This window comes from Plecotus auritus (genome assembly GCF_963455305.1).
Source record: "Plecotus auritus genome assembly, chromosome: 3".
NCBI classification, from domain to species: domain Eukaryota; kingdom Metazoa; phylum Chordata; class Mammalia; order Chiroptera; family Vespertilionidae; genus Plecotus; species Plecotus auritus.
The window spans coordinates 50,982,150-51,126,328 of NC_137772.1; the positions used below are offsets into that span (position 1 = coordinate 50,982,150).

Sequence of the window (144,179 nt, forward strand, 5' to 3'; positions counted from 1 at the left end):
CCCCTGCAGGCCTGGTCACTCCCAGCTGTCCTCCCCTGCTGGCCTGATCACCCACAACTGCCTGCCCTCCCCTACTGGCCATCTTGTCCCGGCCATCTTGTGTCCACATGGGGGCAGCCATCTTTGACCACCTGGTGGCAGCCATCTTGTGTGTTGGAGTGATGGTCAATTTGCATAACACCTTTTTGTTATATAGGATTAGACTCCACATGTTAGACAAATCAGGCCAATTGAAAAATGTAAGCGGCAATGAAGGAACTACCAATTCTATCAGAGTTAGAGTAAATCAAAGAGAGGAGTTTATCTTATTCAAATTCAATGCTGCTCAGGTCTTTCAAATTGTTCACATTCTAGTTACTTGGTAGAAATAAGTTATTTTCCAACTTGTTAGAATTGATTTTTATAAGCACAAGTTCTCTAATTAGAGGTAAGAAATTAACCATTTGGTAATCTTAAAGATTATATTATGTTTTTAAAGAGCTTTATTAATATGATATTACATGTCATAATATATTATATATTAATGTGTATATAACTATTTCCACAAAGTAAAATGAATGAAATCAAATTAATAAATTTGATTAATAAATTTGATTTCAGAATTTTATATTGAATAAGTCTACTTAAAAGATTAATAAAACAAAGGACACTTATATAAAAATGAACACCAGTGGATCAGAAAAATAAAAATCTATAAAACAATGATGAAGAGGAAAGGATATATGATTAAAAATATTCCTGGAACAAATATATAACTATATATTGCTTATAAATATAGCCTATTACATTTTTAATAACCAAATAAACAGATTCACCATAACTTGTTTATGGAACTTATAACTATGAATCAAAAAAAATTACCTCTGATCATTACTAATGAAAGGCTAAGTAGTCATCATGCCCTTATGCGTGATGCCTTCATGCCATCACAAGATGGCTGTGCACACAGCGGGCATGCACAGGTGGGCAGGGCTGGGCTTGATGCTGCGTGCACGGCATGGAACCTGTCTGGGAATCCCGCCTTCTCCCAGCTCCGCAAGAGGCCAGGCCTGGGAGTCCAGCGGCTCTGCACGGCCCGGAGGAGGCGCATCTGGTCCCTGCGTAATGCGGAGGCCTGGGGGTCCATGGCTCTAGCCTACCTCTTTGGGGCAATCAATTGAGAAGCCCCAGATGGGTGGGTGGGGCCTACCGCTTTGGGGCAATTGATCGTGGGGCTCTGCACTGTGACAGGGCACAGGCCAGGCTGCCCTCCTCCCCAGTGCACAAATTTCATACACTGGGCCACTAGTTTTATATAAAATGGCCTCAATTTATACCCTTGGAAGCATTAATATATTTTGACTTTTCACTACCATCATCCCAACCCTGTATTTTTCCTCTTCAATGAGCTATTAAGTCCTGCAAAAATAAATTAGAAATACTAACATCAGGCTATCAAACTTCTTTTTGTTTTAAAAATTTTTACAATAGCTTTTTTTATTCTTTCTATTCCAAGAATCGGAAATTAATATCAATAGTAAATATTAATACACATAATTGTCTTCTCAGCATATATTTAGTTGTAACTATAAATATTACAAAGATTCCTTGTTAATTAATTTAATTTTCCCTATGTCTTCTCCTGCTTTGAGATTTTGTTTGGAGATAGACTGGGACCAACGTGGGTCTGGTGGACTGGTCTGAAATGGGTTCCTTCCAGGTATCAAGGAAAAGCATTTCAAGGATCCACACATAGTGGCAGAATTTAATGGAAGAGTGTGCTGGGCACAGATGCCCCTGAAGAGGCTGCCACACTGCTTCATCCACCACCAGGTGGCTCAGCTCCATCTTGATGCCGAAGAAGTAGTTCTGTGTCTGCAGGTCCGCACTTGTCCTCAGCATGGCATCCGAATCTTCAGTAGTCTGGCTTAGTCTCTGTCCCCTTCCTGCCCACCTTTGACAGGCGTTGGCTGTGTGGCTGCCTTACCCAAGCCCATGCAGGTGCTATGGACAGAGAGCACAAATACCTCAGACTGTCGTTAAGCTTTGATTTTATTTCCTTAGGCGTTGAGAGCAGGCTTTCTCCCACACTAGCCGATCTTCTGCCAAATGCTTTGTGGGTTTGTGCTGGGCCCTCACCTGTCTTAAGCCTTTCCTAGATCTTTTAGGGTCTGGTGCCCTTATTTTATCTGATTCTTTTTCCAGATTTCCCCAGGTTATAGTCTGCCCTTTATGTAGCCATTTGGCTCCTACTATGCATAATTCATAGTTTTGCTTAGTCATCTGACTTCTACTGTGCATGTGCCCGGCAGAGGAATTTCCCCCTTGCTGGTTACCCCTCCCTCTTCCCTGTACCCCCTTCCTGGAGTTCCCCAGGGAGATTGGAAAGCTGGTCTTTCTTGCCCTTTTGGGGATTGGCAACCCTTTGGCAGAGGATTTGGCTGTCCCTGGGGTTTGTGTGATGTAGCTTCCTAGTTAATTCAGCTTAATTAGATGTCTGACTTCTCTTTTGTTAACATCTAACTAACTGCCTACTATAACACTACCATCTGAGTCGTTAAACTCTGAACTTGTCTTTTTTGTTCTTCTCCAAATAGGGTATATGATTCTTAACTCACAATTAATTTTATCTCAACTATCTGTAAGTGGTGTTCAAATGTCTTTTAGTTTCTGGTGTTGAAAATGAAAGGCCAATAATTATCAATCTGTTTTTCCTAGACAAGTAAGCTATTTTATATAGAGGAAAGTATTAGATTTTCTATATGTGACATAACTCGCCCTTTTCTACATAAAATGCCAGGCATTTGGAGAACTATTTCAATTATAACACTCAAATATTTATCTAGCTAAAATATATTTTCTTCTATTAACAAGATCTATTAGTCTAACATCTGTTTGTTTTCTCACTTTAAATTCCTACTTGCACAGTAGATCTCTAAGATCTTTCCTTCAAATGTGTTTCGTTTTATTTCGGTTTTATTTTGGATTCTATTAGAATATATTCTTGATTTGTTGTGGGATATTTCATCTTTTTTTATATCCATAGCCTTAATTCATTTTTAAGAAATGATTATTTTTTTCATTGCTTATATTTAAAGTTTTAAACATGATGTTATATCATTTTTAGTTTCACAGAGTCATTTTAGCTTGAAAGAGTCTTCTCTCATATTTTAACATAATTTCCTGGTTGCCTCCTTAACTATATTAAAGGATTCGGATTGCCAATGTCACAGTCTCAAAGAGGAATTATTCTGACCACCTTATCTACTAAAGCACTCTCTATATAAGTCACCCATTCTCACTTCTGAAATCGAATACTTCATTCCTCTCTTTATCCTTTATCCAAAAATGTTTTGTATACCCAGTAAATTATTTCTATACTAGAGGCCCAGTGAATGAATTCGTGCATGGGTGGGGTCCGGTCGACCTGGCCTGGCCCCAATCAGGGTGGATTGGGGCCAGGACTGTCAGGAGGAGGAGATGGTGGGAGGTTGGCCTGCGGGCCTCACCCCCCCAATCGGGCAGGTTCGCTGGCCACAGTGGGCCTCAGATTGACAGGTCATTATGGTCGTTATGGTGTTCTGGTCACTGGCTATATATATATATATATATATATATATATATATATATATAATTTTATTAGTAGCACATATATATTTCATACTTACTATATCAAATAGTTATTGGTTTGTTTTTCCTCCCTCAACTAACAAAACATAAGCTACCTATAACAGGGAGTTTTTCAATTATGTTGCAAACAGTATCATTGGTCAGTCAGGAAATAAATAACTTAAAACTTCTAATTATTTTTGAAATTATAATTATTTTGCTTCTTATTTACTTCCCCAAAACAAGTGTATGGAAAGTAAATATTGCCAATATACAAAGGGTAAGTTCACTCAAAAGTAAAATCTCCTTCTGATGTAAGGGTTTTGTAAGTTAGCCCTCAAATGTTCCCCTAAAGCCAATAGGCAAGTACTATCCTCACCAACACATCAACAAAGGGATTCAGTACACCTACGAAAATTATCTTGCCACCAGATAAATCTGTTTTTTCCACAGTCATTTCTCAGGTCATGAAAAACCCTCCTGTACTCATCTCTAGATAACTTGTTCACAAGCTTCAATTCCATTTCACCTAAAATAGAATTCTTTTTTTTTTTTTAAATATATTTTATTGATATTTTACAGAGAGGAAGGGAGAGGGATAGAGAGCTAGAAACATCGATGAGAGAGAAACATCGATCAGCTGCCTCCTGCACACCTCCCACTGGGGATGTGCCCGCAACCAAGGTACATGCCCTTGACCGGAATCGAACCCGGGACCCTTCAGTCCACAGGCAGACGCTCTATCCACTGAGCCAAACCAGTTTCGGCTAAAATAGAATTCTTAATTTATTTGTGGATTTTTTAAAAGAAATTATAAGAGAGAAGGCTACTATATTTAATCTCTCTTCTTGTTGCATTCTACATCATTATATTTTATTAGCAAAGTTTTTAAAAATCACTTAAAAGTATGTTGTCTACTCATGTTATTGTTTTTACTTGGAAGAACTATCACCAAAAGTTAATTGTTTAAATTTTGTTTTAATAAAATTTGGAATATTACTCCAGATAAGTTTTAAGACATCCAGTTTGAAGGGATCAAATTTCTGCCACCCTGAAGCTGCTTTTTGGGCTTTGATTTTAAGCTGTTTACTAAGAAGAAGACTCAGAAAGAACTTTTGATCCTCCCCATTCCTACCCAAGAGATTCAGACCAAGAAACCTGCTCAGGAAGGATCTTTGGATGTTCACTTTAGCCTGATTTGAATTAAGTATGGTAAACAAGAGCTTCAGGCAGGTGCCTGTTAGCTAGATACACCTGTGTTTCATTGTATCTGAGTCACCAGCAAGGATTATCCACTCTTCTTCAACTCCATGTATAAAGCACCCATTCTCACTTCTGAAATCTAATACCCCATTTCCCCCTCTCCCCTTTGTCCAAAAATGTCTTGAATACCCAGTATTGCTTCATTGTCTTGGGACTTTCCATGAATTTATTATGTCTATGTGAATTCCCCAAGCATATGTATTAAACTTCGATTTTCCTCTGTTAATCTGTCTCTGTTAATTTGGTTATTGGCCCAGCCAGAATAATTTAGAAGGTGGAAAGAAAAGTATTAATATTTTTTAACTCCCACATAATGCAATATCCTTACTGATGAAGAAACTAGATTGTGAGAGGTTAAGATAGTATTGCTAGTTTATGGCAGATATGAAATCACTGAACAGAACACCTTTTACCCAGCCTTATACTCTGTTCAACACATTAAGTTGAATCACAATAAAATAAATTACTGTAGATATACTGACAACATGTAGAGCTATTTCTTGCCTTAGAATTTTAGATTAATACTTAAAACTGTAATTAAAATATGTGTAATTGCATAAATAATAAAAAACTTACTTTTGATAATTTTAGGGCAATTATTCCAGAAAATACTGTGTGTGTATGTGTGTGTGTATGTGTGTGTGTACATAGCACAAAATAGCACTATAATCTCTGTCATTTATAACTTCCAGATATTTCAAAACAGAAAACTTGACTCATTCTACTTTGTCACAATTGAATTAGGGTATACATACTTCATCCTTTTAATCTCTCATTGTAAGTCTCACTTCATAGCTCTTTAATCATACTTCTTAAGTTTTCTTCAAAGCCTTTTCCATTTGTCAGCATCTTTATGACACTGAAGGGTCTCAAACTGAAAACAGTATTACAGGTGTGTGACCTTACCAGGTTTTTGTTTATTGCTTATTTTTCATCTGTCACAAAAACATAATTGAAACCTGCTATGACAGGACATTTTCAGTGTATGAGATGGCATTGCTATATTTAAATAGAGGGCCTCTATTTCCCCAGGGAATACATATTATAATACATCTTTTAAAATTATCATCACCAATTCCATGAAACAAATCTGTGACATTTTATATAAATTGCATGTTTTGAGTTAACATAGGCTGGGTACTACCAGTTATTTAATGTCCAACTCTACAAAGTTCAGTTCTGCAAGATTTCTCAAAAAGGTTTTCAAATGTAAAAGCACAGAAATATATCCTTTTCTGTTCGAAAATAATTGACTCTTGAAAAGAAATCTGAGAGTTAGCCAGAAGATAGCTTGGGTGATTTTGCACCCCTTCCTCAGAGAGAGGGAAAGAAAGAGACTGAGAGAGAGAGAGAGAGAGAGAGAGAGAGAGAGAGAGAGAGTTCGGGAAGGTAGTTTTGCTTTCTCTTCTCCAAAGCGAAGGAAGCGGAGTACAGCAGTTTATCAGCTTACTTTTTCAGAAGGTTATGAAAACAGCAGACTGGCTTACTGGGGTAAGAAGAGAGTGCCTGGAAACTTCCGTAGTGCACATAAGAATAGGTAAACAATGGCATATGCAAGAGGGTGGGTTGACAAGGAATCTCAGAAAGCACCTGCCTGGGGTGGGAGGGGTGCAGGGAAACAGAGAAGGCGTGTCTATGACTGGCAGGTAGTGGAAAACAACGTTATTTTTTTAAATTACATCAGCCCTAAGGTTTTCTTCACTGTTGATGGAATGAGTCATTGTTCCCTTCTCTCTGAAAATTTATATGTATTATATAATATTTTATTTAAAATTTTAAATATTTTTATAAAATTTAAAATAAACACCACACATTTATTTTTTAAATGTATATTTTATTGATTTTTTTACAGAGAGGGATAGAGAGTTAGAAACATCGATGAGAGAGAAACATCGATCAGCTGCCTCCTGCACGCCCCCTACTGGGAATGTGCCAGCGACCAAGGTACATGCCCTTGACCAGAATCAAATCTGGGACCCTTCAGTCTGCAGGCTGACGCTCTATCCACTGAGCCAAACCGGTTAGGGCAAAACACCACACATTTAAATGTAATTTAGATTTTGGTCTTAGTTAAAATACATACCATTAGCACTAAGGGAAAGGATGAGGACTAATTGCTTAGCACAGAGCCTGTCAGAGGTAGTAAATGGGTCTCTAGCCATTACACTGACAGCTTAATTAGTTTGGGATATTCATTGATTTTCTTCAACCACCTTCTAAAGGCTCACGGGGATGGAATTAAAATAAGTATGTCTGGACTTTGGATTCAGAATGCTGCATGAAGACAGAAGTTGACAGTATTGGAAAATTTCAAAGAGACTATGTTCTTCTTAGTCCCTTTAAATTCATTAGTAGACCACCTGCCTCTAATTTTCACTTTGGTCATTAGACTCACTCTCAGGTTTATTAAAAGGCTTGAATTCTAAGGTATATTTCTGCCCTGGCCTGTGTGGCTCAGTTGGTTGAGCACCATCCCACGCACCTAAAGGTTGCTGGTTCCATTCCCAGTCAGGGCACATGCCTAGGTTACAGGCTCAATGCCTTGTAGGCATACAGGAAGCAGTCGATTAATGTTCTGCTCTCACATAGATGTTTCTCTCTCCCTCTCCATACCTCTTTCTTAAAAAAACATTAAAATTAAAAAAACAACTACAAAGGTATGCTTCTCCTCATCATTTGCCTCTCTACCATAAGATATGTGTTCTAAGAGTAGTGGTAGTGAAAGGGCAGGGAGACTCCATGTTCCTTTTGTTCCATGTCTTCTACCTCGTGGAGTCAGGTTCCCGCCCTAGAACCTCTCCAAGAGCCCAATCCACACTTTTGAATTAGCCAATAGAAATGCAAGGGGAAGGTAAGCCGCACCCTGCCCCCATGTGCAACCTGATCCCGACCAATCAGCGGAGGCGACACTACCTCACCCCTCCTACCTCTCCCAGGCCCCCTATAAATCAGCGCGTTTGGGGGCTGACTCTCTCTCTCTCTCTCCACCTCGCCGCTGTGCTGGTGTGTGTGTGGGGGGGACTGGGCTCGAGCTAGCTCGATTAAAGGCTCTTTGCTTTTGCATCGGACTCGGCTCCCTGGTGGTCTTTGGGGATCATGAAATCTGGGCATAACAGTAGATTCTTAGAGCCTAGCTGAGGTACACATGCAGATGGTAGGTAGCCACCTACAACATTCCTACTGACCTTGCTCATTGACCGCTGTTTCTCCATTAAATTCACCCTTTGGTCCAACCCCTACCTTCCTAAACTAGAGTATTTGCATTGAGTTTTAGCCAATCATATGCCAATGTCATCAATTTCTCAGTTTATGGACTCTAATCACATACCTGGGAACAGGTATAGGACAAAGTAGATTATTTTTAAAGTTGACTTCAAAATTAGGGCACTAGCTGACTGTGAGAAGTATGAATATAGATTCAAAGGTAGCATATTCATCAATTTAGGTTGCCATGACAGAATGATATGGTTTAAACAATAAATATTTATTTCTCACAGATCTTCTAGAATTTGGTTTCTCAATATTAATTTCCACTAAAAGAAATCAAGAATCTTTAGAAAAAAATGTTTCATTCCAGGCTTGGGGCAGGGAAAGTACAGAATAAGCCTAAATATTTAAATTTTAAAAGTTTAATTTTTGCCAGAAAGTAAGGCAGAAGTTAAAGAGTGACTAGGGATATGTGAAAAACAGAGAAGCTAGCTTGATGGATTATAACAAATTTAATAAAATAAGATAACATAAATAATATATTGATGGAAAAAAAATGAACATATTGAAATATTGATATAGGCCCAGTTGGTTGGAGCATTGTCCAGTGTAACAGAAGGTGGCAGGTCCAATTCCCAGTCAAGGGCACATGCCCAGGTTTCAGTTGGTTTGATCCCAGGCTGGGGCACCTGCAGGAAACAGCCGATTAAACAGGATGTTTACATAGTTTCAAAGTATTTCAACATCATATCTCTAATTAGTTCCAAAGGAAAAGAGAATAACATTGTGTCAAAGAAGCCTAGTACCGTGTTTCCCCGAAAATAAAACATCCTCCGAAAATAAGACCTACTTACAGGTTTCCTTCTGAGTGAAATATAAGGCATCCCCAGAAAATAAGGCCCCAGGCTCTGTCTCAGAATGAAAATTAATTTACTGTAAACTGGTCGCTAGGGCCGCCCCGACTGGCGTCTAGCAACCAGTGACGTTACACAGAATCCTGATGTCACTGCTGGGTGGAGGCGGAGTGGAGGTCGGAGTGAGCGGTGAGCACGGGGTGGGAGAGAGGAGGAGACTTGCACAGATGTGTGTAAAAGAACAGGAGGATTAGAGCGGACGGGACGCGGCGAAGGTGGTGAGTGCTGGTCTGTCTCTGGTGACACTACCTGATGCTCGCGGCCGCCTTCATGATGACTGAAGGTTCTCAGTCAGTGGCAGACCCTGCTCCAGCCCAGATCCAGGCCCCAGCAAGCCCAGTGACAGTCCCCAGGCAGGCCCCAGGGGGTAAATGTCTGATAAAGGGGTAGGGGGGATGTCTGGTGAAGGTGTTCAGTGGCACAGGGGTGGGGGGAGGGGGATCACTTAAAATGACACAGGAGGATCAGAGGGGGTAATCAAAATGACACAGGAGGATCAAAAGGGGTTACTAAAATGGTAATTCCCCCTCTGATTCTCCTGTGCCATTTTGATTCCCCCCTCTGATCCCCCCTGTGTCATTTTGAGTGATCCCCCTCCCCCCACCTTGATACCCCAATTCCTTTTTTTTTAACCCCTAGAAATGAGCCCAAAAAGAAAAAGCTACTCCATGGAGTACAAGAAAGGAATCGTGGAAGACTCTTGGGGCCAAAATCTTACTGCTTTCTTCAAAGAGAAGATGTTGAGTATCCAATTGGTCCGAAAATGGCGAGCAGAGTATGGTAACCTCATTGAACAAGTGGAGAAGGGAAATGCTAAAAAGCGCAAGTGTGGATCAGGTCGGCAACCATTATTTTCCAAGCTGGAAGACCTGATCTGTGAATGGGTTGTTGACAGGAGAGCAAAGGCTTTGGTTGTGAATAGGGCTCAGATTCAAGAATTTGCCCTTGCAATGGCACCACAGTTTGACATAGCCCCCGAAGACTTCAAAGCATCACAACACTGGCTGGATAATTTCCTTCAGCGAAGTGAACTGTCTTTAAGAAGACCTACAACATTGTTTAGGTTGGAAGATACTCAAGTTATTAAGTGAGCACTTGCATTCAAGTCCTTTATTGATGATGCTGACTTCTCTAAATACAATCTTTCCAACATGATTGCTATGGATGAAACTGCAGTGTTTATGGGCCAATCATCTCAAACAACAATTGACAGCGGGGTGCCTCCTTAGCGTACATTCCCTCCACTGCTTACGAAAGTGCACGTGTTTCCTGTATTTTGGCAATTCGTCTGGATGGCACTAAAATCCCACCTTTAATCATTTCTAAGGGCAAGAAGGAAAAGATTGAACGTGTTTTGGGTGTGTTTATTCTTTTTTTTTTTTTAATATATTTTATTGATTTTTTTACAGAGAGGAAGGGAGAGGGATAGAGAGTAAGAAACATCGATCAGCTGCCTCCTGCATACCCCCCACTGGGGATGTGCCCGCAACCAAGGTACATGCCCTTGACCAGAATCGAACCTGGGACCCTCCAGTCCGCAGGCTGACGCTCTATCCACTGAGCTAAACCGGTTAGGGCTGTTTTTATTCTTGAAACTGAAAAAGCCTGGGCCACACAAGCAGTTATAAGGAAATGGGTCGATTTAATGCTGCCGCTTGTTATGCGAGGGAGCCAAAGATGTCTGCTAGTCTGGGATGCAGCCAGCACTCACCGCGCTAAAGACATGAAGACATTTCTTCACGAAAGAAAAATAGGTCAGATAATGATTCCCTCAGGAATGACGGCCTATCTCCAGACTCTTGATATTGCAATAAACAAGCCATTCAAAGACAATTTGGGCATGGAAATTCATGACTACATTGAAAATAGAATGGAGAGAAATCAGCGTGGAAACTTTGTGAAACCTAAACTGCAAGAAGTTGTGACTTGGGTGAAGAATTCATGGGAGAAAATCACTGACAGTTGCATTGCAAATGCACTGCGAGCAGGCTACCTTGACAAGAAGTACTCATTTAAAGACAGTGCTATTGCTAAACATGAGAGATTTGGTCCACTGATTCTGAAAGAAATGGACTCACAAGAAATTCACCAGGAAATTCAGGAATTGGATTGTTATGATGATGTTCCAGAAGATGATGACATGATTGTCATTGAATAAATGAGTAAATTCTTGATACTGTAGGATTTACAGTTTGTCTGGTTTGTGTTGACAACTACCGTACTATCGTACCGTATACAGGTAATAAATTTCCTTTATTTTCATTTAACAATAAATGTGTACTGTATTCTTCTTCATGGAAAAATAAGACATCCCCTGAAAATAAGACCTAGCGTGTCTTTGGGGGCAACAATTAATATAGGACACTGTCTTATTTTCGGGGAAACACGGTAGGTACTACCTAAATAAAGTGATCAGTTACTTTATCAATAAGAGGGCAAACAAAATTTGGTGTCACCTGCTAAGAGGCAATGAGAACACACCAGCACTTCAGTAATACAATTGCCAAATATGCATAGATGTACAATCATGAGGAAACATCATACAAACCCAACTTAATGGGCATTATACAATGTAATGGTCCCGGAGTTTTCAAAATTGGTTAAGTTCATAAAAAATAAAAGAAAGCCTGGCAAACTTTTAGATTGAAGAACACTGACTAAAGAGACATGACAACTAAACACAATAGGATATTCTAAATTGGAAACTTATGCTATACAAGTTATTATTCCATCAAGAACAATTTTTAAATCTTGAAAATGTTCTGAGATGTACATGACAATAATTTGTCAATTTCCTGACTGATGGTTGAATTGTGTTTTTATAAGAAAATGTCTCTCAAATAAGGAAATACACACAGTCTTTATGAGTATGATCATGTAAATCAGTTCCTTGAAAAGTTCCCTTTGGGTATCGATTTCAGAACTGGCTTACATAATTGTGAGGACTGGAAAGCCCAAAATCAGCAGGCTGGAAACTGTGGGGCAGGAGTTGATGTTGCAATATTAAGGTAGAATTTCTTCTTCCTCAGGGAAAACTTGGTTTTGTTTAACATCTTCCACTGATGGGCTGAGGCCCACCAAGGTGAAAGAGGATAATCTCCTTCACATAAAGGTGACTGATTATAGATATTGACTACCTCTACCTATATCCTTCAAAGCAATACCTAGATTAGTGTTTCATTACAGAACTGGGTACTAAAGCCTTGTCAAGTCGATACACAAAACTAATCATCACTGTCCATGTTTGACAATTTGGCACCCATACACATTTTCTTAAGTCATACTTAATCCTCAAAGAAAGACAATTACAAGTTACACTTAATCTAACATGATACAACAACTCTGATGCAACTGATAACATGCTAATATTTTTTTTCAAGGGAATATTTAAAGTCCTGAGTTTTGTGCACTCTTTCCTTGAAATCCTATAACTTTAAATACTGTGATTTTAACTATTATTAAAACATATTTTGTTGAATTATAAAGGAATAAGATAAGGGAGAAAAATATGTATGCTATATACACAAATATATTTACAATGCATATATTTGTATTTACAAGAAAGAAATACTCTTACAATTATACTCCTCATTCTGCCAATGGTTAAATGGCTGTAACTTGCATTTATAAGTATCTTCTTTCACTACCCTTTAAATATTCTATTGGTACTTCAACTGGTCATTGTTCTTTGAGTAATGGGGTAACCAAAACTTTTATTCCTCAAATATATGGGTTACTTAGTTAGTCCTGCTTCATTGGTTTGCTGTATTTAATGACATACTTTAGTGTCAGTTTTAGTAATTGAAATGGTATCATTTGCCTCACCCTGGTAACATTTTGTCAGGATAAGTTAAAAATATCACTAAGATTAGTTGTTCTAATTTTATGAAATACACCATCGTTATTTTGATAGGAATTGTGTTGAATCTATAGATTGCTTTGAGTAGTATGGACATTTAATGATGTTAATTATTCCTATCCATGAACACAGTATATTCTTCCACTTACTTGTATCTTCTTCAGTATGTTATGATTTTCCAAGGACAGGTCTTTCACCTCCTTGGTTAAATTTATTCCTAAGTACTTTATTTTATTTAGCCTTTTATTCAATTATAAATGGGATTGATTCTTATTTTCTATTTTTGACAGTTCATTATCTATAATAATAAAAGCGTAATATGCTAATTAGACCAGAGGTCCTTCTGGACGACCTTCCGGACGAAGCCAGCTGCGAGGAAAACCCGGGTCCCGGATGCCTACCAGTGGCCGGAGGGTAGCCCGGGCATCAGGTGCTGGAGGGTAGCTGGTGTTGGCAGCCAGGGGAAGGAATGCCCTACTCTTGCATGAATTTTATGCATCGGGCCTCTAGTTGGTATATAAAAATGAAACCAATTTCTGAATATTAATTTTTATCCTGCTACTTTACTAAATTCATTTATCAATTCTAGTAATTTTTTTGGTGGGATATTTAGGGTTCTCTCTATACAGTATCATGTCATCCTAATATATAAAAAGCCAGGGGACGTCACAACTGAAACAACCTGATGGACAACCAAACGGCAGGATGTGTGGGGCGACAAGGCTGGCAGAGGAGTTAGTGAAGGACGACCAAATGACTGAAAAGCAGGCTGCATGGAGTGACAAGGCCAGCAGGGGGGTTAGTGAGGGGCGACCAAGTGATTGAACAGCAGGCTACATGGGGCGACCAGGCCAGCAGGGGGGGGGGGGGCATTTGAGGGCAAACAGGCTGGCATGGTGGCAGTTGGGGGTGACCAGGCTGGCAGGGGGGCAGTTGGGGGTGACAAGGCTGGCAGGATGGGCAGTTGGGGGCGACCAGACCTGGGAGGGCAGTGAGGGGCTACCAGGCTGGCTGGGGGGGGAGTTAGGGGCAAGCAGGCCAGTGGGGGGTCAGTAAGGGGCTCCCTGGCAGTGGGACATCCCACAAGGGGTCCTGAATTGGAGAGGGTGCAGGCTGGGCTGAGGGGACCCCCCATTTTGTGCACCGGCCTCTACTTTGTAAATAATGACAGTTTACTTCTTCCTTTCCAATTTGGATGCCTTTTATTTATTTTTCTTGTCTGATTTCTATGGCTAGAACTTCCAATACTATGTTGAATGACTGGTGAAAGGGATATCCCTGTCTTATTCCTGATCTTAAGAGAAGCACTTTTAGTTTTTTTTCTTTTAAGTAAGATGTTGACTGTGAGTTTGTCATATATAGCCTTTATTATGTTGAGGTATGTTTCCTCTATTCCCACTTTGCTGAGAGATTTTATCATAAATGGGTGCCGGATTTTGTCAAATGTTTTTCTGTATCTATTGATATAATCATATGACTTTTAGCCTTCATTTTGCTTATGTGTTGTATCACATTAATGGATTTGAGATATGTCAATGTTGCATTTACAGAGTGAATTTAACCTGATCATGGTATGATCTTTGTAATGTATTGCTGGATTTGATTTGGTAATATTTTGTTGAGAATTTTAGCAACTATATTCATGAGGGATATTAGCTTATACTTTCTTTCTTTGTAGTATCTTTATCTAGTCTTCAAATTAGGATAATGCTTGCCTCATAAAATGAGTTTGGGAGTCTTCCCTCTTCTTAAATTTTTGGAATAGTTTGAGAAGGATATATGTTATTTCTTTGAATGTTGGGTAAAATTTGCCCATGAATTGGTAAAGTTTACCTGTGAATCCATCCAGTCCAGGAATTTTGTTTATGGGGAGTCTTTTGATTACTGCTTTGATTTCAATAGTTGTTATTGGTCAATTCAGATTTTCTGTTTCTTCTTTATTCAGTTTTAGAAGATTATATGTTTCTAGGACTTTATTTCTTCCAGATTGTCCAATTTGTTGGCATATAGTTGTTCATAATATTTTCTTACAGTCCTTCATATTTATGTGGTGTCAGTTTTTACTTCTTTTTCATTTCTGATTTTATTTGGGTCCTCTCTCTTTTTTTCTTGATGAGTCTGGTTAAAGGTTTATGGATTTTGTTTCTCTTTTCAAAGAACCAGCTCTTGGTTTCATTGATCTGTTGTATTATGTTTTTAAACTCTCTTTCATTTATTTTCTCTATTTTCATTTATTTTCTCTCTTTATTATTTTTCTTTTCTACTCACTTTTGGCTTTGTTTGTTGTTCTTTTTCTAGTTCCTTTAGGAGTAAGTTTATATTGCTTATTTAAGATGTTTCTTATTTCTTGAGGAAGGCCAGTAATGCTTTGATTTTCCCTCATAGTACTAATTTTTCTGTGTCCCAGAGATAAACAGATTGATAAATGTAGTAGTTACAAAATAATCATAGAGATGTAGATTATAGCATAGGGAATACAGTCAATAATATCCTGATAACTTGAAGCAGTGGGAGAACAACACTGTAAAGTACATGATTTTCTAACCACCTTTCTGTACATCTGAAACTAACACAGACTATTATTGAATGTAAACTATAATTGATAAAGAAATACATGTTAAAAAGAATAAAAATTAAAATATCAACAGGAAATTATATGGTGTGCAATACCTGTATGCAAAATTTATTTTTAAAACTATGTAATGATTAATGCATGCTTATAAATATATGTTTTTTGTCTGGCCAGTGTGGCTCATTTGAGCATTAACCTATGAACCAGGACATCACAATTCAATTGCCGGTCAGGGCAAATGCTCAGTTTGCGGGCTCAATACCCATTAGGGGTTGTGCAGGAGATGGCCAATCAATGATTCTCTCTCATCACTGATGTTTCTATCACCCCCTCTCCCTTCTTCTCTGAAATAATATATATATACATACACACACACTAGAGGCCTGGTGCACGAAATTCGTACACAGAGGGGTGTCCCTCAGCCCAGGCTGCACCCTCTCCAATCTGGGACCCCGCGAGGGCAGTCAGACATCCCTCTCACAATCCAGGACTGCTGGTTCCCAACTGCTCGCCTGCCTGCCTTCCTGATTGCCCCTAACCGTTTCTGCCTGCCAACCTGATCACCCCCTAACCACTCTCCTGCCAGTCAGATTGATGCCTAACTGCTCCCCTGCCAGCCTGTTTGCCCCTAACCGCCCTCCCCTGTAGGCCTGGTCACCCTTAACTGCCCTCCCCTGCAGGCCTGGTCCCCCACAACTGCCCTTCCCTGCAGGCCCGGTAGCCCCCAAGTTCCCTCTTCTGCCAGCTTGGTCCCTCCCAACTGCCCTCCCCTACAGGCCTGGTCCCTCCCAATTGCCCTCCTCTGCTGGGCATCTTGGAGTGGCCATCTTGTGTCCACATGGGGGCAGCCATCTTGTGTGTTGGAGTGATTTTGCATATTACTCTTTTATTATATAGGATTATTAGATAGGATAGAGGCCTGGTGCATGGGTGGGGGCCAGCTTGTTTGCCCTGAAGTGTGTCCCAGATCAGGGTGGGGGTTCCCTTGGGTTGTGGGGCAGCCTAGGTGAGGGGTCTGTGGTGGTTTGCACGCTGGCCATGCCCCCCTGGCGACCCAAGTGGAGGCCCTGGTATCTGGGATTTATTTATCTTCTATAATTGAAACTTTGTAGCCTTGAGCAGAGCCAAGCCTCCTGCTCACTCCGTGGCCACAGCCATTTTTGTTGGGATTTATTTATCTTCTATAATTGAAACTTTGTAGCCTTGAGTGGAGGCCTGGGCCTGCCAGGGTGTGTGGAAAGCTTGGCTTCCTCCATTGCCAGGGAAACCCAAGCCACCTGGTTGCTCCAGGGCCTCAGCCATCGTGGTTGGGTTAATTTGCATACTCACTGCTGATTGGCTGGTGGGCATGGCTTGTGGTTGTAGCAGGGTGATGGTTAATTTGCATATTACTCTTTTATTAGATAGGATAATAAAAAATAAACATATGTCTTGATTGTAGCAATGGATATGGTACTAAAACATAGAAACACAACAATATAGTTAAAAGCAAACTTGAATGTGAATCAGAAGAAAAAAATACAAAATGTATTTTTTTAAATATATTTTTTATTTATTTCAGAGAGGAAGGGTGAGGGATAGAGACAGAAACATCAATGATGAGAGAGAATCATTAATTGGCTGCCTCCTGCATGCCCCCTACTGGGGATCATGCCCGCAACCCAGGCATGTGCCCTTGGCCAGAATCAAACCTGGGACCCTTCATTCCACCGGCCAACTCTCTATCAACTGAGCCAAACAGGCTAGGGCTATTTTTTTTTAACAATGAAAAGAAACCTTGAATATCTTTAAATTGTGCAACATATCTACCATTGTTATCATCCACCCTCACTTTTTTTCAGCCTCTCATGTATACTTCATATGAACATATACATAGGTTTCTACTATACTGAAAACTTTATAATTTTTTTTCTCTACTCCATCATAATTTTGGTATCTGTAATCCACTCCCATACTAAACTATTTTTATTATACCCATTCTCATGTTCTTAGTGAATGCCTACTTAGTTTTAAAATTGTGTCACATCCTTCTCCATTGTGAAATCTCCCATGAGTTAAATTGACAGTTATGTACTTTTCCGCCTATGAAATATCCTTGTGTTATAGAATATTTCATATTTTAGGACAACTGGCATTTATTTTCAATATATTTTGTGCCCTTTTATGTACTGATGTATATTTTGAAGTGTATACCTCCGGCACAGCAATAGACACATAGGAACTACCCTAAATAATGCCAAGTAAAGGCTTGTTTATATACATGTTCAAATAGTATGTGAATGGACCACCATGTCCATATTTAAATTTTAATAAATGCATTTTAAATTTTATTAAAGGGTGTTAGAATATCAGTAGAACATACTGGATAAACTAACAATCATATTTTTATGAAACTGAATTGCATAACCATTTTGGATTAGTAAAGTTTGTCAGGATTATGTAATTAAATTATAAATGATATAATACAGATTGAACAATGTATAAAATACTAGTCTGAAGATATAAATCAGCAGTAAGTGGGTTCCTGCAAGTTATACATAAAAACTTATATGAATAACGTGAATATTATCATTTTATAGTGTCTCTATGGCATAAAATGTTTTGAAATGCCATTCATCCAGTCATTTTATGTATTATATAGATTACATATTAAGACTTTTATAATTTATCAATATTGTGGTTGCGGGATAAATAATTTGTTTGTAATATTGCTTTGTTGCTTTACAGATTTTTATGGATTTAGAATTAAATCAACATAATCTTAAAATCACTGCCAACATCACTCTTGTAACTGTGTTTTATTATATGCTTATTAGAGGCCAGATGCACAAAATCTGTGCAAGCGTAGGCCTTCACAGCTGTGGCGGCTGCCTCAATCCCTTGCAGCCCTGGCTTTGTCTGGAAGGTCCTCCAGATGGCTGTTCAGTCAATTTGGATATTATGCTTTTATTATTATAGATTATTATAGACTAGTGGCCCGGTGCACGAAATTTGTGCACATTAAAAGGGGATTAATTAGAGGAAATAATTTAATATTGCTATTTGCCCTTTATCTATAATAGAAGTGTCAGAGATGAAAGAAAATTAGTAAAATGTATATCAAAACCTTCCTCCTGTCAGAGTCTGGGGCGCACCACAGGACCCAGAGTCAATTCCCTACCCACCCACATGTGCCTCAAATTGGCCACCCACTCCATTGGGCTAGATCCAGACCCAGCCAGTCCCACCCTTGTCAAACCCCGCCAGGCAGGGGGCATAGCCTTAGGTCCCCTGGCACAGTGCCAGGATGGGGAGCATGGCCTGAGGTCCCCCAGCTCATACCAGGTTGGGGGGGCATGCCTTGAGGTCCCCTGTCAAGCCCCACTGAGTGGGGGTATGGCCTGAGGTCCTCCATCAAGCCCTGCCAGGTGGGGGGGGGGGGGCGTAGCTTCAGTTCCCCTGGCCCAGCACCAGGAGGGGGGAAAAACCGCAGGTCCCCCATCAAGCCCCACTGGCAGGGGGGCACAGCCTCAGGTCCCCCCATCAAGCCCCGCTGGGCAGGGGTCGCAGCCTGAGTTCCCCTGACCCAGCACTGGGGGTGTACCTTGAGGTCCCTATCAAGCCCTGCTGGGTGGGGGGCATGGCCTGAAGTCCCCTGTCAAGCCCCGCTGGGTGGGGGGCATGGCCTGAGATTCCCTGTCAAGCCCCGCTGGGTGGGAGGCACAGCCTGAAGTCCCCTGACAAGCTCAGCCAGGGAGGGGGTCACAGCCTCAGGTCCTCTGGCCCAGTGCTGGACAGGGGGTGCAGTCTGAGGTCCCCTGGCCTGGTGCCAGGGTGGGGGACATGGCCTGAAGTCCCCTGTGAAGCCCCACCTGGTGGGGAGTGCGGCCTGAGGTCCCCTGGCCTGGTGCTGGGGCAGGGGGAGCAGCCTGAGGTCCTGTAGCCCAGCACCAGGATGGGAAGCACACCTTGAGGTCCCCTGTCAAGCCCTGCCAGGCAGGGGGCATGGCCTCAGGTCCCCTGGACTGGCGCTGGGGTGAGGGGTGTGGCCTGAGGTCCCCTGTCAAGCCCTGCCAGGTGGGGGGCACGGCCTGAGGTCCCCTGTCAAGCTCTGCTGGGTGAGAGGCATGGCCTGTGGTCCCCTGTCAAGCCCCATGGGGGCAAGGGAGGGTGTAGCGGTTACACTGTAGCCTCAGGTCCCTGCTGATTGCTCGTTAAGTCTCCTTATGGGAACTTGGCCTCAGCTGTGGGTGCAGCCACCTTTATGATGGAGTGATGGTCAATTAGCATATTCCCTCTTTATTAGATAGGACTAGATGCCCGGTGCACAAAATTCGTGCACTGAAAGGGTGTCCCTCAGCCCAGCCTGTACACTCTCCAACCCACTCCCACACTAAACTACTTTTAGGGACATCCTTCTCACAATCCGGGACTGCTGGCTCCTACCCACTTGCCTGCCTGCCTGCCTGATTGCCCCTAACTGCTCCCCTGCTAGCCTGATTGACACCTAACTGCTCACCAGCCAGCCTGATCATCCCCAACTGCCCTCCCCTGCTAGCCTGATTGCCCACAACTGCCCTTTCCTGTCAGCCATTTTGTGGCAGCCATATTGTGATGACGTGAAGACAACCTAGGCTTTTATTAGTATATATTATTATGCTTCAGGAATATATTAGGTCTTTTAGATTAATTGTACCAAATTGTATAATACACTTTCCCAACAGTTTTGGTTTTTTTTAGATGAACCAATAGATTGTCACAGAAGTTAATTTGTTTTCTTAACTTCAAACAACTGCTACTGCTGCTGTGAGGAAAGGAATGCATGGTTGTAAAATTAGAGACAGGTCTATTTCCTGATAACCATGTTGTGTTTGTATTTTTGTTTACACATCAAATGCAATTTATACATTGGAAATGTATATTCATAATTTTATATGTACATATTTATATATACTATAGTTAATATAAAATAAATTTCTAGACTAAAATATTTTTTGCATTATTTGCAAATTTTTATGGGGCAAACAAATTATTTTGTAACATACTTAAAGCTAATTATGCTAACTCTCATAATTAGCTTTAAGTATGTTACAAAATAATATTTTTTAATCTGGAAAGGGGGATTGTGCTGGTTATTTACCTATTTCCTCTCAGCTAAAAATTCTCCCTTTTATGCTCTGCTCTGTGATGTTGGGATTGGGATCTGAGTACCTATTAAAAGACAACTTTGTTGCAATACAAATCATTTGTGGGCAAGTGGTAGGCAAGAAGAGGAAATATGAAACCTTATTTTTTTCTGATTCTTTGTTAGCACTTCTCCAGACTCCAGGTTTTCTGGTGTTCATTTAAGCATGTTGCCCCTGCAGCATCGGCTCTTAAGCTCCCCCAGAGAGACCCAGCATGAGCCAGCTGCACCTCCTCAGTAGTCTGAGTCAAAGACAGACCATGGGACCCTTCCTCCATGCTCCTAATTGTTGGTAACCTCACTTCTTCCCCTTGGGTGTTAACACTGTGGATGGTAGTTGCTTGTCACTTCAATGTTCTATCTTACTTTGAACTTTCCAACAAAAGGGAAACCACACCCCTGTATTCTAGTAATCAAAAAGGAAACTATACCAGTACAGTATTTTGAAATAGCAACATTTTTGTCATCAATACTTTTTTTTGTAAATGACAGATATTTATATACTAGAGGCCCGATGCACAAAATTCATGCAGGGGAGAGGGGCCCAGCCTGCACCCTCTCGCAATCCAGGACCCCTCACTCCTAACCACCTGCTTGCTCGCTCCTTACCGCTTGGCTCGCCTCTGCTTAGCGCTGTCGCTGAGGTGCGAGAGGCCCCCACCACCGCCACCGCAGCTACATTCTCTTGGTGGCTCTTCTCCAACTCAAAGCAAACTAGCCTGAGGCCTGAACATGAGGCTTCACCTTGGAAATTATGGTTTTCAGAATTACAAAGACATTTTGTTACCCCTCCTGCAAAATGTGCATTTCCTTTAAATATATCCTAGAATTGATCATAATTTCTAAAAATATAGTGTACATATGAGAGAAACAAGGAACCATTTATTAATATATTTTATTTTATTTTTTAATTTCTTTATTGATTAAGGTATTACATATGTGTCCTTATCCCCCAATTACCCCCCCAACTCCCTACTCATATATATTTTAATCTTTTAAATCACTTAATAAGCTATTTTATTTGTTAATGATTGAACGATACAAATATAATAACTATAAAATCTCACTTTAAAGAAATATTATAGAAACCAATATGGCTGATATTTTATATTGCCAACAATAGCTGCATCTGAAATGCAATACCATCTTCTATTAAACATTAGAATAAACATAAATCAACTAATTATAATCAATATGTAAGTTAATAATAATTTAAGGGTTTTTAGCTAAATTCTTAATTCAATATATTCATCTTCCTATAAATACATTAAGAAGTTCAAAGTTAGTCACAAAATACATTGCTAAATAAAAATAGATAAACAGGAAATAGTTTGGGAAAGAAATATAGCACATTCGTTTCTGAATTTTTAACTGACTTTTATTTTTATACAGCTTCATATCGCTTTATAAAAGAGAATTGGGATTTTTAATCTTTCTAGGATACTGCTTCTTAGAGTCCAAGTTGACTTAAGACACATCACCTTCAACCTTTGTAGAAAAAATTACATAAATAAATAAATAACCAGTAAGTTTAGTCTCCTTTTTTGGCCCAAGTTCAAACCCAGATGTTCTTTCCTTCAGATAATGCTTGTCAATCATTCTAACCTAGCATGGGTCTTTCATGTTATGCAGGTCATGTGTTTAGCATGTTTTCACACTTTTTACTATCTTCAATTGTTGTAGTATAGTTTTAATTTTCAGAATTAATAATGAAACTTGGGGGATGAAAACTTAAATATGCACTATTTGTGATTGATTTTCAAAATATTTATTGTTATTGATTATTTTACAAAAATAATATCTTCTTATTGTTAATGTAACCTCTATGAGATAATACACAAAACCATAGACAGGAAAAAAAGATGTTTTTCAGTCTTCTTAAATAATTAATTTTTGTTCCTAAGATTTTGCTATACCAAAATTTTGCTTGTGTTTACATACTTCCAGATTTGAACCATATATTATTCATGTAGGCCTTAAGGGAAAACTGCTCTATTAACATAAAAGTGAAATCCATAAAATCTAATTAGAAAATAATTACCAAGAATGAAAAGAAATAAGAAATATTTCAGGTTTTGAAAAATGCTTCTTTTAGCTAAGTCTTCTATTTGGTTATGACTATTTATTGGGTGATTCAATATTTAATGTAGACTTATTACATCTAATAAAGTTGTGAAGTTAATTTCTTTTTTTTTTTTTTTTAGATGTCACCAACTCCAATTGTGTTCACTAGGGAATATGCCCACATTCATATTTCACTGGAGAAAAAGGGAAGTCCATCAGAGAGAATCTCTTTTAATTGTTCTTTGTAAAATCCCATCCATTTTGATAATAAACTGGACAAGCATTTAATGTTAACAAGTTAAATTTACCTCAATTGCAAAGAACAATTTAACTTTATTAATGAATATAATATTATGGAAAACAAATTATACAAAACAAGAATACATATAAAAATAAACATTGTTTTTTAACTTATGAAACACATAAAGTAGCTATATTTGTTTAGGTATATCAGCAAATTCAGAAACTTGGCAATATAAAAATTTTTCAATATTTTCTAATGATTATCTTATATTTTGCCTTAAGCCAAAAAGTGAAAAACAATTTTGACAGTTCAAATTTGTTTCAATGTGAAAAGAATGTATGAGTTTTTAATAATTTATTCAGAGTTTGTGATTGCTTTACATATGGCAATGATGATAAAATAATAAAAGGGTAATATGCTAATTAGACCGGATGTCTTCCGGACGTCATTCTGTATGTCCTTCCTGATGAAGCCAGAGCTGGGGGGAAGCCAGCCGGGGTCCTGGGTGCCTGCCGGCAGCTGGAGGAGGAAAGCCCAGGTCCGGGTTGCGGAAGGGAAGCCGGTGCCGGCAGCTGGGGGAAGGAAGACCTACTCTTGCATGAATTTTTGTGCATTGGGCCTCTAGTGATAAAATAAACATATAAACACTGTTTTTAGAGGACAATCTGGCTTCACATGATCTTTTTTGGTGGCTATGCACAGTGCGGGGGTGAGAGAAAGAGCTTTCTAGCTTCTTCTTCACATAAGGCCACTAACCTCAATAAGAGAGCCCTAACTTTATGACCAAATTTTACCCAATTGCCTCCCAAAGATTTAATCTTGAAATACTGTCAGACTGGAAATTAGGGATTCAATATAAGAATAGGGAATTACACAAACATTCAATCCATAACAAGACTTCAAAAGTTTGGGGTGGGGGGAAGATGTGTGGCAAGTATTCCCATAGTCTATATTAACATACTAAGTGTCCTTCAGGGAATTAAGAAAGAAATGGTCAAACTTTTTGTTTATTTATACTTAAGTATTATTTCCACCATTACCCTACCTCCCTCTGAGGGCATAAAGACATTAACATTAATGAAGAAAGAAGAAAACATTTGGAGGGAAAAATGAAAGATTCCCTGTCACTTTACTTCCCATCTCTATGGAGGAGGGTGGGGGTCAATAGAGCATCTTTCCTTATGCTCACAGATGCCCCTGGGTGTTGAAAAATGTTCAACTCATGTATGAGTAGCCTGAAGTTTTCTTATCTTCTGAGATGACAAAATGGGAAGAGAGGCCCTAACCGGTTTGGCTCAGTGGATAGAGCGTCGGCCTGCGGACTCAAGGGTCCCAGGTTCGATTCTGGTCAAGGGCATGTACCTTGGTTGTGGGCACATACCCAGTAGAGAGTGTGCAGGAGGCAGCTGATCAATGTTTCTCTCTCATCGATGTTTCTAACTGTCTGTCTCTCTCCCTTCCTCTCTGTAAAAAAATCAATAAAATATATTTTAAAAAAACAAAACAAAACAAAAAAATGGGAAGAGAGAAAAGACCTCATTGGCAGCTAGTTACATTGTGTAATTTTGGATTGTTCCTCTTGTACTAGGTATGGGCCATGCAAAGAAGGAGCCAAGGTGATGCCAAATATGCTGCTTTGAAGAGCTGCGTGGAGGAGTCACAAGGCAGGACCTCTGGGTGTCCAGATACCAGGAAACCAGGAATATCATTGGCAGTCAGCCTGAAAAAAATGCATTGCCTCTGTCAAGAAAACGGAATTCAATATTCTCTAAGCAGTCACGTTTTAGCTTAAGAAACTTAAAATGTAACCTACTAAAGAGTTAACTTCAGCTGGACTCCAAGGCCCAAGATAGCAAAAATCAAATCATTATACAACCGGGGAAGTAAAAATGTTTCCAGCCTTTGAACTTTCTTCTTAACTTCTTCTCTCACTGTTTCCCCAGGGAACTCATATTCCATGCTTAAAAGCAGGGGAGAAAAGTAAAAGAGTGAGGTAGGGAAAGAGATAAAGTCTCCCAATTCTCCCTCCCCCACTCTGATGTCCAGCCTGAAGTAGCCCCATGTCAATGAAATGGAGAATCTTTAAGTGAAATTTAGTTCCACCATTACACAGGCTAATTTAATTACTGATTAAATAAATCTTTTGTGAGACTGGAAGTAACTGAGGAATTGTTGTTGCTGCATTGAGTAACCACAAAAGTAATGAAACATTCCTTTAATTTTATCTAACAGTAGGGAAAGATTTAGCCCCTTAAAATGGGTTTGTTTAAGAAGAATGACCAAAAATCAGAACATGTTTTCCTCTTGCATTCTATGGAGTTCCACTCTGTCTAAATCTTGGCTCAGAATAAAGTGAAGAATGTTGCATAGCATTTCTGATACAATAAGACCTCAATACTGTAAATTATAATACATCTAAGGAATAAATGGCGGCTCTAGAAATTATAAATAATTTGGGTAAATAAAAGCTAAATTTTAGTGCTGTTCTCTTTTTCCTGGGAGCCTGGAGCTAATTACTGAACTTGACTGTAGGCTTTCTACAAGCCTAGCAATGTTTTAAAATGTTCATATATATTAACTGGTTTAATATTTATAGCAATGGTTATATTTGAGGAAACAGATAAGAGAATTAAAATGGATGAGAAGCCCTGGCCGGTTTGGCACAGTGGATAGAGCGCCGGCCTGTGGACTGAAGGGCATGTACCTTGGTTGTGGCACAAACCCAGTAGGGAGTGTGCAGGAGGCAACTGATAGATGTTGCTCTCTCATCGATGTTTCTAACTCTCTATCCCTCTCCCTCCTCTCTGTAAAAAAACCAATAAAATATATTTTAATAAATAAATAAATAAATAAATAAATAAATAAATAAATAAATAAAATGGATGAGGAACTTTGAAGTGATAAATACCAGAGCCAAGATTTGAGCTATAGACATGTTGATTCACAACTGTGTCTTAAATACTGTGGACATGTAGATTCACAACTGTGTATTAAATACTTTGCTTTACTATTTAATTTGTGGTAGGAGATAATCTGGATTAGTTGAACAGCAAATTCCCAAGGACCAAATTTTTAATGTCCTTCTATGGAAATTCAGTCTTTCAACCTCTTTCCTTAAACTCATCATGCAATTTGAATTCAATTGAACCCTCCTCCTCAGATTCCACACGTGTTTAGGGCTGCTTCATTACACAGCTTCAATGCACAGCTTTCACATCTTAGTCTGTGTGAAGGCAACATCTAGAGCGGGAGAGCACAAAGTGTGTGTCGGTGCACAGTGACCTGAGTTTGCTCCCATCCTTAAGGCTTTGGGCAGAAGAATACACTGGTGATGCATGCAAATGCAAGCCAGACTGAATAATTTGGAAACCCCTGTTCTTCTATTTAGTACTGGTTTGAGGTGCAACAGTACATTTAATCTCTACAGCTTAGTTTATTCATTTGCAAAATGGGAATAAAATTAGTGTAATATTACACAGTATTCTTGTATAATACATTGCAAAATAAATGACTAGGTTTTTTGGAGTGATATCAATTTTAAAACATACTTAATCATACTACCTATTAGATGCTTATAATCAAGAGAAATGTGATCTTAGAGAATTCAAACAAATGATTGATGTACAAGCCAAAGAAAAGTACATTGATTCAAAAACACTATTTTCTCTACTTAGATTTTAAAGATTATGCTTGCTTTTTGGCACAGAGAACATAAACAGATTTAAAAATATGTATTTCTATTGATTTCAGAGAGCAAGGGAGAGGGAGAGAGAAATAGAAATATCAGTGATGAGAGGGAATCATTGATCGGCTGCCTCCTGCATGCCCCCTACTGGGGATCCAGTCTGCAACCCAGGCATGTGACACAGAATTGAACCCGGGACCCTTCAGTCTGAAGTCCAATACTCTATCCACTGAGCCCAACCGGCTAGGGCCATAAACAGGTTTTTAAAAGGTCTTCACTCCATCAAGTCTAAACAATCTAAAATTGTCTACAGTGCTGCAGAGAAAACCCATGTCTGAAGGAAAAATATGTATTCCTACAGCATTCACAGTTCACTCCAGGGAAAGTTCAGTTCTTTTTAATGCAAGGAAAGTAGAATTGGAAAAAAAATTAATTGTCAGAGTCACTAAGATTACCTGAAGCTATAATAGAAGAGAGGTTAGCAAGCAGAGAAGGGAAAAAAATAGAAATTAAGAAAACACTAAGGAGAACACGTTATTTATGATATATTGAAAATGATCTACTATAAAGAGAATATAAATATACCTAAGTAAGGGTGATATATTTTCCCTGAGGATATTGAATTTTACATATCAAAATTTCTTTTGAGCAATTATTGTTATAATCCAACTAATTAGAGGTAAAGTTACAAAAAATAAGGTTGGACATTTTAATTCTGAATGAATTTCACTGGTAATGCTATACACGTTTTATTTTGAACTAAATTAGATTTTTTTTTAATCTCAGCTTTATCCACCTTAGTATCTCAACATATTCCTTCTGTATTATTTCATAGGCAAGCATCCTGGCAATTGGAAATAAATATTGGTAAATGCAGAAAGTATTTATTCATTTTCTTCATTAATTTAACATATAATTATTGAACACTCATTGTACTAGATACGAGGAATATAGTGATGAAGAAAGCATGTTTTTTCATGAAGCTTACTTTCTACCAAAGGAGGTTGAAAGTAATTAAAATAAATTTGTGAAATGTACAACATATATGGTCATAACAATCAAGAGAGTAGGAGACATTGGGGATGTGTTGCAATAGCTGGAAATTTGGGACCTGAGCTACTAGATCAGGTTTACCAATTAGAAAAATGTGGAAGAATCTGGAAAGAGCAGCTGAGGGGGCATATCAGGATATCATCTCTGGGTGCATTATATTTTCGATGCTTGTTTGACATTGTTTAGGATTCATGAGTCTATTGTTCAAAAGAGAGATCTAGGCTAGAAATAAAAATTAGTGACTAAGTTTAAGTATATACAGAGTGGCCAGATTATTATAATCTCTGAACGCATAATAATCGGGCCACTCAGTATATATATATTAGAGGCCTGGTGCATCAATTCATGCATTGGTGGGGTCCGGCCAGCCTGGCCAGGGGGAGGGGACATGGGCATTTGGCCGGCTTGCCTGCTGGTTGAACTCTTGGTCGAGGGGACAATTTGGGTATTAGCCTTTTATTATATAAGATATACACTGAGTGGCCAGATTATTATGCATTCAGAGATCATAATAATCTGGTCACTCAGTGTATATGTCATTTAAAAGCAGGGAAAGATGAAATTGTATGACATCACCAAAGGAGTAAATATAGATAGAAAGAGTCTCAGTTCAAGGACTGAACAGACTCAAATATTAAGATATTGGAATATTTAGATGAGGGGAATCCAGCAGAACTTATTAAGAAATATTGTGTAGAGACAGATAGGAGGAAAACAAACTGGAAACCAAATGAAGGAATGATTTCCAATGAGAATATAAGTTGATAAAAAGGTAAACGTAATTATATGTATACATACATATAGATCATGTGAAATATGATTATATGTATGTATACTTCTGAAAGGTTAACTCATGGACGTGCTCAGCAAAACATTAACAAAAATTTAATTTAAAAATATTGTGACAAAAACATCAGCCTGTTCTGGTGATATTTAGGGGCTGGTTGTAATTGCTCACCACTGTAGAGTAACTGGGATATCTTGGTGGTGGGTTAAGGTACATATATGAAGACCTATGTACAGGAAATTCAAAATCAAAGATATCTGCTTGCAAGTAATGTAGGTCAAATTATGGTCTTATACTCAGTATCATTAAGACCTGTGATAAAAAAAAATGATGGAAAAAAGATAAGCTTTCAGTTTCCTGAAGATTCCTCTTTATTTTTTAATATTTTGTAGTGGTAATAAAAAATTTGGTTTCCTCAGAATACCATTCCAATTTATAATTCATACTATCATACAAATTTGTTAAAAACATCAAAATAAGATAAAAACTAAATAGAAATGTCAAAAATTATCCTTATTAATTACAAAGTAACAATATACTAGCAAAGCAACCCCACTTTGAATTCCACTGCTACATAGTATTAAATACAAAAGCTAATTGCTAATGTAGATTGGGTTCCATTTAACTTTATAATGAAGAAGACTGTTGAGTTATGAAATAAGATTTCCGTTTTTGATATTACTTTAACCTGTTGGTAAATCTACTGGCATGCTCTATGTTTCTTAACTTTTTATTTTTAATCCTCACCTGAAGATATGTGTGTGTTTTTAATTGATTTTTAGAGAGAGAGGAAGGGCAAGAGAGAGAGAGAGACATCCATGTGAGAGAGAAACATTGATCTTGCTTCCTATATGCACCTGATGGAACCTGCAACCCAAGTATGTGCCCTAACCAGGAATCAAACCTGTAACCTTTTGGTTTACGGGATGACACCCCAACCGACTGAGCCACCCATTCATGGCGAATGCTTCTTAACTTTGGAGCAAGTTTGTGGGCACAAGGAATGCAAAAAATATATATATTTTAAGGTACTTTCTCTTTTATCTTTTTCTTCCTAATCATAAACTTTTTGAGGAGAAGCAGGCCTGCAATGATAGGGAAGATAACGATGGAAGCAAGGACTGTGGGAGATGGAAAGAGAGGGAGGCTGGGTGGAGAATAAAGATGAAGAAGAAGAGGTAGAAGAAGGGAAGAAGAGGAAGGAGGTAAAGTCTATAAGACAGTTGGAATATTTTCCCAGACCAAAAGGAAATTTCCAATAAATACTCCAGAACCTTATAGGACTGTTCCCTGGTTGCCAGCTGTTCTCTGATTATCTGGCAGGATCTCAAAGTGTCTTTGTGGTACTGGGAGGGTCTTAGCATTCTGAGCTCTGTCAAACAGTTTGATAAACCAAATGTGCAACAGCAACAGATCTGAAGGGAACATGGGCTGGAATAAGGGGGATATTATCAGTAACTATTAAACTCACAACTGGAAGGGACCCTCACACACTTCGGCCCCAAGATATCAAATTCTGCCCTCATAGCTAAAAAAGACAAAAGTTAATGGGGCAGATTAAATCTCCCATTCCTTTCTTGGAATAAATGCTTAAACTCAAGATCAATTTGACTTATCAAAATTATCAGAAAGAAATATTTCTTGCTTTTAGGGTTTATACATTAAAATTCATAGCAGTTTCATTAACTGCTTTTTTTTTTTCTAGGCATTGAGTCATAGAAGTGGAAAAAAGTAGAATTGGAGATACACTGGCATAAAATGACTTCAATTTGAACACATATTGAGCTGCAGTGAAGAATGGAATTAAAGACTGCTGACTGAACCATGTCTGTAGGTCATGACTAAATGGTTTCAGTAAAGATGTAGGAAGTGTTGTAAAATAATAGTAAGGAGATACGGGTGTATTTTATCTTGTCCTTTATCATTCTTTTAATTAATTTATTTATTTCTATTTGAACTCATTTAGACAGATATTTTCATTTTCAATTCCCCTAGATGCAAATATTTGAATGCAAGTAGTTTATTTGAGTGGTGATCCAGGAAACATTGGAAAGGAATATGAAAGTGAGGCAGAGAAGGGAAGAGAGCCAGCATCAGGTGCATTATCAAGTAAGCTATTGATGTGGGTGCCTAATTCTGCTGATGAATTCTAAGAGCAAGTATACAACAAGCACCTCAGAATTATACCTCCCACAAGATAAGGGAGCTGGAATATTGGTAGGTAAATGCTCACCATTCCTTAGTTGAGGGATTTTCCATGGGTAACTTAATCTTTGCACATCTGGTTGACTACTGCATGCTAAACCCACCTAGATAAAATCCTCAGGGGAAAAAAAAAGAATCAAATGCTAGCATTTGGGAGGCCAGCTAAAAATAGAGTGAAGTGAGGGTGGAGAATTAAGTGAGGGTGGAGAATATGGACAATATTTTTATCACAGAACCCACCCATCCCTATTTTCTGATGTCTGACAGCTTGATTTACTTATTTAGTTACTGCATGGCCTTTAGAGGCCTTTGGATTCACAACTTCTGACATTACCAACTCCTTCAGTGCTGTGATTTCAAATTTCTTACTGTCGTAAACAATGCTAGAAATTGTAAGAGTTTTAAAGGGGAAATCACATCCAAATGAACCTATGCTCAATTAGCATTCTGTAAGAATTGGCATGCAATCTAAAATTCACATGTGAGGCAGAAATGTCACAGAAATGTTCTCTGAACTTGGGGGTCAACAGAGGTGGGGCACAGACTCTCACCCCACCCCCAACTTTGCAGGGGCCTGAACCCTCACCCCTTCTGAGGGAGGTCTCCTGCCCCCATGGCTGCTTCGCTTCCCATGCTCAGCTCAAATCGGGACCCAGGTAACAGACAGAGACTTGGCTGACAGCAGCTGCCCTCTCACTGCAACAAGACTTGTTTGAGTTGTCTTGTACCCATGGTGTGGGGAAGTGGGTTTTTGATATCTAAATCCAGCCTAGCACCAGGAATGCTCAGGGCCTACTCAAGAAGGCAAATAATCCTTTCCACTAATATTTACCGGGTAAAATAAGATTGTTGTTAGAGTTTTAATTTGACAGTAAAATAGTAGTCAAGTTCTCAGACTAATTTAAATTGGCTAAGTGAAATAAGTGAATATTCTAGAAAAATTAATGGTACTGGACAAAAAGCTGTTCCTAAAGTGTTAACTAAAATTTTTATTGGTAGTTCATCTCATGGTAAAGTTGCATAACATGTAATGAACCTAAAGCAGTCATATTTTAGTGAAAAAAATTAAAATTTAAAAGCTATCAAGACTACATCATAAAATTTCCAAAAGCCTCCTAATATTTAAATCAAAAAAGGGGGGATAGTAGAAGAATAACATGTAAGGAAAAATATCCTGTAAGTAAATTACATCTAGAAAATTTTTACTTTAGAAAATTAACTTTCATTTGTAATGCTAACAGCAAGACACCCATGAAAAACACACATGGTGTCAAAACAAGCCAGAGGAAAATCGTTTGAGCAAAAAATGAAAAAGGATCCCAAGTCAAATTTATAGAAAAGATTCCTTTATTACCTTTTGGTCGAGAATATGTTTGTATATTTTCAGAAAACACCTCCAAGACCATGTGGATTCCTGCAACAGAGAGGAATTGACAGGACTGCTCCAGCCATGAAGACAGAAGAGAAACAGTCCAGAGATAAAAGACGCTGATGACACCTTGCCATACTAGCAGTCAGCAGCTGTGCGTCCCTGCAGGTTGCCCAGGACCAAACCAGAGAGGGTCGGACCTGCATTACCACCATTTGTCCACCATCCAGAACTGAAATATCATTGCTGACATGTACACATAAGGAACTGTTTGACATTGAAATTGGGACTCAAAAGAACTGTTGGCCCAGAAAGAAACTCACTACAGACTGATTCATTTGCCTCTCAGAGTAACCATTATTGCTTGTCTCATTTTTGGTTCCTATAAGTGTATTTCTAATATCATATGATCTCACTCATCTAGGGGAAATAATGAACAACATAAACTGATGAACAGGGACAGACCCGGAGACAGGGAAGCATTGATCAGACTGTCGAGCCTCGGAGGGAGGGTAGGGGAGGGTGGGGGTAAGGGGGAGAGATCAACCAAAGGACTTGTATGCATGCATATAAACCTAACCAGTGGTCACGGACAACAGGGGGGTGGGGGCATGCATGGGGAGGGATTTGGGATGGGAATGGGGGGATGAGGACAAATATGTGATACCTTAATCAATAAATTAAAAAAAAAATGTTCTCTGAAAGATGAATAAATAATTGATAGCATAGAAAGAACCCTAAAAACATTTTTGTGCTCTGACATAATGACGTTATTTGCTTAATTAATAGAAAGCCTTTATCTTGTACTAGAAGCCCGATGCACAAAATTCACAGCCTTGGCAGGCTGCCTCTCAGTGCCGCCCCCCAACTCGCACCCACTTTGGCCTGGTGCTGCTCTTGTCTGCAGCCACACACCCCAGTTCCCTGGTTCTGCTGAGCCCCCAAATCGATCGCCCCACAGAGGGTGGCCTGGGCCTCCCTCTTTGGGGCTATTGCAGAGCCCCCCACATCAATCACCTCCGGCCCAGCCTGGGCCCTCCTCTGCGGGGTGATTGTGGGGCGATGGCAGGTCCCCCGACCAATCGCATTGCACCCACCTTGGCTGGCCTGGCGCCAATGCGTGTCATAGCATGGTCTTCCAGAAGGTCGTCAGGATGGCCGTTCTGCTGTTCAGGTGTTCAGTTGATTTGCATATTACGCTTTTATTATTATAGATTTTCTATATTCAAGATATTTGCTGCTTATATAGTTAAATCAAAATTATAGGTATTCAGAAGGTTAATAAGAGATGAATATGTAATTCAGGTGTACTAGTCCTTGTTTTGGTAGGGAATTGATTTGGAACACTATAGAGCTGTGGAAAAATATATAGTCCTGAAGTCCTATGATTCTTTTAGTTCCACCTGATGGAATTAATATTTATATAGCAAAAGAAACTTGAGTCAAATCTTTTGATTTTTAAAATCTTGAGAAACCAACAAAAATAAATCAAAGCATTAAGATGCATTATGAGTCAATGTAAATATATTGACTGTTATCCATCCATTTATTTATTCAAAACCCATACATGCTTACAAAATTAGAGATCTTAATAATATTTTACACACATTTGTTATATCAATAGTGACAGAGCCCATTCTTTTTTTTTTTTTTTTTGGCTAGGCCATCTGAGTGTAAATACAGGCATTTATACTAAAAAAAAATCTCGCCCCAACCGGTTTGGCTCAGTGGATAGAGCGTCAGCCTGCGGACTGAAGGGTCCCAGGTTCGATTCCGGTCAAGGGCACGTACCTTGGTTGCGGGCACATCCCCAGTAGGAGGTGTGCAGGAGGCAGCTGATCGATGTTTCTCTCTCATCGATGTTTCTGACTCTCTATCCCTCTCCCTTCTTCTCTGTAAAAAATCAATAAAATATATTTAAAAAAAAAATCTCTATGAGGTAACAAATGCTTTCTAGCATTTAAAAAATATCCCCTGTTTATCTACTTAATAATTTTTGCTAGTGTGTATATAAGCCAATGCTAGAAATTTTGGCACATAAATGACAATGAATAGTTATATGGTGGTATTTTCAGCCTTACTGGTTTTAAAAAACAGCTGGAGATAAATTAAGATGACCATTTGAAGCAAAAGGTTTGTTTGTAAGTCTTGATCTTAAACTTGATAAAAAATATAAAATATATTACATATTTAATTTCATCATATAGTGTTCCACAACATTTATTAAAGTACATTGAACATTCAAAGAAAAGATAATTAGAAACAAGTAACTCATTTTATAATATTAAATTTAAGACACATTAAATTTCAGCATTTGAGTGCATTTTGGAAATAATATTTTTGGAATTATCCTTCTTGCAGGTGAAAAAAATGACACTCAGCTCTGTAACATGCCCAAGTTGAAATAGTGGGGCACAACATTTTAGCACATATTTCCTCCCTCTTAGGATTATGTACAATGTATCATTGTTTCTGTTAAGAGTAGGCAAGGGATCCATTCTTCCACAAACATCCTTAATTATGTTTTTCACCTATGATAAAGTTAACATATCCTTACTCCCCTAAATGTAAAGCACTGGTAGTTCAGCATCCATAGCTCTGAATATAGTCCTACTGTAAATGAAGCATATATGTTAAATGTTCGTTGTGAGCACAGCAGGGATTTAAACTGTTTGTGGATACGTATGTTCTAGAATAAATAAATCCTTGCATAGCACAACATGGCAATGTTGCAACACGCAGCCCTGCCAGTGACCTTAAATGAAAAGCCCCAGAAAACAAAAAATGGAACTCGCATTTGACCCAGTGATCCCACTTCTAGGATTATATCCCAAGAAATCAGAAACAACAATCAGAAAGGATATATGCACCCCTATGTTCATAGCAGCACAATTCACCATAGCTAAGATTTGGAAACAGCCTAAGTGCCCATCAGCAGATGAGTGGATTAGAAAACTGTGGTACATCTACACAATGGAATACTACCCTGTGGTAAAAAAGGAGTTCTTACCATTTGCAACAGCATGGATGGAACTGGAGAGCATTATGCTAAGTGAAATAAGCTTGTCAGAGAAAGATAAATATCACATGATCTCACTCATTTATGGAATATAATGAACAACATAAACTGATGAACAAAAACAGATCCAGAGACAGAGAAACATCTATCAGACTGTCAAACCTCAGAGGGAAGGTAGGGGAGGGTGGGGGTAAGGGGGAGAGATCAACCAAAGGACTAAAGGACTTGTATGCATGCATATTGGCCTAACCAATGGACACAGACAACAGGGGGGTGAGGTCATGAGTGGGGGGGGGGATGGAAGGGTAATGGGGGAATAAGGACACATATGTAACAACTTAATCAATAAATAAAATTTTTAAAAAAGCCCCAAACATCTTTACCATCCACTTTCACATTCCATTTGATAGCATTTTGGATAATAGGACAAGAGAGGAAAATATTCTAGTAGTATTAGTCACTGTAATGGTATAAATGAAAAGTAGGGGAGGTATGGCTGTACTGATTATGAAATAATAGTGGATGATCCTTCCACTGAAAATAGTGAGTGAATACTTTCTTCCCCAAGTGAATTATCTATCAGACTAAATTATTAAATATCACAAAATAGTATCAGATAGAGCCAGTTATTTCCTAAATTCAAGCTACTACCCAAGTTTCTTAATCATCCTTTAAACTTATATACCAACCAGTTAAGAGTTTAATTTGTTAAATCAAGACCTTGTTATTTTAAATTTAGGTTTCTCAAGTACTAGGCAGTGACTTTGGTACTACATAGTCATTATATTCTAAATGGCAAAGTATTAGAATTCTATCCTCATAAATGTATAACAATGTAGACATACATTATGTATGTATGTAGTGAATATTTTACATATATTCACTTTTCCCATATCAAATTTGACATCATGTTCAGTTTAACTCAGAATATTATAATAGAATTAAAATTAGATAAAATATGTGAGAGCATTTCGAAAATGAACATCAGTCTATAAATATTGCCTCTGGTAAACTGTTTAAGACACAGATATTTAAAAAACAATCATAATCATAAAATTTAAAAAGAGTTACTATAAAACATTGCATATTAACAATAATATACAATAAAACAATGCATATTAATGATAAGTGTTTCAGTTAATTTTATGTAGGAAATGATTTTCAACTCTGCACAAAGCTAACTATATAATACCTGATTTGAACGGTAAAAGTACATTGTTAGTCATAGTCATCAAATACTGAGCCATCACTCAACACAAAAATATCATATCAGATCATATCAATTTTTTTAAGAGGAGTTTGCCAGTAACTATAAGACACAATTTTAACCTAAAGGTATTTCACTAAACAGCAGTGAATATTGTACATATATTCTCTTGAGCATATCAAATTTGCCACTGTGCCCAGTTTAACTCAGAGTATTATAATAGAATAAAATTAGATAAAATATGTGAGAACAGTTTGGAAATGAACAACAGTCTATAAATATTGCCTCTAGTAATATGTCTGAAACATATATATTAAAAAACAATTCTAAGTGTAAAAAGCAAAATAAGCAAATACCACAGAAAAAAAATGCTTTTCAGAAAAGTATATGAAGTGCTTTTTGTTGTTGTTGATCGTTTATTCTCAATTCTAGTAACATAATTATACACCTGAGCTCTGAAAATTGATTGTTTTGTGCCTCTAGGTCCCTTTACTTCCTATTGGCCTCTGTTTCATTGATCTTGTTAGGACTTTCTACATTATAAATGAATATAACATATGCTATCACCTATCTGGCAAAACCTTGATTTTAACATGGTTTTGCTAATGCATGTAAACAAAGAGAAATATTTTAAAAAATCAGTGTCATTTTTAGTATTTTTCCAGAGTTAGTAATGACATTAAAATCAGCTAAACAGGTTTTTCATATCTACTGAAATTACAATTTAGAATAATTTCCCCTATATTATTATAAATATGAAATTGGAAAAGCAGATTAACAAAGAGCTATCTGAGAACCATGATGGGTGCAAGAATCAAAAGGAGTTTGACTCAAGGATCTGCCATTAATTTGTTTTATGATTCTGGGTCTTTGCAATTTATCACCCTCTTCCTCAGATTCTACTCACGCAGGCCTTTACCACATTATTGTCTGTTTCTATGGGTTATGCATTTTTAATTTAAATAAATTTTTGAAGAACCCTAGGGAATAAAAGTATTTGTCATTATTTTAATTTTTGTTTGAGTCTCAGACTTTATTGGTTGTCATTCCTTAGTCCACAGTAGGTTCTTAAAAGTTTAACTCTTCCAATATCTATGTGGTAGATGTTTTACATCTATTAATAAAAATTTCCCATTCACTTCTGTTAAAATGTATCTAATTGTATGTTTTAAAATGTGTAGTTTATTGTACGTCAATTACACTTCAGTAAAACTGTTAAAGGTTTTTAAAAAATTCCCATTCATTCTACAACTTGTATTTTCTCAAGTAGGGGGAAATGGATTACAAAAGTTCTAAAGAGACCAAAAGGCCAGTTCTCTCAACTGTCAACACCAACTCTGTCTTACAGAATTCTCAGCTTCCTCAAATTTCTCCATATTTAGTTCTTTCAGTTTCCAGAACATTGTTTCTAACGTGATGTTATCTGCTCACTCATCCTTTGAAATTTGCCATCATAAAGCTCCTGCTTTTGTAGCCCAGAGAGGATGTCTATTTCAAGAGCACCTGTAACCAGATAGTGAGATAAGGCTGTGAATATCTTTGCTTATCACAACTGCAAGCATCCTATATAATAAAGAGGTAATATGTAAATTGACCATCACACCATCAAACAAGATGGCCACCCCCATGTGGTCACAAGATGGCTGCCACAAGATGGCTGGCAGAGGAGGGCAGTTGTGGGCAATCAGGCCAGCAGGGGAGGGCAGTTGGGGCGACCAGGCTGGCAGGGGAGAGCAGCTGGGGGCAACCGGGCCAGCAGGGGAGGGCAGTTTGGGGGGACCGGGGTGGCAGGGGAAGGCAATTGGGGGTGACTGGGCTGGCAAGGGAGCAGTTAGGCATCAATCAGGCTGGCAGTGGAGTGGTTAGGGAGTGATCAGGCTGGCAGGCAGAGCGGTTAAGGGCAATCAGGAAGGCAGGCAGGCAGGAGAGCGATTGGGAGCCAGCAGTCCTGGATTGTGAGAAGGCTGTCCACTGCCAGTTTAGGCCCGATCCCGGCGGTCGAACATCCCCCAAGGGGTCCCATGTTGGAGAGAATGCAGGCTGGGCTGAGGGACACCATCTCAGTGCACGAATTTTGTGCACTGGGCCTCTAGTCTACCTAATAAAAGAATAACATCCTAATTGACAGTACCTTTGCGATGCCCACCAGCCAATCAGGAGTGAGTATGCAAATTAACCCAACAAAGATGCCAGGTTAATTTGCATATGAAGGTGCTGAGCGGCCTGGGGTGGGGCGGGACACTTGTGTCATCCCCATGGCAATGATGCAGGCATTCTGCACCACCCCAGCTGCTCCAGGCCTCTGGGCAGCGTAGGAAGGCAGAAAGTTTGTTCTGGGCTGGAGCGAAAAGGCTGCTCCAGCCAGAGTGAAGGCAATGCCAGCAGTCAGGGGAGGGAAAGCCCATTCTTGCATGAATCTTCATGCATCAGGCCTCTAGTTGTTATATAAGCATTGGAAAATCTGCTTATACAACTGCTGAAATTTTGTTGAAATATTTTTAGCTTTTATTCATATTTTCATTGCAACACTATTTCTCTTGGACATGGATATGAGCCCATGGTAGAGGTGTGATAAATTCAGTGACAGACATTGTACCCAAAGGTTGAGCTTTCTCAGTAAGATTTACTAAATCCCTCATACAGATAGAGTCCTTCTGTCTAAGAGATCATTACCTACATGCATGTTATATATGTGGAAATATTTAACTCCTTAATCTATTTTAATCCACCTAATATTTATTATGTGCCCACCACAGAACTTCAAGATTATAGCTATAATTAACTTGTGAAGTAATATGTGCAGGAGAGGGTGCAGGCACAGATTTCGAGTCAAGTGTCCAAGCTACTGCTGTGTGAACATGGACAAGTTATTCAGCTTTACTAAATATCAGTTTATTAATGAGGTTGACAATGAAACCTAATTCATATGCTTAAGGTCGGGACTCAATGAAATTTTGCATATGAAACATTTAATAAATGTGTACCTAACAAATATAATAAATATTATTACTATTACTATATGTGTATTATTTCCATTAATCTTCAAATCTAGAAGGTGATATCTTGTAGAAAAAATACTTGAATTTAGAAAAAAGCAGATATAAAGTGTGAGTGAATATATATAGAGTCAATGAGGGTAGAAGCAACAGCATTGGCAAAACAACATTTAATTAATAGAGAAAAAAACTTAGAAAGGAAATCAGCTTCCTCTCTAATTTTGCCTCAACAACCCAGAGTTCCTTAAAAGAGGAAAAATGGAGAGGGGAAATATTTAGAGACAAAATAAGAAAAAAAAACCATTTAAAAGTAGAAGATCATTCTAAAACTTTAATGTAATTCAGTTAACCTTATAATCATGGCATAAAATAGTATTTCTAAACAGAATGTTCTAGAAAACAACAAAACATACTTTTTACATTTATACAAAACCATTTGAAAAAAATGGGATTTTAAATGAGCTCAGCAATTATACATGGAAAGATTGTTAATCGGACATATGGTCATTGTCACTGTTTTATCATAGCTATATTCCAGCAAACATGCCTACAAAATTAATGTGCCCTTCACATGAAAATTGGATTTTCTTGATTTGTATAAATATTATTATGGTTGTCAGGACAATACAAAACAAATGTACATTATGTGATGATACCAAATATAACATTTTAGTCAAAAGTGCTTTTAGAGCACCATAAAAGATGCTGCTTTTTGAAGCAAATGAAAGGTTTTTATGTGGAGCCTTTCTCATGCAAAAATGCTTGGTGCAATATTTCTATGCTTCTGAAATCTGAATAAATTATGGCATATTTTCATTTGGGGAATTGCACACTTAAACAATATTATATCGCTATCAATTTAGTTACAAAGAGCCACCAGATGGAATTTGCATGTTTCCAATGCCATCCTTGTCAATTAATTCTGGCAAGCAAACCTATCAGGTAACAAGGATGGACAGTTGAGAAGAGAAAAATGGTTTTGCTTCCTCCCAGGACTTAATCCTGATATTAATGAATGAAATAGACAAAAAAAAAATGATGTCAGAATGCTTACCAACTTAATATTTATCCATTTTTAACCCTCTTTTAATTTTTTTAGCATGTGGTCTTTAATATTATTTAAAATAAATTAGGAAACCCATTAATTTTAAAAAATATTTTAAATACTTTTAATATTAAGATGATGGTTATTCCTTAATAAATTTATGAAATTGAATAAAATTGAAAAAACTAATAAGTAGAAATAGGATGTCCAAGATTTTCCTTTGTTATAGTTTATTCAATTAATATAACAATATATATAGTTTTATGGATATTAATACACATCTGGTCAATAAAACAGGAAATCCAATACTTTCCCAAAGAGTATAAATTCTGGTGGAGAAAGAAAGGTATGCCAAGTAACATATATATATACCTGTATATCACAAATATAGAACACATACACATCCCTGCAACTTATTTCAGCCAAATCAATGATGACATTTATCTTGATCATGAATATTTAATTTGGGCAAAGCTCAGCATATCCCATCTTTACTCAACTTGTCTCAAAGGCTAAGTCTAGAATTATCCACAGGCTATCTCACATCTTGACAATTGGTAGTGGCTATGAGCTGATAATGGGGGCTTTCAGCCAGAATATCTACATGTGGCCTCACAATGTTGCTAAATTTGTTACAATATGGTAAATGCATTCTATGAGAAAGTTTCCTAAACCAGATGGAGCCAGGATAAAGAGTAATTACTTTTTTATGACTTTACATCATAAATTACATTATTTGCTTCAATCAAATTCTGTTTTTAACGCATTCACAAATTCCCAGGCAACTGCACACAGAAGGAAAGTAGACTCCACTTCCTGATGGGCATGGCACATTTTTCAAAGAGCATGCAGCAACATAAATACTGCTTATGAACATTTTTCGAAATGTAATATGTTTAATAGTGAAATAAGTTATTGTACAGATATACTGTATTTGTGCAAAAAGTGAAAAATAGTAAATGTTCATTGTAAAGAAAATGATAAATTTGCAATAAAATATTAGACAGGTGTTAAAAAGGAGAAAGCTCTGCATTTTCTTCTTTAGCATAATTTTCAGGTAAACAAAATCAGTCACAAAAAGTGTGCATAGTAGTGTGAGTGATGCAAAATAAATATAGATACATAGGTATATGTATATATATGTAGAATAGTGTAGAATACATAAGACATTTGTAACCTAATTGTCACAGGATAAGGAAACTGGGTGACAGGAAGTCAGAGGTGGAAGGAATACATTAGCTTTCTTAATTTTTGTGCATTGTAAATTTTTGAACACATAATTTTGATGTAACTTGGGCATAACTAGATAAATAAATAGTGTTATAACTGAAAAGACAGTTGTTTAGGTATCTTATAGTGTGATGAGTATTATCAAAGATATGTTATGAAGGAACTCTGGAATAATCCACTACTTCTGAAGAAGTTGGAGATGGCTTTTCCAAGGAAATGACACTTGACTTAGATATAGTGTTTTTACCAATGTTGTCTTTTTTCAGTAATCACCTATTTATTTCAGTCATTTGATAGCTAACATTCATTTTAGATTTGTAAAATAGTCTCTGGCCTACTGAACATACATCAGCTTCTTTATTTTCTAATACTTGGTGGTCAGAACTGAGTCCTGGATTCAGATGCACTGTAGCTGAGCCATAAACATAAGATAGGAATAAACAAAGGGTATCCGCTCTCAAAATAGGAAGAGGCAGATTAATTCATACCAGCTGGTTCTCTCTAAATAAATATATTGACGGTTTTGTTGATTTATTTCCCCCAAAATGATTTCAACATAAATAACTAGATAATGTAGCCAAATATCTTGATATAGGTTTGTCAGTGTGGTTAGGGTGGCCTTTAGCCAGAGATAGCTTCTGGCAAGAGTCAGTATTCTGCATTCTCCGTCCTTGTCTTCTTGTAGGAATGAATTCAAACAAGAGAAAACAAATAACAGCAAAAGCAGGCGAGAATTTATTTGCAGAAAAGGAATACTGCACACTCAGAGCCTGGGTGGGCAACTCAGCTGGTTGAAACCAAACCAAGCGCCCCCCGCCCCCAGGTGGGATTTGGGATATTTATACCCTTTGGCTGGAGTGCCCCTGAGTAAATCTCCCCCTCCCTTATTTCTAAAAAAGAAAAAAAAAATCTTGAAGCTTCAAGTCTTCTTCACCCAGGTGTTATGTCACTGGTTAGACTACATCCTGGAGGGGCTCTAAATCTTCTCTCCTCACATAGGGGTCTGTTGCCTCTATTGTCTATTTGTTGTTTGTCGCATCTCACATGTATTGCTCCCAAGCCCCAACTGGCTTTTTCCAGCTCTATCTGCCTAACTGCCTACTCTAACAGGTTCCTGTGGCTGAAATTTGGCTAACTAATGCATACTTTATTTTGTACGTCTGGAAAAACTCTATTGTATTAGAACACATACAATGTTTTTCAAAATATTTTTTTTACGTAAGAAAAAAATATCAACTAAAATTACTCTGTGTTAGTAAATAAAATATTTCAGGTGAGGAGGAGTTTTATGCCATGTATGTTAATACATTGCGAAGTGAAAATAGAATTAATTACAAGCTATCTACTTTTATGGTAATTTGATCACCTCTTGATTTGGCTCCTAAACCTGAAAGCCAATATTGCGATGACAAATAACAGACCTTGCATGTCTAAGCTGCCATGGAGCATTCAGTTGCTTAACCTTTATTACTCAGGAGCGATACTATTTTAAGCGTATTTATTCAAACATACAACTGAATTGTGAATTCTGTAACCTGGTCTTTTTGGACAGGGTTACAGATGCACAATGTTCGCTGGCACAGTTTCAAGCACTCGCCTATAATTATGTATCTCCAGTAGTCACCATTTAGAGCGTCATGACAGTCGCTCCAGGAGTATGTTTGAGAAATTGTTGCTGAATTTAGCACTTAGTAATTAGATTATGCTATTAGAGGAGTGCTAAGTTCCAGTCATTGAAATTTAACAGATTTCAGAAACCTCTTGCTGAGGGTACTTGATTCCATTCCCATGGAAACTGTGGCTGCCATGACAAATAACCTGTAAGTAGCTTTTGAAAAAAAAATGAGTGTTAGATTTTTTATACCTTTGCTGTTGGTGAAAAATGTCAGCATAGCAATATACTTCAGGTGGTAGTTCCCTTCCCATGCTATTTTTTTGGATTGCAACTAGTAAAAGCTAGGCTTTATATGAAAAAATAGTTTTTAAAAACCTAATTTTTAAATAAATATTTGGTATTTTACACAGTATGTGAAATGGTATAATGCCATTTGTAGGCACACTATAATAAAGAAAATACATTATTTTTCAAACCTTAGAGCAATAAAGGCATAAAAATGAATTTTAAATGAGTCAATGGTGTAAATAAAATGGAACAATAATAATATTCATTAATGTAAAAGCAAGAAGAAAAAGGGATAAAAAGATAAAAGAACACATGGACCAAATAGAAAACAATTAGCAAGGTGATAGACTTTAAGTTAAATATACCAAACAGTATTAACATTATAATAAAATATTTTAAACACTCCAATTAGAAGAGATATAGTGCCAAAATATATAGAGATACAAAACTTAATTGCATGATGCTACTAAGAAATCACTTTAAATATAAAGACACAAAAATATTAACCATTAAAGGATATAAAAATATGCTATTATAAGTGTCTCAAAGCTATGGAAGATAGAGCATTTATTCATGGAGAAACCTATAAAAATATCCCATCAGAAGGGTCCCCGAATTTAAGAAACACCTTAAAAAGGTCAATTGAAGCTTGTTATAGTTAAATAGGATTACAAGTTTTCTATAATTTGGGGATGAATTAGCAACTTAGAACTAATTATGATATGGTTGTCATGTTAGTTTTAGATTCTGTCAGGAAGAGGGCTGGTTGGGAAAGCCAAGACAGTAAAGACAGCCTCTTGATTGGAGAGTTTTTTAGAAAGTATTATTTCATCAGTCAACATGACAAGGAAAGAAAACTTCGGAGTATTTCATAATGAGAAATCTGTTTAAATTGTATCCTGATGATTGACTGACTGCGTGTGATCCATGTAAAAACTACATAATAATTCTTTATGTTGTTGTTTTTTAAGATTTTAAATTGATTTTTAGAGAGAGAGGAAGGGAGAGGGAGAGACAGAAACACGGATGTGAGAGGGAAACATCTTTCAGCTGCCTCCTACATGCCCCCTACTAGGGATCAAGCCCACAACCTGGGCATGTGCCTTGACCAGGAATCAAACCCACAGCCTTTCAGTGTATGGGACAACGCCCAACCAACTGAGGCACATTGGCCAGGGCCATTCTTTTTTATCATCTAAGTTGTGTGTGTGTGTGTGTGTGTGTGTGTGCATGCATGTTTGTGTGTGTGCTTCATATATTTTTATTGATTTCAGAAAGGAAGGGGGAGGAAGAGAGAGAAAAACATCAATGATGAGAGAGAATCATGGATCAGCTGCCTCCTGCACATCCCACATGGGATTAAGCCTGCAACCCAGGCATGTGCCCTGACTGGGAATTGAATCATAAACCCCTGGTTCATAGGTAGATGTGTAACCACTGAGCCATGCTGGCTGGGAATCACCCAAGTTTTAAAAGATATTTAATGCCACATATTTTCTCTCCAAGGCAATAGAGTATGAAATAAGATAACTACTTCTATGAACTCAGAATATACTAGTATGATAATGGAAGAAGTTAGGTGAATAGAATCTGATTCTTAATTGTAAATCTTCAGAAGTATAAATATAGAGAATAAACAGTTATGTGATGGAATATTAGGCAAGATATTCTTTTAAAAAAAGAAATGGCTTATGTTAGCAGCTAACAGATTTAATCAAGTATCTTATATTTTACAGTTATATAAAAAATGCAGCCCATTTTTGAAAGTATATGAACAATGTTATTATTTTGCTAACTTGAAGTTGCTCAGGTGTAAAGTACTGTTTTGATTATGAAGCTTCTATTTTACAATGGGATTTCTCAGGCTCCATGTAAAATTTAGTATGCTTTCTCTTACTATCTAGTTTATTTAAGAATCTATAAAGTGTATATTTAAAATCACGCATAACTAAGAGACTCTTCACTTTTCCTAAAAGGTCATGTATTTGGGCTCTGGTTTAATTTTGTACACTAATAATATCCTATCTAATTAAAGGGTAATATGCAAGTTAACCATCACTCCACCACACCCACAAGCCACACCCACGAGCCAATCAGGAGCAAGTATGCAAATTAAGCCAACCAAGATGGCTGCAGCCATGGAGCGAGCAGGAGGCTTGGGTTTCCCCAGCAATGGAGGAAGCCCAGCTTTCCACAAACCCTGGCCAGCCCAGGCCTCCACTCAAGGCTACAAAGTTTCAATTGTAGAAGATAAATAAACCCTAGACACCAGGGCCTCTGCTTGGGTCGCCAAGGGGCATGGCCAGCCTGCAAACCACCACAGGCCCCTCGCCCAGGCTGCCTCACACCCCAAGGGAACCCCCACCCTGATCCGGAACACCCTTCAGGGCAAACCAGGTGGCCCCCACCCGTGCACCAGGCCTCTATCCTATCTAATAAAAGAGTAATATGCAGATTGACCATCACTCCAACACACAAGATGGCTACCCCCATGTGGTCAAAGATGGCTGCCCCCATGTGGACACAAGATGGCCACCACAAAATGGCCAGCAGGGGAGGGCAGTTGGGAGGGACCAGGCCTGCAAGGGAGGGCAGTTGGGGGCGATCAATCCTGCAGGGGAGGGCAGTTAGGGGTGACCAGGCCTGCAGGGGAAGGCAGTTAGGAGCAAACAGGCTGGCAGGGGAGCAGTTAGGCATCAAGCAGGCTGGCAGGGGAGTGGTTAGGGGGTGATCAGGCTGGCAGGCAGAAGCGGTTAGGGGCTATCAGGAAGGCAGGCAGGCAAGCAGTTGGGAGCCAGCAGTCCTAGATTGTGAGAGAGAGATGTCCAACTGCCCATTTAGGCCCGATCCTGGTAGGACATCCTTTGAAGGGTCCCAGATTGGAGAGGGTGCATGCTGGGCTGAGGGACACCCCCCCCCCCGTGCATGAATTTCATGTACCAGGCCTCTAGTCCTATAAAATAAAAGGCTAATATGCAAATAGACCGAATGATGGAACAACCGGAACAACCGAACAACTGAACAACTGGTCGTTATGACATGTGCTGACCACCAGGGGGCGTGTGCAGAACATGGTTGGTGTTGGCCACTGGGGGATGGTGGAGCAGGTGAGCAGGGGTGCCAGACCAAGGTGAGCCGCTGGTCACTGTCATTGGGGCGAGCCTCTGGTGGTTACTGAAAATTCTTTGCTCCCGTGCACCGCGGTCCCACCGGCACTAGCACTTGCTGCTCGCACTGGCCCCGTTCACACCCGTAGCCACTGCTGTAACCACCTCTCGCACTTGCTGCCAGTACCCAATTACTCAGCGCCATCAGCAGATGTGAGCGGCTGGAGGCTCCATTCGCCCCTGAGGACTTCTCCACCTCCCTCTGCTCCTGAGGGGTGATCTGGGCAGCAGCCGCCAATTGTACCCACTGACGGCGCTGGCCCCAATTGCTCCGCACCATCAGCGGTGCGAGTGGGCTGGCACTGTCAGTGTATGGGAGCAGTGGCAGTGGGAGCGGGGCTGCCAGCAGATAAGGAACCAGAGGCCGTGGTGAGAGGGACCGGGCAGAGGCATGGAAGAAGGGCCAAAACCTGCCCCTGTGCCTACTGATGCCATGTGGCCCATAGTTCCTTTCAAGGTGCACAAATTCGTGCACTAGGCCCTAGTTTAAATATAAAAAGGAGTAGAATTTCTTGCAGGCCCACATATTTCAGGATCTCAAATGTGACTAGCACAATTAGAAAACACAGGTAAATTAGGTCATTTAAACTGTGAGCAGGCAGTAGGATGTCCACTGTGTCCCACTAACCCCACCTTGAAGTCTTTCCTTATGGTCATATGGCTAATGAGGAAATTCAGCCCCGTTCAAAGATGCATAAATGAGAGTGGAATATTATGCCAGCTTTTGAAGCCTATAGTTTAACACAAATATTTATGCAACACTGGAAGAGTGGAACTAGCTAGAACATACATTCTATGAGTCTATTAGTCACTGCTTTATCCAAAATGTCTAGCATAGTACAAAACAGATCCAGAGACAGAGAAGCATCGATCAGATCTTCAAACCTCAGAGGGAAGGTAGGGGAGGGTGGGGGTAAGGAGGAGAGATCAACCAAAGGACTTGTATGCGTGCATATAAGGCTAACCAATGGACACAGACACCAGAGGGGTGAGAACGAGTGTGGGGGTGGGGGGACAATGAGGAGTAAGGACACATATATAATACCTTAATCAATAAAGAAAAAATATATATTTGTTAAATAACTGAAAGTAAATAGATTAATGCATCAAGGGAAAATAATTAAGCAAATAAATATAGAAATGGCTCCCCTTCCATCATCGTCCAATGCATGTGAGGTGAAAGGTGCTGGATTCTAATCAGATCATTCTTATCTTCCTTCAGAATCATCAGACCCCCAGAGAGATCTGGAAAAACATACTCATGTTTCCAGTGTAGGTCTTCGGAATAAAATAGTATTAAGAGATCACTGACACATAATAGGAATAGCATGACCTCAAGCATTTAGAAGACATCAACTTGAAGCTTGGTTCAACTTGTAATTTGCATTAACTACAGTGCAATCTAACTGATAAAGCGAGGTGCCCTACCTCTACAACAACCATATTTGTATATATCACACCCATTGCTTTAATTTTCCCGATAGACAGTGAACACATAAAATAATTTAAGACTAAATGAGAATCATGACTTCATAATTTTTTAAATTGTTTTTTTTTATGTCCCATGTGCATAGTTTAGCAAAAAAGGATGTATTTCATGTATAACCCCTTATGTATTATAAGTTAGGAGACCTCTTTTGATAAATGATAATGATAATGATGGCTTGAGTGGAGCAAATTCTCTAGTGCCTCATTTGTTTTTCATAGGCAAATATGTGAATTTCAGTGGTTTTAGCAGCCTAAAAAGATTTAGAAGAGCCTAAAATCATGATAGTTAAAGGAGTCTAGGAGCACAATTTTCAGCTTTTATCACATTTTATAGTATGTGTGTGTAGAGGGGAAGAGTGTTGCTGCAGGAATTCAGTGTTCAAGGATCTACATTTTTGTCAAAAGTAAGATAAATTTCATTCTTTTTATACCACCCTATGTGGACATAACTTCTGGGTTCCAGGATCATATATTCTTGCTGTACCAGCGCTACATGATCTAGTGATATATAATGCTAAAAGTTCATGCTATATAACATAGATTCTATTGGGTTTTATTTTTTGCTGAACCATGGCCTGCATTCAGTTGGAGATGTAAATGGCAATAACTTAAATCAAATCTATTTTCTGATCGTGTAAAGGTATGCAGCTACCTTTCCAATCTGGAAAAAATACACCTGTATTACACATTCTAAAATTTTATCAAAATTTCTTAAAGATAATTATGTTAAAAAGTCTGCCTCAATCTCTCTTTATAGATTTAGGTATTCATGTTTGTCTTTAAAAATAAATCCAGGTGCAATGGCTGAGGAGAAAGCAAAGTATAGCAATAAATGGATTTTTTCCTTCCTTCCTTCCTTCCTTCTTTCCTTCCTTCCTTCCTTCCTTCCTTCCTTCCTTCCTTCCTTCCATCCTTCCCTCTCTCTTTTCCTCTCTCCCTCTCTCTTTCTCTCTCTTTCTTTCTCTTTCTCATCTTTTTTTCTCTCTCTTCTTTCTTCATTTTATAACCAATAATTAGGACTATCAACCCCATAGTTTCCTAACCATATTGAAAATTCTTCATCTTTCATAGCTGTTCAAAATTGATTTGGTTTAGCATCTGTTTCTTCAAGGTGCAATTATAATAATTGTTTTGGAAGAAGGCTTAATTTCAGTTTTCAAATAACAATTTTGTTTATAATAAACTAGAGGCCTGGTACATGAATCTGTATACATTGAAAGGAAATTAATTAGAAAAAATATTTTAATATCGCTATTCACCCTTTATAATAGAAGTGTCAACCAAATTCACAATCAACAATGACAGATCAAAACACACGTGTGCGATTGGCACCAGCGAGAGCTATATATGTATTGCACATGCGTAAGTCAACTTAGCCTTTTATATATAGAATAAACTTGCTTAATTACACCTGCTTTCTGATTTAGCTAAACTTTTTCCAGTCCAGTGAAGCCCCCCAACTTCTCTTTCAGGTAATTATCAGCAACACAGCAGTAAATATCAACACAGCAGATTATTGTAGATCACGCAGGGAGAACAAAGGGTAAAATATTTAACTGCAGCAGTGTTTGACTGTAGTCTGCACAGTGAGAAAACCTGAAGTCATTTTCAAGTTCCAACATTTCTTACTTCTTTTCATTCGGGTCAAGTTTTTAGAATATCTAAATCTTTTTCTGGCTAATGAAAAGAAAATAGGATTCCACTGAGTCTTCTATCTACCTACTCCAGGACTTCTGTAAGGATCAAATGAGATGAGCCATGGGAAAATGCTTCATAGATATTAGGTTAAAGTGTAAAATGTTTCCACCTGGCTATAAAGCAAGTCGAGTTCCTGGGCTGAAGAAACTCCAAGGAGGCTAGTCGCTAGGGAGAGGAAGCCAGACATTGCTACATGACATCATTACCTGATGCCCACAGCCACTGTTTCTGGGCTGAGCTGGGCAGTGGGCCACATTTTGCGCCATGGGGTCTCAGCAGCGTTGGCTGCAATTTGGTGGGTGTCGCTCTAGGGTGGCGGCAGGGCCTGTGTCACACTTGGGGGAAGCCGAGTGTTGCTTTGTGAGCACCAGGTCCATGGTGCCATTTCTCTGTAAATGGCCAGTGTGTGTCACAGCAGCTTCTGTGTTGAGCTTCTGGCCTCTGGTGGTCAGTACGTGTCATAGCAACCAGTTAGACAGTCAAACAATTAGCATATTAGCCTTATATATATACTAGAGGCCCGGTGCACGAAATTCGTGCACAAGAGTGTGTGTCCCTCAACCCAGCCTGCACCCTCTCCAATCTGGGACCCCTTGTGGGATGTCCAACTGCCCATTTAGGCCCGATCCCACCGGGATCAGTTTTAAACGGTCAGTCGGACATCCCTCTCACAATCCAGGACTGCTGGCTCCCAACTGCTTGCCTGCCTGCCTTCCTGATTGCCCCTAACCGCTTCTGCCTGACAGCCTGATCACCCCCTAACCACTCCCCTGCCAGCCTGCCGAACTGCTCCCTTGCCAGCCTGTTTGCCCCAAACTGCCCTCCCCTGCAGGCCTTGTCCCACCCAACTGCTCTCCCCTCCACTCCTGGGTCCCTCCCAACTGCCTTTCCCTGCAGACCTGGTCGCCCCCAACTTCCCTCCTCTGCCGGCTTGGTCACCCCTAACTGCCCTCCCCTGCAGGCTTGATCGCCCCCAACTGCCTCGGCCCGCCAGGGTGTGTGGAAAGCTTGGCTTCCTCCATTGCCGGGGAAACCCAAACCTCCTGCTCACTCCGTGGCTGCAGCCATCTTGGTTGGGGTTAATTTGCATACTCACTTCTGATTGGCTGGTGGGCTTGGCTGGTGGGTGTAGTGGAGTGATGGTTAATTTGCATATTACTCTTTTATTAGATAGGATATTGTCTATATTTCAACCTGAATGTTTTTTCTGACATTTATTTTAAGTCAATTATATCACTGACATTTTAGAAGAGCTAACCTCAATAATATATATAATTTATAATACAATTTGCATATATAAACACTGAGATAAAATATATTAATAATTATAGTTAAATAGGCATATTTTAATTTCAGCTGCATTAAAAAAATAAAATAGGAGTCAATTTTCTATAATGGCCTAAAGGTTGTATAGTCAACAATTGATCTCATAATCCTCTGATGGAAAATTATTATTCTTACCATGTAATACAGGTGAAGAAACTTACAAGTTTAATGCCTCAGCTAATGATATACAGAAAGACATTTATGGCAAGGGTCAACAATCAGAATTTATTTGGAGATGTCACTTTCAAACTGCTGTTTCACATTGACCTCTGAAAGAAAATCAATGATAGAGAGCCTACTGGCTTAGAGAATGTCAAAGCAATGCAGTTTAATTCATCATTAAACCTGTACTGTCTATTTTAGCAGTCTGTTGTTTACTGTGAATAGCAATGCAGAATAAAACCACATCTGGAGAATAAGGAAAGATTTATTTATTGGGATATTTATTAGATATTAGTAACATTCCTACCAAAGTGCTTTCCTATTACACCGAATACATTTTTTAAAGGTTTAAGTTTATTGAATGACACTGAGGCAGAAAGTAGCAGAGATCATCATTCTATCATATCAAATGTAGAGTTCTATTGTTATAGCTCCTGAAATTGCATTAAAATACTCAGGGAAATGAGCTTTCTCAAAGAATAATGGATTCAAGGGACAGCTGGAGTGACAGAAAGAGATAACCTTCCCAATACCAGACAATATAGTGTCTGACAAAGAAAAGGCTCTCTATATATTTGGGGGGCAGATAATTTCTTTCTTCTGGAACTGCATACAGAGAGGCAGAGGGATTCATTCTGTAAATCTTCTGATAAAAAAGGAAATATGATAAAAAACATAAGACATCCAACTAAAAATATTGGCTAAAAACAAAAATTGTTCTCAATCAAATACTTATTTTCTGAATTAAAAACAACAAAATTGAAAGCTTAATGTTAATTTGTAATTTACTGAAACTTTTTTAAAACATCTAGAAGAATGACTAAGAATTTGTATAAAGAGTTCTAAAATAAAATTCTTAAGCAGGTATTTTGTAGGAGCTAGATTGGAATCACTTTATAATTTGACTTGATAACATATTAATGGTGCAAAGATTATAGCCTTTGGATTAAAATAAACTGATATATGTGAGAACTAACTTATGAGGAAGTGGAAGAGGAGTCCTCTATATAAATCATGTAGGCCATGTTGTGGCATCATTTATATGTGCTGGAGTCTGGAATGTGACCATGGGATTTGCATATCATGGCCCTGGAAAGGAGGGTTATCATGTTTTCTCTATTGCATCATGGTGTAAGAGCTCTAGTGCCTCTGTGCTTACTGAAATACTACAGAATCATCTGTCCATATTCTTGTGCTTTGTTCTAGCCAAATTTTTTTTAAACAATATCTACTTGTCAGTAATCTTAAAATCTCTAATCTAAAATGCGCTTGCATGCTCCATTAATTTTTTTGTATTTTCACTTAAAAATCACAGTAAATATTCTAGCTGTTCTATTTATAACTTTTACAAATTTGACCCTTAATTTTTTTCTTTCCTTTAGTTATTGTTTTATTTTTTTTAATGATCTGACTTTAAAGTAGATGCAAATAATATTATATACTTTTTAGATTGTTCTATCATTATAAGGTGTTACATTGTAAATGGTTCAAACTGGTTATTTCTGTTGCCTCCCTAGTGTATCATTGATATCTGTGTCTTTTATAATTCTAGATAATGAGATTATCTTCAACTGGTTTGGATGTGTTTGTTTTGCTATTTTTACTCTTGAAGTCCCTGATTTCCTTCCAGAGCAGCAACTTGCTATTGTGGATGTTCTTTTTTGTTTGTTTGTTTGTTTTTTTTTTTTTTTTTTCTTTTTTTTCTTTGGTGAGGAAAGGTGGGGGAGGGCTGGAGTGACTTTACTATAAATGGACCAAATGTTGCCTTTTTTTTCCTCCTCCCTGCATTCTCACAACATGTTGACAATAGAACATTGGATGCCTCAGTTGTACATGGGACAGATTAAGGGGTTAAATTTTTTCTTAGGAGATATTTCTCCCACCCACAACATCAGGGAATTGGACAGACTTGCTGGTACTTTCCCAGTTCCATGTACAGATTTTCTCTACTGAAATTCTAATGGCAGGAAATCTGTCCTGGATTATGTTTTCTAGCAGTGATGTGGGTTCTAATTTACAGCTTTTATTTAGGCCCAAGATCACACTGCTTGCCATCTATAGGTACTTTATTAAACTGCAGCTCCAGCAAATAAATCATAGGGCTTATTCATCCTTTCTTTTAATGAATTCCTGGATTATCCTCTCCTACTTTGAATTATCGTATTTTTTCTAGCATTTTTTAGGATTTATTTACATCCTGGCAGTACATCATAAAATAACCGAGAGTGTGTAGCTGCATATAATAGGTTCAGCATGTTTACAGTACATAAATAGCATAACTTTTGGAATGTACCTTTAAGACAATCTACTTGACTTCCTCCCTGGATCACATATTCCTGTTTAGTCTACTGAATTTGTCTTCCTCTCTATGTTACAGTCACCTAGTTATGTTTCCACATTTACATAGGTATTTATATTGAATATTTTTGCTGAAACTAAAGCATCATTGTCTCCTGTTGTAAGGGATAATAGAGAACATATCTTTCAGTTTATTCCTATTGCTTGGAATAAAGAAACTCAGACTTTTAAAAGTTGATGTCATTCAGCATGATATTCTGGCACAACCTCTCAAAAATACCTTTTGATTTTGCAAATAAAAATGAGTAGATTATATAGAAAATATAGTTATAAAATTTGAAAATTTCATATTGTTCTATTGAAGTAGCATCAGAATTCCTGTGCTCTCCAAATACAGAGAGGTCTTCTTTAAATTGAACTAAATTCATGGATTATCCTCTCCTACTTTGAATTATCATATAAGAAGAGGTATGAAAATGTTTTAAATTATTGTAGAACAGTAATTGGATTTCTGTTCCCATCCATGGCTTTTATTAAGTTCTGAGAATATTAGAAAGTGGTTGCATAATTTTTCCAGTTTCTCTTTCCTAAATGGTTCTGGTTGTATTGAATTAAAATTAAATATATATTACTTAAGCTTTAAAATGTAAATATTAAAAGAGTCTTTAGAACTAAAGCTTAGTTTTAACATATGACATAATTATGTATGTTTTTATGATGAAAACATTTAAGATATAGCTTCATAGTTATTCTGAGGTGTATAATACAGTATTATTAATTATAACCATGATGCTGTGTCTTAAATATTCATAAAATATATGCATATGTTAAATATAATTTAAAAATACAGCAATATAAAAATCTCCTAGAAAGCACAAACTGAAGATAAAGTTTACTGAAATATTTCTAAATGTATGTTCTAGGTAGTATTGTCTATGAATTTATCTTTTTAAAATTAAATTTGTTGAGGCGACATTGGTTAATAACATATATGTTTCAACTGTACAATTTTTAATACATCATCTGTATATTACATTGTGTTCTCACCACCCAAGGTCTAATCTTTTTTCATTGTATATTTGGCCTCCTTTACCCTCTTAGACAATAGTAAAGTGATTACCAGATGGGAGATGGAAGTGGGGAGGATGAACAGGGTGAAATTATCTTTTAGAATTAGTCACACAATTGCCTACTGATACACTGTTTGTAAAAGAAAAGAAATAAATAAAAGAAATTTCAAACCATCTAAAAGACCATCAATGGAGGCTTTCTGAGAAAATATCTTAATTCTATTCCAATTCTACCTCCTAAAGCTAACTATTCTTAATAGTTTCATAGGTATTCATCCAAGACTTATATCTGTGCTAATACCATTAAAAGATATTTTAACAAAAAGGAATCCTGTTATGAATGTTACTCTTTAACTTACTTTTCACTTAATAATACAACAATGCAAGCTATATTTTTTGCTATTCCACTGCAAAGTGCTCCATTATATTATTTTAACAGACACTTGATGTTTAATACATTATTTTACAAACTTTAAAAAGACTAATTCCATTTGTTATGGTAAATTTATTTTATGATGCCTTATTTTATATTTTATGCCTCAAACATAACATTTTATATTATTATGCCTCAAACATATAGAAATATTGAGTACCAAAGCAATTTTAATATATAGATAAGCTTAAAAAACAAGAGAGGGAGATATCCAAGTGCTAACCAAAAAGAGAACTCAAAGCTACAGTGGCAAGCTGGAACTAAAGTTGTGTTAGCTTTTGGGTATATTTCAACTGGATATATATGCTTGTATGCATGCATATAAGCCTCACCAATGGATACAGACACCAGGGGGTCTGTGAGGGTATGAGTGGGTGAGTGGGAGGCAATGGGGTAATACCTTAATCAATAAAGAAAAAAAACTAGTAATGAGATAGAACCCATGCATGATTATAATTAAAACTTATATCTCTCTCTGTGGCCTCAGGAGATCTACCTAGACCCAGTTTATTCTCTTTGTCTGTCTTTTCTAAATCCTTCGCCACACCCCCTCAGCCTCACCGAACCCTTGGCTGTGCTGGCAAGGCACATGTGGCGCCCAAAAAGGGGCCTGAGTTTGGGGGAACTGCAGTTGTCAGGCGAAAGGACGCTCCAGTGAAGCACGTGCAGAAAGCAAAAAGGAAGGTAAGGAGTGAAGTTCAGTGATAGTTAGGTGTAAAAACATGGAAAATTCAGGATCGCAAGAAAAGAATTTATACGTATCCATGCTTAAGGCTATGTTTTAAGCATGGGGCTGTGAGGTATCAACAACTTTTCGATTTATTGGATTTTTGTAAGTAAAACCTGCCCATGGTTTCCTGAGGAAGGAAAGGTAAATGTAGAGGCATGGGAGAAGGTAGGAAAACAGCTTAGAGATCGTTATACAGCTGAAGGTCCAGGGAGAATTCCTCTCTCTACTTTCAGTCTGTGGTCCCTGATTCGGGACTGCCTAGAGCCCACTCCTGAAAGGGAATGGGTGAATGTGGCAGGGGATCTAAGACAGATAGTGGAAGGTTACCAGAGGCTTAATATGGTCGCAAAGGCTTGTCTCTCACCTGGAGACTATGTATTATGGAAGTATTTTATTCATGTTTGTGCTGACATTAGACCAACCTACATTCAGAGAATGGTATTAACTGCTGCATTAAAGGAGATGTTACTCGCTGGTCAGCAGAAACGAAAAGGGGGCTGCTTTAACTGTGGTAAACTAGGGCATTTTGCTGAAGACTGAAATGCTAGGAATGAAAGTCAAAGGGCTACCGGGAGAGGAAACAAGCAGCCTGGACTATGTTCAGGAAGCAGGAGAGGAAAGCATTGGGTAAATGAATGCTGCTCCAAGACTGATGTTGGTGATAATCCAATGCCCCCTAGGCAGGGAAACTTCAAGCAGGGCCAGCCCCAGTCTCACCAGACAGTAGGGTCCTTATCCTTGACCCCACTGCAGCCTTTCCAGCAGGCTCAGTATACCTTTATCATGCCACAGGATTGCCAAACTCTCTCTGGGGTGATAGATCAGGACTCAGGCAATAGCGGAAAGAGCCAATTCTACTCTTAAAAAGCAACTATAAAAACAAAAAATGGGGAAGAAGGATGTTACGTGTTACATTTTTGAATTACAATGCAGAGAGTTGTACAGTGACCAAAAGGCATTGGGCCTCCTGTATGATAGCCTCTGCCAGGTTAGCCCAGTGGAAGGATGCACAAACCAGACAAGAGTTTTACCAGATTCAGTAATAATGTGGGGAAGAGGATGTGTTTTTTTATCTTTCCAGAAGGAGCAGCACAGCCAATTTGGGTTCCATGCATCATTACCGTGGGCCCAGAGAAGCTCCTGTCCCTTTGTTCAAAAGACTGAGAGTTGCCCCAATGACAGCAATATGGCAGAGGAAAATGATGAAGGCTACACAAGGGACCGAGGTGCCAACATGGGTCAGCTAAAGAAGTTAATGACCAAGGCCCAACAGATGGTAGAAAAGCAAGAAATAGAAGCTACTCCCTCAACCATGTTTCTGGCTATGCTAGCATTGGTTAGCTGCCAGTCTTCTGTAAAGTCTTGCCAAGTCGAAGGACTCTGAGTAAATCAGCAAAAGAAACTTTCATTTAGTAGAAAAATGTTACTGTAGTTTGATTTCTCTCTTATTGCTGTGTTGCATTGGCATTGTTTTGTTAATAGCCATGTCTGGGTTTTGCATTGACATTGTTTTGTTATTGTTTTAATAGCCAGAGTTTTGTTCTTGATGTTTAAGTTTTATTTTCATTATAGTAGCTTAAAAATAAAAGATGGGTGAGATGTAGGAAGCAGCTATAGGGTTAAGCCTTGGACTGACTTGTTGGCAAAGCCACAAACAAGTCCCAGCTTAGAGGGCCCAGCCCTCTTAGCATAATTAAGCTTGACCTTATGACACCCCCTAGATCCTATCTGGGTAGCTAATGGGCTGTGGGAGGTGCAGCAAGTGCTGCCAAAACAAGTGAAACTCACAAGAACATTGCAACTATGGTGACCACCACCTTGTTTACCTCTGGCTATAAAATAAAGGCTCAGCTTGCCATCTTGATTTCTCTCTGTGGCCTCAGTCAGGTACAGGAGATCCAACGAGGCCCAGCAATATTCTCTTGTCTGTCTTTTCTTCAATCCTTCACCGCCCTCCCTCAGGCTCACCAAATCCTTAGCTGAGCTGGCGCGGCACACTTATAAACTTCATAAATCTGAGATCTGAGCAAAGCTATCATATCTATGAAAAGAGAATCCTTGTTAGTGAGCTAATCACGAAGCATACATAGGAATTTATTGAGGACTGTTGAGTAAAAAAACAAAACCAAAGTTAGGTGAGGAGAGATTTTTATTTGAAAAGATAATTTCAATAGAAAGGGCACTGTAATCTTAGTACACAAAATGTCTCAAAATTAAATGGAAAATATTTTACTTTTAGGTGGTTGTAAATTGGAATAAAAAGGAATCTTGTGGGGAAATGAGGTAAGCAGATGGGAGTGAACATCAATGGAGTGATTTAACAGAAAAGATAACTATGATTGGTCGATTCCGAGAATCAGTTTTATTTTTGGAAATTTATTTTTATTTTAGACACTATTACAGATATCCCAATTCCCCTCCCCCTTTGCCCACCCCCACCAAGTCCCTTTCCCCCCTTCCCTCTGTCCATCACCACACTGTTGTCTGTGTCTAAGGATTATGCAGATATGTTCTTTGGATAATCCCTTCACTTCTTTCATCCACCTTCCCTTTCCCCATCCCTGTGACAACTGTCAGTCTGTTTCATATAGCCATGCCTCTGTTCCCATTTTGTTCATCAGTTTAGTTTGGCAAAGTAGTAGAATACACAATTGATATTAAAAAATTGGTGGCATTTTTATACACCAATAATGAACTATCAGAAAGAGAAACTAAGAAGGCAATCCTATTTACTATTGCAACAACAACAAAAATATAAGGTACCTAGGAATAAATTTAACCAAGAGAGTAAAATACCTGTATTCAAATCGGACATTGAAGAAAGAAATTAAGGAAGATGTAAATGAGTGGAAGCATATACTGTGCTCTTGGATTGCAAGCATTAACATCATTAAAATGTCCATACTACCCAAAGCGATCTACAGATTCAACACGATTCCTATTAAAATACCAATGGCATATTTCACTGATCCATACTTATGGAAACTTTTATAAAATAAATTCTTAGAAGCAGAATTGCCATGGCAACATTTCAACAGATAATACCAAATTTTTCCTCAAGTATGACAACAATAACCTTCAATCAAAAGTTGTATCTGGCATGATCTACTTTCCTTATTTTTTTTGTAAATGATTTCCAGAGAGAGAAAAAAAACATTGATCAATCAATTGCCTCCAGATAGTGCCCCAAACAGGAATGGAAACTGCGACCTGGGTATATGTCCTGATCAGGCATTGAACATGCAACCTTTTGATATATGGGACATGCTCCAACCAACTAAGCCACACAAGCCAGGGATCCCTATTTTCAATTAATGGTTTTTTAAAAATGCCCTTCTTTAAAACTACCATCCAACTATTCTGTGAGTTTTCCTCATTGTAATCCTATCCCCAGAACCATAGAGGGAAATTGATGCCAGAAATATAGCTCTTAGCAGTTCTTCACCATGCAGAATGGACCTCCCAAGGGGAAATTGATGATGCCATGTTGAAAAAAATAATCACAATTTCCTAATCAAAATATCTGGTAAGCACTTGGAAAGAAGAGTGTTTTTCAGAGAATGAATTGGTATTAAAATTATAAATTTGGTAGTTATATTGGTTTCCTATGCCTGCTATAACAAAGTACTTCAAACTAAGTGGCTTATAAAAAAAAGAAATTTGTTGTCTTAAATTCTGGAAACTCTCCAAAATCAGAGCCATGCTCCTTCTGAGATAAGATTCTGGGTAGAAGCCTTTCTTGCCTCTTTTTTTTTTTTTTTTTAAATACATTTTATTGATTTTTTACAGAGAGGAAGGGAGAGGGATAGAGAGCTAGAAACATCGATGAGAGAGAAACATCGATCAGCTGCCTCCTGCACATCCCCCACTGGGGATGTGCCCACAACCAAGGTACATGCCCTTGACCGGAATCGAACCCGGGACCCTTCAGTCCGCAGGCCGACGCTCTATCCACTGAGCCAAACCGATTTCGGCCTTTCTTGCCTCTTGTAGCTTCTGGTGATGGATATCAATTCTTGGCGTTCCTTGGTTTATAGCAGTAACATTCAAATCTCTGGCACTGTTGTCACAGGTCATTTTCCCCGTGATTCTCTGTCTTTCTTCACAAGGTGTTTTCCTCTTCTCATACGAGTCCTATTGATCTTGGGTTCATCGTAATGACTCCTCTTAACTTGATTGACATCTGTGATGACCCTGTTTCCAAACTGTTCACACATTCACAGGTACTGGGTGTTATGACCTCAACATATTTTGGGGAAGAGAAACAATCTATAATAATCTATAATAATAAAAGCATAATATGCTAATTAGACCAGATGTCCTTCCGATGACCTTCCGGACGAAGCTGGGGCTGCGAGGGAAGCCCAGGTCCTGGGTGCCTGCCAGCAGCCGGAGGAAGGAAGGCCTACTCTTGCACAAATTTGGTGCATCAGGCCTCTAGGTCAATCTATAATAGTAGTTTTCAGAGTGCTGAGAGTATCCAAAATCATGAGTCTGAATAAAAACACGTAGAAAGAAAATTTAGGAAACAAAGAGAAGTGGTCCAAAGATTCCCATTTCAAAAAGACTGAGAAATAATGGTCATTAGGTAGGACAGTGTATTATTTTTCTATTGCTGCTATAACAGATTCCACAAGTTAGTGGCTAAAACAATACTGCATTATTATTTTGTAATTCTGGAGGTCAGAAGTCCAAACTGAATCTAATGGACTAAAATCAATGTGTCTGTAGAACTGCATTTTGTTTTGGCAATTCTAGGGCAGATTCTGTTTCCTTGACTATTCAGCTTTTATAGGCTGAATCCCTTGGCTCATAGTCTACTTTGGTCTTTGAAGGTAGTAATGGCCAGTCAAGTTTTTCCCCACTTGTTATCACTCTGACCTTGACTTCTCTGCCTTACCATCACACATTTAAATGACCCTTGAGCTTACAGTGAGCCTATATTGACAATCCAGGGTTATATCTCTATTTTAAGTTCCACTTATTAGCAAGCTTCATTCTATTTGCAACCATAATTCCACTTTTCCATGTAACATAACGTAGTCACAGGTTCTGTGGATTAGGGTATGGCTATCTTTGCAGGACCATTTTTCTGCTTACCATAGAGTGAAGCTGAAGAGTGTAGTGTTCATAGGTCCAAATGCTGCGAAGTGGATAAAGTGACCTACCTAGGTGAATCTTCCTGACGATCTAATTAGGTTAACTTAGTCACTTGCTGATGGGTCCATGGATTGAAAAATGAAAACTGAGCATGAATTTAGCATCAGGGAGGACATGGTAACATGACAAGAGAGCATTTCACATGTTTAGTTTGGGTGAAAATCTAGTGCAAGTAATGTAGGTAACCAATGGTAAAAGAAAATATAGTTTCAGCAAGTCCTGACAACTTTAATATTTATAAGAGATCAATGATGAATATACTGTATTATCTCTGAATATTTATATAATCTTCACAAAAACTGTATTTAATAAAGTGGACACTTTTATAACGTTATAGAAATATTGATCATGATACAATTAATTTATGTTATTAATATAAATTTAAAGTACATAAAAATAATTTTAAAAGGACTATTGTATGGTATTAAACTATTCAAAATATTATGATAATGGATCTAGTATTGTAATTTTGCATATTTTTTGGTCTACTATAGTTTAGGAATGGGAACTGGAGTATTAAACTTCCCTCTTATTTCTAGGAGATTCTTTAACAGAGATTATATTTCTTTTAGTAGAGTATTAGGAAATAACTAAAAATATATTTTTAGTTTCAAGATTACCTATTCTTTTTTTTTAGTGATTAATCTTTTTTCTCTCTTTTGTTTGTTTATTAGTTTTTACTTTTTTTGCACGTATAATTATTATTTTTTACTTTTTTATTGTTTAAAGTATTACATATATTAGTACATATATCTCCTTTTTTTTCCCGCATTGACCTTCCCCCAGCCTCCCCTAACCCCTGTCACATGCCCTCATTCCACCCCCCCCACAGTGTCTTGTGTCCATTGGTGTGCTTATGCATACAAGTCCTTTGACTGATCTCTTTTCCCCCCTCCCCAACACTCCCCAGCCTTCCCGCTGTAATTCGATAGTCTGTTTGGTGCTTTACTGCCTCTGTATCTATCTTTTTGTTCATCAGGTTATAATGTTCTTTATTTTCCATAAATGAGTGAGATCATGTGGTATTTTTCTTTCGTTGCCTGGCTTATTTCACTTAACATAATGCTCTCCAGGTCCATCCATGCTGCTGCAAATGGTAAAAGTTCCTTCTTTTTTATAGCAGCGTAGTATTCCATTGTGTAGATGTACCATAGTTTTCTAATCCACTCATCTGCTGATGGGCATTTAGGCTGTTTCCAAATCTTAGCTATGGTGAATTGTGCTGCTATGAACATAGGGGTGCATATATCCTATTCTTAACAGGAATTAACAGTCAAATATATAAGTGACAATGGAAGGTTCCTGACAGCACTATTAAACTGTAGCATTACCTTAACATTTTATGAGGCTTATTATGTTGAATATTTACTGTTTTAAGTCATACTTTCTGTAAGATTATTTCTGCCAATTGCATGCTATTTCTAGCAATTGGGTGCTATTTTACTTTTATAATGTACCTAAATAGCTTGGTGCTTCAGTTTACTTATCTGTAAGGAAACTGTAAACATATTGATTAATCATACTGTGTTGAACTAATGTAAAACTGAAAATGATTTGTATGAATTATGAAAACATCTTTAAGTGGGGACTCATATCAGCATTTGTTCATACAGTAGACTTTACATTATAATAGTTGCACAAATCACCAAACATTTTCTGTTATCACTTTTCCCTTTTTTTGTTGCAACAACACAAGTAAATAGGATTTTGTATTTACTTTAAAAATTGCAAACAAGAAATTCAGGATGCATAGAAACAAGAAATAGCAAGATTTTGGAGAGGGTTGTTGGGGAGGCAGAATCAGATATTTCATTGTATCTGTAGAATCTTATAATGTTTCCTACTAAGGTCATGCTAAAGATGGCATAGAAAGAAATTTTGTATATATTTATTACCTTCTTTTTGATATAAATAAATATTTGGAAAAGCCAATTAATGGCAAGTAAAAAATAAGCAAATCCTTTAAAAGGAAAAATGTCGATGATATCTTATGTTTTAATAGTCATACATTATTATTCTTACTGAGTTATAATTTTTCTAATGAATAATTAGTTATGTTATAAAATATATTTTTTCTATACTTTACTATTCAACTTGGCTTAAACAGAATAAAAAGTTCTTGTCTTTTTAGAAAAATTGGATTTTAACATTTTCTTGACCCAAAAATATTTATTGTGCATTTAATATGTGACAAGTACTATTCTAAGGGGTGGGTATATAGCAATTAAAACACACACACACACACACACACACAGAGGAAACCTTGCCCTTATCCTGCTTATATTTTGTGAGGGGAAATAAATTTTGAGTACAGGTTAAAATATGTGTTTACATGATAACATTTAACAATAATATTATATAATAATATTTACATGTATGAATTTTAAATAGATTTTAAAAATTGACACTAAATCTGAAATTTTTATGCACCTCACAAGACCATATTTATTTCATTTTTTATTTTATTTTTTAATTGAATTTATTGGAATGACTTTTTAAGAAACTAATTTTTCTGTTTGAACATCATGATTGAGCCAATCAAAAATGTGTCAAAAAATTGTGACACATTTCTAACTCTTTATGCACATTGAGAAGTATTTTATTTTATATACATTTCATTAAAATTATAAAATTATGATCACAGAGCATGCATTTAAACTGCCCTGAAATTTACAAATAAAATAAGTGCTATTTTTAAGTAAAAAATTATATTCTGAAAAGATATCTCATTTTGTTTTGTTTAGGTTTTTTGAAATATAATTATCATGCTTTCAAGATATTGCTTTTTTCCTTTAAATATGTTTAAAGACTTTATAAAGTATTTTCTGAAATGTATCATTTAGTTGTCTCCTTTACATTGAAATCCTTTGAAAATAAATGAATGCTTGCTTATTAATATTTCTCTAATATTTTATACTAGAAGTCCAATGCACAAAGATTTGTGCAAGAATGGGCCTTCCTTTCCCTGGCTGCTGGCACCACCTTCCTCTCCGGCCCTGGAGCTGCCTCTTTCCGCTCCGGCCCCGCCTTCCCATGCTGCCCAGAGGCCCTGAGCGGCTGGGGCCATGCAGAACGCCTGTCTTGTCGCTATGGCGAAGACGCAAGCATCCCGCCCTGTCCCTGGCCACGTGGCACCTGAATATGCAAATTAACCCACCATCTTTGTTGGGTTAATTTGCATACTCACTCCTGATTGGCTGGTGGGCATCGTGAAGGTACAGTCAATTTGCATCTTTCTCTTTTATAGTGTAGATGATGTAGAAGCAATATTATCATGAGCTTTTAAACTACATTACATGACTGTTTATGGATAAACTAGAGGCCCGATGAATAAAATTCAGGCAAGAGTAGGCCTTCCTTCCCCCAGCTGCTGACACTGGCTTCCCTCCAGCACCTGAAACCTGGGCTTCCCTTTCAGCCCTGGTTTCATGCAGAAGGAAGGAAGGACATCCGAAAGGACATCTGGTCTAATTAGCATATTATACTTTTATTGTTATAGATTTGTATACATATAGTGGTGATACTAGAATAGAATATGTAATTAACCAATGTTCAAAATTTATTTTTCTCTCTGGACATAGTAAAGAGGTGCAAAGCATTTTGCTGCAAAAATTGTCTAAAGATTGTTCTGCCATATTAATTGAATACATTAGGACTCCAGGAATTTTAGCAAGAATCTACATTAATTCCCACCAATCTTGAGTTAGACTTATAGTAGGACCCCTGAAGGACTCTGTACTCTTAATTTCCCTTCCCTTCTTTCTAAATATAGAACTCCCTTGTTGATGAGCAACTGAAAGAAAATCCATCACTAAGGCACTCTTAAACTTTATAATCATTACCAGTGACCTTTCCATGTACTTCACTTTAATAACACGTGAAAGAAAAGTGGGTAAGTACCTCTACAACATTTAAGAAACTAAACTAAAACAGTAAATTTTAAAATAATCAAGTTGTTTGGCATAAAGTGCAATTCCTACTAGATGACCTGTCAGCATATGGAAAAACAATTCTGATTTTGTCTTTTATTCTTAAACTTAATCTTCTCAACAGAGACAGATATATATATATATATATATATATATATATATATATACATACATACATATATATATATATATATATATATATATATTTATTTATTTTGTACTCAATATGTGTCAAGCATATATATGAGATAATTTTATTTTAAAGATATTTGAGCACAAAATAAAAAGAAAAAAATTCATGGACACAGCCAACAGTGTGGTGATTACCATGGGGAAGGGTGCCTGGAGGTAAGTAGAGGAGGATATAAGGAAAATAAATGGTGATGGAGAGAGGCTGTACTTGGGGTGGTGAACGTACAACACAGTGTACAGATGATGTGTTGTAGAGTTGTGCACCTGAATCCTGTTTATTTTTGTTAACAAGTGTGGCCCCAATTAAAAAAAATCACAATACCCTTAAATTTACTTTATGTAAGAATCAACTTTTAAAAGTATTTTTTAATATTTTAATATGAATGCTTTATTTTAAAAGTATCATATAGTGTTTATTTTAAAAGTATCATATAGTGTTTATGATAACTATTCATAAATTTAAGCATTCTTAAGTATAGTTGCATTATCTTCATCCTAGCTTTTCTTAATTCATTTTATTTCTAGAATGACAATGTAGTAATCTCTAAAAACCTTAAAGTCATGACATGCAATAGACTTCATAGCATACAGCCCCAGGCATCATTTAAGTAAAAAAAAAAAAAATTATTTGTCATTCTTTATATTATTACCAATTAATTTACACCCAAAAGTTTTTAAATACATTTATGATTTTAAATTCATTTACATTGGGCTTTAAAGGTTTGGTTTTCCTAGTTTGGATTCTATCCTTATTTCTACATTTATTTCATGCTTTCTTCTACAATGAGCAGGTTTTTTTTTTTATAAAAGTAATTCTTGGAGAATTACTTGGAACATAGAAAATCAGCAGAGAGAGAAGACAGGGAGAGGTTGTGGACCAGCTGAAAAGTCTTTGCCAGAAATAGCCCTGATGAAAATTGAGCAGCACTTTTTAAAGCTGCATTGGCAGAATCAATACTAACAGTTGTCAGAAAAACACTCAGTACTGATATGTCAAGATTTGAGAGAATTAGCAGAGACTACTTCATGCCTTATTAGGGGATTTAAAATGTATACAATTATTCTACTTTTACAGAAATATATGGCATGTCCCCATGTCCCTTAAGCCACATACCTGGAAAATTTATAGAACTAGAATTCTCAAGGATTGATATTGGAGACTTATTAGAGATGTTAGGCAGGAGCAAAACACATCAAAACTAAGTTGTATTTTTGATTCATAGATTATTTATTTATTGGGACCATACTATTGACTGAGAAGAAATTGTGAAAGATTGTTTGTAAAATTGACAATTTGGTACACCTGGATTATAATTATAAAAATACTAGAAGCCCGGTGCACAAAATTCATGCTCAGAAGGGGGTCCCTCAGCCTGGCCTGCACTCTCTCGCAATCTGGGACCCCTCAGGGATGATGTCTGACTGCCGGTTTAGGCCCAAACCCATCGGACATCCCTCTTGCATCCAGGACTGCTGACTCCTAACCGCTCACCTGCCTGCCTGCCTGATAGCCCCTAACCAGTCTACCTGCCTGCCTCATCACCCCTAACTGCCTCTGCCTGCCTGCCTGACTGCCCCTAATCACTCTACCTGCCTGCTTCATCACCCCTAAGTACCTCTGCCTGCCTGCCTGATTGCCCCTAAACACATCTGCCTCGGCCCCTGCCACCATGGCTTCGTCCGGAAGGATGTCCAGAATGACATCCGGAAGGTCGTTTGGCTGTCCAGTCTAATTAGCATATTATGCTTTTATTATTATAGATTATTTACAATGAAGAGATGTCCAAGAGAGCATCAAAAGGAGCATGTTGTAACAATAAATGATATAAATTTAAAATGTAAATCAGGATTCCACTTTTGCCTAAGAAGTAGGAAGCTGGAAAGTTTTACTTCTGCCATAACAACAAGAAAAAGTTATTCTTTTTTTTTAATATATTTTATTGATTTTTTACAGAGAGGAAGGGAGAGGGATAGAGAGTTAGAAACATCGATGAGAGAGAAACAGTGATCAGCTGCCTCCTGCACACCCCCTACTGGGGATGTGCCTGCAACCAAGGTACATGCCCTTGGCCAGAATTGAACCCGGGATCCTTCAGTCCACAAGCCAATGCTTTATCCACTGAGCCAAACTGGTTAGGGCTAAGATATTCTTTTAAAAAAGAAAGAAAAATAGTTTCTTAAAGCCATTACATATTTGAAGCTGGGGAGCCATGGGATAGCCTAAAATCTAAAGAAAGACAACTGAATGTAAGGAGACACAGAGCTCAAGGACTGGTTTACTTATGGCAGAAGGTGAGGGGAAGATGGTACTTTCTTACAAGTGAGTAAAAAGAAATTAGCTACAATTCTTAATTCATTGCTGAACACTCATGTGGCTTACCAATGAGAATTACAGAAATACTGGAGATTTTGCAGCCACACTTGGGATCTTCCTTATGAAACTTCATATGGAACAGCAGGAAGGAAGGCTGGATCAAGCCACCTACATTATAAAAGAAGGGACAGAGATAAAAAAGGAATTGCAAGACAAAATAGAAATCTAAAAACCAAAAATTAGAACCAATTCTAAATGTGTTTTCACTTAAAAGACTCATGCATAATACATAAAACAAAATTTGTAGAACCTAAGGGCAACATAGAGAATTAAAATTGGGGACTTCAATTTGTTTCTCCCACTGCCAAAAAACAAAAATCAGAAAAGATTTAGATCAGAAAAATGCAACCAGCTTTACATAATTGATATTATAGAGAATGCTTGACAAAAACTGTGTAATAAATACTATTTTCAAGGTCAATGGAATATTCAACAATCCTGTCTAATAAAAGAGTAATATGCAAATTAACCATCACTCCACTACACCCACAAGCCAATCAGGAGCGAATATGCAAATAAACAACCAAGATGGCTATGGCCACAGAGAGCAGGAGGGAGGCTTGGGTTTCCCCGGCAATGGAGGAAGCCAAGCTTTCCGCCTGCCCTTTTCTGCCTAGGCCTCCACTCAAGGCTACAAAGTTTCAATGATAGAAGATACATAAACCCAAACAGAAATGGTGGCAGCCACAGAGCTGGAAAGAGCAGGAGGCTAGGGTTGCCCCCGGCGATGGAGGAAGCCAAGCTTTCCGCACACCCTGGCCGGCCCAGGCTTCCGCTTAAGGCTACACAGTTTCAATGATAGAAGATACATAAATCCCAACAGAAATGGCTGCCACCACGGAGCAAGCAGAAGGCTTGGCTCCGCTCCAGGCTACAAAGTTTCAATTGTAGAAGATAAATAAACCCCAGATACCAGGGCCACCGCTTGGGTCACCGAGGGGCAGGGCCAGCCTGCAAACCACGACAGGCCCCTCACCCAGGCCGCCCCACGCCCCAAGGGAACCCCCACCCTGATCTGGGACACCCTTCAGGGCAAACCAGCTGGCCCCCACCTGTGCACCAGGCCTCTATCCTATCTAATAAAAGAGTAATATGCAGATTGACCATCACTCCAGCACACAAGATGGCTGCCCCCATGTGGTCAAAGATCCTGCCCCAATGAGGACACAAGATAGCCACCACAAGATGGCCAGCAAGGGAGGGTAGTTGGGAGGGACCAGGCCTGCAAGGGAGGGCAGTTGTGGGCAATCAGGCCAGCAGGGGAGGGCAGTTGTGAGGGACCAGGCCTGCAAGGGAGGGCAGTTGGGGGTGACCAAGCCTGAAGGGGAGGGCAGTTAAGGGCGATCAAGCCAGCAGAGGAGGGCAGTTGGGGGCAACCAGTCCTTCAGGGAAAGGCAGTTGGGAGGGACCCAGGCCTGCAGGGGAGGGCAGTTAGGGGTGACCAGGCCTGCAGAGGAGGGCAGTTAGGGGTGACCAGGCCTGCAGGGGAGGGCATTAGGGGAAAACAGGCTGGCAGGGGAGGAGTTAGGCATCAATCAGGCTGGCAGGGGAGTGGTTAGGGGGTGATCAGCCTGGCAGGCAGAACCGGTTAGGGGCAATCAGGAAGGCAGGCAGGCGAGCAGTTGGGAGCCAGCAGTCTTGGATTGTGAGAGGGATGTCTGACTGCCCATTTAGGCCCGATCCTGGTGAGATCAGGCCTAAAGGGACAGTCGGACATCCCTCGAGGGGTCCCAGATTGGAGAGGGTGCAGGCTGGGCTGAGGGACACCCACCCCATGCACGAATTTCATGCACTGGGCCTCTAGTCTATATATATAAAAAGCTAAGCAACGATTGCATCCAAAACCACTGAATGGATGACCAAACAGGCTCTGTGGGGCAACCAGGCTGGCAGGGACGTTAGTGAGGGGCGACCAAATAATCAAGCCTCTGGCTGCATGGGGCTACCAGGCCCACAGGGGGGGCAGTTGGGGGTGACCAGACCAGCGGGGGGGGCAGTGAGGTGCGACCAGGCCAGCAGAAGGGGGCAGTGACAGGAGACCAGATGGGGGGGAGGCAGTTGGGGGCAACCATGCCGGCAGGGGGTACAGTAAGGAGCGACCAAGCTGGTGGGGGTGCACTAAGGGGTCACCAGGCCAGTGAGGGGGGGAGGCAGTTGGGGGTGACCATGCTGGCAGGGGGTGCAGTAAGGGGTGACCAGGTCTGCAGGGGGGTACTAAGGGGCAACCAGGCCGGCAGGGGGGCCGTTGGGGGTGACCAGGCCAGCAGGGGGACAGTTAGGTGCGATCAGGCAGGCAGGCAGGTGAGCAGTTAGGAGCCAGTGGTCCTGGATTGTGAGAGGGATGTCTGACTGCCAGTTTAGGCCTGATCCTATGGCAGTCGGACATCCCTCGAGGGGTCCCGGATTGGAGAGGGTGCAGGCTGGGCTATGGGACCCCCCCCCCATGCATGAATTTCATGCACTGGGCCTCTAGTATAGATTATATTTAGGTATATAAAAACTTTCAAAAGATTTCAAAATGGAAATCATAAATAAAATTTGTCTAACCACAAGAAATTTAAACTAGAAATAAATACAAGAATGATATTAGAAAATCCCCAAATATTTTCAAATTAAACATCACACTTCTAAATTACCTATGGGTCAAAGAGAAAAATCAACACAGGAAATTACAATATATACAGTATATTTTAATGAATGATCAAGTAGTACATATTAGGAAATTAATAACCTTAAACATAAGTATTAGAAATGTACATTTGTGTCATGGCAGTGTGGCTCATTTGATTGAGTGTCATACCATGTTATGTGAGCTTTCCAGTTAGATACTGGTCAGGGCATGTGCCCAGGTTGCAGGTTCGATCCCCAGTGTGGGTGTGTGTGGGAGGCAACCCATAGATGTTCTCACATGGATGTTTTCCCCTCTCTCCCTCTCCCTCCCTCTCACTCTAAAAATCAATAAAAAATATTTTTAAAACATGCAAACATAACACAAATAAATAACCTAATATTTCACATTAAAAATAATGAAATGAGACAAAAAATTAAAGTAATCAGAATGAATGAAATAACAGAGAAATGAACTAAAATCAGGTAAGTTGAAATTAGACAAATAAAGAAAAATCAATAAACAAACAAAACAAAAAACTAGTTCTTTAAATGACCAATAACTTGAAAAATTATTAGTCTAGATTAATCAAGTTAAAAAATAAAACATTCCCAAATAGTCAAGATCGAATGGATACCACTACAGATGATATAGAAATTTAAAAATAATAATACAGAATTCTTTTTAAAATAAACCCAATCAATTTACACTTTAGATGAAAATGGACAAATTTTTTCAGACACTACTCCTAAAGTTCACTCAAGAAAAATGTTAGCAGAAACTTGCTTAGTAGTCCAGGGACAATGATTTCTAAGGATGTTGCTCTTCTCCATTTAGCCCTCAGCAGCCAGGTTTCCACGTGGTTTTGCAGTTCCCTGGGGACTTGGTATTACAGCAGGTCAGGAAGAGGTAAAGGAGAGGTTCAGGAGACACACTACATTTTAAAGTCTTGTTTGCAAAGTGGAACACATCACTTCTACTCCCATATCACTGGTTAACATGCCTTAAAAATATAGTTCAGAAAAAAAGTGAATGATTTTGGTAAAGGGCAAGCAATTTCTGCCATGGGATAGTTAGTTAGAGTCACTCTCCTTTTAGTTCACCACTGAATAATGGTGGCTACTTTTCTTAGGAAGAGTACACTGCAGTGAAACCCAGAAAAAAAAAAAGTGAATATGCTAAGATCAGAAGTCAGGTAAGAGTTTGGGATATTTCATATTTGAATGAACAGTGGGGTACCCCAAATGGAGAATAGTAAGAATAGGTGTTGAAAAATTATGCAAGGTATTTACACAAATTAAAGTGTATTTTTACAATATTTTATAAAGCTTTTAAATTGTATTTGTGTTGCAGTGAGAAGTGCTTAATAGATGTTAACCAGACAAAAAAGGGAATTTATTTAGCATATTTCAGGAACCACTAATCCTGTAGAAAGCAGAATTAACATGAAGCTATGGTATATGCAAGGACAACCAGGAAGCTTTGGCTAAGAGTGACAGTGAAGATAAATATATATAAATATATAAATATGTGAATAAATATATTGCAGTGATGTGTAGGAGGTAAAGTCAATAGAAGATGGTTGACACACACTTGCAATTTTAGCCTGAAAAAAAGTTAGGTATATGTCCTCAAAGTATTTGAAAAGATATGTTGTAATGGTCTGTGTTATCATTACAGGTGTTCTTTGTACAGTACAATACCTTGCATCTGAAAGAATGAATGCTTTTAAGTACAGAAAATGTACAACATTAGGAGCAGAAGAAGAATAACTTCTGTGTATGAAATACATTCAGCTCAATAAAAGGAAGAATGGCCTGAAAATAAGAAAATGTCCTTATATTAAATAAGATGCCTAGGAAGCCAATACCCTTTTCATAAAAGTGGTGGGATTATCTGGGGTTAGAGACTGACTCACAGAGGAACAACTACCTAATTATAAGAAGCGCTGAGAAACTGCTTGAATTTAAAGGACAATTAAACTTTGTTATAAAATGAGGATTTGAAAGCATTGCTGGCGAAACCAAAGTCCAACACAAGCAGGTGCTTGCAGGCCATCTTTCTCTTGGTGTTCACCTGGCTTAGTATTCAGAGCACAGTGACAGAGAATTAGCAAAACAGGTAACTTGCAATATCAGATGAGGTGCCTATGGCAAAAATATAGAACATCTAAATTTGCATCCTATAGATGTCATTCATAATTCTCCTTAATATTTAATATGCAAATACTATGAAAAGACAGTGTTCAGATCCCTCTAATATGATTCACTTGATGAGCAATATATTTTTCACTTTAAAATAATATAATTTTTGTGCTTAAATCAACCCGAAAATTGGTACTTGGTATAAAAACACATTTATGTTTTAGTAAATGTCTTGGTTGAAACTATTACCTGGAGTAAAAATGAGAAAGATTTTTAATTAGTTTTATTTAAGTTCATTAGATAGTGATAAATAATGACAATCCTTTTTATTTTTGCTTTTATATTATTATTAAGAATAGAGGCCCGGTGCACAAAATTTGTGCATGGCGGTGGGGGGGGGGGTCCCCTCACTCTCAGCCCAGCCTGCACCCTCTCCAATACAGGACCCCTTAAGGAATGTCCAACTGCCTGTTTAGGTCTGATCCCGGGGATCGGGCCTAAACTGGCAATCGGATATCCCTCTCACAATCATGGACTGCTGGCTCCTAATCGCTCACCTGCCTGCCTGCCTGGTCACCCCTAACTGCCCCCCACTGCCAGCCTGATCACCCCTAACTGCCCCCCCTGCTGGCCTGGTCGCCCCCAACTGCCCCCCCCTGCCAACCTGGTCACCCCTCACAGCCCCCCCACTGGCCTGGTTGCCCCATGCAACCTTCTTGTTCAGTTGTTTGGTCGTCCCTCACTAACCCCCCTGCCAGCCTGGTGGTAGGCAGCCATCTTGTGTGGGTGTGAGGGTTAATTTGCATATTACCTCTTTATTATATAGGATTTGTTTAATGGAATTCAGTATAGCAAGTTCACCTCAATTGTTTAATTTTCAAAGTATATTTTACTAAAGTATACTTCATTAGAAAAAAATCTACTTTCAAGTTGAAAAATCCCCTCAAATTCAAATGGCAATTAAATAAAATAGGTCAGGTTTATCCTCTGCCTCAAGGGACAGGAAGAGTGGGTCTGAATCAAAATATAATGGGAAAGGAGGCGATGTGATATAGGCCGAAAAATGTGACATATGCTGTAAGGGTTTCATTAAAAACTTAAAAGTAAATGTCTTTATGCTGGGGCTTAAAGATATTAGCGTTTGTTCAACTACATTCTAGTAGTTGCAAAAATCATCAAATGACACCATTTTTATTATGTTATTTCATTTCCCTTTCCTGTTGTAAGAACATAATTAAATTGAGTCTTTATGGGCATTGTCTGTTGGGATCAATAGCGTGTGTGTGACAACTGTCAAAGCATAGAGCCCAGGAGGCTGAAGTTTTACTTAGAGAGAACAGGACAGCAAACTGAAACAGAGACATTCAAAAGTAGTGTTTTGTATCTGCTGATAATGCATTTTTTGAGGGAAATGGTTCTAAATCTAAGTGTGTGATTTGAGTCAATCACTATCATTACTTTTCTCCCTACTCCATTTACATTTTTGTACAAAAAAACACACACACACAATCAAACACATTGACGTGAAATTATTCTTCCCACCCTTGAACTTTTCTTTTGGGGGGGTGGATTTTTGACTCATGGCTAGTTATTATTCAGCCACTGTAATGACTGGTTCTGTATTTTCTGGTTCCAGTCAAGCTGTTTGGTACACTTTTGACTTTGTTGCTCAACAGATCTGTACCTTATGGTTATTTTTCTCTATTGTTCTGATGCTTCCATCCATCTTCCAGTCATATTGAAGAGTTGATGTGGAAAATTCATACTCTTTTATTACCAAACTTGAGCTTCTCTAGAATGCCACCACCTTTAACCTGTTCTAGATAGTAGCCTTTCAGAGAAAAGTTGATCATATTGTTGAGAGTTTCGGCATTATCCAAAATGTGGTACAATTCCTCTCTCTTTCTAGTTGCTTAAGTACAGTTAGCTCTGCCATCGCTAGGCTCTTGGCCTATGAATGCATATCTTCAAATAATCATCAGTTGATCTGCTGAACAGTTTGGGTCTTTCTGCTTCTGGGTTCTACTCTGAACACTAAAATATGGATATTGTGTGTTATGACATATCTGAGCTGCCATTATCATCAATGTCGTTGGCATATCCACTTTAGCTCATAATCATAGAAATTCTACATCTGTGTGAGTGTGTGTGTGTATACATATATATGTATAAATATTTATATATGTATACACACATATACATTTCAATTAACCTTTGTATGTAAAGCAAGAACATGTATGAAATGTATTAACTTTGGATCTCAAATAATTAAAAATATATTTTCAAGTTTTATCCAGAAATCTTCAGTGTTATCTCACACAGAACACTAAATCTTCTTTTGACTGCACAAGTCGTGTGTTATAGAAGCAGATGGCATTCTTAATCGTCCTTAAGTTGTGCTTTATGCTGTAATCCAGCAGTTTTCAACTGGCAGTATCTAACAGGTAAGGGCAAGGAATGCTGCTAACACCCACCCAACAGTGCACAGGACGGAACTCCACAACAAGAATTATCCAGCCCAAAAATGTCAATAGAGCTGAGGTAGAGAAAACTTGCTATAATTAACAGAAGCATTCACTGTGTGAGATGATGATCCAGTGCAAAGCATTCACAACCTTCAAGTATTGTTTATTTATATAAAATGATAGTGGTCAAATAATGATTATGTAATTAAGAATACCTTGTATATGTATAACAGTTTAGGAATTAACTTTTATTTTTCAACTTTTTTTCTTAAAAAATTATCAAAATAGCCCTGGCTGGTGTGGCTTAGTTGGTTGAAGTGTTGTTCTGTACACCAAAGGGTTGAGGGTTTGATTACTCTAGGTCAGGGTATATACCCATCAGGGCATGATATGAGAATTTCTCTTTCACCTGTCTCGCTCTCGTCTCTCTCTCTTCTCTCTCTCTCTCTCTCTCTCTCTCTTTCTCTCTCTCTCTCATCAATAGAAATCACGTCCTTGTGTAAAGAGTTTTAAAAATCATCAAAATAACACTTAAGAAAGGTAATGTTTTCTCTATATTTAGAGACCATTTAGATCACTCACTATGACGTGCACTGGTCATCAGGAAGTGGCGTGGAATGAAGGAAGGCCCTGGCCAACAGCTGGCAGCTGGGGAAGGGACGCCCTGGTCAGCAGCTGGCAGCCACTACGGATCTTATTCATGTATGAATTTTGTGCACTGGGCCTCTAGTTACTAGATAATAGAAGAACAAGTACAAAAAATGGATCATCTTTTTAAAAGATGAAGTTGATGCCTCACCCAGGTCCCATTTAAAGGGTGAGTGTACTCAACTCTCATCAGCTGTGAGAGGTGGATACTATCTACTCAAAGCCATATCCTCCTTCTCTTCCCACCCCACTTCACTTCTCCAGAGTCTTAGCTACACCTGATGAGAACCACCTTACCCTGGGAAATTTTATTCACCCAACCTTCCCTCCTAGAGTTGCCAGTATCCAATGGCTGACTAATGTGTGTATACAAGAACCTGGCTTCCTTTTCTTAAGTTGGGGCAACTGTAGGTAGGTTATTCCTGAGGCTATATACTTACCCAGCTTGTTGCCTTTCCCTACTCTTTGTATTCCCTCTGTTTCAGGGTTTTACTGAAGCCCATCCCACAAATTTTATGCATCTGGATTGTTTTTGCCATCTGTTTCTTGGAAACTCAAACTAAGGCATTTGCCACCCTACTGTCCCCTCCCCTTCACCAATATCTAAGGCTCTCTGTCTATATGAGTCAACTAGGCAAGGCCTAGATCCGCTAAGGAAATAGAGTTTATATGCCAAAAGAATGGTGAAAAATTTACCTGTAGAGACAGGAATTGGGAGAGGATAGAAGGGATGCCAAGAATACTGGATAAAGAGAGGAAAAATCCCTCCAAAACAGACACTGTGGATGGGTTTTTAGTGTAGGATTACTTACTGGCTGATGAACTTCATTGTTACTCATTTCATATCATTGCAGTGCACTTGTTAAACCTTTTACCTGTGTTGAACTGGGATGGAATACAAGTGGAAAAGAATGCCCTGTCTCATACAATATCCTTGATATTTAAAGAGAGTTAAGAGTGCCAATAAAAATTAGATATCAATAAGCTTAGAAAATCAATATACTCGTGAATATTAAATACAGTTAAGATCCATTTGCATAGAATAGCAATAATAAGAATAATAGGTAGAGCAATTTATTTACTTAACTGTTTACCCTCCATCATTGAATGGTAGGTTGAAAAGGTCATAAATCTGAAAGATGTCTTAAAAGATAATGCTGCTTTTCTTAGAACCTCTTCACCATACCAACTAGGGTCAAATCTTTACATAAATTGATCTGACAAGTTCTGGCTTTGCTAAGAAAAGAGGATTATAAACTAAAGAAACTGCAAGAGCTAGCCACTATGCACCTGGGAGAGTAGACTAGGAGTGCCTCCTGAGGGGACTGGATGGAAGGAAGTAAAATGTAAAATTGAATAGGAGTGCTAATATAGGGCTACTCGGCCATTACATAGAGTCTAACAGCATGAAAGGATTACAGGATATGCTCATAATATGCAGGCAGGGTGGCTCTTGGAGGTTTGAGGAAAGCATTGGCTTACATTAATGAAGTAAAGATGTGAGAACTGTCATGACAGGCTATGAAAGAAGAGATCAAATGGCTCAGACAATAGTGCATGCTATAATGGAAAAACTACTTGCTTCCACTGATTGGAGATTAAAATCTCTCTTGCTGAAAAATTCTATTTATAGGTAGTTAAAAGAATCTCATGAGGACCTCAGGGATTCTTTAGCTCAGTCAATAAAAAACACAGTGGTGAGGGGGGCGTAGTTTTATTGAGAAGGTCAGTTGTGGCTATTATTTGGTAGGTCAGAATCTACTGTAGGAGATGCTATTACAGAATTGTGTGTTTGTGTGTGTTATATGTATGCATGTGTTTTTTTCTTTAGAAAATGGTACCAGGTTTCTATTGAATATATTGGATTTTTTTAATTATATTTTTATTGAGGTATAATTAATATATAACATTATAATAGTTCCAGGTGTACAACTTACTAATTTGACATTTTATACATTGTGAAATGATTACCACAGTAAGTCTACTTAACATTCACTACAATACATAGTTCCAAAAGTATTTTTCTTATAGTAACTTTTAAGATTCACTATCTTAGCAACTTCAAATATATAATACAGAATTATTAACTATAGTCACCATGCTGTACATTTCATCCCTGTGATGTTATGTTGTATATTGTCTCCATAAATTTTTATTTTTCATTCTTTTTTTAAACTTTGAGTTTATAGCTTTTCACTTTCATTATCAATATTATTTTCTGTTGTATTTTTATGTCTTTTGTAATCATTTTCCAAATTTTCACATGGGGATTTGGTATGTTCAATCTATTTATCAATGAAAAATATTCAAAAGTTTTTATTGTCTCTTGATGAATTCATTTATAATGCTGTGCATATTTGTTTTTAAATTTTATCCTTGATTAAGAGTTATTTGGAAGAGTGGCTTCTGTTTTCAAAAATTGTAAACACTTAGATTTTTAAAAATTATATATTTATATTTAATTATAGTAAATTTTCACCAATTCTGATTATAAGCTACAGCCTCTATGATTTCTTATTTTGGAATATATATATATATATATTTTCTATATTGTAAACTAATACTTAGTTCCTCTACAATGTTTCATGTATGTTTTTTGCTTCTAGTGTGGGATATATTATAATAATACTAGAAGCCCAATGCATGAAGATTCGTGCCAGAATGGGCCTTCCTTTTCCTGTCTGCCGGCACCACCTTCACTGCGATGACGCAGGTATTCCACACCACCCCCGGCTGCTGGGCACCTGTGTGTGCAAATTAATCCGCCATCTTTGTTGGGTTAATTTGCATATTCACTCCTGATTGGCTGGTGGGCATCACGAAAGTACAGTAAATTAGCATGTTACTCTTTTATTAGGTAGATAAATAAAACAGTTAGGTATTATTAATGTATAAATTAAATGAATTTTGTTATTTTTTAATTTTAAAATTTATATTCACTTCTATTTTTATCTACTTAATGGGTCAAGCTCTGAGAATAATTGCTGTGGATTTTCCAGTTACTTGTATCTATATGCTTAGACTTTGTTAAAACTAACTCATTGATACACACACACACACACACACACACACACACACATGACCTCTTCATTTCAACCTTTGAATGCCATTATTTTTAGTAAATTTATTGTAAACAGTAAAAATATAAATTTAATTTTGCTTAGTTTGTTACCTCAACAAGGGAAGTGAAGGCATTCATGTTTAAGGTGGTGACTAATATTTTTGTATTCATAAAATGGCTTATTCCTGCTAGCCATTTTAATTTTTATTTATTGTATTTTTCATTTCTGTAGTAATTACATCATATGTGTTTGCATTCTATTCTCATATACCCTAATGTTTTTATGCACATATTTAAAATATTCTTTCACCAATATCAATATTTAAATATTCCATATGGTCCCACTTCCAGAAAGACACAACCTTCACTGTTTTCTTTTTTTTACTAATTAGCCCAACTATTATCTCTTGCATTCTGTTATATTAAATTAATGCATTAATTATTAAATAATTGTCAATAATTTATAATTTTAACTTTGCTCTATTTCTATTTCCCCATGTCAGAAAAGTTTAACCCTTAAAGGCTGAATTCAAGGGGGTATGAATAAATAATATTATTTCCTAGATTTTGTTGCAATGATCTTCAACTCTCTTAGAGGGTAGTGTCTTTTATAGTACCAAATTTTTACTTACCAATTCAAGACTTCCCACTTGAGTTGATTCAACTAATAAATACAATACCATCATTATTAATTCCATGCCAAAATAGTCCTCATTGTTCCTACACATCTCTGTATTTCAACATATATTTGAATTTCACTGCACCTTTCATCTAATTTACACTAGTAATTGGATTCTGTGGACCCATTATATATTCACTATAGGCCTGGTGCATGGATTCATGCACTGGTGGGGTCTCTTGGTCTGGCCTGTGGGGATCACGTTGAAACTGGCTCTCCGACATCCCCCAAGGGATCCCAGATTGTGAGAGAGCACAGGCCAGGTTGAGGAACCCCACCAGTGTACTATTGGGTCTGGGGAGGGACCGAGGGAGGTTGGTTGGCTGGGGAGGGACCACTGAAGGGCTCCAGGGTATGTCCAGCCCCTCTCACCCAGTCCTGATCGCCAGACCCCAGCAGCAAGCTAACATACCAGTCAGAGCGTCTGCCTCCTGGTGGATAGTGCACATCATAGTGACCAGCGGAATGGTCAAACAAATAGTCAGACACTTAGCATAATAGGCTTTTATTATATAGGATTGCCTCCCTTTTCAAAATTTCTCTCAATACATGTCTCCTCAGAATTTGATTAATGCTTAACTTTCAATTCCATTCAATGTGCATATGAAACATGAACATTTTCAAAATATGTCCAGTAATTATCAAATATGTATTACTAAATAACAAAATACAGAGGATTTAAGCAACGGTTCTATTTCCAAAGAATATGCAAAGTTTAGCATTGTGTTATTAAAACTAAACTTGTTCTTGGGTTATTATAAAAATGTGTTTTCACCTTGAACAAAGTTAATTAAAAGATCCTGCCCATTCTAAAAATATAAAATCCTACCTGACCCAGGATTAAATTCTCACAGCTGAGTTGTGAGTTTATTGATGGGCACCACATCCTAGAGCAGTGGTTCTCAACCTTTCTAATGCCGTGACCCTTTAATACAGTTCCTCATGCTGTGGTCACCCCCAACCATAAAATTATTTTCGTTGCTACTTCATAACTGTAATTTTGCTACTGTTAATGAATCGTAATGTAAATATCTGTATTTTCCAATGGTCTTAGGCTACCCTGCTAGCAGTTCTCAACCTGTGGGTCACAACCGCTGCTGTAGAGCCTAAGACCATCGGAAAACACAGATATTTACATTACAATTCATTAACAGTAGCAGAATTACAGTTATGAAGTAACAACGAAAATAATTTTATGGTTGGGGGTGACTACAACATGAGGAACTATATTAAAGGGTCATGGCATTAGAAAGGTTGAGAACCAGAGGAACATTGATAAATTTGGTTATATCCAGATGAATGTGTTAAGACAGTTAATCATGTATTTTCAGGAATAATTGAAGAAAATGGCAGGGTTTAATTTAGAAAAGAGAAATACTATAGGAACTGTAATAATTATACTGAAGTGTTTGATTATATTTCCTTGAAAAATTAGATGATGTTCCTTAGTGAGAGGAATTAATAATCATAATTGAAGTCGTAAGAAGATAGAAATTAATTCATCACATGAAAGGACTGTTAGTTGTCCATAATTGAAATTGGCAAGCTCAGAAGTTATTGGGTCTCTTATTAATGGAAACACTCAGAGGCTAGAGGGCCATTTGTTGAGATAATACAAGCATAATGGGTGATTGATCCATGCAGGTCTTTTCCAATCCTAAAATATCAAGAGTCTATAAAATGTCTTTAATCTCCTCTTCTTATTCTTGGTCTTCTCACATATTATTTCTTGAAGTTGCTATAGATTATAATAGAATTATAGCATTCTAATCCTATATAATAAAAGAGTAATATGCAAATTAACCATCACTCCCCTACACCCAGAAGGCACGCCCACCAGCCACGCCCACCAGCCAATCAGGAGCGAATATGCAAATAAACGCAACCAAGATGGCAAAGGTCACAGAGAGCAGGAGGGAGGCTTGGGTTTCCCTGGCGATGGAGGAAGCCAAGCTTTCCGCACACCCTGGCTGGCCCAGGCTTCTGCTTAAGTACAAAGTTTCAATTATAGAAGATACATAAATCCCGATAGAAATGGCTGCCGCCACAGAGCAAGCAGAAGGCTTGGTTCCACCCCAGGCTACAAAGTTTCAATTATAGAAGATAAATAAACCCCAGATACCAGGGCCTCTGCTTGGGTCACCAGGGGCGTGGCTGGCCTAAAAACCACCACAGGCCCCTCGCCCAGGCCACCCCACACCCCAAGGGAACCCTACTCTGATCCAGGACACCCTTCAGGGCAAACCAGCTGGCCCCCACCCATGCACCAGGCCTCTGTCCTATCTAATAAAAGAGTAATATGCAGATTGACCATCACTCCAACACACAAGATGGCTGCCCCCATGTGGTCAAAGATCCTGCCCCCATGTGGACACAAGATGGCCAGCAAGGGATGGCAGTTGGGAGGGACCAGGCCTGCAAGGGAGGGCAGTTGTGGGCAATCAGGCTAGCAGGAGAGGGCAGTTAAGGGTGACCAAGCTGGCAGAGGAGGGAAGTTGGGGGTGACCAGGCCTGCAGGGAAAGGCAGTTGGGAGGGACCCAGGCCTGCAGGGGAGGGCAGTTTGGGGAAAACAGGCTGGCAGGGGAGCAGTTAGGCATCAATCAGGATGGCAGGGGAGTGGTTAAGGGGTGATCAGGCTGGCAGGCAGAAGTGGTGAGGGGCAATCAAGAAAGCAGGCAGGCGAGCAGTTGGGAGCCAGCAGTCCTGGATTGTTAGAGGGATGTCCGACTGCCCGTTTAGGCCCGATCCCACAGGGATCGGGCCTAAACGGGCAGTCGGACATCCCTTGAGGGGTCCCAGATTAGAGAGGGTGCAGGCTGGGCTGAGAAACACCCCTCTTCTCCGTGCACGAATTTCGTGCACCGGGCCTCTAGTCATCCTAATAAAAGAGCAATATGCAAACTGACCATACCTCTCATACACCCACAAGCCACACATATCAGCCAATTAGGAGCCAGTATGCAAATTAACAACAACCAAGATGGCTGCAGCCATGGAGCGAGCAGGAGGCTTGGGTTTCCCCGGTGATGGAGGAAGCCAAGTTCCTGGCCTGCTCTGGCCTCCACTGAAGGTTACAAAGTTTCAATTATAGAAGGTAAATAAATCCTAGATACCAGGGCCTCTGCTTGGGTCACCAGGGGGTGTGGCCGGCCTGCAAACCACCACAGGCCCCTCGCCCAGGCTGCCCAATGCCTCAGGAGAACCCCCACCCTGATCCAGGACACCCTTCAAGGCAAACCAGCTGGCTCCCACCTGTGCACCTGGCCTCCATCCTATCTAATAAAAGAGTAATAAGCAAATTGACTGTCACTCCAACACACAAGATAGCTGCCCCCATGTGGACACAAGCTGGCTGCCACAAGATGGCCAGCAGGGGAGGACAGTTGGAAGGGACCAGGCCTGCAAGGGAGGGTCAGTTGGGGGAAATCAAGCCTGCAGGGGAGGGCAGTTAGGGGTGACCAGGCCTACAGGATAGGGCCATTAGGAGCAATCAGGCTGGCAGGGGAGCAGTTAGGCATCAACCAGGCTGGCAGGGGAGTGGTTAGGGGGTGTTCAGGCTGGTAGGCAGAAGCAGTTAGGGGCAATCAGGAAGGCAGGCAGGCAAGCAGTTGGGAGCCAGCTGTCTTGGATTGTGAGAGGGATGTCCGACTACCCATTTAGACCCGATCCCTCGAGGGGTTCCAGATAGGAGACGGTGGAGGTTGGGCTGAGGGACACAACCCCGGGCACGAATTTCATGCACTGGGCCTCTAGTATATCCTCATAAAAACAGATGATTAAACTGAAGGCAGCAGTGTAGATTACTTGCATAAAGACCCACTAGGAGATTCAGTAATGGAAATTATGGTAGATTAAAAATTTAAACTTAATCCAGGATGATTAAATTCATTGGAGGTTTACAAACATAAGTATAAATATGATAAAATTGTAAGTTAATTTCTTCATTAAATAAGTAGCAGTTTTTATTTATTGAAAAGACAGTAATTGCAAAAAGAGAAAACATTATTATTTAAGGATTTAGTCAAGGGTCAACATGCCTCACCACCTTGTGCAATAATATTTCTAGATTATTTTGTTACTGTTTTTAGAAAGGTAAGGTTAAGTTTAGGTTTGCAGTTATTCTTAAGTTGATAAATGAAATAATTGTATGGATAAACATTTAATGATATCCTACTCGAAGTATGACATTGATAGGATGGTCCATTGTTTATTTTAACAGTGTACTAAGGAAGGAATTATTATTCTATGAATATGAGCAGGACTCCTATCTGTCAGAAATGGTCCATGAATATTTTTTATACAGAAAGTAATAAAGGCAATAAAATATGAAACATCCAATATATATATATATATATATATATATATATATATATATACATACATACACACAAGAAAATGAGATGATGGGAGAAAAATTATTTTAGGGGGTAATTTAGATCAGACAGTAAGCAGGGACAAATTTAATTCCAATATTTGGACAGTCATTATTATATGGGAAGCTATAGGAAATGGTGAAGGAAAGAGAGGTGTTACTGAAGGAGTTACAGGAATAGGAGAGATCAAGGGATGATAGTTGAATTCATAATTGTGGGATTTGGGAGAGTCAAGACAGTTTGGAACTTTCTGAGAAATGTGCTCAATAAAAATCCATTGGAGGCTAAAAGGGAAGACTTAATTTTTAAAAAATATGTCATTATTTATTGTCACTGTAGTAAGATTGTGTTTATTTTATATTAAATGTATATGAATTTATATGATTTTAGAATATGCATAGTCTCTACCAAAGAGAAATCCAACATTTTACAAGTGATTTTCTTTAAATATCATACTAATTATAAAATTCAAATTATTCCCACGGACTTTATGTTATAATATATTTTCATCTGGATGTTCCCACACAAAATTCTCCCAAATAATTATATTTAATATAACTGGGATTTTTTTTACTTTTGGGCCAGCAAAAACAATGATTTTATTCTATAGCACATAAAATGATTAAAACTCTATTATAATAAGCACTAAAAAATAAGTTAAGAATCATGACCTATCATTTAACTTAAGCAACATAACTAATTGTGGATAATCAGTCTCTATTTGAGAACTATCCCCTTCCTCACACAAAAGAATGTGCAGAGATGAAAATAGTATTCTTGTTTTTCGGTAGTTCGCTGACTCCCTGCTGTTATCTTCAACTAAAGTAGCATTTTAGAACAATTAGTGACTGTAGGGATGATGATAATGTCACAAATGTGGGATTATGACTTTAGCTAAAGAATAAACATAAGGAGAAGAAAGCCTATTAAGGAGTAAATATCCTATTTCCAGAGAAAAATGGTTTGCAATTAGAAAGAAATGGAAACAAGAGAGAAAAGAAAGAACCAGTTGTAAATATGTATGAATTTTTATATTATTGTTAGATTTTATCAAGAAATATTCCTATTAAGTAAATAATCCACTGATATTAGAAAGGTAGAACACTGTAATTTTGATGTGTTATCTTTTCTCGTGGGAAAAAAAGAATCAAATGTTTTCAGAATGGCAAAATAAAGATCAAAGAAGGATAACAATGCTTATCAAGCTTGAAAAATATTAAGTATATATATAACATTAATTTTGAATGACTAAACATACTTAATAACTTAAATGAAAACTTCTGCTAAAATACATACAAAGCAAATTATCATGTTCTTTAGATATCTAACTCACCCATTTCATAATATAAGCCAGATAAACAAGGAGTGATTAGAATCAAGACCTAGGCTGTGCAAATATTTCTTTCCTAACTTATGTTATTATTATTTTCCAAGTGATGTTGCCAACAGAATAGGTAGAAGATAGATAATAGATTGATAGATGATGGTAGATAGATAGATAGATAGATAGATAGATAGATAGATAGATAGATAGATAATAGATAGACACACAAAATATGTTGAATAAAAATTTGATACAAAAAGTTGAAGAGTCAATTGACATCATACATAATATTTTTAAAGAAGTTGTTTCAAAATGCAAATTTCTTCTAAAATGTCATGCCTTTAATTATCTATGTAAATATATTCTCAAAAAATTAAAAAGAAAACATTAAAATGTCTAAAGGACATGGAGAATTATTAATAGAAAGAAAGGGGAAAATATGAAATTCCTAACTCTCTCTGAAAGTAAATCCTACTTGCAATAAAAATTTTAACTGGCAATTAGTTTTCAGGGCAAAATAAAAATGGAATTCTAAAAGAGATAGAACAATACAGTACAATAATTATCATATTAGGAACCTGAACAATGGAGGAGAAAAAATACAATCAGTTCTAGTTCAAGAATGTTAAATCCAAGTCAGTTGTACCAAAGGTAGACTCTGTGTGGGAAAGGGTAGTGGAAAATGAGATTAAAGAGAACTTAACATTAGGTTATTGTATCAGTCAGATTCTCCAGGGAAACAGAACCAAGTGTAAGGAATTTGCAGTTTATTCTAAACTCATTGAGGATCCTTTGATGGATATAGACAGATGGAAAGAAATGACATGCCGAAGCCGGTTTGGCTCAGTGGATAGAGCGTCGGCCTGCAGACCGAAGGGTCCCGGGTTCGATTCTGGTCAAGGGCATGTACCTTGGTTGCGAGCACATCCCCAGTGGGGGGTGTGCAGGAAGCAGCTGATCAATGTTTCTCTCTCATCGATGTTTCTAGCTCTCTGTCCCTCTCCCTTCCTCTATGTAAAATATCAATAAAAAAAAAAATATGTATATTAAAAAAAAAAAAGAAATGACAGGATTGTAAACCTGGAGCCTAACAAGACATTTACATTATGTACTTAACAGAGGCCTGGTGCATGAAAATTCATGCACTGGAGGGGGGGTCCCTCAACCCGGCCTTCCCCCCTCACAGTTCAGGAGCCCTCAGGGGCAGGAGGCAACCCAGTGATGAGGGGAAGGCAACGCCCCATCACACCTCTGCTGCTACCACTGCCGGCAGCACAAGCCTCATCCAGCCCTGGTTACTTGAGCCTTGGGTGGCCCTGGGTGGCTGGACAGCCACCATATGAGGCTTGCCTGTACCTCGGGCCAGCCCTGGGTGGCTGCGGGGGGGGGGGGGGGGGGCTGAGGGGACTGGGGAACTCTGGAGGCAGGTGCACAGGGCTGAGGGCCTGGGCGCCACCATCTTGTGGCTGTGGGCGCCACCATCTTTGACGATGTGGCAGTCAATTAGCATATTCCCTCCTTATTGGCTGTGGGTGCTGCCATCTTTGAGGGCAGGGCAGTAAATTAGCATATTCCCTCTTTATTGGCTGTGGGCACCACCATCTTTGCAATGGCGTGAGGGTGAATTAGCATATCCCCTCTTTATTAGATAAGATGATGGTGATTTGAAACAGGGATGGGCATATTCAAATACTTTGATGAAGTAATTAGAATATAAAATCATTTACTTGGAGAAAACTTCCCAAGCATCTCAAGGAGATTCTCGACCTCAATAGCAAGGCTCCCAAAGAGGATAAAGCATTCATTTCTAAAAGTGTTTATGAAGATAATTTACCAAAACACTTAAGGGAAAATGCAGGGACATGTCTTTAGACTGCATTTTTGCTTTGTTGGGTTTTTCTTAGATGTTCAAATGATTTTTAAAAAGAAATTCAGATATTCTAAATATGTTACATTTTGTAAAAATATTTGCATTGATTTTTTTCAGTAAAATCAGATTTACTATAGTATCTAATTAATGCAAGATTCTGTATATATAATTTTAATAGCTAAAACATAAATTGAAGTTTACTGATATTAGGAGAACATCCATTATATTCCAAGTCAATTTATATGATGGATCATTGACACTGGCCAACTAAACTTAACAATTATGGAACACAGAGATAGAATAACAATGTATTTGCATTAAACTATTTTTTGCTTTTATGACATTTCTGTACTATATTGTTCCTCTTAAGCTAAAAACATCATCTCTCTTTTCTAATAAACATAATTAACATTTTCTTCCTTTTCTAGCTATTCTGAAATTATGTATTACTATCACCACTGTAATTTTAAAAGTCATAAAATATTATTTGATTCATATAAGTTATTTTCTTAATATGAGTTTTCTAGCTTATAAAAATCATAGCTCTTTCCATTCATATTGAACGCTTTAAGAACTCAGAAAAATTTAGTCATTAACTAATTGACTTCCCTTCGCTTTTTGGATACTAAATCGTTATTGGGATTGAAAATCTGATATTGTGATAATATCTGTTTTTATTATTTGGGATGCCGTAAGTAAAAGTAACTCATTTGATTCATTACATTTATAAAAATAGTATATTTCATTATAAAGAAAACACAAGTCTTGTTTCTAGGTTCAGACAGGCCATTAACACCAGACTTTTATTTTTTATTCACAGTCATGATTCTATTGTAGGCAATTACATTTCCTGCAAGCACATGTGGAAATGGGCAGTACAGAATGATAAAAAGCAAGTGTGATCCCTTGCAAAGGTTATAAGTCCATCATAACCAGTGTACTTTCTTTTGGAATAGATTGGTAACTATATCAATGCAGTCAATCATTATGAAGAACTCATAATTGACTGCTTTAATGGAAACATGAATCACTGCTGAAGTTACAAGGGAACTTGGTTTGTATGGATGGTTGTTTGACATTAACACTGTACTCCAACCTGACCCAAAGAGACTATCTTCAAAGCTGGTTTCTATGGCATAATTCAACTCATTCTGTGTAGTTGGTTCCCTACTGAGTCCATCTATAGCTTCTATCTTTGCTTTTGGAGACATTTGACTTCAGAAGGTACTCTGAAGAAAAATCACAAAGGTTCTAAGAGTGTTAGATGCTTCATAGCCTCTACTTTAAAAACACATACTTGTGATAATATTACTAAAGGAAGACTCATTGGTAATACAGACCAATGTAAAAAAGTCCTATTTATAGAAGTCACAATAAATAATAATTTAAATCAATGAAGTTCTGTTATTTTTAACATGTTTTTCAAAGCATAATTGTATGCCAAGTTGTAAAAATATATGAGTAATCTGAAAATTATTCCTGTACTTCCTATAATATTTAAGGATTACCCTGTATTTAGAAACTACAATATTTTAATGCTGCCCATAAAATCCATAGAGAATTTTAATCTTTTTATATATTTTGATTTTGACAATTCAATTATCTTTTTTAAGCTTTACTTTTATTGTTTACACTATTAAAGATGTTCCCATTTTCCCCTTCCACCCAAGTTCCACCCATCCCTCTTCCCTCTGGCCATCACCACAAGAAGCCTGGTGCATGAAATTTGTGCATGGGTGTGGTCCCTAGGCCTGGCTGGTGATAGAAGCACTAGCATCTGGCATGGAAGGGCAGGTCCCAGCTGACCTCTGGGACCCTGCCCCCACGCGCACCCCTCCACCTGAGTCATCGGGCCCCCTCCCGGCTTTCTCTGGGCTCCGTTCCCCACTGCTGCCACTGGTCACCATCTGTGGAGCGATTGGCAGGGTAATTGGGCCCCACTCACACTTACCTTGGCCTGGTGCCGCCCGCTCACCTGCTCCACCATCCTGCTGCAGTCCCGCTCTCATCGGAGTCCATCGGGGCTGGGAGCACCTCCTCTGCCATCCACTGCCAGCACCGCATAGCCAATGCCTGCCATGTTCTGTGTCGCCCCCTGGTGGTCAGCGCACATCATAGTGAGCGGTCGAACTCCCAGTTGAACTCCCAGTCGAACTTCTCGTCAAGGGGACAATTTGCATATTAGGCTTTTATTATATAGGATCCTCTTTGGCTAATCCCTTCACCTTCTTTCACCCAGTCTCCCTCTTCTCCCTCCCTTGTAACAGCTGTCATTCTGCTCCATGTAGCCATGCCTCTGTGTCCATTTTGTCCATCAGTTTATTTTGTTCATTAGATCCCACATATAAATGAGAGCATTTCACATTTGTCTTTCTCTGACTGACTTGCTTCATTTAGCACAATAATCTCCAGGTCTATCCATGCTGTCACAAAATGTAAGATTTTCTTCTTTTTTAATAGCCTCATAGTATCCCATTGTGTAAATATGCCATAGTTTTTTTATCCACTAACCTACTGATGGGCACTTGGGCTGTTTCCAAATCTTGGCTATTGTAAATAACAATGCTTTGAATATATAGGGGTGCATATATTCAAAGAGGATCACTGGGTCAAGAGGCTGTTCCATATTTAATTTTTGAAGAAACTCCATATTGTTTTCCACAGTGGCTGTACCAGTCTACATTCCCATCAATGGTGCATAACCGGTCCCTTTTTTCCACATCCTCTCCAGCACTAGTTGTTTGTTGATTTATTGATGATAGCCATTGCGGCAGGTGTGAGGTAATACCTCACTGTAGTTTTGTGTATTTTTTTTTTCATTTTTCATTGTAGCTTTCATTTGCATCTCTCTGATGATTAGTGACATTGAGCATGTTTTCATATGTCAATTGGCTATCTGTATGTTCTTTTAGAAGAAGTGCCTGTTCATAGCCTTTGCCCATTTTTAAAATTGGATTATTTCTCTTCCTGGTGTTGAATTGTATAGTTCTTTACATATTTTGGAAATTAACCTGTTTTCAGATGTATCTTTGGCAAATATGTTCTCCTATACAGTAGGTTCCCTTTTCATTTTGTTGGTTTCTTTTACTGTGTGGAAGCTTTTTCTTTTGATGTAGTCTTAATTGTTTATTTTTTCCTTTATTTCCCTTACCCGAGGAGATATATTGGCAAAAATATTGCTATAAAAGATGTCTGAGATTTTACTGCCTAGGTTTTCTTTTAGGATTTTTATGGTTTTGTGACTTACATTTAAGTCTTCTATCTAATTTGAGTTTATTCTGGTGTATGTTGTAAGTTGACACCATTTATTGAAGAGACTGTCTTTACTCCATTGTATGCTCTTACCTCTTTTGTCAAATATTAATTGATCATAAAGGCATGGAATTATTTCTGGGCTCTGTTTTGTTCCATTGATCTATGTGCCTATTCTTATGCCTGCACCAGGCTGTTTTGATTGCAATGATTTTGTAGTTTCTTTTGACATCAGGTATTGTGATACCTCCAACTATGTTCTTTCTCAAGATTGCTGAAGCTATTCAGAGACATTTTTGGTTCTATATAAATTTTTGAATATTTGTTCTAGATTTGTGAAATATGCCATTAGTATTTTAATAGTAATTGCATTGAATATATACATTACTTTGGGTAATGTGGATGTTTTAATCACGTTAATTCTTCCAATCCATGAATACGGTATGTATTTCCACTTCTTCTATTTCTTTCTTAATATCCTATAGTATTTGAGTATAGGTCTTTTGCTTTCTTGGTTAAAGTTATTTTGATACACTAGTAAATGGGATTCTTTTCTTAGCTTCTCTTTCTGGTAGTTCATTGTTGGTACATAAAATGTCACTGATATATGAATATTAATTTTCTATCCTACTACTTTACTGATTTCATTTATTAGTTCTGGTAGCTCTTTGGTGGAGTCTTTAGGATTTCTATGTACAATATCATGTCTGCAAAAAATGACAGTTTTACTTCCTCCTTTCCAATTTGGTTGCTTTTTATTTCTTCTTCTTGTTTGATTGCTATGGCTAGGACTTTTAGTACTGTGTTAAAAAAAAAATCCCTGTCTTTTTTCTAATCTTAAGGTAAACACTTTTAGTTTTTGACCATTGAGTACAATGTTGGCTGTTGTTTTGCCATATATGGCCTTAATTATGTTGAAGTATGTTCCCTCTTTTTCCACTTTGCTGAACATTTTTATCATAAATGGGTACTTGATTATATCAAATGCTTTTTCTGCATCTATTTATATATGATCATGTGATTTTTATTCTTTATTTTGTTAATGAGGATATGGTTGTTGCTTATGAATTTTATTGGATCCTCCTCTGATGTTTTCTAAAGCTGGCCACTTGCTGTGTTGGTTCTGTGCATCTTGGTAGGGACTCTGGTGCAGGCCAATGTCAGATGCTGTCTGTGCCTGGCCCTGAGCATTCTGTTTGAATTTACAAGTGATCCACAGATTGTGGCTTCCTCTGCTGGACTTGCTTGCTCACATGAAGGACTAAGCAATTCTTCAAATCTGGCTTTTACCAGCACTTGGCTCCAGGGGGAGGTCGGCAAAAATCCCCATGCACCCCGAGATCCACCTCCACCTGCCTCTGTCTGCTGGCTGACTCTTCATCTGTCACTGAAAGAGCCTCTGGCAGGGTCATGAGGATGAGGCTAGTAGATCTCTTGTGATGGCAAGATAATGTTTAGGCTTCAGGAAAGATGTGGAGTGTGGACCTGCCCCAGACACACTACTGAGTCTATGGGATTTTCTCCTGACCTCAGCAGGGCAGATCCCAGAGGTTGGGTCTGTCAGAAGCTGGGAGGGTTGTTCTATCAGATCTCCAATGAAAGGGAATCACCAGTCATGTTCATGGAAAAGTGGGGGGGGAGGGGGCGGGAATGATCTCACCCCAAAGCCAAAAAACTCAGTTTATCACACCTCTTTAGTCTGCCCAGACTTCTACACCCTGGCCAATATGCTGATGCTTCAGTAGGGCCCAAGCACAACAGAATGGAGCAGGAGAGAGTCCAGAGCCTAGGGTAATTGCTTTCTCCCAGGCTGATGCTCTTCAGAGGGTAGTGCTCCACCCAAGAAAGATGGTGACTGTGGTTTGGAGAATGACTCTGCACAGGGATCCTGGCAGCTGTCCATGCAGCCTCCTCCTTAGCGCCACCAACCCTAGACTCTCCTCAGGCTACTCTAGTCTGCTCCAGGCTCCTTCTGCTGGAGCCCAGGCTGAATGGCTGTGAACACAATCTTGTGCATTTGCCCTGTAAGAGGGTGCCTGTGTCTCCAGCATATTCCATCTCTCTTTGGTGGACAGAAACCCTGCTGCTTTTCACAGCCAGATGTTACGTGGGCACCTCTTACCAGCTCTGGTGCTCTGGGCTGCAGACCCTGGCCAGGGGTTTAGGCCTCACCTTCCTCAGGGGGAATCCCCTGCAGCTGAGATTCCCTCTGGAGCCTCAGCTGCCTGAGGAGTGGAGTAGGTCCTATTCATGTCTCTGCCCTTCCTGCCAGTCTTGATGTGGCTTCTTCTGTAAATCCTTGGTTATAAGACTTCTCTTCAGCCAGTCTTCAATTGGTTATTCAATATAATTCTTCTTTAATTTAGTTTTAACTCCAGTTTGGTCCTGGGAGGAGGTGTGTGTAGCTTCTATCTACTCCACCACCATCTTGAAAGTCCTCACTATTTGTTTGAAAGCCACATTTTATTGAATGTTTACAAACAAAATTCTGAACCAAGCTGGGATTTGAATAATCACCACACATTTTTGTCCAACCTATGTCAGTGGTTGGACTATAAACAGGTGGTAAAAGCTGCAGAAATATTTGAGGAGTGTGTACATCCTCTCCAGAACAGCTACCTGATAACGGTGGGGGGAGCCAGTGAATGGGCAAGGCCAGAGAAGGAGACAGGCTATCTCTCAATTATCTTAATTTTATAGAAACAATTATCTTCCCAATTAAACTAGAGATTGTCAAGGAGAAGTTAAGAACATTTTTCAAGTGGTTTTAATTGTTTTTATAAAATTTGCAGAATAGATGAATCTGATTCTGCAAATTTTATAAAAACAAATATTACATGATTTCCTACTATGTATCAGGAATGCTGGGAGACGCTGAGAATTAAACTGTGAGGGAAAAGAAATACAGTCTTGCTGCTATGGAACTTTTGGTCTAATGGATACACCAGCACTAGGAAAAATAAATAAAAAATATACAGTCAGAGATTTGCTGAAAAATAATTTTTTAAAAAATCCTGATTTTGAATGGGGTATGAAGAAAAGCATCTTAGGAAAATCTATAGTTGCTCTAATTTCTCATGCTTGTGTACAGTTAGAAAGTTTAATGTTGGTTATCAAAGAATTGGCTGTAAAAGGAAGACAATACCGAAAGAAGGGAAACAATGTTCAAAGAAAACATGGGACTTGAAGCAAAGTCAGTATGACTTGAGTAGATTAGTTGCAAATCATGATAAAGAGGTAACTACTGGGTCTTCAAACCATTTTAAGAAATAAATTCTTTATCCCAACAGCAAATAAAATCCAATAAAAATGTTAAACAGGGGAGTAAAATCATCAGCTTACATTGCTTTGGGCCTTCGTGTAGAGAATGGTTTGGAGAGGACCAAAGTAGATTCAGAGACCAGCAGAAGGAGCACAGAGAGGTAAGCCATAGAAATGGTAAAGTAAATCTAAGATTTTGTACTTTGTATATTGACTATGGTTTGTGAGGAAGAGGAATGGATGAATAGACTTCAAATTTTCTGGCTTGTGCTTCAGGATGAATAACACTTAGTTCTTTGTGTGTGTTTGTGTGTGTGTATGCGTGCGTGTGTGTGTGTGGCTGAGTACTTTCATAGCAATTATTGGAATTTAGATTTAGAAATCCTTTGAGGTATTATTGAGGCATTCAGATGGGTATATCTGGAAGCTAGTTAGGTATATGACTGATAGCCTAGGAAGAGGTATTGGCAAATAACTGTGAATGTCATCCACCAATAAGAATCACTGATGCTCTGGGGATAAATGATTTTCACAAAACAAAAGTGGAAGACAATATAAGAGAGCCTGAGCAGCTGCCATTAAATATCAATGCTTAAATGCCAAAACAGTAGCCTTAGGGAGGCAAGATGTTCAAACTTGGAGACACAGATTGTAGGCAGAAACACAGTTTTCAGCATGTTTATTTCAGAAGAAAATAAAGGTATTAAAAATGGAGTCTCCTTGTTGTGGAAAGGATAAATTCATTAATTCTACCTGCTGGACTAAAATATTATTAGCCAAATATGTTCCCCCACATGTTCATTCTTAGAATTCCTCTTACTCAGTTTTTATCTTTCTTTTAGTACAGTATATTTTGCTGGTTTATAATATTAACTTTCTATATTCTCTGATAGCAATGTAAGCTCCAAAAAAGAAAGTTTTTGTTTAGTTTTGTTTTTATTGTGTGTTTTTCCCTGTGAAAAGAACTTACACATATGGTTCAATGAATATGTATTGAATGAATAAATGAAGGAGTATGTGAATGAGAGAATTAATTAGAGAACAATTATATATATTAATCCTCACCCGAGGTTATTTTCCCACTGATTTTTAGAGAGAGTTGAAGGGAGGAAGGAGGTGAGAGGAGAGGAGAGAGAGAGAAACATCAATGTGAGAGAGACACATCGATGGTTGACTCCTAGTCTCAGATGAACCTTGACCCAGGCCAGGAATCGAGCCTGCAACTGAGATAAGTGCCCTTGACTGGGAATGAGACCCATGACCCTTTGATCCATGGGCCGGCACTCTAACCACTGAACCAAACTGTCTAGGGCAACAATGATATATTTGAAGCCATTTAGGATATGAGGTCATTTTACTTTTTTGGAGAAGAGGCTGGAAATGGTGTCTAAGTTTAGGTTATTACAGGAACTTGAAGTGTCTGTTAGTATTTCAGAGCAGTGCTTTTCAACCTTATTTATATCATGGCATATATAATTACTAAAATTCTGTGCAGCACACCAAAAATATATTTTTGCCTATCTGACAAAAAGTATTTATATGCATTTGATTCATTCACAGGGGATGGCCATTGTTACGTTGGCTGTTGTCACTTTTTCATTTGACAATCTAGGGAAAATAGGTCAGTGCCCCTGACTAAATAGTCAGGTAAGCATGTTTAAACAATTCTTTCAGCACACCAGTTGAAAATCATTGATCTAGATGATTGGAAGCTACTAAAACTTTTTAAAAAATAAATGACGGGAGAAGAGTAATATTCTAAAATGGTATTTGTTGTAATAAGAAAACTTTATTGAATTATAGTAAAACAGTTCTAAAATGACTTAGAAATCTGTCCTATACCACAGATGTTTTGAAAGGTAATAGCATTTATAAAGAATGTATGTAAGTCTAAGTAATGCAGTTTGGTAAAGCAAGTAATGAGTAATGAATGAACAGCAAAACTAGAATAAGGAAGGAACTCAGTACTATGGCCAAAACAATGTTTTGCTGTACGTGGGTGTGTTTGTGTGTTTACTAATGGGCCATTGAGACCAGACTTTAGGAATTAAAATATGTCGTTCAAGTATGTTTTATGGATTTCAAATGCATATTTCTGGAATTCTGGTGATTCCTTCCTAGCCTAGTTTTTTCCTGTCCCCCAAAATTCAGCTAGTGAGTACCGGACATTCTTATTTTTCTGCCCTTATATATAGTGTGGGTATATAAGCAACTATTTGTCAATATTATCTTCTTCTCAGTATTTGAGCATATCTATCCTGTAAATCTAAACTCAGAGCATCTTAATCTTTGTGTTATGAGGAGTCCACTGACCAATTTTGTTTTCATCTTGAAAAGAGAAAAAATGAGTAAAGAAAATTGTACTCCCTTTTTTCAACCAATGGAATAATTTGGGCTTTTACCTGCTTTCATAGGAGAACATAACCTCATTCACTGGGGAATAGTTCTTGTAATCATTTTAAATTTTCTTCCTGAAATCTGAATAAAATGTGCCTCATTCTATGCCCCAAAGTAGATAGTATCACTCAGCCAATTCATCAGTGTATTGAGTTCAGAGTATATAACAAGGAAAGGGAAAGAGCAATATAAATGTCCATTCACACTTAGCTAGGGGCATGGTCATAAACTAATGCTAATAAAACCAGGCACTGAAAACTGGAAATAAGCCATGATATGAATAATATACTTTCTTATGCCCAATGAAAAATAAAACCTCCATGGTACCCCAGACAAAATCAAGTGATTCTGTTTCTATTCTACTCTTCTAGTTACTTGTAGTTGCTATAACCCCAACCCCCAACTCTCCAACCCAACCCAAGCAATCTGGGATCCTAGTTAGCTAATAGCAAACAAAAGTGAATTTGATGGTCCTAATTTGGCATCTTCTTTTAATTGCTTATATAACTACAGTTTTCATGTACTTTATTATATTTATTTTTTGAAAATTTCTAATAGCACTAAAACATCATTGAATTTGTAGGTATTGTTGTAAGTTGACAAAACCATTCCCCTCTTTCATTATCCCCATGCACATTTTTCTGAATATTGAGCTTTCCATATATAGCACTGTGCCTATTCCTATGGCAACGGTTTATGACCTAAATGTAGATGTATTATGTAGGTTAAGAGTATGACCTTTGTACTCACAGTTGAGTATGTTTTAAACTTATATCAGCCACTTACTTTCTAATCACCTCAGTTTTCTCACTTTGAAAATATAGTTACCATCTATTGAGTAGAGCACATTTTAGGAGTCAATGACATAATCCATGTAGGGCATTTAACATGATGTCCAATTTGTATAAATCCCACTAAACGGTATGATATCATTACTATTAGCATAGCCCAGGCTTATTTTAAAGCATACTACATTGCAAATGTATCACTAAATGGAGGTCAGTGTGTAATCACCAACCGTGATGCAGGCAAAGGAAGGTTCAAATAACACTTTTCACTGTTTCTTTATTTACCATTTCCAGAAAATGTTTCCTTCATATGAAGTACATTTAAGTATGTTTATATTTTGCCATAATAAATAGTCTGCATTTGGTTTGCCACAATCCTAGTATTTCTTCCACTCTTTAAGTGTATATATTCTCTCCAAAACCTCTGAAGATACAATTATAATCTGTTCTATGTAATAAAGATTCTAAAAATAATTTTTGTTTATTGGTTTCCTAGAAAAATGCAAGGAACTAAGGTAGTGAAGGGGAGAAGCTTTGCTATAAGGATGGAAGAAAACAAACAAACAAACAGCAACAACAACAACAAAACAGAAGAAAATGACCTTGAGCAGTGGCTTGTTTTTTAAATACCTTAAAGGAGACCCAGTCATGAAGCACAAAGATGATACAAAACAGGTAAGAGGAACAAATTCAGAGTCTGACAGTTTAGCCCAAGATAGGAGCAGGCACATACCTCCAGTGGCAGATTCAATGAAAGTAAATAAAAACTAAGAAGCAGCCAGGCTGGCATTGCTCAGTGTTTGAGCATGGACCCATGAACTTAGGTCAAGTTTAGATTCCTGGTCAGGGCACATGCCCTGGTTGTGGGCTCAATCCCCAGTAGCGGGCATGCAGGAGGCAGCTAATCAATGATTCTCTCTTATCTTGGATATTTCTCTGTCTCCCTTCCTTTGTGAAATAAAAATATATTGTAAAAATAAACAAAAAACTAAGAAAGAAATAGTGTTTAGATTAGAACTATATATCATGTATTTATTAATCCTATCTAATAAAAGAGTAATATGCAAATAGACCATACCTCTGATACACCCACAAGCCATGCCCACCAAACAATCAGGAGCATGTATGCAAATTAACCCAACTAAGATGGCTGCAGCCACGGAGAGAGCAGGAGGCTTGGGTTTCCCCGGCAATGGAGGAAGCCAAGCTTTCCACCTGCCCTCACCTGCCTTGGACTCCTCTGGAGGCTACAAAGTTTCAATTATAGAAGATAAATCCCAACAACAATGGCTGCAGCCCCAGAGCGAGCAGGAGGCTTGGCTCCGCTAAAGACTACAAAGTTTCAATTATAGAAGGTAAATAAATCCCAGAGACCAGGGCCTCCATTTGGGTCACTGGGGGGTGTGGCCAGCCTGCAAACCACCACAGGCTCCTCACCCAGGCTGCCCCATGCCCCAAGGGAACCCCCACCCTGATCTGGGACACCCTTCAGGGCAAACCAGCTGGCCCCCACCCGTGCACCAGACCTCTATCCTATCTAATCCTCCTATCTAATGAAAGAAAAATATGCAAATTGACCATCACTCCAACACAGAAGATGGCTGCCCTCATGTGGTCAAAGATGACTGCCCCCATGTGGACACAAGATGGCCACAACAAGATGGCCAGCAGGGGAGGGCAGTTGGGTGGGACCAGGCCTGCAAGGGAGGGCAATTGGGGGTGATCAAGCCTGCAGGGGAGGGCAGTTAGGGGTGACCAGGCTGGCAGAGGAGGGAAGTTGGGGGTTACTGGGCCTGCAAGGGAGGGCAGTTGGGGGTGATCAAGCCTGCAGGAGAGGGCAGTTAGGGGCAAACAGGCTGGCAGGGGAGCAGTTAGGCATCAATCAGGCTGTCAGGGAAGTGGTTAGGGGGTGATCAGGCTGGTAGGCAGAAGTGGTTAGGGGCAATCAGGACGGCAGGCAGGCAAGCAGTTGGGAGCCAGCAGTCCTGGATTGTGAGAGGGATGTCCAATTGCCCGTTTAGGCCTATATCAGGCAGTCAGACATCCCTCGAGGGGTCCCAGATTGGAGAGGGTGCAGGCTGGGCTGAGGGACACCCCCCCCCCCCGGGCACAAATTTTGTGCACTGGGCCTCTAGTATTTTATAAGTAGTTTTACTGGAGATCATAATAATTCTTGAATGGTTGTTAAAAGGTCTCTATTATAAAATATCAGTGAGTTATTATGCACATAATAAAGCTCTATTTTGATAATTATATTATTAGTTGTAGAATTACTGACAAGAAATATATTTGAATCAATACATTTAAAGAAGTGTTTATAAGTACATGTGATTCTATCTACAGAAATACCAGCATTCAATGAAGAATAAGATTATTGTATACTCAAGAAGTAGGAAAATTGCAATAATATCTCTCTCTTTTTACCTGGTTAAAGAAAGTTGTAGACACTATAACATATATATTATTCAATTGTGTCCTGGTAAGAAATAGTTTAATACATACAAAACAAAATTTGGAAGACAAAATATGTAAAGATAACTGAATGCAAACATTTGTTTTGTAAAACAAAAGTGTAATTGGTCTCAGGTTATCCATAAATACATATATTCACATTTAAATTTTCACTTATATATATATGTCCTTATTTGTATCCAGATTATTATTACTATTAAGATTTTATAAGATACTAGATGCCTGGTGCATGAAATTCGTGCACTGGTAGGGTCCCTAGGCTTGGCCAGCAATCAGGGCCTACCAGGGCTTTCCTTCATTCCACGTCACCCCCTGGTGGTCAGCACATATCATAGCAAGTGATAGAACTCCTGGTCTCACTCCCACGGGGACACTTTGCTCCTAAAAAATGCCCATTGTAATGCCAACTAATCATTGTAATATTAAATTTTATTTTCAATATATTCTTTAAAAGATACCAAGATTCTTTATTTTTATTCAATTTTATCACTATTTCTTTACTCAATAGCTTTTATATCATGTTGCTTTTTTCATTTTCTCTACATTTTCTCCTTTCTTTCCTTTTCCTAAAAAAATGATTTCCTCTCTGTCTCATGATTCATTCCCTCAACTTTAGTTTAAATGAGGAACAATAAAATTAATTAAAAAAACACATAAATATCCTGTTCATCCATGTGACTATAATATGATCTCCTCTAGAAAAATCTTTACTAACCCCCCATCTAAAGTAGCATTTCTTATAATTCTTTATTTTTATATGGTTAAATATTTTTCCTAATACTTATCACATCCTAACATTTACATGTGTGAAAAATTTACATATATTTGAACATGCATATATTTCAGGTTTTTAAATCAATTTATATAATCCTCACTAATACTTATTAATTAAATAAATTACTTCAGTCCCCTTTTTTACTATAAGCTATTTATATTTTGTTTTTCAACTTTAAAATCTATCAGCTATAAGTAACAAAAAACTAATGAATAGGAGCTTAATTATGCAGAGATTTATTATCCCATTTACCAAAAAGTAAGAAGGGAGTGGTTGCTGGCATCAATTTGCTCAACGAAATCATTCGGATCTGTGTGGGTTTTTATTATTTTTTTATTCTCATCTACAACCATGACCTTTGGTGTTTCATCCTCCTTCTGTCCCTTGTGATGACAGCAGGACTACCACAATCTTTAGCATCAAATCTATATTTCAGGTAAGAGTAGCAAGATAAAGACATTCTTTCCCACCTTTGTAAAGCAGTAAAGGTTTTGTCAAAAGTTTCCTAGTAGACTTGCACTTTAGTTTTGCTGGCGGAAACTGGACATTCTTTCTCCTTGAACAAAGTCCGGGGAGGAACCCATTATAAACCCATTTGGCCGGACAATAGACTGTGCCACAATGGTGTCTTCTATGCCTGACTCAAATTCCCAGCCCCTGGCCTCTGTGAGGACTTTGGCACTTTAATTTATCTTCGTATTACTGTGCCAAGTACTTTTGAATAGTTTGAAATAGAATTAAATTGGATCATCTTTTCTGTGCTTTATCTTAAAAATGACCCTCCTGTTTCCCCTTGGCACTAACAATGATTGATTTAAAACAAAGGAACAAGGAAATCATACCATCAGTCCTTCTTAGCAGAGGTTCTGAATTGTTTGTTGAGCTAAACAATATCTAACTATCTTTTCATTTGTCAAGCTTTCCTTACAAATGTAGCCACTAGTAGCAAAATTCTTTTTTTATGACCTGTGAATTCTTTTCGATTTTTAATTCTGCTAAAGACACTGAATAAACCACCAAATATTTACCAGATTTTTTAAAAGTATTAAAAGTGATGAAGTACATGAAACCAACTTCTTTTGCAAATAAAATAATTATAGCGCATCTGGCATCATTTCTGCTGGCCCTGCCCTGCTGATTTTTCTCAGTAGGAACTTGGGATTCCAGATGTTGCCGATGCAGTTGGATGGTCACCCACAGTCTATCACCCTAAGGCACAAGGACCAGAGCCAAAACTGACTCAAAATTTCTGATGCCAAAAATTTTCAGAACAGCTGTGGTACCTTGACAAACAAATGATCAGGTCCCAAATTATCAAAAGTCAACTTTATAGAAATTGTTTTATTTATAAAAATATGAAAAGAGGTTATAAATTGCTTAATTTGTTTATATAAATTACCTATAAATGTTTATTATGAAATTTTTTTACTCACCATAAACTAGTGTCATAAGTATTATCTCTCAAGTTATTCTCTAGATACAACAGAAAATTATTTTATATGAAACAGAGTATTATGTATATACTAAGTACTTTTGTGAATCCAGAGAGTAAGATTGCTCAAGGTATTATGAAACACATATTCTATTTTCCTCTGACTTGAGAGTTTTATTTAAAGAAATAAATATATGTAACCATGTTAATATATGTATTTTCTGTGTATTATGCTACTTTCACTGTACCATGCTTCTTCTTCTCTCACAACCAGAATAAAATACATAGTTTTTATTCCAGAAAACACAAGATTTAGCCTTGTTAGTGGCCCTTTTTCTACTTCAACAAAATATCACTTGAAGCCATTTTCTTTTCTTGAAACCAGAACCTAAGGTACTATACTTCTCTTTTATTTCCATCTACATGTTTGACTTCCCTGCTAATTTCTTCTCCTAATAGTAGTGATGAAAATAAATTAATTAAACTATTAATTACTTGTTATTATCAAAAGGTATTATTAAAAATGAAGTAATTTTGTGACATGTTTATATATATTATAATTCATTTAGTTTTTACTTCACACATAACTTGTGTGTTAGTTTTCCATTGCTGCTAAAACAAATTACCACAAACTTAGTGACTTAAAATAACACAAATATATTATTTTACTCTTCTGGAGTTCTAAAGTCCTAAAATCAGTTAGTCAATAGGGATGCATTTATTTTGAAAGTTTCCTCTCTTTTTACCCACAACCCCCCTTACTTCTATCATCACATCTTTTTTTTATTCTCACCCTCCTGACTATCTCTTTTTATAAGGATCCTTGTGATTATATCCAGGGGTCCTCAAACTTTTTAAACAGGGGGCCAGTTCACTGTCCCTCAGACCACTGGAGGGCCGGACTATAGTTAGAAAAAAAAAAAAACTATGAACAAATTCCTATGCGCACTGCGGACCCGGGATAAGTCAGCTGCTAGGCAGGACAGGCAGCGGCACCCGGCGGGCGGGATAAATGTCCTCGGCTGGCCGCATGTGGCCCGCGGGCCGTAGTTTGAGGACGCCTGTTTGACCCTCATAGATAATCCTAGATAATCTCCTCATCTCAAAATCATTAACCCAATTACACCTGATAAACCCCATTACTATGAAAAATTACATATTCACAGATTTGTGGGATTAGGGTGCAGACATCTTTTGGCCTCCGTTAATCTACCTACCCAGCCTTTCCTTTCAATTATTACATAAAATTATTATATAAAAGGGCCACTTCACATAAATAGCTGTCACCAACTAGAGATGCTAACTACCTAGAAATGAACCAAAAATATGTACATAGAGAAAAAAAAATAAAATATATATAGTCAATTTTGCATTCTTTATTTATAAAATAACATACTGAACCTTCTTTAATCATTCTTCGTGGTTTGATTTTCTTTAATCACAGAGATTTAGATGTACAAGATTATAAGAAGAAAGTGCTGATGCAGAAGGAGTTGTGACAGGTAGAAACTAAGAGCCTGATAATCTTCCTCAGGCCAAGGTGAAAATTCCAAAGCATCAACTTCCTCAAGTCATATGCAAAATTTTAGTGCTCATGCATAAACCCTATAGACTTTTTTTTTCAATCTTTAATTCCTTTATTGATTAAGGTATTACATATGTGTCCTCATCCCCCCACTAACCCCCCAATCCTCCCCACTCATACCCTCACCCCCTTGGTGTCTGTGTCCATTGGTTAGGTTTATATGCATGCATACAAGTCCTTTGGTTGATCTCTCCCCCTTACTCCCACCCTCCCCTACTTTCCCTCTGAGGTTTGACAGTCTGATCGCAGCTTCTCTGTCTCTGGATCTGTTTTTGTTCATCAGTTTATGTTGTTCATTATATTCCATAAATGAGTGAGATCATGTGGTATTTATCTTATAGACTTTTTATAATATTTATAAAGAATATGGATTAACAAAACACACTCTAGAGCATAGACAAGATAAAATTATCATAAAAGTCAAAATGTATTTACCCCATTTAAGAAACTTAGCAGAATGATTTACATTTGGGAAATATTTTATGTAAATGTCTTCAAGATATGTACTTATTTTGTTTAAAACAGGAAGCACTTGCTATCTGAAATTTTTACTTATATGAAATACGGTACTAGTGATACCAAATACCTGCAATTTTTCTCTGTTACTAAACTGGCAACATTACTTTTGTGTTATTGAATAATTTGATAATAATTTCCTAATTGTACACCTAAAAGAACAATTACATAGACAGTAGGTATATGGAAAATAACATTCAAAATATGGTTTATATAGTGGATCTTCAACCTTGAAACCTGAACAAAGTTTCTTGTTATACATTAGGTTGAAGTGAAACCTTCATCTGGGCTCTCAAGAATACACACATTTGACTAAGACAATACAGAAATTCTGTTGTACTAATCAACCATTTATCTTTCTTGTATCAACCTATCATAAGTATACTTTAATTGACTCCAATTGCATGTTGAATTTTATGTGTATAGAAATAAAGTGAGAATATGGAGTAAGGTGTATATATATATATATACTAGGGGCCCAGTGCATGAAATTCGTGCACTGGGGAGGGGTCCCTCAGCCCAGCCTGCCCCTCTCACATACTGGGAGCCCTCAGAGGATGTTCTACTGATAGCTTAGGCCCGCTACCTGTTGGATCAGTCTGTCCTCCCTTTATGGGAGGCAACCAGGCTGATCAGGGGAAGGCACCAGCCCCATCACCCCACTACTGCAACCACTGCCAGTCACCGCAGCCACCAAGGTATTTTCATCAACATGGACTCCAGTCCCTTCACCATAAAAAATTAACAACTTTCTTTAGGCATTTTCAAGATGTGCCTTTCATAAGATATGACATTTCTTTCTTTATTTTTCTTTTTATCCTCACCTGAGGATATGTTTCCATTGATATTTTCCCCTTCCCTCCGATCCCAGGCTCAGCCACTTCCCAAGCCTACAGCCTCTGCCCAAGGCTTTAGGCTTGGGAAGCAGGTACCCCCGTCCCCCAAGCCTCCGCGGGATGGTCAGCTGGGAGTGACCTGGGTGCCGAGGAGGTTCCCAGGACCCAGGTATGCAGGTATGTATGCAAATTAACCACCATCTTTATTGGGTTAATTTAGATACTCACTCTGATTGGCTATGGGCATAGAGGAGGTATGGTCAATTTACATGTTTCTCTATTATTAGGAAAGATATTATATATATATATATATATATATATATATATATATATATATATAGTTAATATGCTAAGTGTCCAACCATTCAACCAGTAGCTATGATGTGCACTGACCACCAGGGGCAGATGCTCTATGCCTGTGCTGCTGTGATGAGCACTAGCCATTTACAGAGAAAAGGCACTGCAGACCTGGTGCCCACAAAGCAATACTCAGCTTCCCCCAAGTGGGACACAAGCCCCACCACCACCCCAGAGCGACACCCCACAAAATCACAGCCGCCGCTGCTTAGACCCCATGGCACAAAATGTGGCTCACAGCCCAGCCCAGCCCAGAAATGGTGGCTGTGGGTATTGGGTAATGATGTCATGTAGTAACACCCGGCTTCCTCTCCCTAGCAACCAGTCTCCTTGGTTGAATAAACCAAGGAACACAGCTTGCTTTATACCCAGGTGCAAACATTTTACACTTTATCCAAATTTGATCCTCACAGAAGTCCTGGAGTAGGTAATAGGAGACTCAGTGGAATCCTATTTTCTTTTCATTAGCCCAAAAATGGAGATTTGGAAAGCTTAGAAACTTCACCTGATTGAAAATGACTTCAGGTTTTCTCACTGTGCAGAATAGAGTCAAACACTGCTGTAGTTAAATATTTTACTCTTTGTTTTCCCTGCATGATCTACAGTAATAATCTGCTTCATGTTGCTATTTACTGCTGTGTTGCTGACAATTAACTGAAAGAGAAATTGTGGTGCTTCACTGGGTTGAAAAAAGTTTAGCTAAATCAGAAAGCAGGTCTAATTAAGCAAGTTTATTCTATATCTATAAAAAGCTAAGTTGACTCACACATGCACTATGCATATAAAGCTCTTGCTGGTGCCAATCACATCCGGGTGTTTCAATCTTTCATTGTCGATCTTGAATGTGGTTGACACTTCTATTATAGAGAAAGGGTGAATAGCGATATTAAAATATTTATTTTAATTCATTTCCTTTCAATGTGCATGAATTCATGCACTGGACCACTATTTTAGTAATAAAAGGCTAAATTTTCATCAGCTCTAATTATTATAACATTTACTTCTGATAAGTAGTGATAGAGCTGGTTGTAAACATTATTTTAACTCTTGATTTCATTTTAAATTAATAGTTTGAGGTTTACTTTTTTATTTGGCCTTTCATGAATCTCTAGTTATCTTTATCAATTTACTTTTGTTTATAGTTATGTTATGAAAAGTTTAATTTGACTATATATTTTTCTTTCTCATACATTTGTGATGTAAGCAATCAATCTTTACCCTCCATCATGCTGCCATGAATTACATTAGTTGTCAAGGGAAAAGAATATCACTTCAAATGCTTGATTGTGCAATATGCACATTATAATAGAAGAGTTACCTTAGTTGCTGCTTATCTGTCATTTTCAAACAGTCTTTTAAAAAGACATAAGCAGATGTCAGACATCTGCTAGTTTCAGGTGACAAGTCATTTTGAGAGAAATAATTTAAACATTTAAGGTAAAAATAAAAATGCTTAGTTACTTTATGCTAACGTAGAACTATAAACATTATTAGAATAAGAATTTCTTTTTTAAGGTTTTTATATGTTTTGGACACACAGATCTATGTTTTATAAGCTTTATATGCACATCAAGGATAAAGAGAATTGCTAATAGAGAGAAAATAAGGATGAAGTATTTGAGTTTTAACCATGTATGTTATCCTCAATGACTATTCTAAATTCCTTGAGACTATGTAAATAAAACCCAGGTTCAGCTGCCTGCCCCAATGAAAGCCAAACTCATGATACAGTGGTGGTGAGAAAGGAAAGAGGTTTATTTAAGTGTCAGCCACCTGAGAAGATGGAGGACTCTTGTTCTAAAGCCCATCTCCCCATGTCAATGCAGGCAGAAGTTTTTATAAGGAGGAAGAGTGAAATTAGAACAAAGAAGTCAAGGGGGAGGGAGTTGAAAAGTTCTCTACATGTAGGCCAGTACAGTCTATTCTGATAAGGACCTTGAAACTGGCAAGTGATAGTGTGTGTCATCTCGGTTTTTGTTTGAAAGTCAGAAAATCAACTGGAGCAGGAATACCGGACGGTCAGACTCTGTATCTTCTAAAGTTATTTCCCAGGATTCTTATACCAACACACTGTTTATCTACAAGCTACATTATCGTCAGAGTCGGCATTTACAGAAACAATTTGAAAATAATGGTGGGGTGGTTTACAATTCCCCACTAGATTAGTAGACCTAAATGCATTGATGTGAGTAGAAGAAATGCACACCAGGAAGCATAATATTTGTTTCTCTATAAATGATAGGTAAGGACAATATTATGCATGCTTGAAGTAGGGGACAGAAAGATGGGATAAAGTAATTCAGGCTAAGATTTATTAACTGGGTTAAATGTTTTATATGGTTTATCTTATATAATTCCTTTTCAATGCTATAATACTAGACTGTAACATTATTTAAATTTCAAAAGTAATATTACTGGGGCTATGCATGGTAAATACTATATAAACAGTCATAGTGTTATTGTAGGGACACTTTCAAAGGAGAAATTTAGCAACAGTGGCAAGATTTATTAGAGTGTCAAGTGTCAAGTGACAGTATACTATTGGAGATGCAGAGAGAGTGGGCGGGCTGTCCATAGCAGCTGCCCTGAAGTCCTTGCTAAGCCTCCATATATTTCCTTGGGTTCAGAAAAGAGTAGGCTTTCTTTTAAACTATCCAATCTCTTTTCCGGGTTTTTCAGGGCCTTGTGCCTTTCCCAATCCAATCCTTTTCCAAGATTTTCTCAGGCTAATCTCCTCCCCCTTTATGACATCACTTTAGCTTTTAAGGCACATGCCTCACAGCTCTGCTTCTCATTTGTCCTTTGTTGTGCATGTACTCAGTGAAAGGAATTCCATCTCGCTGTTTTCTCCCGCCCCTTGTTAATACAGCAGAACAGTGCCAGTTACCTCCAAAGTGACTGAAAGGCTGTCTTTCTTGCCTAGGCAGGATGATGTCTGGAAAGAGGTAGGTTACTCTCTGGGGTGACTGTGAAACTGTTGTTTCCCCAACTTAATAAGGCTTAGTTTGCTCTCATCTTTTTCATTAATAACTAACTAGCTGTTTAATCTGACAATATAGCTAGTAAGAACCAGAGATTTGGGATTTGAATCTATTTATTTATTCAATAAATGAATAAAGCAGGTGCCAGGACACAGAGGATGCAAAGTCCTACCGCCATTGATTATATATACTATAGTAGGAACCTTAGAGTAAACTGATGCATAGTTAATATATCAAGTGTGGTAGATAGCCAGAAGGAAATGATGAGTAAAGACAAGACAGGGTAAGTAATTAAAGAAATAAGCCTACAGATACCCAAAGGAGGGACATTTCATGCAGAGAAATTAGCAATTGTGTTCAAGGAAAAGCTAGAGGCCAAAAAGCCAGCATTAAGACTCTGATGGTGATAAGTGTATAAACTGATTCAATGAAACCCATGATAATATATGGTCTGGTCTTACAGACCATAGCAGGTACTGATATAAGAGCACATTGAACAATTTTGATCAAAGAAGAGTCATACCATGGCTTCATCTAAAAAGAATCACTCTGCTGACTGTTGGTGGAAGTCATACTAAAGAACGGGTGAAAATATAAGAAGGAAGATCAGGTAAGAGGCTAATTGTCTGGGAGACAAAATATGTCTGCATGAATGAAAATCAGTGGTGGAGCTGTTCAAAACTTTACAACTATTTTGAAAGAATCTCTACAAGTTTTTCTGATGTTTTTATTTTGGACATTGATGAAAAGTAAATAGAGATGCCAAGTAAGATTTTTATATTGAAGTCTGGAGGACTCTAACATAAAAATCCTGATAAGGACGGTGATTATAATTGGAAAGACCTCTGTCCTGGGTATGGAGGATATGCCTGGAGAAGGAGTGCAGGGATAGCAGGGATAGCAGGTATAGGATAGAGCCACAGGCAAGACATCGGAGGATGCTGACATTCAGTATCAAGCAGAACAGGAAGGGGCTGGAAAAGGAAGTGAAGATAGAGTGAGCACTGAGTTCAAAAAGAAACAAGTAGGAAATACTAGCTTAAAATCAAAGAAAGATGACTGAATTTAGTCTATTTTAGTTTAATATCATGAAAAAATTGGTGAAGTTTGTTGACTAACATGAATAGCATCCACAGAAAAGTGGGGAGCATAGGTCAGTCTGAGGTGAGTTAGAATGGGTGGTCAATAAAGAAGAGAAATAGCATATACAGATAGTCCTTGCAAAGCTTAAAGCAGCAGTAGCTGATATGCAGTGTGTGGGTGAGTTTTGTTGTTGGTGTTGGCATTTTGGGGGGAAGAGTTATGTTTATATCTAATTTTGTAAGTGGTGGACTAATCTGAATAAAACAATGATTAGTGTTATAAGAAAAATGAGAGTGAATAGGGAGCAACACTATTCTGAAAGCTGGAGGTAATATGATTCAAGAAACAGAGCACAAGAGACAAGAGGAACAATTGTTTTTGTTAAGTAAAGGGGCTTTTTCCTTCCTATTAAAATAGAAGGGAAGAAGGAGCAGTGGTGAGCACCCAGGTGTGCAAGCAGGATTGATTGTAGATATATAGGCTGTATAATGCCCTCCCTCCCTAAATCTCCTTCTTCTAATCCCTCAAATTTGTGACTGTTACTTTACATATAAAAAGGGTCTTTGGAGGTGTGATTACATTAAGATTCCTGAAATGGGCGCTAACCTGGATTATCCTGGTGGGCTAAAATGTGATCTGAGGGCATTTAAAGGGGGGCAGGATAGTCAGGATAAAGAAGGAAATAGGAAATGGAAGGCTAGATCCCAGTAATGACAATGCTGGCAGGAGCCCATGAACCAAGGAATGCAGGGAGCCCTTAGTAATGAAAAAGATAAGAAAACAGATTCTCCCCTATAGTCTCCAGAAAGAGTGTAGCCTATTGGCACCTTAATTTTAGTCCCTTAAGCCACACTTTCAGAATTCTAGCTTCCAGAACCCCAAGAATATAATCTTATGTTGTTTTAAGCCACAGAGTGGTAATTTGTTAGCTAGAGGAAACTAGGTTTGATTGTGGGAAGGTAAGAAAACCAAAACTAAGCACTTGTTTCCTAGAGAACATGGTATCTTCTGAGAAGAAATAGAGGAGAGAGAATGGGAGATAAGAGGACAGAAGAGCAATCCAAAAAAATTTCATATAAAAAACTGGAAAACATAGCCAAAAAGAAAAAGTAACCTAGTCTCTCATGAAATGAAAGAGAAAATAGCCTGACCTATTGTGTTGGTTTTCCTATCCAATATTCAAAAGCTTGAATGCAGAATAGAGGCATTTGTTATGACTCATGCAGAATTTTTTCAATGGAGTAAAACGGAGCGTAAGATTCACAAGTGATTTGAGGACACTGGCTGGAGAGTGAGTTTTATGATGAGCAATCAATCAAGTCTAGACAAGAAATGCTGAAGCTAGAAAGGGTTGATGAATAGTGCTCACAAAGGTGACATTAAATGGTTTAGAACTAAACAGGTTGATGGTTTGTAGAAAGGAGGGGACTGAATGAATGCACAATTATAGAAAACAGTAATCAGAGAGTAGGTAGCAGTGATGAGCAAAGAAACAGAATTCAGGATTTTGGATGATTTATTATGTTCATTTTACTTAGTGTATGAAATCACTACTAGTAATGCCTAATTAGAGAAAAGAGAAAAAGATTTGAGTCAAGAACAAAATTTATCATTCAAGGAGAGTAAATCACCACAAATTCAACATAGGGCAGCAAGAAAAGGGTGGATAAGATGGTGTAGTGGCATTTTTCAGGTAGAGCAGATGTTTTTATAAAGGAGTAATTTTTCAAAAAGCAGGAATTAATGATTTTGAGATTATCGATGAGAAACAAGGATGATATTATTGCTATCTATTTAGATGAGAATGTGTACGTGTGTGTGCGCGCGCACGTGTGTGTGTGTGTGTGTGTGTGTGTGTGTGTGTTGGTTTTTAAAAAGTGCAGGAAAGCAGCTGTTAAAAATAATAAGTTGTGAGATAATGATTTTAAAAACTTCTTTTGATAAACTAAACATGCCACAACAATAAATCACAGCAACATAATATTACTCAGAAATTCTATGTACCAATCATTTATTTTTACTAGAAATTTTCAGAGATAGAATGAAGAAATTATTATGCATAACTAGGGGCCTAGTGCATGAATTCATGCACCTTGAAAGGAACCGTGGGCCACAATGCTGCAGTAGATACAGGGGCGGGTCTCGGCCCATCCTCCACAACCTCACCTGGCGGCTCCTGCTGCGGCCTCCTGTCCCCTGTCTGCCAGGAGCCCCACTCCCGCCACTGTCACTCCCACGTGCTGACGGCGCTGGCCCTGCTTGCACTCACTGATGGTGCAGAGCGATTGGGGCCAGTGCCAGCAGCGGGTGCTAGTGGGGCCGGTGGGAGCAGGGGGAGGTGAAGAAGCCCTCAGGGGCTATCAGGGCTCACACCCACTGATGGTGCTGAGTGATTGGGACCAGTGCCGGGCACCAGGAGCAGGTGCAAGCGGTGGCTCCAGTGCCGGCTGCAGGTGCAAGTGGGGCTGGCACTGGCAATGGGTACAAGCAGGGTCAGTGCCCACAGCAGGTGTGAGTGCCAGGCGGGACTGCGGCATGCAGGAGCAAAGAATTTTCAGTAACCACCGGAGGCTCGCCCCAATGACAGTGATTGGCACCCTGCCTTGGTCTGGTGCCCCCTCTCACCTGCTCCACCATCCCACTGTGGCCAATGCCTGCCATGTTCTGCACACGCCCCCTGGTGGTCAGTGCACATCATCGTGACCAATTGTCAGGTTGTTCGGTTGTTTGGTTGTTCGGTTGTTCTGTCAATTGGTCTATTTGCATATTAGCCTTTTATTATATAGGATAATCTGACAAGGATCTGCTTTAATTTATTCAATATATAAAACTTTCTAAAGGTGTGCTTACAAATAGATGCTGTAGTGTGCTTGATCATCTGTTTTACTGTATATACCATCTCATAAGAGATCAGTGTACTTCTACTAATTGCAATACTGAAATTGATGCTAAAGTAATAAAACACACCAGAGGAATAAATCAAAGCATGCAATGGAGTCTTTATCACACCCTTAAGTAGAACAGTTTTGGACAGATATAGAGCCTAAAGAATTAATGGAATCCTCAGGCGCAGGCCCTTCACAAAAAATTCATTTCCATTACATTTTGGCAGCCCAGAATTTGAATCGTGGGGATTTTTAGTAGACCATAAAATCCTCAATTAATTATGTTAATTAAAAAATTTTAACTGAAGCAATCATTAATCCTTGATTAAACATAAATCAATATCTCATTTGTAAACTGGGGGGCTATTTACATTGAGAGAGGGGATAAGTTCATCAAGTAAGATGGGACAGATTTTAACAAGAAAAATTTAGTTCCACAACTAAAATGAAACTACTTTAAATGTGCTGCAACTTTTGAAATTGTAATTTTGTCAGTTGGCATTGTTACATGATTAATATATCTAAGCATTTTTCCCTCATGTGGCATTGCTGTAGTCTCCACTGGAAATTAGTTATAATTATTCTGTTTAAATTGCACATGTCGTTTAGCCAGTGTCATGTCAGCAAAGATAATTTCCAAGCTTATTTCAGAATAACATATTAAAATTAATTCCTTTCAAAGTAAGAAGAATTCGTTAAATTAGTTACAAATTTTATTTAGTGCATTTAGGGAGAAAATGGCTCAAAGACAGTTTATGCTTTCAAGGGTCATATGCCATTTAGCAGAAGTACTGCTCCTTCTACTTGGAATTGGGTTTTAAATAGAGACACCATCATGAAATTCTAAATAAGAAATTGTAAAATTATAATCTATTCAAAACAAAATCAGATAATAGATTTGCAAAATCAGCAGCGGAGAATACAATGGCAGCAGACTTAAATGTACCTACATTTTACTCTATCCGCTGCCTGATTATACTGGTTTCTCTGAAGTCTCCCAGAAGCCCTAAGGCATCTATTTACATATTTTTTTTTATTCCATAGCTGTGAAAAGGATAAAAGGAAGGCTAATAGGAATGCTGTGTGTGACTCTTCACCTTATCTTTCTGAAAATCTATATAGTAAAAGCCTAAGCAACTGTTACGGTGGAACGACCAGAACGACCGGTCACTAAGGTGTGCACTGACCCCAGGGGGCAGATGCTCAATGCAGGAGCTGCCCCCTGGTGGTCACTGCGCTCCCACATGGGGAGTACTGCTCAGCCAGAAGCCCAGCTCATGGCTGGCAAGCTCAGTAGGTTAGCCTCTCCCTCCTCCGTGGCAGTGCTAAGGAGCAGTGAGCCGAGCAGTAAGGAGCAGTGAGCAGGTGGGCGGATAGGAGAGAGGGGTCCTGGACTGCGAAAGGGATGTCCGCCTGCCAGCTTAGGCCTGTTCCATGGGGAGTGGGTCTAAGTCGGCAGGCGGACATCCCCGTGGGGTCCTGGACTGCGAGAGGGCACAGGCCGGGCTGCGGGACCCCCCCCCCCCCCGCCACCTTGTGCATGAATTTGGTGTACCGGGCCTCTAGTTAGGTATAAAATTCCAAGATTAAAAGATCAGATTCTTTCCTAGTTTGGGTACCAGCACTGTACACATCTGCTAAGCATCCTTATCTTAGAGTATTGTCAGAGTGTAGGTCTTTTTTGCATTGACTGTGTCGCAATAACCAGGTGAAGATGACATATGCTAACACCCAACAGAATGAGTTGAAGAGAGGACGTTATTGTGTAACATCTCTATGGTATACTGAGAACAGTGTTTTATTAGTTGTTATTTTATCTGAATTGTGATTTTGACATTTTCACTTTTCAAATAAGGCAACTATGACTTTTGGATAGTATGACACTGTTATCTGCAAACTTCCCTATCCCTTTACAACTTCCTCTCAGTTTAAAATTAATTGTTTCCTGAAGAAAGATTACTTCCCTGCTGTCTGCTCTATAAGAGATCCCCAACTCTCCAACACTTAAAGTTCCTGAAGCTATGAAATGCTGTCACTCCACAGTCACCTCTCTCCTACAAGCATGCCAGCTTCTCTGAGACAGGTACCGCCTGCTTTGTAGTCTTCTCATCATCACTCTTCCATCTAGTGAGTTCTTCGTTCCTTACCCCCACCTTCGAGTACTGATGATTTCAGCTTTCCTACTTAAAATCCTTCAGTGGCTTCCATTAAATACTAAACCTAACTGCTGGCATGATCAGTCCCCGGCCTGCTTTTCAACCTTATTCTGTACCTCCTCTTGCTCATCAAGCCTTGGACACACTCGTTATCTTCCAGAACCTCAAATATGCCATTTTGTTTCACCTATGATTTTATGCTTATTTTTTTCTACTTCTCATCTCAGGACAGCTACTTCTCTTTTGCTATATCTCAAATTCAATGCCATTTTCTCAGAACTGAAATGTAAGGGAGTCCATTGGTTCACTATAAAAAGATTGACCTGTTTCTAATACTAATATGATTTTGATAACACTGAGAAGTGAAGGGCTTCTCAGTTCTTTCAGCAAAACTCAGTTTCTGTTATAAAGTCCAGTACAAACTGCTCCAGTATTCAATTACTCATAGCCAGACTATTTTACCATACTATATGGAAAAGAATTTTATCTGTTGTTTGTTGTAAAATGATGTCTAATCTCCTATATCCAGATACTGTTTCTCCTAAGTGTAGTTTCATGGTCAAAAAATTGACTTACTCCTTTCCATAGTAGAGAAGACTCCTTTATTTTTATGAGGCAATCTGCCATGGTTCTGAGCCATTGGCAACCTTGATACAACAACATTTAACTACCAGTGGCAGGACCAGAAACTCTTTATCAATCTCTTTCTTCCACGATTTTGCCTCCAGGAGTGAAACTCCTCTGCTATTGCATGTTGAACGAGATTTAAAACTCTCCTCCTATTCCCTGACATTGCACTTTCCAAGAATATTGCTAGTTTCTGACATATTGTAGCCTCTGGAGATGAAGCAGTGTTTGTGTAATCACCACTCACAGAGTGGGGTCCAGATCTCCAGGCGATTTTATCTTGGCACTTGAAGCAAGTGGGATATTCAAACCAGCCCATGCTTATCTGATATGCACTTCATTTGTGCTTCAATAAAATGTTGAAAATGTACACTTTGATACATATTTGAATAGTAATTTTTAAAAATTACTTCCAGATTAAGGATAACTTTTGTCTAAAACAAACTCCCCAACTGTGGCATAGTCCACATATTTGTATACTGACAGGTTTATATCACATGTATACATGTACAACACTTAACCGTAAGCCAATTAAACTAATCCAAAAGCAGATTGTAAAAATGTCTTCAAACTTAAAATGATTCAAATCAATTTATCATCATCCTCTGTGTCCATGAGTTCTTGGGTTTTGATTTAATTTGATATATGGGTGGTAATTGCACCTTTGTTCAACTGATTCAGGATCAGCCAAGGGGATTTATAGCCCAGATATAAACTTGGCCCAGAAACCCAAAGTAAAATTGACGTTAATACCATGTAATACCACAGTATCAGAGAGTCCAGAGTTTTGGAAACTTCCTGAGGGGCATCTATCTATCTTATCTGACTCTGAAGCAAGTCTTTCTGAACTGAAATCCCCACGAAGGCTTACCAAGCTTTAAAAATTGTCTACCTTTTCTGGTATCTTGTAGTTCTACAAGCACCCAAACTCTTGAGGTTTCATCTTGTATCTCAAGTAATTAATTGCAATTTTCTTTTTAAAGAGCAATTTAGTGTCACCTGTTAACATAATAAATATGCCTCCAAATTATATTTTAATAGTTATATTAAAAATAACAGGCTAGCCTAACCGGTTTGGCTCAATGGATAGAGCGTTGGCCTGCAGACTCAAGGGTCCCAGGTTCAATTCTGGTCAAGGGCATGTAGTTTGGGCACATACCCAGTAAGGAGTGTGCAGGAGGCAGCTGATCAATGTTTCTCTCTCATAGATGTTTCTAACTCTCTATCCCTCTCCCTTCCTCTCTGTAAAAAAATCAGTAAAAAAAAACAGACTATATTATTGTGACATGACCAGATTTTTAGCATAAATCATACATTATCAGATTTTTTAAATTAATTTGTTGCCAGGTTTAATTTAGTAGTACTTTATTTATTTTGTACTGTGGGATATTTATTTTATTAAATATCCTGTGTGAGATATGTTCATAAATTTGTGTGAGATCACTTATATGTGCTTTCAGTTCCTGCTTTTTATAAAAACAGTCCCTGCCAGAGCAAAAAGCAAGAGATTAAACCCATGATTTTTCTCTTTCTCCCTCTTTCAATCACACATGAATGTCTCCCATGGGCAGAACTTAACTCAAAACTAACAGCAATAGAAGGATGAATGTGAATCTGAGAGCCACAGAGCAAGGGAAAAATTATGGTAGCTAACTGCCCTTATTTCTTTATCTTGTCACTAAACTGTAGTTAAATGAGCAAAAACCTTCCTCCATCACTCTTCTCATATTCATTTTTCCTATACTTATATATCTTCTGTTCTCAGCTGTTCCTGTTAATTACCAGGATGCACCTTGGGTTGTCAATGTTTTATACCTTGTAGCACAGCTCATATCCTCTTTTAGGATAATATTAGACTTCAGTAATCTTGCTTACATTTGGGTTGTTATAAATTTTATTAACTTTATGACTAGAATGACAGTACTATGAGGATGAGCAAAGTATCCCACAAGTTCCTGGTATAATCTTCTTCACACCCACAATGTAACTAATTTAATTTTTTTTCTTTATTGATTAAGGCATTACATATGTGTCCTTGCCCCCTCTATCCCTCCACACACACACTCATGCCCTCACCCCCCTGGTGTCTGTGTCCATTGGTTAGGCTTATATGCATGCATACAAGTCCTTTGGTTGATCTCTCCCCCTTACCCCCACACTCCCCTACCTTCCTTTTGAGGTTTGATCTTCTGATGTAACTAATTTTTATAACAAAAGCAACCACCATTTCAGTCCTCATCATCTTCCCATATTTGTCTGTTGGTCCCCGTAACATAAGACTAATTAATGGCTGATAGTGAAACTAAGCTTTTAGGGAAATGCAACCATTGTTGAATCTCCTATCAAAGCAAAATTTATACTAAATAAAGTAAATAAATGAGGAATACTTTATTCAAGATTATTGCAATAAGGAAAAGGGCCAGAATTCAACCTAGGCTTAACTCCACTAAATAAAAAGGATTAGAAAGATTTTAAGAGCTGGAGTAGGGGCAATCATAGGCTGTCTGCACTTGCTAACTAGCTATATGCAAAGAAAAAGTAAGCTCTCTGGATCCTCATTACAGGACGTAGTTTTACAAGTTGGGGCAAGGTTCCTGCCCTATAGTTTCACAGAAGTGGAAAGATAAGGGCTCTATCACCCTTGATGATTATATATCATAGAGATGGCTCCCATGTCCTGGAGAAAGACATTCCTGGGTTAGATGCTCAAATACACTAGCAATTAGGGAATTGCAAATAACACCTACAATGAGATACCACTTCATACCTGTTAGAATGGCTATTATAAACAAGACAAGTCATAGCAAGTTTTGGAGAGGTTGTGGAAAGGCTGTGACATTCACAACTGGTCGGAATGTAATCTGGTGCAGCCACTATGGAAAATGGTATGGAGGGTCCTCAAAAAATTAAGAATGGAGTTACCTATGTGACCCAGCAACCCCTCTTCTGGGTATCTACCTGAAAAATTTGAAAGCATTTGTTTGTAAATATATATGCACCTCTTTGCTCACTGCAGCATTATTCATGGTGTTGAAGACATGGAAACAACTGAAGTGTCCTTTGATAGATGATTGGATACAGAAGATGGGGTACATATATACAAGGAACTATTATTCAGCCATAAGAAAAGATGAAATACTGCCATTTACAACAACGTGGATGGACCATGAGACTATCATGCTAAGTGAAATGTCAGTCAGAAAAAGTTAAGAATCATTTGTTTCACTCATATTAGGGATATAAAACTGAAATAACAAATGAACGAACAAGAGAAAACAAAAATTCATAGACACAGAAAACAGTATGGTGGTCACCAAAGGGAAGGAGGGTGGGAAGAAAAGAGTAAAGGGGGTCAAATATAAGGTGACAGAAGATGATTTGAATTTGGGTGGTGGGCACACAACACAATATACATATCGTGTGTCATAGAAATGTACACTTTAAACCTATATAATCTTATTTAACTACAGTTCTATTATCTAATGTTAGCTTAATCGTCATCGCCTTTAAACCTAAAGGAGGTCAGAGCCAATTCCAAAACTCATCCTTGACCCTTAGCTATTTGTAACAATGTCTGGTACTGATTACTAAGTCACTCATGTATCACCTGTATCACCTGTAATTCAACGTGTTTTAATAAAAAATGAATTTAATACAATGGAATCTTAGAAAAAGGAACCCAAAATATTTGATCTACTCAAGAGAGAAGTACAAACTAATTATATGTAGCATAGTATAATTTAGTGATAAGCAGATTTCCACTGGTATTTCTATTTAGTGCTTTTATATTTTATTATTAATGATACATTCTAATTTTAAACCAATGTTATTATATTTATTAAGCATTTTCAATGTGCCATGAATCTTGAGATTGAGAAGTGCTTTATTTGCATTATTTCATGGACCGCACAGAAACCATACAAGATTTGTCTTAACACAATGAGTTATTTGCCAGTAAAGAGACTTATGATGGTGTGGTAACCTGGCCAAATAATATATATCCCAAGAAACTAGAAACACCAATCAGAAAGGATATATGTACCCCTATGTTCATAGCGGCGCAATTCACCATAGCTAAGATTTGGAAACAGCCTAAGTGCCCACCAGCAGATGAGTGGATTAAAAAACTGTGGTACATCTAAACAATAGAATACTTCACTGCTGTAAAAAGGAAGGAACTCCTACCATTTGCAACAGTGTGGATTGACCTGGAGAGCATTATGCTAAGCGAAATAAGTCAATTGGAGAAAGATAAATATCACATGATCTCACTCATTTGTGGAATATAACAAACAACATAAACTGATGAACAAAAACAGATCCAGAGACAGAGAAATATCAATCATACTATCAAACCTCAGAGGGAAGGCAGGGGAGGGTGGGGGAAGGGGGGAGATCAACCAAAGGACTTATATGCATGCATATAAGCATAACCAATGGACACAGACACCAAGGGGATGAGGACATGAGCCAGGGGGTGGTGGGGGGCAATAGGGAGATAAGGACACATATGTAATACCTTAATCAATAAAAAAATGAAAATAAAATAAAAGGTCCAAAGCCAGAGTTTGAAGTTGATTCTCCCTCTTAGACTAAAAATCCATGTTGACAACTATTTTGTAATATAGACTCTGAAAATGTAAAATTATAAACACTATTCTAGAAGTCACTAAATTTTGGTAGAACAGCTGGCACTTGCCAAGTTGATATAAAAATTTATTTGTTTTCTCTTCTGGTGGCATGGATAGGTTAACCTAAGAAGAAAAATAAAATTTAGAAGGTTGTGTCAATGTTTTGACTGAAAGTGTATTTATTATTTCACTGATACATCTCAGTGAGCATTCTAGATAATATTTAGAGGAAATTTCTAATGTACATATATTTATTTGCAGTATGTGCAATAACCATGAAATATTGTTTTCTTGAGGTTAATCGGTTGTATTCGTTTCTAAAAGGAGAGAAATGAACAAAGTGACCCTATGAGTTATTTGATGACGCTTTGAATTTATTTATAATTAATATTTTAAAATAGAGAAATGTGCAAATATTATAAACAGACATATCAATGTGTTAATGTAATTTGAACCTATGTAAACTTTATCCAGGTCCTGAATCAGAATCTACCTTCACCTCAGAACCCTCTCACATGTTTGTTTTCCCAAGAGCAGTTGTATTTTTTCCAACATATCCTTGTGCTGACTTCTAATTCCATATATATATTTTGTTTGAAAGAGGAATTTGCATAAAGAAATTATGTAATGTACATTTCTTTTAATTTGGCTTCATTGACTAAGTTTGCTACCTATGGTGTTTAAATCTGTAGTTAGTTGACTTTTCTTTGATGTATAATAATACTATACAGCATAGATACACTTAGCTTGGCCAATCTTCTTCCTCTAACTATTCAAGTGAATGTGTAGCTGTGTCTCATTGTTTCTGAGTGTGCATTCACATGTTGTTAATGTAGTTGAGTACCTTTTCATTTATTCTTTGGCTAAGTCTTCTAGTCTCTTGCTTATTTTTCAATCAGGTGTCTGCCTTTTTTGATTTACACACAATCATCTGTATTTTGAATATTAGACTTTAATCAGTTATGTGTTTTACAAATATTATCTTACTTGTATCTTTTAAAGAAAGGAATTGTAGCAAAGAACACGTGGAGTTATATGTTATTATTCTAGTGAGAATGTAAATGTGGTTTCTGAGGAGCAGTTTTCATGAATGACTTACCTACTAAGTATTCAACTTTGATTTTTCTTTTTTTACACAAGAAAATCATCTACAAACTGCCCAAAGTTGTTTAATATCCTTACAGTTTCTCAGAAGTTTCAAGATTTTAAGTTGCAAAATTCTTATAAAATCCAAATTGAAAAGACGTTCCTTCAAATGAATACCTATATCTAGTAATTCTCTTATACCTTGAATTATAGTTGATCATTTATTATTTCTAGTTGAAATTTTATTAAAAACTCCTCATAACTAAGTGGAGTTTGTTCACAGTGAAACAGCATAATATATTGTGTTTATGCTCCTTGCCTGATAGCACTGTTGACTTTGGGTTCAAACTGGTATTGATTTATTTTCTTTGTGTTTGTAAGCTGAGGAATATGCATTGCTCAATTTCACAGGAGACTAGACCATACCAATTTCCACTACTTTCAAAATCTCTAGTACTTCCTTCTGATATTTTTCAAACATGTCCCATTTCAGATTACTTCTGAGGAGTTGAGACTTTCTGTTTTCTTATAGACTAAAAATATTTGTAGTTGTATTGTAAAATATATTTTATTGTTTTCTCAGCAGAAGACAAGTGATAAGCAAATTTTTCATCTCTCAATTCACTCTAATTCCGGTTCTAATAACATGTATTTTATGCTTTTCCTAAGTTTATTATTTTACCTTTTAAAATTTAATATTGTGAAAAGATATATGTATATGGATGTGTATGTATGTATGTTAGTTAATTCTAAGGCTGTCTTTTCACAACAGAACTGACAAGGTATTTTACAAGTTTTTTAGGGTGTCATCAGGTAATCAGAACACATTATAGAGTTTTCTCTTAGGAAAGATTTTATTCCAATTCAGTCACAGAAAGTCAATATTATACCGTCAATTAACTAGAATCACAAATCAGGATATAAGAAACAAAAATGCAATACAAAGCAAATATCACTCATGACATAATTATTTCATTTTTTGCCAGCATTCCCAATTTCTTAAACAGCAAGTCAATCACAGTTTGAAATAGATTATGAGAGAGGGAGAATATCATTGTAGTATACAGTATAGTCCAGTTGGTATGGCTCGGTGGTTGAGCATGGACCTATGAACTAGAGGTTATGGTTCAATTCCCGGTCAGGACACACACCCAGGGTTGTGGGCTTGGTCCTTGGCCAGGAGTGTGCAAGAGGCAGCCGATCGCTGCGGTTCCTGACGGCTCCCACGGAAGTGGCGGGCGACCCACTGCACGCAATATCGCGCGATGGGCTACCGGTATTGTATTATATGGCAAAATGCAGATTCGTCAGTGAGTCTAACACAATTACACGATTCCTTTAGAAGCAGTGAGTTTTCTCTGGCTGGTGACAGAAGAAGTCAGAGATGTTAGAAGTGCGCAAAGGATTCACTGCATCCTGCTAGTCTGAAGAGAAGGTAGTTTCACAAGCACAAACGCAGGCAGCTCACAGATGCAGACCAAACCATAAGTGAGAGCCAGCGAGAAACAATATTTCATACCTGCAGCCACAAGGAATTGGGTTATTGCAGCAATCATAACGAGCTTGGCAGATGCTTCTTCCCCGTAGCGTCCAGGTGAGAGCCTGGCCCAGGCGGCAGCTGGACGTTAGCCCTCTGTGACCGGTAAGCAGAGAACCCTCCAACCCCGTCAGGCTGAGGACCCACAGGGCTGTAAGACAATGAATCAGTGCTGTGGCACGCTGCTAAGTCTGTGGGGCCTCGTTGCACACTCTGGAAAATTAACTCACATGCTGGTGCTTAAAATAAGTGTTGTCTTAATGAAGATCTTCAATATGGGAGTTTCTTTGTAAGTGGTCAGTGGGTGGAGAATGGGAGAATTTAAGCTGCATGATAAAAAACTGAGATTTCCTGGAACAAACTGTTAGGAGAAATATGATCATTAAAGACATTGTTGAGGACTCGGAAGGAAACAAGTAGCATGTTACTGGAAATTGGAGGAAGAAGAATACTTGTTATGTAGTGGAAGAAAGCTTAGGACACCTGTCTCATCCATTTATGTAGAAATCACAATTGATAACAATTAACTTAGATATTTAACTGGAGAGATTTCCAAACAAAGTGTTATAGATGTGGCCTGGTTTCTTCTTGCTGTGTATAGTAAAACTAGAGGCCTGGTGCACGAAATTTGTGCACAGGGGAGGGGGGGTATCCCTCAGCCTGCACCCTCTTCAATCTGGGACCCCTTGAAAGATGTCAGACTGCCCGTTTAGGCCCGATCCTGGATCCTGCAGTCGGACATCCCTCTTACAATCCAGGACTGCTGGCTCCCAACCACTCACTTGCCTGCCTGCCTGATTGCCCCTAACCACTTCTGCCTGCCAGCCTGATCACCCCCTAACCACTCTCCTGCCAGCCTGATAGACCTCTAACTGCTCCGCTGCCGGACCAATTGCGCCCAACTGCTCTCCCCTGCAGGCCTGGTCGCCCCCAACTGCCCTCCCCCGCTGGCCCAGTAACCCCTAACTGCCTTCCCTTGCCAGCCTGGTTGCCCCCACTGCCCTCCCCTGTAGGCCTGGTCACCCCTAACTGCCCTCCCCTGCAGGCTGATCGGCCCCAACTTCCTTCCCTTGCAGACCCGGTCCCTCCCAACTGCCCTCCTCTGCCAGCCTGGTCACCCCTAAATACCCTTCCCTGCAGGCCTGATCACCCACAACTGCCCTCCCCTGCTGGCCATCTGTGGCAGTCATCTTGTGTCCACATGGGGGCAGCCATCTTTGACCACATGGGGGCAGCCATCTTGTGTGTTGGAGTGATGGTCAATTTGCATATTACTCTTTTATTAGATAGGACTAGTGGCTCAGTGCACAAAAATTGTGCACTGGTAGGGTCCCTAGTGGCTGCCGGCTGCTGGCCAGGTACTCCATCCCTTCCCTCAGCTGCCTGCGTCCCCCCCCCCCGCCATGCCACTGTCACTGGTCACTGCCTATGGGACCCTATCGGCCTGCTGATCGAACCACCGCCCCCTCCTACTGCCACCAGGCTCCCAGGCGCTGAGGGAGCTGGGCAGTGACCCCGCCCCCCCGCTGCTTCTGCTTGTTGCCCTGCAATCAAATCAGTGGGGCAATGGGCCCCCACCAGGCAACCAGTGGCTCTCACCCAGCTTGGCCTGGCACAGCGCACTCACCTGCTCCATCATCCCGCCCTGGTCTCGTTCTGGTCAGGGCCCATCAGGGCCTGCAGCACCTCCACTGCCGCCTACTGCCAGCGCTGTGTCGCCATGGCCCACCATATCCTGCTCTGCCCCCTGGTGTTCAGCACACATCATAGCAAGTGGTCAAACTCCCGGCGGGAACTCCCAGTTGAGGGACAATTTGCATATTAGGCTTTTATTATATAGGATATAGGAGGGGGGAGATAAATTGAGAGAATAACTGTTGAGCTAAAAACAAACTAAACAAATCAAACAGAGGAGGACTTGATGATTTGAGAAATTCCAAACCTACCCAGATGGCAAAATGCGATAAAATTAAGACACTGTTTCCAAAAGTGTGGTATAGAAAAAAATCAAGTGTATTCCTATACAAACTGAACCTACTGAAAGGTAAAAAAGGAAAATATCACCGTCCATTCACAAGAGATGAAGGATGTGCCTCAGAACTTCTCACTCAAACTAGAGGACTTCTAGGAAGCTGAAAGGTGTTTTTTTTTGTTGTTGTTGTTCATCTAGCAGAAGAAGCCTAAAATAAAGAAAGTATTATTTTAGAAATAGCTTTAGGTAAGATTTTTTTTTTCTGATTGGTTCAAACCCACATGAAATCTACGCACACCTGACAAGATTCTTGTGAACATTGTATCACTATAAGCTGACTTGGTCTGAAAAGGCCAGAGTGAGTATAAAATAATAATAATAATAAAAAAACACATTCAAACTCCCACCCCTAGAATCTACTGTCAGGATGTAAACAGTATACATTGTTATTCCTACTATAAACAAAAGTACCTCAAATTCCATGGCTTTAAAACAACAGAAACATTTTATCGAACTGTTTGGATATCAAAGCCCTAAAATCAAGGTGTAGAAAGGACTGTGTCTGCCCAGAGGTTTATATGATTCCCTGCTTTTCAGTTTAGAAGCCACCAGCATTCCATGAACCAGAGTTCTATCTGCTATCTTCAGAGCCAGCAGTGTAACACGTTTAAATGACACACTCTCTCCGACCTCTGCTTCTGATGATACATTGCCTTCTCTCTAAACTCTGACCCTCCTGTGCCCTTTTGTATGGACTCTGGTGATTATATTGGGTCCATAAGGCTTATCCAGAATAATCGCCCATTCAAAAGCACTTAACTTAATTGAATCTGCATTGTCCATTTTCCCATGTGAGGTAACATATTCATTTCCAGAGATTAAAACATGGACATATTTTGTGGCTGGGGGTGTTATGCAGCCTATAAGCAATCTACCTTCTGGCCCCTGAAGATTCACATCCATCCCACATACAAAGTACATTCTCCCTATCCTCAGATCCCTCAAGTCTCAGCCCCATGATGCTATCAATGTCCCAAATCTCATTTAAATTTTTATCAGTTCAAAAGTTCCAAATTTTATCATCTAAACACATAAATTCGTGTTTGGAGAAAGTCCTCGATATAATCCATCTGGAGGCTAAATTTTCAGTATCTGTTGACCTGTTAACCTAGAAAACAAGTCATTAACTTTAAATATACAATGGAACATAGGACAATAATTATGGAAAGACCCATTAAAAATGGGAGAAAATGGTCCTGGCCAGGTGGCCCCGTTGGTTGGAGCATTTGATCCCTGTCCTGGGTATGTACCGGAGGCAACTGATTGATCTTTTTCTTTCACATCAATGTTTTTCTCTCTTTCTTTCCCTTCCTCTTTCTCTAAAAGTCAATTAAAACATATCCTCGGGTAAGGGTTAAAAAAAAAGGATAAAATGGAAAGACAAAAGAGTCACCACTCCTGAGCAATTTTGAAATTCAGCTGGGCAAAATCTATTCTTTTATTTTTCTAGCATTATTGAAGTATAATTGACAGCAACCCTTTGGCTTTAAGCCTGTGAACTTCTAATCAAAGTACTCAGCTTAGCCCAACAGAATTCTGATCTAAAGAACTGTTAGAAAATGAAATGGCATTTTTTTAGACCACTTAGTATAGAAATTAAAAATTAGTACATGGCTAATAAACCACTTGATTCAATGAAATCTATAGTGCCATGGTCAAGTAGTACCAACATTGTCTATTCTCCTCATAGAACATAAAGCATCATTTTGTAAATCATAATTAAGTTTGGGGAGTACTAGGAAAACTTGAGCCCAAAATTTTTTGGAGTGTCTTTGATTCAGTATCTGGCATCCTATATAATAAAAGGCTAATATACAAATGGACCAAACGGTGGAATGACCAGTCGCTATGACCCACACTGACCACCAGGGGTCAGACGCTCAATGCAGGAGCTGCCCCCTGGTGGTCAGAGTGCTCCCACAGGGGGAGCACTGCTCAGCCAGAAGCCAGGCTCATGGCTGGCAAGCGCAGTGGCCGTGGCAGCAGCCTCTCCCGCCTCTGTGGGAGTGCTAAGGATGTCCGACTGATGGCTTAGGCCCACTCCCTCTGGACCTAAGCCATCAGCCAGACATCCCCTGAGGGCTCCCAGACTGTGAGAGGGTGCAGGCCGGGCTGAGGGACCCCCTCCGCTGAGTGCACAAATTCCGCAAACCGGGCCTCTAATTGTTATATAACTATAACCAGTTTGTTGTCCAATGCTGTGGTAAGAGGCAGGGTATCATGTCATTGAAGAGGATAGAAATATTCAATATAAGTAGAATAGATACTAGTAATTCCTAGAAGAATTATACTCACCCTCCATTATAAAATGATGATTATTAGTTCAGAAGTTTTGAATATATTACTCCTAATGAAAGCCAAGAGAGAATGTCAGCTCATAAGATATGCAAAAAATAATTGTGTAATGATGTATTGGTATAACCTAATAGATATTAATGACAATTATTTTTTGTGTAAAAATCATATTTGAGACAGAAACTTGGATATCAACAACCATGGACCAAAATTTATCTTAAGGAATCATTTTAAATTTCTCTGAGTACAGTTTTATAAAATGTATTTTAGGTCCAAGAATGAGCCTTAACTTCTATCAAAATAAAAATCAAATGTCTTTTTATATATTTGGAGAAATATAGGGCTTGAATGCGAATTTGGAATAGTGACAAAAGTTTCTGATAAACCATTGAGATTCATATTACTAGGGCTCCACATTACATACAAGAATTTCTGGACTTAACCAATGGTGAGGTTTTATTATTTTTCTTTAAAATCTATTAGGGGATATATAGATTCTTTTTTTAAAATTTATTTATTGATTATGGTGTTACATACATGTCCTTATTCCCCCATTACCCCCCACCCCATTACTCCCTCTCATTCCCTCAACCCCCGGGTGCCTGTGTCCATTGGTTAGGCTTATATGCATGCATACAAGTCCTTTGGTTGATCCTTCTCCCTTACCCCCACCCTCCCCTACCTTCCCTTTGATGTTTGATGGTCTGATCGAGATTCTTTTATTTATTTTTTCAGGAATTTAATTAAAATAACCTAACACTTTAAAACCACAATCTTTGTTTAGAATATAACATCCCACACTGCTACAACATACTATATTCTTGAAAAACGTACTATATTCTTGAATGTTAAAGGTTAAATGAATACATGATTTTTAGTAGGTTAAATAAAGTTTTTTTTTAAATATATTTTATTGATTTTTTACAGAGAGGAAGAGAGAGGGATAGAGAGTTAGAAACATCGATGAGAGAGAGACATCGATCAGCTGCCTGCTGCACGCCTCCTACTGGGGATGTGCCCTCAACCAAGGTACATGCCCTTGACCGGAATCGAACCTGGGACCCTTCAGTCCGCAGGCCGACGCTCTATTCACTGAGCCAAACCGGTTAGGGCTTAAATAAAGTTTTAAACAGTCACTAAAAGTGTATTTTTTGTGTTCTTTTATCATCCTGGTTTAAAATAAAATAAGAATCAGAATACTTCCTGAAAATAAAAAGGCTAATAATATAACCTCCAAACACTAAACTTAATACAGTGAAATTGAAAAAAATTAAATTACTGGATTAAAGGATTTTGAAGAAATTAGCAATTTGTAATAAAAATCAACAGATATCCAGTCAACTGAAGATGTTCAATAATTCTAATTAAAATTTAATATAGTTTTTTTAATATATATCATAAGTGTAAGACAAATCATTTCACTTCTTATTATCTTTAAAATAAATTTCTGGTTAAACTAGAAAGTTTACATGCTATGGTGGTATGCTGCATGAAAAATTGTTTTATAGTTAAATTCTGCTTTGGGTCTATTGACAGTTGTTCAGATTTACACATATTTGACTGATTTGACTATGTTCCTTAGTGAAACACATGACTTTCATTAGTGAAACACAGTTAGACTTTTTCATAGGTAATATATCAGCTAGATAGCATATAAAAGAAACTAGAATACTTCATTTCTATCAGCTTTGAATATCACATTTATACATTTTTCTTCTTTGTAAATAAAAAGAATCCATAGTATTTCTGTATTTTTTATTATGTACTGTCCAGTTAGATGTTTCATATTTGAATAAATAAACAGGTATATTTTCACACACCCTCTTTCTTTCTCTAACTCTGTATCTATCTCTATATATTTTACTGTTTATTTGTTGTTATTGCCCTTAATTTGTTACACAGCAATAGTGTGTATGTGTAAGATTTTAGATTTAATATACTGTATTGAAATAATATAGTATATACAATTGCTATGCACCTAAATTTCTTAAGTTTGTGTAAAAATATGAAAAGTGCAATGCCACTAACTATAATTAAGACAAACAGGGTTACCACATTTCTCATGATATCTTAATATTTAGAGTATCCAAGAACTTTTAATGTTCCCCTTATTAAAAAACATTTTTTATAGCAATCCATTTCAAGATTCTTTTCTTGGAAACTTGAAATAAAAAAAATCAAGTCTTTAAAAATGTCAATGAGGTCAGATGTTAAAGCAGAGAGATAATGATTTTCCACAATTATGTATAGAAATATAACAGCAGGAATAAATACTATGTGAATGTCTAAAACCAGAAGGGAAAGAAAAACTTGGAAGATGTAGGAGATACTATAGCAGCATGACAAAAATAAGTAGACAGAAAGCAATCGTGCAACATTAGTAGAAAGATTTATTAACTGTTGCAGTTATTTATTGGTCTAGAACTGCCTTAAATCTTCCAGGGCCCATGACTTGGATAAACTGACTATGGATTGTGAAAATGTTATCTGCCAACAAAGCTTTGAAATAGAAATATAAAAAAGTCACATATATAATTTCAATTTTTCTAGGCATGTTAAATAAAATAAATGAAAACAAGTACAATTTATTCTAATAATATATTTTATTTAACCTATTTATCCAAAATATTATCACTTCAATATGTAATTAACATAAAATGTACAGAAACATTTCTTTATTTTTTGAAAAATCAAGTGTGTATTAACTTACTGCACATCTCAATCCAAACTAGCTGTAATTGAAGTGCTCAGTATTTACTAGTACATGTGGCTAGTGGCTAGCACAGCTCAGCACCTATACCATTTCTGTAATCACAAAAACATTATTTATTACGACTGAGGTTTGTTTTTTGCAAACAAAAGAGCCTACCAAAAATATAAATTAATTTAACAGATTAAATTAATACAGATTATCATTTTAAAATATATTTTTATTGATTTCAGAGAGGAAGGGAGAGGAAGAGAGAGATAGAAACATCAATGAGAGAGGATCATTGATCGGCTGCCTTCTGTATACCCCCCAATGGGGATCGAGCACAAAACCTGAGCATGTGCCCCTGACCAGAATCGAACCCAAGACTCTTCAGTCTGCTGGCGGATGCTCTATCCCCTGAGCCAAACCAGCCAGGGAAAATATCCTAATATATAAAAACCCAGGGTCCATAACAACCGACTAAAGTCTCCAACCAACACCTGAAGTCAGTTCTGCAGTCAGTGCTGTGTTGCCATGGTGACTCAGCACTGACTGCCGCCGGTGCAGGAATGGCAACCCAGCACTTAATGTAGAGGGGGCTGCAGATCAGGCTTAGAGAGAGGCCTGAAGAGATAGGCAGGGTCTGATCCGCAGCCTCTGTCACAGCTGTTGATCAGCCTTTGCCTCTCTCTCTCCAGGATTCACCAGCAGCCCTCTGTTTCTCTCCAGGCCTCCCTGGAAGCTGCTGATCAGCACCGCCTCTCTGATCAGGCCTGGAGATAGGCCCAGAGATGCTGACTGGCATAGAAACCGACCAATCAGAACCAAATCTGGGTGAACTGTGAGGAGCCAATGACTGCTTAGGAGGCGGAGCTTTTCACGCTGACTGGCATAGAAACTGACCAATCAGAACCAAATTAGCCTGGAGGGGAGGGCATTTTGGGGCCAGATCAGGCTGGCAGGGGAGGGCAGTTAGGGATTATCAGTCAGGCAGAGATAGTTAGGGGCAATCAGGATGGCAGGGGAGTCCCATTGGGGACTAGATCAGGCCGGCAGGGGAGGGCAGATGGGCCAACTGGGCTGGCAGGGGAGGGTCGTTGGGGATGATCAGGCAGGCAGGCAGAGATAGTTAGGGGCAATTAGGCAGGCAGGCAGAGAGCTAAGGGGCGACCAGGCAGGCAGACAGATGGGTTAGGGTCAATCAGGCAGGCAGGCAGGTGAGCGGTTGGGAGCCAGCAGTCCCAGATTGTGAGAAGGATGTCCCATTGGAGAGGGTGCAATCTGGGCTGAGGGGACACCCCCCGCCCCATGCACACATTTCATGCACCAGGCCTCTAGTTACATAGAAAAAAACACACATTGTAATGCTTGGAACTAAATACATTATAGCATTTTATATATTTTCCTTTATAATATATATTTTTTGCAATTATTTTCTTTATTTATTAAGGTATTACATATGTGTCCTTATCCCCCCATTGCCCCCCACCCCCACTCAATTTCTCACCCCCGTGGTGTCTGTGTTTATTGGTTAGGCTTATATGCATGCATACAAGTCCTTTGGTTGACCTCTCCCCATTACCCCACCCTCCCCTACCTTCCCTCTGAGGTTTGAAGGTCTGATCTATGCTTCTCTGTCTCTGAATTTGTTTTTGTTCATTAGTTTATGTTATTCATTATATTCCACAAATGAGTGAGATCATGTGATATTTATCTTTCTCTGACTGGCTTATTTCACTTAGCATAATGCTTTCCAGTTCCATCCATGCTGTAGGAAATGGTAGGAGTTCCTTCCTTTTTATAGCAGTATAGTATTCCATTGTGTAGATGTACCACGGTTTTCTAATCCACTCATCTGCTGATGGGCACTTGGGCTAATTCTAAATCTTAGCTATGGTGAATTATGCTGCTATGAACATAGGGGTGCATATATCCTTTCTGATTGGTGTTTCTAGTTTCTTGGGATATATTCCTAGAAGTGGGATTGCTAGATCAAATAGGAGTTCCAGTTTTAGTTTTTTGAGGAAACTCCATACTATTCTCCACAGTGGCTGCCCCAGTCTGCATTCCCACCAGCAGTGCATGAGGGTTCCTTTTCTCCACATCCTTGCCAGCACTTGTCGTTTGTTGATTTGTTGATGATAGCCCTTCTGACAAGTGTGAGATGGTACCTCATTGTCGTTTTGATTTGCATCTCTCAGATGATTAGTGACTTTGAGCATGTTTTCATATATCTTTTGGCCTTCCTTCTGTCTTCTTTCTAAAAGCATCTATTTAGGTCCCTTGCCCATTTCTTGATTGGATTGTGTATCTTCTTTTGTTAAGTTGTATGAGTTTCCTGTAAATGTTGGAGATTAAACCCTTATCGCTGATAACATTGGCAAATATGTTCTCCCATGCAGTGGCTTTCTTGTTGTTTTGTTGATGGTTTCTTTTGCTGTACAAAAGCTTTTTATTTTGATGTAGTCCCATTTGTTTATTTTCTCTTCAGTTTCCCATTGCCCTAGGAACTGTATCAGTGAAGAAATTGCTTTGGTATATGTCTGGGATTTTGCTGCCTGTGGATTCCTCTAGTATTTTTATGGTTTCCCGTCTTATGTTTAAGTCCTTTATCCATTTTGAATTTATTTTTGTGTATGGTGTAAGTTGGTGGTCTAGGTTCATTTTTTTGCATGTATCTGTCCAATTTTCCCAACATCATTTATTGAAGCGACTGTCTTAACTCTATTGTATGTTCATGCCTCCTTTGTCAAATATTAATTGAGCATAGTGGTTTAGGTCGATTTCTGGGTTCTCTATTCTATTCCATTGATTTATGTCTGTTCTCGTTCCAGTACCAGTCAGTTTTGAGAATAGTGGCTTTGTAATATAGCTTGATATCTGGTATTGAGATCCCTCCTACTTTGTTCTTCTTTCTCAGGATTGGTGCAGCTATTCAGTGTCTTTTTTTTTTTAATCCAGATGAATTTTTGGAGGGTCCATTCTAGTTCTGTGAAATATGCTGCTGGGATTTTAATGGGGATTACATTGAATCTATAGATTGCTTTGGGTAGTATGGACATTTGAATGATGTTGATTCTACCAATCCATGAACATGGTATGCTCTTCCATCTGTTTATATCTTCCTCTCTCTCTTTTTTCAGTGTCCTGTAGTTTTCTGCATATAGGTCTTTTACCTCCTTAGTTAAGCTTATTTCTAGATATCTTAATATTTTTGGTGTGATGGTAAATGGGATTGTTTTTTTGGTCTCTCTTTCTGTAAGTTCACTATTGGTGTATAGAAATGCCATAGATTTCTTGGCGTTAATTTTGCATCATGCTACATTGCTGAATTCACTTATTAAGTCTAATAATTTTTTGATGGAGTCTTTAGGGTTTCTATGTACAGTATCATGTCATCTGCAAATAAGGACAGCTTTACTTCTTCTTTTCCAATTTGGATACCTTCTATTTCTTCTTCTTATCTAATTGCTATGGCTAGCACTGCCAGAACTATTTCGAACTGGAGTGGTGAAAGTGGGCATCCCTGTCTTGTCCCTGTTCTTAGGTGAAATGGTTCTAGTTTTTACCCATTGAGTATGGTGTTGGCTGTTGGTTTGTCATATAAGGCTTTTATTATGTTGAGGTATGATCCCTCTATTCACATTTTGCTGAGGGTTTTTTCAAGAAAGGGTGTTGAATTTTGTTAAATGCTTTTTCTACATCAATTGGTATGAGTATGTGATTTTTATCTCTCAATTTGTTTATATGATGTATCACGAGTATTGTTTTGCGGATGTTGTACCATCTGATATATTTCTTATAGTGTGATCTATTACTCAAGTTACTTCAAAGTGAGAAAATTAAATGACATAACTAAATAATTAGGAATAAATAGCATAGTTACAGAATTAACTCATTTTCATGCTATCATTTCTCTCATTTATTCCTTAAAAATACTTACTGATATTGGTATTTGGGATATAATTTAAAATAGGGTATATTGCTGTTCTCTTATAATTTATATTATAGCAAGAAAAATAGGAATAAATTATACTAAAAATAATAAGACCTTTCTAATACTGAGTTAATGGATCATAGACCTAAATGTACAACACAAACTAAAACTTGTAGAAGCTAAAACAGAAGATAATCTAGGTGACTTTGGGTTTGGCAATGATTTGTTTTCTGATACAAGGCCAAAAGCATGATCAATGAAAGACGAGATTGATAAGCTAGACTTCATTAAAATAAAATAAAAAATTCTGCTCTGGGAAAAATAAAAAGAAACTGTTAAGATAATTAAAAGGTAAGTTATGAACTGTGAGAATATATCTGACAGAGGACTTGTATCCAAAGTATAAAAAGAATTCCTAAGACATAATAAGGATTCCTAAGACATAATCCAATTTAAAAATGGGCATACCATGTGAATAAATATCTCACCAAAAAACATGGATTAATGGCAAATTAGTAAATGGAAAAATGTTCGACATTATATATCCTGAGAGATCTATAAATTAAAACAAAGAGATACCACTATGCACCTATTAGAATGACTACAATCTAAACCACTGATAATACCAAATGCTAGCAAGGATGTGGAACAGGAACTCTCATTCATTGCTCCTGGAATGCAACAGTTGCTTTATGAGACAGGCTGGTAGTCTCTTACAAAATAACTTTGACTTACTAAATGATCTAGCAAGCTCACTTCAGATGTTTCTAGGAATCACTAACAAATGCATTAAAATCAATATGCACACATAACTTGCACATGAATGTTTATGTCAGCTTTATCCCTACCTGCCCCAAATTGGAAGCAACCAATAAGTAAGTGGATAAACAAACTGTGATACATCCAGATAATGTAATTTATTCAGCAATAGGAAGCATTAAGCTACCAAGCCATAAAAACACATAGAAGAACTTTATATGCATATTGCCAAGTGAAAAATGCCAATATGAAAAGGTTGCCTACTGTCTGATTCCAACTACTTGACATTCTGGATAAGGGAAATGTATAGAGACAATTTTAAAAATCATTTGTTGCCAGGATTTGCGGGGGTGGGGGTGGGGGAGTAGAAGAGCTGTACAGTTGGAGGACAGGGCCCATTTAGGGCAATGAAACTGTTCTGTGTAATATTATAATGGTGAAGGCATGACACTATGCTTCTGTCAAAATACAATGATTACAACACTGTAGAGAGCGCCTGGAAAAGCACATGGGCATTTCTTTAATTATCGTCAGCTGAATACAGTGGTGTCCGCAAAGCCACGTCCTGGAAACACGCTTTGCCGATGCCACGTTGGGCACCAGATGTAAATATTTCTCTCTTTTCCACATCCAGCGCAGCTAGAGAGCAATCCAGTTCCTGACTGGGGCAGCTGGGGATTGAGAAAATGAAAGAGACACAGAGATAGAAGGAAAAAGCTAGGGCCAGGTGGGACCACTGTCCTCTGACAGGGATAGGGACAGTGACCCAGAGCCAATACAGCTTGTTTATTTTATACAGCAAAAAACAGGAAGTTTTACTAAAAGTCAAGACAAAGAAGATTATGTGCATTCTTGGGTGGGCCTGAGTTTTATTCATTCCTGGTGCTTGGCTGGATTTAAATAACAAATCCCAACCCCTGGCACCTGGACTGAAGGTCAAGCTGACAACACTCCTGCCTCTGGCAAAGCTTGTTTCCAGGATGTGGCTTTGCCAACACCACTGTATTCAGCTGACAATAATTAAAGAAATGCCCATGTGCCTTCCCAGGCATTCTCTATACAACACAGAGTGTAAACCCCAATTTTGGACTTTAGTTCATAATATATATCATTGATATTAACAAGTATATCACACTAATACAAAATGTTAATAATAGAGGAAACTGTGTGAGTGAGAGAGGAGTTATATGGAAACTCCCTATTCTTTTTGCTCATTATTTCTATAAACCTAAAACTGCTCTGAAAAATAAGGTCCCTTAACTGTTTTTAAATGGTATTCACCATAATATAGGTTTGACCATATTACTGTGGATATTCACAGGAGAGAAGGTAAGCTATTACTTGTAGAAGATCATTTTCTTACTTAAAAATAAAAAATGAGTAAAAGATAATATGTCACATCAGATTTTGTGATCTCTCATGAAAAATACATGAGAGCAAAAATAGAAAAATCCTGCACAAGATTACTTTTTCTTTCAGAAATATGGGGTTTTTTTTTTTGGGGGGGGGAAACTTCTTATCATCCTGTATCTCCAGAAAATTTGGGGGAACTTTGAAGGGAAGGGGTGTGGATAGTCAAACAGCAAAATAAAGAAAACATTTTATTTTATGCTTCTGGAATCATCTTAATGATTCCTAAAATTACTGCTACCTCAATTTCTCTACAGCAGATTATATTTTATTTCCCGTAGCAGAGGAAAAATTAGAAATTTTAGAATACCCAGAAATAGAAGTCAATAATATATTTTCATGTGTTCTTTGTAATGTACCAAATGCTCAAGCACATGTGGAACAGAGAGTGCTCTGCCTGAGGGTAGAAATCTTCACCCACTTAAGTAGTCCTGGGCCCTGGTGCTGATGTTGCTCTTTGAGTGGCTGGGAGCAGGCAGATGCATCTGCCTGCAGACTAATAGCTAATTTAGGGAATGTGGACAAGAATTTTAGGAAGGACAGGAGATCTACAAATAATTTTATAGCTTTTCCTTGGTAATTTATAGTAACATGGTAAAATAGTCACAAATTTCCTTTGCCTTATTTGCTAAAACAGGGACATGTTTCTTCCTAAACTATGGAAATAGTTTTGGGTTTTTTCCCATTGATTTTTAGAGAACATGGAAGGAAGAGAGGGACAGAGAGAGAGAGAGACCCCTAGGTTGCCTCCCACACGAGCCCTGACTGGGGCCTGGGATCAAACCTGTGACCCAGGTATATGCCCTTGACCAAGAATCAAATCCGTGACCCTTTTGGTGTGCAGGTCAATGCTCTAACCACTTAGTAACAAAGGCCAGGGCTGGAAATAGTTTTGAGGTTTTTTTTCCTTTGTTCTCCTGGCTTTTTCCTTCCTGCTACATTGGACCTTTTGGATCCTTCTTCCCATGTCATCCCCCTAGGAAGGCACCTGCCAACCTTTGTCTGACAGGAGCACACATCCAAGCCAGGTCTGCAGACTGGGCTGGTGCCTCCTCCACCTCAGGGATGTGGGAGCTGAGGAAGAGGCTTTTAAAAAATAATAATAAAAGGGGAAAAAGGTAAAGTCCTTCTCAGATCCTTGAAAGCTGCAAGGTTTTGCTGATCTAGATTCATTAGAAATGTCTTTTCACATACTGGGACCAACACCCAGGCCGGCTGAAAGCAGAGACCCTCACAGACCCCAGGTGGCCTCCACCACAGAGGCTTGGTCAGAGACCCAGGCCAGTGGCTGCAGAAATCTGGGCAGCCACGTGGGGGAAGTTCTTCTCAGGGGCCATAATCCCTTTGCCATCCGGCTTTGAGTCCTCAAGCTGGGACTGCATAACGAATGCAATTTCAGTTTTATTTTTTAACGTTTTTTCCCCTCAAATGATTTGTAGCTGTGTGTGCAGCACTTTGTCCTAATATGTGGGCTCTACAATAGAAACAAATCTAATATGTTTTGGAGAGGAAAAAAAGCAGCTAACAGGATTTCTGCCCCCCCCCAAAAAAAGGAGGGCTAGTGGCTTTAAACAATAGATTTGTATATCCAATTTATTCTTTCAGAGTAGAGATAAGTTTACAAAGACCTCTGACTAATTGCGAAGGACACTCATTTTTACCTTTAAGAAACACACATTATTATGTGGATATGTCATACCACCTCATAACATTAGTGGCTTTTCCCCAAAATGCATGAAAATAAAGATGTAGGCATTCACTTTCATTATGATGTTGAGTAATACTTGGAAAAATACATAAATATTAATAATTTCACTATACAAAGCTAAAATATCCAAAAGCATCTACCAAAGAGTGAATGAATTGCATTTATAATAGAAAATACATTAAGCACCCAGTTTTTATTTAAATTTTATGTATCTGCTTAATATAGGGTTCAGTTTTATACTTTATTTTTAATTTATTTTTAATTTAAGGAAATAAATTAGATCACTAGGAATAGGAAAGAATAGGAGTATTTTGTTGCCTTCTAGAATCATAGAAAAAGAACTATTTAATCATCAATGTTTATTTTTACAAGATTAACTGTTAATTTGAACCCAACTCTGGTATCAAAATAGAATAATCATTATCTAAGTTAAAGAGGTGGACTTTTTGATTTTCCCATAAAAATATGGACATTATGAATTATTTAAAGAATAGAGAATATTTTCATTCTTTATAATCTGGAATTAATTATCCAATAATGACATTAGAACAGAGAGGCAAGATGGCAACCAGCAAGAAGGCAGGGAGGGAGAGTGTGTGAGAGAGTAAGGGAGCGATAGAGGTGTGTGTGGACATGTGGGGGTGTGTGTGTGAGTGAAATAGGGACAGTTAGATCCTGCAGGTCTTCCAAGGGGCTGCCAATCCAAGTGGTCTTAGACGGCAAAACCCCGCTGCCGCCGCAAACACTCCGGGGAGGCCACCGGTGGCACAGAGACCACGCCATCTTGAAGAACAGAACTGCTTGAAACTAGGATCTTAGCCTCGCCACCACCCAGTCTGGTCTTGGAAGTTAACCGGGACCCTACAGCCGCACTGGTAGAAGACCTGCCACCACAGCTGCAGACTCAGGGACACAAAGACTCCAGGCACCCGGCCACAGATTTCTGAGTCACAAAGCCAATCCCCCTCTCCTGCCACCCCCGTGGCAGCGGCATAGGATCTGCCAGACCCTGGCTGCACAATAGGGCTTCCTGCACACACACAGCAGCCTCAGCTTGACCTGACTTTGAGCCTTGGTGTTGGACACAGGAAGTTTGTTTCCCGTGACCAGGATCCGCACCAAGGCAGGGAGACTGCTGAATTTGACCCTAAGTGCACATCTTTGGGGAGATTGCTTTCTGGGACCAGATCCCGCACCCACTCAGGGCAGGGAGATAGCGCTGAATTTGAGCCTGGGGATGCAAACCGGGGAGTTTGTTTCCCATGACCAGACCCTGCACCCAAGCAGGGAGACTATGCTGAATTTGAACCTAAATGTGCTAACCCGGGGAGTTTGTTCCCCACAACCAGACTCTGTGCCGACACAAGAGGGCAGTGCTGAATTTGAGCCTGGGTGCGTGGACACAGGGAGTTTGTTTTCCACAGTGCACACCCATGTGACCGGACCCCACACCCACACTAAGTGGCAGTGCCACCTAACTTTGATTCAGGGCAAGCACACACAGAAGGCTGTTGACTGCAGGGCAGAAATGAACCTCCTGCCAACACTGTGACTGTGCAACCCGGTCTCCCAAGCAGATCGGGGACCCTGAATCTCCATGCAAGAGGCAGAAATGAGCACCAGTGACTAGACTCTGTTCCTCATTGTGTGCGCCTGGGATCCCTGATGCCCAGTACATTCACACTAAGAACCAACAACTCCAATTCTTGGCGCATGCGCACACAGGGACCTGATTGTCAGTGTGAGGTAGCACCAAGCAACAGAGACTGATACTTGATTCTTGGCGCGGACACAGGGAGCCCATGACCCCTGACATGCACTAGGGAACTTTGATTTTTGGCACACGCCAGCAGGTTCTCTGTTTCAATGTGGCGCAGGCAGGGTCCCTGATTCTAGGTATGCACATGAGGCCACACTAAGCACCTGTGACTCTGACCCCGGGTGAGCATGGCTCCCACCAACCCACAGCAACCACACGTCTTGGTGTCAGAGCTCTTCAGTGACACTTGGGCGGTGCAAAACTCCCACTACACATGGATCAGGCCCCCATAACTCGACATTTGAACCTTCTGATGATAGTCAGAATGGGGAGACAATGAAACAATCCCCAAAGGAAAGAAAAGGAGGAATCGCCAAAAAAGGAAATAAGTGAAATGGAAGCATGCAACATGACAGAAAAAGAATTCAGAGTAATGGTCATACAGTTCATACACCAGATGGACTAGAAAATCAACAATCTATGCAAAAATCAGGAAGAAATGAAAAATGATATAGCTATAATCAAAAACACCATTGAAGGCTTCAACAGTAGACTAGAAGAATCAGAGGACAGAATTAGTGAGTTAGAAGATAAAGTACAGAAACAAGCCCAATCTGAACAGCAACTAGAGAAAAAATTAAAAAGCAGGAGGAGAGCCTAAGGGAGCTTTGGGACAGTGCAAAACGAAATAACATACATATAATAGGGCTGCCAGAAGGACAAGAAGAGCAGCAAGGATTAGAAAATTTATTTGAAAAAATAATGACAGAAAACTTCCCTGATATGGGGAAGAAAAAAGTTACACAAGTACAGAGAATCCCAAGCAAGATGAATCCCAAAAGACCCACACCAAGACACACCATAATTACAATGGCAAATATTATTGACAAAGAGAGAATCTTAAAGGCTGCAAGAGAGAGACAGAAAGTTACCTACAAAGGATCCCCTATCAGATTATCAAATGACTTCTCAACAGAAACACATCAAGCTAGAAGGGAATGGAAGGAAATATACAAAGTGATGCAAAGCAAGGGAATGAATCCAAGAATACTCTATCCAGCAAGACTATCAATCAAAATTGAAGGGGAAATCAGGAACTTCACAGACAAAAAAAGGCTAAGGGAGTTTATCACTACCAATCCAGCAATGTAATAAATGCTAAAGGGAATGCTGTAAAAATAAGAAACAAAAAGGTAAAAAGAAACACAGCCTCAAAAAATAAAAATGGCTACAAATAAGTACCTTTCAATAACATTAAATGTAAATGGACTAAATGCTCCAATCAAAAGACATTGAGTGGCTGAATGGATAAAAAAATATGACCCATATATATGCTGTCTACAAGAGACCCACCTCAGAACAAGGGACTCACACAGACTGAAAGTGAAGGGATGGAAAAATATCTTTCAGGCAAATGGAAATGTAAAAAAAAACTGAAGTAGCAATACTTATATCTGACAAAATAGACTTCAAAGTGAAGGCCATAACAAGAGATAAGGAAGGCCACTTCATAATACTAAAGGGATCGATACAACAAGAGGATATAACCCTGGTAAACATATATGCACCCAATGCAGGATCACACAAATACATAAAAAAATCTCTTGGAAGATATCAAGAGAGAGATTAACAACAATACCATCATAGTAGGGGACTTTAATACACCACTGACATCACTGGATAAATCCTCTAGACAAAAAAAATCAGCAAAGAAACAGCAATTCTAAATGACTCACTAGATCAGATGGACTTAATTGACATCTTCAGAACATTTCACCCCAAAGCCGCGGAATATACATTTTTCTCAAGTGCACATGGAACATTTTCAAAAATAAACCACATACTGGGTCACAAGCAAAGTCTCCACAAATTCAAGAAGATTGACATCATGCCAAGCATCTTCTCAGACCACAATGGCATAATATTAGAGATAAGCTACAATAAAAACAATTCAAAACACTCAAACACTTGGAAGCTGAATAGTATGTTATTAAATATTGATTGGGTTACCAATGAGATCAAGGAAGAAATTAAAAACATCCTGGAGACTGATGACAATAAAAACACAACAATCCAAAACTTATGGGACACAATGAAAGCAGCCCTGAGAGGGAAGTTTATAGCTATACAGGCCTATCTCAAAAAACAAGAAAAATTGGTAGTAAGTCATCTAATGCTACAACTTAAAGAATTAGAAAGAGAGCAACAAGAAAAGCCCAGAGTGAGCAGAAGGAAGGAAATAATAAAGATTAAAGCAGAAATAAATGGCATAGAGACCAAAAAAACAATACGAAAGATCAATGAAACCAAGAGCGGGTTCTTTGAAAGTATAAACATGATTGATGAACCTCTAGCCAGACTCACCAAGACGCAAAAAAAGAGGGCCCAAATAAACAAAATCAGAAATGAAAAAGGCGAAATAACAACAGACCCCACAGAAATACAAAAGATTGTTTAAAAATACAATGAACAACTCTATTCGGACAAACTAGACAACCTGGAGGAAATGGACATATTCCTAGAAAAATACAACCTTACAAAACTCAATCAGGAAGATTCTAAAAATCTCAATAGGCTAATAACTATGGAAGAAATTGAAGCAGTCATCAAAAAGCTTCCAGCAAACAAAAGCCCGGGGCCAGATGGCTTCACAGGAGAGTTATACCAAACATTCAAGGAAGAACTAAAACCTATCCTCCTCAGACTATTCCAAAAAATTCAAGAGGAAGGAACACTTAAAAACTCATTCTATGAAGCCAGCATCACCCTAATACCAAAGCCAGATAAGGACAACACAATAAAAGAGAATTATAGGCCAATATCCCTCATAAACATAGATGCCAAAATCCTCAACAAAATTCTAGCCAATCGGATCCAACAGTACATCAGAAAGATCCTACACCATGACTGAGTATGATTTATCCCAGGGATGCAAGGATGGTACAATATCTGCAAATAAATAAATGTGCTACATCACATAAACAAATTGAGGGAGAAAAATCACATAGTCATATCAATTGATGCAGAAAAAGCATCTGACAAAATCCAACACCCTTTCTTGATAAAAACTCATAGCAAGGTGGGAATAGAAGGATCATACCTCAACATCATAAAAGCCATATGTGACCAACCCACAGTCAGTATCACATTCAATGGACAAAAAATAAAACCATTTGCCCTAAGAACAGGAACAAGACAGATATGCCCTCTCTCACCACTCCTGTTCTACATAGTACTGGAAGTCTAGCCATTGCTATCAGACAAGAAGAAGAAATAAAAGGCAACCAAATTGGAAAAGAAGAAGTAAAACTGTCCTTATTCACAGTTAACATGATACTGTACATAGAAAACCCTAAAGACTCCATCAAAAATTATTAGACTTAATAAATGAATTCAGCAAGGTAGCAGGGTACAAAATTAATGCCAAGAAATCTATGGCATTTCTATACACCAATAGTGAACTTATAGAAAGAGAGACTAAAAAAGCAATCCCATTTACCATCACACCAAAAAATTAAGATATCTAGGAATAAACTTAACTAAAGAGGTAAAAGACCTATATGCAAAAAAATAGAGGACACTGAAAAAAGAGATAGAGGAAGATATAAACAGAGGGAAGAACATACTATGTTCATGGATTGGTAGAATCAACATCATCAAAATGTCCATACTACCCAAAGCAATCTATAGATTCAATGGAATCCCCATTAAAATACCAGCAGCATATTTCACAGACCTAGAACGAACTCTCCAAAAATTCATCTGGAATAAAAAAAGACCCCGAATAGCTGCAGCAATCATGAGAAAGAAGAACAAAGTAGGTGGGATCTCAATATCAGATTTCAAGCTGTATTACAAAGCCACTGTTCTCAAAACAGCCTGGTACTGACACAAGAACAGACATATAGATCAATGGAATAGAATAGAGAACCCAGAAATTGACCCAAACCACTATGCCCAATTAATATTTGACAAAGGAGGCATGAACATAAAATGGAGTCAACACAGTCTCTTCAATAAATGGTGTTGGGAAAATTGAACACATACATGCAAAAAAATGAAACTAGACCACCAACTTACACCATACACAAAAATAAACTCAAAATGGATAAAGGACTTAAACATAAGACAGGAAACCATAAAAATACTAGAGCAGGGGTCCTCAAACTTTTAAACAGGGGGTCAGTTCACTGTCCCTCAGACCGTTGGAGGGCCAGACTATAGTTTAAAAAAAAAAACTATGAACAAATTCCTATGCGCACTGCGGGCCCGGGAGGAGTCGGCTGCTAAGCAGGACAGGCAGTGGCACCCGGCGGGCCGGATAAATGTCCTCGGCGGGCCGCATGTGGCCCACAGGCCATAGTTTGAGGACCCCTGTACTAGAAGAATCCACAGGCAGAAAAATCTCAGACATATGCCGAAGGAAATTCTTCACTGATACCGCTCCTAGGGTAATGGAAACTAAAGAGAAAATAAACAAATGGGACTACATCAAAATAAAAAGCTTTTGCATAGCAAAAGAAACAATCAACAAAACAGCAAGAAAGACCACTATATGGAGAATATATTTGCCAATGTTATCACCAATAAGGGTTTAATCTCCAACATTTACACGGAACTCATACAACTTAACAAAAGGAAGATAAACAATCCAATGAAGAAATGGGCATGGGACCTAAATAGAAACTTTTTGAAAGAAGACAGAAGGAAGGCCAAGAAACTTATGAAAACATGCTCAAAGTCACTAATTATCCGAGAGATGCAAATCAAAATGACAATGTGGTACCATCTCACACCTGTCAGAATGGCTATCATCAACAAATCAACAAATGACAAGTGTTGGCGAGGATGTGGAGAAAAAGGAACTCCCGTGCACTGCTGGTGGGAATGCAGATTGGTGCAGCCACTGTGGAGAACAGTATGGAGTTTCCTAAAAAAACTGAAAATGAAACTCCCATTTGACCCAGTAATACCACTTCTAGGAATATATCCTAACAAGCTAGAAACATATATCAGAAAGGATATATGCACAATTATGTTCATAGCAGTACAATTTACCATAGCTAAGATTTGGAAACAGCCTAAGTGCCCATCAGCAGATGAGTGGATTAAAAAACTATGGTACATCTACATAATGGAATACTATGCTGCACTAAAAAAGAAGGAATTCCTACCATTTACAATAACATTGATGGAACTGGAGAGCATTATGCTAAGTGAAATAAGCCAGTCAGAGATAAATAAATATCACATGATCTCACTCATCTATGGGAAATAATGAACAACATAAATTGATGATCAAAAGCAGATCCAGAGACAGGGAAGCATTGATCAGACTGTCAAACCTCAGAGGGAAGGTAGGGGAGGGTGGGGTTAGAGGGAGAGATCAACCAAAGGACTTGTATGCATGCGTATAAGCCTAACCAGTGGACAAAGACAATAGGGGGGTGAAGGCATGAGTGGGGGGGGGGGTTAGGAAGGTAATGGGGGGATGAGGACAAATATGTAATACCTCAATCAATAAAGAAATTAAAATAAAAAAAATAATGACATTAGAAACTTTTTACTTTGATCAAATGATTTGGATGTAAATAATTGCTTTGAGACATTATCTGAGAATCTGCCCTGCCCTCAGGCCTGTCGGTGCCATGTCAGTGCCAGCAAGGGCCATGGCCGTAGCCCTTGATTGGGAATTGGCGACTAAAGTGCCTAACTCTGCCCTGGTCCTGATGGTAGTGGCCCTGGCAGCCGCTGACCCCTTCCAGTGATGTGGCAGGAGGAAGAAGCCAGAGGCCCCACCACAGGCAGAGACTTACACTGGCTTGGCTCCTTCCTGGCCAGAGGTATTGCAAAATGCTGTGCTAAAACAATAGTTGCTTTTTTGGATTGAGTAAAAGCTTTATTATAAGCTCACAATCATCATTATCAACATTAAGGAGTAATTTCTGCATTGCCTGCTGTTCCCCAAAAGGAGGGATACCTTGGATTCTATAAAGGTAAGGATGCAATGATGATTCGAATTTTTTCAAATGCATTTTTATTGCTCTCAGAGCCGAAGAGAGAGGGAGAGATAGATAGAAACATCAATAATGAAAGAGAATCATTGATTGGCTGCCTCCTGCATGCTCTCTACTGGGGATTGAGACTGCAAACTGGGCATGTGCCCTGAGAGGGAATCTAACTGTGACCTCATGATTCCTGTGTCGATGCTCAACTACTGAGACACACCAGCTGAGCATGATTCAAATTTTTGATGGTGCAATCCAGTTTATGGTGGTTGAGCATTATAGAACGTTAATTACTACAAAGCTGGGAATTTCTGGTCATTTGCACAAATTAATGGCTGGATCATGGCA

General features: G+C 38.4%; 1 pseudogene across 1 annotated transcript in view; it reads left to right on the plus strand.

Moving 5' to 3' along the window:
• The first annotated feature begins 144,060 nt into the window (after positions 1-144,060).
• The window catches only part of LOC308244032 (solute carrier family 25 member 16-like), a 707-nt pseudogene continuing 588 nt past the window's right edge, over positions 144,061-144,179 (plus strand). The window contains exon 1 of the transcript in view: positions 144,061-144,179. This exon is cut by the window's right edge and continues 588 nt beyond it. The product of the transcript in view is annotated as a solute carrier family 25 member 16-like (transcript).